General features: G+C 38.4%; 1 protein-coding gene across 1 annotated transcript; it reads left to right on the top strand.

Moving 5' to 3' along the window:
• Positions 1-54116: 54116 nt before the first annotated feature.
• Positions 54117-135895, top strand: tusc3 (tumor suppressor candidate 3). The gene is made up of 10 exons (XM_085356628.1): positions 54117-54221; positions 89263-89432; positions 91880-91997; positions 94160-94300; positions 97222-97362; positions 97570-97659; positions 114697-114760; positions 117868-117942; positions 125779-125869; positions 135628-135895. Exons 1-10 carry the CDS (start codon positions 54117-54119, stop codon positions 135893-135895), a joined length of 1263 nt encoding a protein of 420 aa, XP_085212754.1.
• The last annotated feature ends 8284 nt before the right edge of the window (positions 135896-144179 follow it).

Here is a 144179-nt window from a genome sequence, read left to right as displayed (position 1 = left end):
AATTAGTGTTAAATGAGAAAGTGTTAGAGAACACAACCGTCAGCAAAACACTAAACTGCTCTCCTATAGTGTTCTTCTTTTTTTTCCCTGAAAACACTGTTTGGATGACGTCTCTATCTTTAGATACAGAAGCATTTCAAAAGCGGCTCAAATAACAAATACAAACACCCAAAACATGACTTTTAAAAAAGCCACTAATATATCCATCAGTAGTTTTGGGGTTTTTTTGGTAAATTGTGCTAACAGACAAAAACATGAAAGTAGTTGTGTTAAAATTGATCCATAGTCTTGTATAAACAATATTTATCAGAGAATGTTTTAATGTAAAAATTTGTATCCTTATGCCTTTTTGCTGAAACATACATAACATATAACACATACAGCATATACAAGAGTCAAATTTCCCACTAATGCAAATATGGTGATACTGAGGGTAGGGCTGCTCAATTAATCGAATTTTAATCTCGATTACGATCTGGGCTTTCAACGATCATTAAAAATGACTGAGCCGATTATTAGCCCCTCCCTCGTGCTTTACTCTCGCGCTGCTCCGTGTGGCAAATCGAGCGCACCTCTCCGCATTTCGAACACGTGTCACAACAATTAAGAGGACCCGAGGGAAGCTCGGAAAGCTAAGCAGAAGTTATTTGGAGAGGAGAGTGACTGCCGTTGGTTGAAAAGAGGTAAAAAAAACTTCAGTGGTGTGGAAACATTATGGGTTTGCGGAGTCAGACGTGGATCAAGTAGACATAGTGTGTAAACTTTGGTACAGTGTCGTAGCTGCACCACAGAGCAACACTGCAAAGTTCACTAAACATAGATGTTTACATTTTTCATTTATTTTTTATATTGCAAACATTTGCACTGTTATCAGTATTTGCACACTATTTTATATTATTTTTTGACAAGCTTTAAAGTCATTATTCAACACATTGTTATTGTTAAATAAATATCGTCAAATAATCGAGATCTCAATTTCAGTGAAAATAATCGTGATTATCATTTTTGCCATAATCGAGCAGCCCTAACTGAGGCTTAACTTAGAACTTAGCATAAGACTTCTTAAGACTTATTAAACAGATAAGTCATTGCCCATTTCTGTATAGCAATAAATCATTATGTTGACTATAACTAAAATCTGGGGAACCTCAAATCAGTTAGAGGCTGCATGAAAGCAAGTAAATCTTGTCAGGTCTTGTTTTTTCAGCATATTTATTTAAACGTGTTATTTTATCTACCTATTACAAGGATGTAAACACTCTTGACCTAATGTGTTCTTTTTATCTTATCTCCTGCTGTTGCTGCAGTAACAGTTTTCCCACGGGAATCATTTAAGTATCATCAGATAACTGTCAGACATATTAGAGACACTCGGTGTCTAAAGAGGCCCTCGTGGAATGATGAACTAAAGGGCTGCTATTTTCTTAAAAGTGGCCTTTAATGGAAGGCTTTGCTCTTTGTCCTGGGAACATCTATGGTAGGTCTTGATAAATGAGCCACTTGTGATGTATTCGAATGTTTTAATCCAGGCACAAAAGAGGCCTCTGAAGAAGAACATACCTCTATCAACAAAGGATGAAGACGTTTCTGGCACTTTACATTGGACATATAAGTCAAACAAGGCGAAGGACAAAAGGAGTGAGAGGGAGGACCAAGATGGGAGGCATGAGAGGAGAAAAAGAGATGAGTGTGAGGATAGCAGATTAGACAGCTTAAGGTTTTAAGACAGGAGTCTGAGGAGGTGGGGTCATCTCAGGAGTTCGGTGGGGAAAGAAGAAAAAGGAGAGCGAGAGTAAGGGCAGAGAGGAGTGTGAACGGGAATCCATTATGGCATTCAGTAAGCTTACTCTCGTCACTCCTGCCTCTTGGGCTCAATACCATGTCTCCTGACCCACGCACACGTACGTGCGCACCTGCAGACACACTGCCATATTGTAACTTTCCCTGAGAATTCAGTACACCAATTCTCTGTATTGATTTTGATGGAGATGCTGAGCTGCTGCTGAGTGAGACTCACTTTAAACCAAGCAGACCTAAGCTTTAACACAGACAGACTTGCCCAGCCACGCTCTGTGTGAGCAGGTATGTGTCAAGAAAAACAGACAAGGCAAGAAGAGAAAAAAAGGCTGTATGGCTCGTGCCACGTGTGTGCCATGTCAGTACATTTGGGTGTTTGTGTGGTTATATTATGTTTTTTTGTATTAAAGTAGACATGAGAACCCAAAAGTGTGTCTGAGTGAAGTCTGTGCCATTTAAACAGGCAGATGTAACATTTCATACAGGGCAAAGAGGGACACAAACACAGAGACATTTGCAGGCCTTACATATACAAGCAGGCATAAGACAGAAGTATTTGCAAATTTACAAATGTGACATTAGAGATGAGAGTGAGGAATAAATGGAAGTAGCTATAAACCAGAACTGATATACCAGTGAAGGCAGCATAAAAATAACTTTCACACAATCATGTTATTGAGTAGATAATTTCTATTCTGGGATATTTAAAAGAAAGAAAATAAAAGAATTGCTTGAAGCAATTGAAGAGTGCAGCACATTCATCCATCACTTTCTCCAGCTATGATGTGCTTAGACATCTGAGGTTTCTACCTAATGGGCTGCTAAATAATGCACATGCGTGTGTTCATTGGTTTCTACAACATATACCAGATTTTGTAAGCTAAAGTTGAACTCATTCATGTGTAAAATTAAACATTTCTAGAGAGGATAAGCATTCAGATTGTGCAATGTTACATTATATATAATATAGCCGTATTCAACAAACTCGCATAAAAAGTGATTTCAAGCAAGGATAAGCTGAGAACTCATTCACCAGCATGGTTTTACTTAGGGTCATCTACACTAAAAAACAATAAGAACAAATAACTCCCAAGAACTTGTAGTCATGCAACAACTATAATGCAATATCTTTAAGAATATTTTTTCTTTTTAGGCTGCATGAGGCAGAATATATAATCTGCACTGGTTAACTGGCCCGTCGTCTTTTCTCCTCAGGGCCAAGCTGAGTCACAAAGCACTAACCCTGAAATCTCAACAAATTTGCAGCTTGACAAAACACATAAGCTTACCTTCTCTCTAAGGGCAAGGTTGCCTCATATGCTACATGTGTCAAAATGATACAGCACACAAATGGATTCATAACTGCTTAAACACATTCATTCCCATGCAAAAACACGTACACTCTCCCCTGACCTTTTCTCCAGGCCTTTCTCCAAGCATTTCTTTGAGATACACACAGTCCATCACAATGACTATAAATACCTACAAATAGAAAGAGAATGCTGACCGTAGACCTCCTCACTTACACAAGTATAATATGAGCCATATTTTAACACGTGTGCGTTTTGATATTGGCTCAGGATTTACTCACGCACATACACGAGTACCATATGGTTGCACAGTGAAGTCAGGTGTTACAATGAGTTACATCAGACAGGTGAGCCAAGACAGTGAGCCAGCTGGCCTGAAAACAAGCTCTGACTTCATACTATGAGAAGGTATTAAACAATAAACAGAATTTCACATGTAATGTCATCCCAGAAAATGGATATTTATCAACATCCACATAGCTTTTAAGTTTTCATTAATAGAAATGATATATATACAAAAGATTTAAAAGATTATAGACGTTACTGGCATAAGGAACTTCAAGTGATTAAGGTGAACAACAGCTCAAAGTGGTGGATGAACTTTATGTGGCCTCTAAAGTGTTTTATTTTTTTAGTTCACCATCTGTTTTTGCTGTGTTGTTGTTTTTCCCCAACACCTGACCTGATCCTTGAGCAGATCAAAATACAATTCCTCTCCTTCTAACTTCTCTTTCCCATATGAAGACACTTTTCAGTAACCTCACACTGTAGGATTTCAAGTGGTAAAATAAATAGCACAGTTGACCCCATTAAGACTGACTCAGTGGCAGTATTGAACTATCAGTATGAGGCTACATGACACGTGATAAAAGGAAAAGGGGTCTGTCAATATATTATAAAAAATATATGCTTTAACTTACAAGCATAAGGTCCAAAACTGCAGCTCATGTGGGGTGTTCCCAGTTTGCAGTGGTCTAACAAAGAAACAGTGGTGAACCAGCGACAGGGTCATGAGTGGCCAAGGCGCAGTAATGGAGGTAGGGAGCAAAGTCTGGCTTGTGTGGTGTAATGCAACAGACAAGCTACTGTAGCTCAAATCACCATAAAGGTTAATTCTGATTCTGATGGAAAGATGTCAGAATACACATTTGTAAGCCGCAGATCAATGAGGGTGCCCATGCTGACCCCTGTCCACTGGTGGATGCACGAGCAATGGGCACGTGAGCATCACTCACGGAAACTGGAAAGAGGAATGGAAGAAGGTGCCCTGGTCTGACATTTACATTTTCATTTTGCATCATGTAGATGATGTGTGTGTTTGTGGCGCTTTTCTGAAGAACACATGGCACCAAAACGACTATGGAAAGAGGCCAAGCAGGTAGACAGTGTTATACTTTGGCCAATGTTCTGCTGGGAAAGCTTTGGTCTTGGCATCCATGTGGATATTACTTTGACACGCACCACGTACCTAAGTATTGCTCTTTCATGGAAATCACATTCGCCGACGACTGTGGCCTCTTTCAGCAGGATAATATGCCACAAAGCAAAAATGGTTCAGAAATGGTTTGAGGAGCACAACAACAAGTTTGAGGTGTTGACATGGCCTCCAAATTACCCATTTCTCAATCCGTCCACCTCTTTCAAACAATTTAAATTAAAACTCAGGGACTACAGTGTTTCCATAGAGCTAAATCATCATGACTGTAGACTCCCCTCCTTCTCTGTTAGTATGTCATGATTCAGCTAGCCACCTTGAAACAAGTGAGGAAGTATGAGTTGACAAGTGAGACATGCTGCATTGATCCTAACAGTCAATGGATGTCCCCTATTGCATCTGGGACAACAGATCATATGTCCTCACATTAGTCTCAAAGGGGCCAATGGGCCTCTAAAGAGCCAGGTATCAATAAAGTCATAAGGAGGCCTCTGGGTAAATGAGTCTATTGTTCATTAGTTAAATGACCTCTTAATGCATCACCTGCAATTGTATTGGCTGAGCATCAGCAAGGAGCTCAAAAATTACAGTTCAGGTTTGTGGGCTCTTAGTCTGATTTTACCCCATTAGTTAGAAAGATACAAGCAGTGATAGAGAAAGATTTTGCACACAGGGTGATGACAGAAAAAATGTCTTACTGCATCACTCTGTCTATTAACAACAAACACACACTAACAGGCATATACACACACCCACACCCACACACACAAAGCAAAACTGCTGGCTTGAGACTGATAACAATGACAATGAACATCTGCACTTCCCTGCCTATATTTACTGTGTGTGCGTGTGTGTATACATATATACATACATACATATAGATAGATAGATCTGTGATATACATGTATCAAAAGGATATAGTCCCTGTGATGAGTGTACATACTGTATTTCTTTTTGTGCAATGTGTGTGTCTGTAGTCCCAGTTTAACTGGCTGTGGTGTTTTATTCCATTTGAAGCTGTTTATGCTGCCTGCTTAAAGTTTGATGAGACCTCTAAATGAACACAGTTAGGAATTCTGAGAGAGACGCAATGCGGAAAATACATCAAGTCTGTGTGTGTATTTGTGTGTCTACCATACTCTCAAGTTTTGTTCCTGCCAAAAACACACTGAACATAGTATTTTTATTACTATGGGATGAGTTCACATATGTATTTGGTAAAGAGCCAAGCATCATTTCTTGTACTGTATGTAACTGTAAATAGTGTGTTTGTGCATGTCTGTGTATGGTGATGCCGGAAATGAGAGTGTGTGAGATTGGCATGTAATTATCAGTGTGTCAGCTCAGTGATACTCCTCTGGGTCATTCATCCTCTGACTGTCATCACTCTACACACTTTTGGACTATGCTATCCTTCAAAGTAGTGTGTGTGTGTGTGTGTGTGTGTGTGTGTGTGTGTGTGTGTGTGTGTGTGTGTGTGTGTGTGTGTGTGTGTGTGTGTGATACATGCCTCAACTCTTAAATTGCAGTTGGACACAGGAAGTGCAGTTACCCTTAAGAGAAAAGGAAAACATTCTGGAGTGATTTGTGGTGGTTCAGCCACTAAGTTGGGTGCAAAATGTATCCTGTAGCTGTTCTTATCTCATATAATTATGCAATAACCCACATTATTTTAAAATATAATGATTATCTGAGATTGATCTGAGAGAGTTGAATGATCCTGTACCTGTTCAATTTGGGGGTTTTTATTACACGGGGTTAGATATACCCTACCCTTCATCGAGGCTTTCGTTGCTAACATGCTGAAGGAGTTATTAAAATGTTTTCACTCTATACTCCCCTTCATCACATAGGTTGGACAATTTGTTAACAGGAAACCTACAATGATAAATCACAGACTGCTCACTTACTTGCTAATGCTAGCTGTGTTTCCACACCATATAAGATTGTAACTGATCTCATAGCAGATAAAACAGAGCTAGTGACAGCTTGTCTAGCATGCTAGTCACCCATCAGTTTGTTGTCAAAGACTGGAAGTTTATCCTCTAACAACCAGATAAAGCTACTGGCCTCTCAGATTGACATATTCAAGCCACTTGTTGATGAAACATATACCACAACGCTGGCCCTGTACAGATTTCAGTGTCTCTTTGTAAAGCAATAGTTAACAGAGACAGAGACAATAGCTAACTGCAGTGACAAGATGGCAGTAATTTACAGAACGGGGAGAGACTGCTTTCACTTTGACATATCTTAATTAGTGCTGTCAGCATTAATCTTGTTAAAATGACGTTAACGCCATAACCGCATTAATGCGGCATCTCTCCGTTGGCGAGTTAGCGCAGATTGCCCCTTGCGTGGGGCTGCATGGCGCTAACCCGTTAATGAGCTAATCGTGGTAACGCGTTAATGCCGTGCAGCCCTGCACTAACTCGCTAACAGAGATTTGCCACATTGATGCGGTTCTGGCTTTAACGTCATTTTAACGAGATTAATGCTAACAACACTAATCCTAATGGATTTTTATTTTTTCGTTTCACTAGACAAGCACTGTTTGCATTGCTTATCTTGACAGAATGCTATTGCGTTAACCTTACTTTAGGATATAAAAGATGTGGGGGAAATTAAATAACAAAATCAGCATAAACTGTAAAACTAAAGTTGATGAAATTGGAAGTAGCTCAGAAGTCTCATTTTTAGACAAATGAAACCAAAAATGGCTGTGAGAATGAATACCATATTTTTTTATTACTATTTTCAAGCAATGCTGCACTTCCAAAAGCACCAGTTATTACTACTCCATTCTTAAAATCTTCATTATCACAAATAATAAGTTTCTATAACACTGAGTCATATCCGTCAGCAATAAATGTTAAGTGTGTGATTTCATTGGTATACTCCAGCCCCTAAATAATAGCGATTTATAAATAATTTAAGTCCATTGTCAGAGGATACACAATTCTAGCTGAGTAGACACACTACAGTATATATTGCCTGAGCCACTCTTTGGAAAGCTGACAGTCTCTTCCCCGTTTTCATCCTGTGTGTACTGCTTCTTTGCACTGAATATTATTTGATAAAATAACTGAATATTTTTTGGAGGCCGAGTCACACTCAATGCTGTTCATGTAGTATCGTAGGATTCAGTAAGCTTGTAATATTCGTGCTAGGAAAAAAAGCCAGAACCCTTTCACCACATGATAGAATCTAAAATACTTACTCCTTAGATATAAAGGAAAGCCACCAAAAACAGTGAGTGTGCAGTATTTGTGATAACAAAGACTGTCCTGTTTTTGTGCAACTCAGCCATAAGCATTGGTCAGCAAATCAACATCTCTAATTCTCAATATGATGACTGTGAGAATGTTATAGAGGTACATTAATATTTGAAATGTATTGGCAAACATTGCAGGGAATCAGCTCCTCTGTTGCTGACGCATGTGAAATATAGTACCATTCAGTAGACAGTTGGGTGATTACCAAGTACACAAAACAGAGTTGTTTTATTTTACCACTCTAAGTATATCAGTTGCTACAAACATTTTATTTGTGTTATGAATAGCTTACAATTGTTAATAAAATATGTAATTACACTGTAATTCTAGCTCACACAGCTGGATGACAATGATAAAAATCTTGCAATGTTTCATAATATTACCCTCACAGTTGCAGTCATTGTGATGTATGTTTTATATACCGAACATTCAACCAGCTTGCATGCTATCATGCTTTGTGAACCATGAAGAAGAAGTAATTACATAAAACTAAATGGAGTCAGATCTTTATTGTTAACTTCGAAGAATCCCTGTGGACACATTGAAAAGATGAATGGATTTACTGAGCGTCAAACAAGTGTTTTTAGATCTGTGGGAACCCCATCAGGCATCATGAAAAATAAATACCAAGCAATGAGGCAGAAATGGAACAAACTGCTTTTCCATGTTGATATCAGACATTACAGCGGCAGAGAAAGCTGTTTTTTTGTCTCGTTAAGTTAATGTACTGTCACGCTCTGTGAACAAGTAAAACTACCTGAGATTTTAAAAAATGGTCTATTACAAACTAAAGTAGCAATAAAAATATGGTAGCTTAGCTGAATATCTTAATTTGCATTTATGAAAATAACTTTCTGGCAGCAAAAATGCAACTCTAGTCGCTGAACACAGGCAAAAAAAAGAGAAAGGCAATCACTTTTTATTCTTATACATCATCATTTTTAAAGGTGGTGTATTAACTGGTGTTTAAAATGTCTATAAGTCATACAAAGCAAGATTGTTATCATGCTCAATGAATAGTAAAAGCACAACTCAGCAGAAACGCAGCAAAGGAAAGAGTCAGTTATTTAACGTTATGGTCCTAATGTCTGATTAACTTTTGGAGTTTGCAATGCATGTACTTCAAAAATGGCTATAATCATAACTGAAAATTTGTAATCATATATTGATTACGAATTTTCAGTTATGATTATAGCCAGTTTTGAAGCACATACAGCAGGTACCTATATGGTACCTATATGGTCTGCTTATATCATCTAACCTTGAGGCGACTTTTGTTGTGATTTTGCGAAAATTGAATTGAATTGAATTGAATTGAATCTAGCAACTTTTCAATTTTGTTGGTTTGACAGTTGGCGTGTTTGACATATGAAATACATTATTACTTTAGATTATCTGCTTCTCCGCGACATCCCAAAGATGCTCTATTGGGTTGAGATCTGTGGAGCCCATCTGAGTACAGAGAACTAAAGAAACCAGTTTGAACTGACTTGAGCTTTGTGAGAATCCACACCTTTACACCAACAGCAACAGCCTGAAGCGCTGATACATGGCAGGATGAATCCATGATTTCATGTTGCTTATGTCAAATTCTGACCCCACCATCCAAATGTAAAATCAGAGACATCAGACTAGTTAATACTTTTCCAAGCTTCCATTATGTCATTTTGGTGAGCTCATGCAAACTGTAGTCTCAGTTTTCTGTTCTTAGTTGACAGAAGTGGCATTAAGTCTGCTGCTGGAATCCATCTGCTTTAAGATTTGGTGTGCTTTGCATTGAGACATGCTCTTCTGCATACCTGAGTTGCAACAAGTATTTGAGTTGCTGTTGCCTTCCTGTCAACTTGAAGAAGTCTGGCTATTCTCTTCTGACATCGAGCATCAATAAGGCATTTTCTTCCAGAGAACTGCCATTCTCTGTAAACCCTAGAGATGGATGTGCATCCCACATTCAGAGTCACTTAAAAGTTAAATCACTGTCTTTCTCTCTCTCTGTCACTCACCCACACAGATATATATTGACTTCACCACTTAGACATTGAAAATAACGTAAAAAAGAAAATATAAGTTGTTGTTTGCTTCATTACAGTGGTGACGATAGTGAGATGACATTCACTGAAGTTCTCTTTTACTCATGTAAAGTAAGTCAAAGAGGCAAGCTAAGCTAACGAAAGTGACCACCCAAATCTGCAGTACTGCAGTCAAAGCATGAATAGACACCAGTACAATGTTATATAGAGCAGCTACTTCCAAAAAAATTTAACTTTCTTTGCAGAATGACTTTTTAACAAAGGAAAATAAAGCATACTAATTCTTTTCCCACATGGCCATTAACACTCTTGGAAGGAAGATGTTAGCTTAGCGGTGTATACTAATTATCTTTTGGAGAGCTGTGTATGTCAAACTGATGGCAATCGATAAAAAGCAAAAGGGGAAAACAGCTCTGGCAGAGATAACTGTTACTGCAAAGCAACAGAATGTAACCATATACACAGAGACACACAAACATGCAGAGGGAGAAGGAGAGACAGATGTGCACATGCACACAGACACAAACACTCAGCATCCCTTTTTCTTGACTTGCACTCATTTCCATGAGTCTTAGCCATAATTACTTTCAACGCTAACCTAAACTTTACTTTGACTATGAACCAAGTTTTAACCTTGAGATTTTACAATTTACATTAGTCACAATGTTACTGTCATATACTTAAAACAAGTATTTATGATGAGCATATGTGAACAGCAATACCTTTAATATAATCAACAACAACAGGCCAAACTGATTTATTAAAGTTTATATTTACATTACATAATGTAGAAAAACTTGGTTTGAAAAGACAGATGACAAAAAAATGATAGATGAGATTTAAATAAACAGGTGGAGAACAATAGAGGAAGCAGAGTCAGGTAATGCACAAACATGCTCTTTCTTCTCTGCCCACAGTCCCGTCTCTCTGCTCTCATCTGTACCTCTTCTCCCTCTCAATTAGTTGTACTGCTGCAGGTGTTTTCTCGTAGTTCATGCAAAAGTCACTCTCGCCCTTCATTCTGTATCCTCTCTTCATTTCTTTATCTTCATGTCTTCTCATCATTTCTCTTGCTCATCTCTTCAGCTCTCCCTTCCTCTCCTATCTCTTTCTCCATTGTCATCTCCTTTCATGTCTCCTTTTCTCTACTTCTCCCTTCACCTCTGCAATGAATGGCAAGCGTGGAAGGGAGGTTTATGCCTGACCATTTTTAGTCAGATTAACATCCTCCTGATTTATCGCCTTATGTATTAAAATGAATATAACATATGTATGTGTACCTAAATTTCTGTAATGGAGCCTGCACAACTAGAGCCAGCTGTGCACAGGCAGAATTGCATTTCTTACTTGGAAATTCCGACACCACTTCAAATTTAAAAAAGAAAGAGACGGGCAAAATCTGTCCGTTCAATGCAAAACAACCAGCAACCAAGCTGCACTCGGCATCAAAAGACTCCACCTCCAACCTAAATAAACATCTGGAAGTAAGTTTTTTTTTCAAAGCCTATTAGCCTATTGTTTTAGTTTTTAGTTAGTGTAATTCATCAAAAAATTAAGAACCCACCCACCGAGTTCATTTACTTGCATGACATTAAAGAAAAGGCATTCCACTCTGCAGGACCACAAAATAACAAAAACCGGTCTTGTATATTTTTACAGTGTGTGTAAAACCTTCCTAAAATCACTTTTCTTACTCGTCTGTTCTTTTCCCCTTCATCTAATGTCATCTCCTCTTCCAATCTTGTCTTTTCACCCTCATCACTGCTTCCCCAGTATGCTCTTTTACTTCAATAGAAGGACAGTAAAAAGGCAAAATTCTAGATGGCCTTTGATATGCTGGCCAGGTCTGGCTATCTGCTCTCAAAGTAAAACGGGAACGGGATTGGGAATAAGGAGGAGAGTTATCACTTGTTCGTTACTCCCTTCAATTTAAGTCGAGATATGAGCATTGCTGTCCTAAGACCATCCTTCTGACTTATTTCACTGACTCCTGCTTCCTTCCTTTCTCACTTTTATTCAGCTATCCTCTCATCCGGGCTGTACAATCGATCGAGTAGTTCTTACTGCAGATCTTGTTGATGTACTAAGACTCACTCTACTCATCAATAGAACCAATGATCACTAGGGAAGAGGAAGATCGAGTGAGACAAACAGAGGAGAAGCATTGCAATCCTCACATTTTCTGCAGCACACTCATGGTTTAAAAGAAGCTTAAATATAAGTAATTGCCTACTATGGCCCGAGTTACATTTAAATTTGCAATCGACTGACAACGATGTTGCACCCAGGCTATGATGGGTCTTTTTAACTGGTCCCTAAAGTCAGAAGAGGAAAATATAGTGCAGTCATTATGTATCTGTAGTGCTGAACTAATAGATGTGATGTAGAAATATGACAGTTAAAGAGCTTTGTAACATTTACTCAGCGATCAAAATCAAGAGGAAAGACATTATTTAAAATGCTAATTAAACAGATTGATAATTCTACCATTCATGATACAGTGTCTGTCCTGGTAGGACAGCATGTGTGAGCCTTAAAAGGGGCGATATTTCACTTTAAGTAAATCAATTCACTTATAAAAAAGTTACACTGGCAATGGCTGAAGTGGACTGTCTGTAGCTTCATTCAGCTGCCTATTTTTGGAGATAACTTTAGAGCCTTTAATATCCTCTGTAAAAAATATTCTTAATCGCTAACAGATTTAAAACACTGTTGCTTGTTAACCCTATAATTAACAATTGACACCCGAAAGTGTTATATCTATTAAAAAGTCAGCATGTTTAAGGTTAAACACTTCATAAGAGGGATGTTTCCCACTGAAAATAAGCTGATGGCCATGTTTGAGATAATATCATGACTATAGCATTTTGTTCTTTAAATTTATTAACGTTTCACTGAAAGCTCATACCGATGTCGTTAAACTTCATAGTACATAGTAGTAAATATTTGACTTTGGAGAGAAATAGAAAATAATTTCATGTATTGGAAGTTGCTGTCATTCCTCCATCATAGACTGTCATGCAGCACCTGCTCTTCATCTAAACTCGCTAATAACTTACTTTTATACTTTTAGTGGTCAGTGAATAACTATTCTCACAAGCAACTTGGCTTTCAAAATGAACTCCACAGCCATGTCACAATAAACTGAGAAAGCTGCATGTTGCACCAATCAAGTGTCTTTCTCAATTCAATTCAATTCAGTTGCCTCAAGGCACTTTATATTGTAAGGTAAAGACTCTACGCTTTCTGCTTCTGAACCAAGCCTACTACATATATAATGTGCAATACTGGTGTACACGCTCATGACTTACAAAATTATAATATAAAAATGCATGTTTTAAAGCAGAAATGAACAAAAATTACACACAGAACAAAGGTGCATATTTGTACAATGTATGTATGCTGAAAGGTAAAAAAGCTTTTGTGCTTTTTCTATTTTATGCTCAAAAGCTGCTATATGCACATTTGTTCAATGCTTTGTTTACTCGTACAGTTAATAACAAGAGATGATATGTGCATGTATGTCAAAAATCTGTTAATCTGCTTTGAGGCATCAAAGTGGCTCAACAGGTTTTGGAAACACATGCACATATGCAGAGCTCTGTATGTGTGTAAGAGAAAGTTTAACCAAAAGCACTTTCCCCAGTTTCCAGTTTAGAAAGCGATAGAAAGCCTACATCAATACTAAGAGTCAAAGTGCTGAGTGCCACATCACACGTGCACTCACACACTCACCACACACACACACACACACACAAATATGTGCATGCACAAACACACACATACATACACACGGCTCTGGATCTGTACACAGCATAGCGAGCTGTCACCAGTAGACTGTAAATAATAGGCTGAAGATGAAACCGTTTCCAAACAAAAGCTGTATAGTTTGTGTGTGTTTGTGTGTGCTGGTGTTTGTGTTCTGTATGTCTGAATACCCTGTAGAGGCCCAGGCATTTGCCCAGTCCAATGCTCTTTCTTCCAGTCTGGCAGGCAGACAAGGGGAAGTGAAAGAGATAAGTTGAAAGGAGAAGTTCCTGGAGTCCTGTATGGCCAGGATATGGTCTGATTAAGATAGACGCTGACTGATTGCTATTTGGACACAGCTTAAATCATCAAGTCAGTTCTCTGTCTGGGGTCAATTCAATCAATTTGAAATACAAATCAATTTAGGAGCAGCCAGGAAGAGATGAGATTTGCAAGCTATATTATGTATTACAGTATGAATGTTAGGCAACTGTGGAGTATGTGAGTCTGCACCCTTGCACCTATTTCTTTTATGACTGACAGTCAGTATAATGCTATAGTGATTCAGCTATCAGACACCTAATATGGAAGTCTTATACGGAGTCACAGCCTTCCCGAGGTGTCTCTGTTAGTCAGCGTATATGACTATACACTGCAAAATTTATGCGACTATTACCTGATGATTTAAGCATTTAACATGCCTCCAAAATACTGTACGCATTTGTGCCATGATGTATAAGGTATGTTATACGTTATATGTACATGTTATATAATACAATAGGATATTATAAATACAACTAATATACTCATGCAAATGTAGTCTTTTAACTTTTTAGCTAACAGTTTACAGTTGTTCAGTCCTTAGAGCCACATGATCATCTGGGAGAAACTTAAAAATAATTACATTTGTAATGACACACAAACAGGAACAGCCCTGTTTGTTGTTTCAAACTCATCTAATTACCTCTAGCCTTACTCAGCAAAAAAATGTTCATGGAGAGCTTATTCTTCTTTAGACTTCTCCTTTAGGGGTCGCCACAGGGAAATATCTGCACCCATCTCCCCCTATCCACAGCCAGTGTTGGGGAGTAACAGAATACATGTACCGCTGTTACGTATTTAAAATACAAAATATGAGTAACTGTATTCCGTTACAGGTACCGTTTAAAAAGGTGGTATTTAGAATACAATTACTTTGTTGAAATAAATGGATTACATGGCGGTACTTTCTTGTTTCATATTGTGGCGGGTCAGGACTGTTTCGGTTTTGTTTGACAGCTACGTTCTGTAGTTCCAGGCGGCAGCGTTACGGTTGCCATGGTTACAGGGTGATGCTCTCGCTCTGCGTGTTTCCTGGGTGAGAGAGCGCCTTTTTGTTGTTGTTGTGCTAAGCTAATAGGCAGAATGTAGCTTCGTGGGAAGTGTAGTCCGTGCTGCAGGGAGAATGGACTGCCATACCCGTTATGTGTCTGTGAGCGCGAGGTGGGAGAAAAAGGAGAGTCGAAAAGTAAGAGTTGTCATCGAGCAGAAACAGGAGCTGGAAGCATGTAAATATAATAATAACCACTGCAGCCAAGAAGAGTGCCTGACGAGCCCAGTTGTAAGTAAGCTATTAAGACTCGACTGTACGCTGTGTTCGTGTTTTCCTCCGAAACAATAAGTTCCGTTGGAGCAGCCTTTCAACGCCTCTCTCTGTCTCTCGCAAGCTAAGTTGACCCAGACAACAAAGTAAAGCTAGTTTTCGGCTACGAGCCCGACACGGAACCCGTATTAGTCAGAGGTCCCTTTACTACGGTTCGGAGCTGGGGACCTTCAGTAATAGTAATAAATCACACAGCAATAGTACATTCATGTAGTTGTAAAAAGCATGACAATATGTTAAGTAATCCAAAGTATTCAGAATACGTTACTCTCATTGAGTAACGTAACGGAATACGTTACAGAATACATTTTAGGGCATGTATTCTGTAAACTGTAATGGAATACATTTTAAAAGTAACCTTCCCAACACTGTCCATAGCATCCTCTTTTGTCACACAAACCCTCTGTGTGTCGTCCTTTAGAATCCATGAATCTTCTGTGTGGCGTTCCTCTTTTCCTCCTGCCTGGCAATAAAGTTTATCGTCTATGAAAACCAAATGTTGTTGAGGATTTCTTTAGACAGACCACATCAATTATTATCATTATTATAATAACTTGTGTTTTAATAGCAAATGACTAATATGTTATAATGCATGAAGTTTATGTAACTTTACTGAATGTTTTCTAACTTACTCAACAGAACTACTGTCAGCAAGTGATTCAGATTAAGATTCATTCATGTAGTTAATTGGCATTTTTTGAAGGTAAAATACATAGTGATGCTAATCACCTGAAGTTATGTTCAAGGTTACTTGTGGGTCATTTAAAAGTAACAGACAATAATATGACAGATAATGATAGCACAAAATAACATTGTTATGTTTAAAATCTTTACAGTAAAATATGTGCTTTCATTAATTTGTTGAATTGTATTTTCTTGTGTGGTGTAATCCCATATCAGTTCTTATTTCTTCTGATTGTCACAAATAAGAATCCATCAAATGACATGTATTCTTTCAGCTGCACCTGCCTCTCTTTTTGGGCTGTAGAGCTCATATTACACAATTAAAAAGTAATATAACAATCATTGAATCATCACAGTTTTGTGTTTGCTGTAAAAAAAATCTATTTAACATGTATTTGTGTGGATTTTTTTTTTTTTTATGTTTGGAGGTTTTTTTGGTTTGGTTGGGTTGGGTTGGGGGTCATCCGGTTGTTCAGTCTGACGTCACTAGCCGTGTCTGGACCTAAACTCCACTGCAGGTCCATATATCAAACAATCACTATGGCATTACTGAGAGTTGAAAAACTGTCTAAAGTCTTTCATCTTTAATAAAATGATCAGCGTTCTGCTCTACCAGGTGTAACAATTGAGTTTAACATCCAGGCATCCATGAAAACGAAATTTATGACATTTAACGATTAGAAGTTAGCAGGGAATTAGCTCACTAGCTTCTATCTAAATACAATATAGCATGTCCTGACTGCGGGGTTTTGGAAACAAATTAAAACGTACAGCTCTGTTATCACTTCCAGCATAAATGAAGACAGAAAACTAAAAAGCAGTGACGTTTGTAGGGTTACTGAAGTTTGGCTAGCTGGTATATAATGATGTGCTACGTGACCGCTAGCGACACAGCTATGCTAGCATAATATAAACAAGCTAACTTTTTTTCCACTCAATAAAAGTTAACGTGAGTGTTCTCGGTGGTCAGGAGCAAATGTAATCGCATGGCAGGATGCTGTAAAAGGACCAAACTTCAGCCAGGAGAACAACTGAGATAATCCATCCATAATACGAGGTTAGTCATTCATATACTGCTGCATGGGCTGGGCTGTAGTTACAAGGTTTTAAAAACTGAGCTTAAATAAATGATTAGCGGTAATAAAAGCCAAGGAAGGTCAACAGTGATCACTGACTGTTTTAGGAGCTTTTTGAGATCAAATAGAAGAAAATACATAACATTAAACATGTTAACAACACAAAAGCCATATTAAACGCAGACTACTTTAGGCCCGGAAGTAGGATTCGTCGTGTCATCACTGAACAACCGGATTAGGGTAAGATGCACAGTGCTGCTGGTGGTAGAAAGTCCTGCAGGTGATCTAACTAACAACATGCAAAATTTATAAATAGCCTTCATTTGAATAATGACCAAGGGCAAGCACACATTAGCAGGTCACAAACAAGCAGACCTGATGAGAATATATTTAAGCTGGAAAAACGTATGAGGGCTGGTGCTGATTCACAATGATGCTGAATACTTAAGATGACCCACGAGGACTGACATAAACAGTAAATAATACGGAACTAAAACTAAAGAAGAAAAGATACAAAATAATGTGATAGGTGTGTGTGTGTGTGTGTGTGTGTGTGTGTGTGTGTGTGTGTGTGTGTTTGGTAGAGTTATGATAAGTCTTGACGCAACAGTTTAAAGCCGTGTGTTGTTACCAGTAAAACTGTGGAAAGAACAAGGATGAGTAAGTGAACCCACGGGTGCTGTCTGGTCAGTGATGGGTGAAAGTCTATAATCTGCAACACATGCTGACACAAAGAAGTACACATATATTGGCAAAACCACTTTCCTACATGTGGGTATCTCAACACACACACACGAGAATATCAAATCTAACACTGAAAGAGCTGCAAAGCCGCCATCAAGGGGGTTTGAGGAGTATCGGTGGCATGAGCCTTATGGCTGTGATGTTTCTTTTCCACTTTGTAGACTAAGGTTTAAATTGTAAACTGGTAATTATGTGAAAATGCATCTACATAATCCATTACTTACATTACTTTTTTTTTTTTTTTTTTAAAAAGCATCAAGGAATGTGCATCAAATTACTTTCTCCAGTATAACGACCCTAACAAGAGAGATGACAGCCTTGAAATTAAAATCGCAATTAACTGCTAACTCTTAGGGGTCAAGAAGTTAAGTGGTAAGGATTTTTACGAGTTTCCTAACTAATCTTAATATTATTCTGGTGGTAGTGCGGCTGTGAGAAAACGTTATGTAAGATACACAATCGCACAATTACAAGATCAGAAATATATTCGCATATACAATGGGGACTTACATATGCATGTGGAGGTGTCATTATTTTAGGTGCATAGGAGAACAGCTGGGCAGCACATAAATAAAATTTTAATGTGTGTGTGTGGGTGCGTGTGTGTGCGTGTGTGTGTGTGTATTCTCCTCCAAAAGAAAGAAATGAATGCTGAGCTTCCACATCTTTCATTAGCTCAGACAAAAAATAAAATAAATATATAAAAAACCTAACTGAAGTCAAGTCACAGTACAGGAAAGAAAGCAACTGCATGAGAGAGGGCAAGAAAGAGAGAAAGAGAACATAGTAGTGTTACTAGGGCAAGGTATGAGGACACAGGCAATTCACTACTTATTCATCTGTTTTTCAGTTTGTGTCACAGGAATTTTTGTAACACAATGACAGCATTGTGTTCAAGTGTTTCTGTGTGTGTGTGTGTGTGTGTGTGTGTGTGTGTGTGTGTGTGTGTGTGTGTAATCTGAAAAAGCAAGATGTCTAATACAAGTTCTACACATGTTTTAAGGGACCTGAGAGGGTATTCTACAGCAATACCCATCACACATAAATAGGCAAAAAAGGCCGACTAATAGGAAATCAAATTGAAAAGATTAAATATAGGTTCTTTGTTTTAATGTTATAGGAGAAGTGCCTTGCTGCAGGGAGCATGGTGGCGTACTGGCTAGTGGTGGCCTCAAAGCAAGAAGGTCTGGACTTTACTCCACCACCGCCTTTCTGTGTGGAGTTTGCATATTCTCCCTGTGTTTGTATGAGTTCTCTCTGGGTACTCCCGCAGAACAAAGACATGCAATTAGTGGGGTTAGGTTAATCAGTGATTCTAAACACTTACATTGTGAGTGTGAATGGTTGTCTCTCTTTCTGTCTTAGCCCTGGATCAGATTGGTGTGCCTGTCCAGGGTGTAACCCAGCTCTCGCCCTATGGTAGCTGGGATAGGCTCCAGCCACCTGGCGATCCTGATAAGAATAAATGGAAGAGAATAGATGGATGGAGTGCCTTGCTGCTAATTTCATAGAGGGAGGGGGAGATGAACTGTAAGCTAGGGTGTGGGATGGATAAAGAAGGAGAAAATGGAGATAGTGATAGAGGGCCAAAGGAAGGTTTACGAGCAAATGTCAGAAGCTATGAAACAGCAATCAAAGGTGATTGATTTTAATTTACCATGGCTTTATTGCATACTTCCCCTGATCCCCAACTTCTATGAAGCGTGCCTGCTGCAGAGTGACTACTTCCTTCCAGTATAAAGAGAAGTCATTTTAACGAGATGTGGATTTCCTTTATCATTTGAAGCCACATCCTTCTTCATTACTCCTGAAATAGCACCCTGCAGACGCATTGAGCCTCTTTTCACAAACAAATTGATCCTTTTGTCATCAAATGCCTGAAATTAGTTTGACAATGCAGGAAAAGTGATGGAGGCGTTGCCTGGGTTCTATTTCCTGTGACAAAACAGGACAAGACTACAGCTGCACTTGATAAGCTAGCAACCAGAAACAAAGGCATGCTGACACGCATTTCGTACGGCTAATTAAAAAGAAAGCATTTTATGATAAATGTACTCACCTCCTCATGGAGTACCGCTGAAGGAGTTTGAATTAATGCGTCTTCTAAAACAGCTCCTTACAGCCAGGAACCTTAGTCAGCAGCCGAGTTACACTATTCCCCCGTGTGCCTTTTTACACCACAGACTCAGCTGTCTTAATCAGGTGAAGGCCAGAGAGAAATGCAGCATCTGCCATGTCAAGCTACACTGCTTAATGAACATCAAGTTGGACCACATTATGGCAACAGCACAATGTAGTTCACTACATCAAAATGGATATCACTCGCAGCATTTTAACATGGATGTCCTACTTTGCAATAAGAACTAAGACACAGATTCTCAATATGAGACTCAGGGTTTTTCGAAAAAGGGTCCAGTCATATTTGGCTGCCTGCAGGTTTTTCACAACTACCATCTTAAATGTTATGTAGATGAAATACCGTCTAGATTACTGATGAAAAATGCCTTTAAAATTGCCTTTAATCTCAAGGCCAGAGCAAAGTGAGCTGGAGTATAGAGTTGGTTGCTTTGATTCAGGCACTGCAGCAAAATCACCACTAAAAGTTGAAAAACCATGAGTTAAGTACACATACTTGGAGGCTGTTTTTATGCTAACAATGTAAATGGTATATTTTATGTTTAAATTATAAAGTTCTGCCCTTTTACACCTCATGTTCCAGAACCCTGCACACAAGTCATGGATTTAGGTTTTCCAACAAGAGAACGACTCTAAGCATAAAACCGACACATATTATTATGTGTGTATATATTTTTTTTAAGCATTTTCCTAAATTTAAATTACCTGTTTAGATAAGTAATACTACTGCTTCCTGTAGGGTGAGTGCGGCACAGCTGCCCAGGTGCTTTTGTTGGTATTTGATACTGAGGCAAGAGGATACTCTGTGATTTTTAGCTGAAGTGAGCAGAATATTAATTAGATTGAAGACAGGACTAAGATGACGGAGAGTTGTGAATTCATTACCTCTGTGTTTCTGCTAGATTTTCTTTTCAGTTCTTGTAAAGACACACTTCATAACATTGAGCCCAAGGACACAGAGAAGCATAGAAGACCTGCAGCTGTTTGTGTATAAGGTAAACATGATATTTTAAAATGTAAATAATTTCAAAAGTCCTGTCTGTGGCTTGGCACTCAGTATGGCTACTATCAGTGTCTGGGTGATTGCCTTATTGTTCAAATAAATGGTTTTCTCCCTATCACTTGATAAATGCAATTTCCATTTAGTTTTTCTTTTTAATTACTAACAGAACAAGAATATGGAATGCTATTAACAACATGTCTCTTTAAGGGATTTTCTTTTCATATCGTATGTCAGGAGGACTAATAAATTCAGAAAACATTGCCTAAGGCTTATTGGAATTAAAAAGCATAATTAAAGAAATGAGAGGTGGAAGCTCTGTCCCGCAGGAACAGAATGAGAGGGAAGAAAATGAGCAGAGAAGGAGATGAAAGCCAAAATGGAAGAGAGTGTAGCCCTGGAGATGCCTAATATGAGACTAGATCATCATGGTCACATGTGACAAACATACACAGACACAGGATGCTAGTTTATGCACACGAACATGTTTGTGAGCATGTGTGCATATGTCAAAGCGGGGACCTAATCATAATGAGAGAAAAGTAAATTGGAGGGGATGAGATAGGGGATGAAGCGGTTACATGCAGAAAGTTACCAATTCAATAAGTCAACCCATGGTTTGCTAATTTAGCTACAACTGTGAATGAAGAGGTTACACACACACACTACCAGACCATTCATATGAATGAGTGCATGTGTCCGCACTTTTGACTGGTACTTTAATACAAGGTGGAAGTGGAAGTGAACTAAATTAAAAGGTAGGTCTACATGCAAATGCAAAGGTTCAACCCGTGGGTTAACCATGAAGTTACCTGGATAAGTCCAAATCCTGCTTTACACTACAGATCTCTGTCAATATTTGCCTTGGTGACCAATATCCATCTATCAAAAAAATGTCATAAAAATGTTAAACGTTTTCAGTGTAAGTAGCTAATGTTTAGGTGTTGTGTCGTTTTAATTTTAAACTGGTTACATGTGCAAAAGCAAGAGCTGAAAGACTTTGAGCTCAGCTTTGAGTGCTGCAGGTAACTCATAACACAGCCACTTCTATTTATGCACGCTGTGGCGATGCAGGTAGCACTTGTCGTTCTCCTGAATGAAAGGTGTCACCACTCAGACAGTATTGCAAATCAGCGCTGATACAGGAATAGAAGAAGAATAGCAAAGAACTCAAAATCCGAATCAAAGACAATGTTGAGCCTTTTTGTTGTTGTTGCAACATCCTCCTCTGTATAATCTGTGAATTTCTGAATGTCTGCATAATGTCATTAAGATAGCATTTAAATTCAATTTGATTCAATTGTATTTATATAGCGCCAAAACACAACACAACAGTTGCCTCAAGGTGCTTTAAAAGGGACATAATCACACAAGCGTATCATCATCAATTTTTAGCTGTGGCTCCAGCAGCACAACATGCCAGGCTGAAAAAATTGAGAGATGCAATTTTGGCTAAAGCAACACCAACATGGCAGCTCGTGCAAGTGGATGTAACATCATTATTGTCCCACAGCACCGTACAACGTGATGAGTGGCAAGCATATATAGACCTGCAAGACCAAAGACCTGGTGCCCATCTTTTAAGTTCTTATTTGTAATAGTTTCGTATTCTTGACATTGTGGTTTCCTAGCTACTATCGTAAATTTTTCCTATTTTAATATTATGAGCATAGAGGTCATCAAAAACAAAACCCATAAAAAAGGTCGTTTTCCTAATGCTGCTGCCTCTTTTGTAAGTGTACAATACGCACACTCCTTACAACTGTTCATGTAATCTGCCCTACCTATTGTTAAAGTTTACTTCAGGTAAGGAGAATATTGCAGCTCTGGGTAAGAGGAAAAATAAAAACTACCAGGAAATATAATATGAACCACAGCCTCCTGTGTCAAGGTCATAGGCGTAGTTGCTGACCTCTCTATTAAGAAAAAATATTCACACTAGTTCTGCAATTGTTTTTAACAGACTCATGAATCACACTGGCATAGGCGGTTCTAATCATTTGACCCAGTGAAAAAAAAAATGTTATTTTCCCTTGATACACACAATAAAAATGAACATGTTGCGTATTTATCAAGTGATAGGGAGAAAAACATTTATTTTCATGTTGAACTCATCTTACAAACTACTGGCTCTTCGATTTGTGCTAATAAAGTTATAGACCTGAACTAAGGGAGAGAGAGGACAAAGACAGAAGAAGAAAATAGAATATGTCTTTTTGTCAGAGGGCAGCAGTGACAGATTGGGAATGCACAGGAATAGACTCCCGCCTTCGAGAGAAAGTGAGTGGGGGCGAGAAGGGAAAAAGGAGACTGGCTGTCTCAGTTAAAAAAAAAAAGAGTGAGAAAGAGTGCTACATGATGATGAAGACGTTGATTTAGAATGAGAAAAATAAATTTGCCAAATGGGGAGTGGTCATGGGGGAGGAATCTGGGGAAGGGGGCTAGCAATGAAGAATGATGAGTAAAAAGGGGGGGGGGGGGGGGGGATGAGGTAAAGAAGCAAGGAAAATGATCTACACACCGAGAGCAGGATTTGATAAATGAAAGGAAAGATAAAAAAAATGGGAAGGGGGAGAGTGTGTAACGATAAAGAGAGAATTCAAATGAGGGACTGGTTTGGATGCAGAAGTGGGAAGAGCCGACTGAGAGAGAAAAGGTGGTACAAAGGGCAATCACAGAAGAAGGGAGGAAGATGGAGAACAACTATGCATTGCTGACATATTGATCCATATCGTCACCACCCTCCTTCGTCCAGCCCCAACACGGATTACTGCTACAGGCCTCAAACCACATAGGTCACTGGTCACACGACACGCAAACACACACACGCAGACATATGGACACTCACAAAAAACACGCCAGCAATTCCAACTACCACAGAGTTGACAGGAAATATGTTAGATGCACTTGTTTGGGGAGTTCAATCCAAACAAGACACGCACGCACATGGGCACACATGCACACGCATACAAACACACACACATACATGAAAGTGCATACAGACAGACGCACACACAGATTCCTAGGGGCAGTGTGGGACACCAGTCTTTGTGTTCATTGATCCACAGCAAGAAAAGTCAGACCACTCAAGCTGTGACAGATTCTTGGCTCACACACACTTTTACTTACACACACACACACACACACACACACACACACACACACACACACACACACACACACACACACACATACAATGCACACTCACACACTTGGCCTTCTCATCACACCTTTGTGTATATGTGTCGTGTGCCCAGGGTGGGGGTGGGAAGATAAAGGGATGACACGAAGACAGAAAGGTGGTGGAATGGATGAAAGAGAGATTAGATCGGAAAAGAGGAAGCAGTGGAAGAGAAAGCAAGCAGGTGGAGATGGCTGGGGTGCAAAGACAGGCATAAGGGTGAATTAGAGGACAGAAAAGAAGAAAGTCTGCAAAGGATGAGGGGAGTGTTGTAAGATGCAGAGCTGGACCAAGGAGAAAGTATAAAAAGAGAGAGAGAGAGAAGAAAGTGAAGTAAGGAGAGTGTTAGCTGACATATTTAGAGGACAAGACAAAATAGTCTATCTCACCTAAATGCATGTTAGATTAAAGTGTGATCTTCTCTCCGTCCCTCTGTGTGTGTGTGTGTGTGTGTGTGTGTGTGTGTGTGTGTGTGTGTGTGTGTGTGTGTGTGTGTGTGTGTGTGTGTAACAACACTAATCCCTACTCAAGGCCAAACCTATATAGATCATATCCCAATCATCATATTATTGCCTTCAGCCCAAGATAGAATAGAGAGGGAGATAACATACAACAGTTATCTCTCTGTCCCTCACACAAACACACACACACACACACACACACACACACAGACACACATTCTCTCCACCCTTGTGATATTTTCTCTTTTATTGCTGTTTTCTGTTTATTCCTAATTTTCATCATCCACTAAATGTTCTTGTCCCTTCAAGAATTTGAACTCAAATTCAACCCATACACTTACAGCAGCTGATCACAGCAGAGCTGGAGAGACGCAGGAACTGCCAAAGACAAAATCTCTGGGTGGTGAGCAGCTTTGAAGTACAGAGAAACTGCTTCCTTGTGGTTCAAAGTATTTCCTGTTTTTTGTTTTTTAGTTACATTAAAAAAATTCTAAAAATTATTTAATGGGTGGAGGCATTCATAGACTACAACAGAAAGTTCTGTTTATATTGTAATATGGTATTGTATGGTATAACTACAATGATAATTTAAAAAGAATAACAATAATGCTGAAACTAATTAAAACTAAACCAAAATGAGCAAACATATTGTAAAAACTAAATTGCAAATAAAACTGCAAATAAATTGAATTATAAACAAAAGCAGAACAATATAAAATAAAAACTAACAAGAAAATACAAAACTATAAAACCTATATATAACTTGTGATTTACAAGTTGATATGAGCATATGAGCGTGGGATTTCTACTGTTTTTCTCAGCCAGGCCCACTCCTCAATCATAATAGGAAGAAAAGAGAAAGATCACAGTGTGAGTAAAAATTACTTTATAAAGGTTATGGTAGCTTAGTCGTCATGGTTACCATCATGATCACTTTTCATGAGTATGTTGGAAGTTTCCCGTCAAAGTCTGATATTTTGTTGACCCATCCATCTGCTGTAACCTTGTCTTTCTGTGGACTTCTTTGTCATTTTTTAATAACACCGACTCACTTCCTCCTTTGCTCTCAAAATAAATATCATGGCTGCTACAACTTTTTACCATTTAAAATAAAAGTGTGTTAACTTAGTGCACTAGCGAGAATATCCATTGCTGTCGCACTTCCAGAGATAACAGTCTAAAATAACCAGGCATTTGGTCCCCAAGGGCAACACACAACAATTGTGGGTAACATGTCACAACACCCCTGCCTACTTCTCCTATGCAGGCTCACACACCAGCAGTGTCTTAATATGAGCTGACAAGCGTCAACACATCAGCATATGCCATCATTCAAGATCAAAGAGATCGGGTGTGTTCAGGGTGGTATGGCCGTAAGCAAGGATATGCCATATCTATTTCACAACATCAGTGGATGGTAGCTATTCAGAGAAGTAGCAAATGCATTTAGTTACTGGAGTGGTGTCACAGCTACTGTATACAGAATACTTCCTCTGGCTACAGGGTCACTGTGTGTTGCACTTCCGAAATATTTTTTTTCCTTTCTTCTCCATTTCCCTTTTATTTGCTGTGTATCTGTTACTGCCTCTATAATTTCACACAGTTTGCTAGTATCACTTTGTGCTCAGGCCATTCCCTCTCTTCCGCTTCTCTGTCCTTCCTACCTTCACAGAGTGTTTCTGTTGGATTTGTTCCCAAAACAGGAGGACAGCGGTTTGCTTTCAGTTTGTAATTGCAGTTGTAATTGCTTATATAGACAAAAACCTGAAATACCACGCATGGATCCATACCATTAACAGAAGCTTCTCAAGAACAATGTTGCAAACTAGGCCTATACGGAGGCTAAATGCAAGTAGAATTAAATATTTTGAAATGTAAATAAAATAGCTAATGACACTAAACGGCACAAATTACCTCTTATACCACTTTTCTTCTATTATGGGTTAATAGGAACCACCTTTTATATATTTTATGCATATTTTATTTTATATATAAAATATAAGGTCAGTCTATTACTCTTTTTGACAAAAGGAAAAACTGACATGTTTGTGTCTGAATTCACCAACAGTGACAGGTTTGCTCTTTAGATTTTTTTAACATTATATGTTAGAGTGGGGGGGAAACCTAATGCTTTAAACACCTACTGTAACTAAATAATAATTAATTCCATTTTCATAGTAAGCCTCCAAGAAAAATGATTGCCAAGAACTTTCAAAAGCCTACAGCTGGTCCTGCAAAACCCCCCTCTTCCTCCTTATTGCTCTCTCGCCCCCTCTGGTGAGACCAGCTGTCTCATAGCAACAGGATGACACTGTTCCTGATTGCCTGACCACCTACACACACACAAATGCATTGTACACATAATCATGTATCCCTGACAACATTAAATTGCCTTACATTTAATTCCTGAAAACCAACATCAGCATAACTACTGCTCTCACTTGAAACCAATCCGACAGATTAATCTAACCCTAACTACTGAATTTAAATTGTATTGTTAAGCAGAAACTGGCTATAAGTTTAACTCAAACATGGCCTAAACTATACTGTCACTAGTTTAAAACAACTCTGAAAAAACAAACATACTTAGTGTCAGGCAAGCTAGACAGTTAACTCCAATCAGTTAACGTCTTCATCAAAACAAAATTATTCTGAAATCATTGATGTGAAACAACACTGTTCCCCATTTTAATGAAGATGGATATAAAAGACAAAGAATAATTCAATGGGTAACATGGGCTGCAGATAACACACCACTGCATTGCCTTTGACTGAGTTTACGACTCACTGCCTGGACTGGGAGAGGATGAACAAGGTTACACTGTCTAACTCTAAACTCACTCCAAACTTAAAACATCAACCTTAATTTTAAGGATCTACGTGTTGGGGACTTGCTTTTCGATGAAGACATTATCAAAATGTCACAGTGCAAAATTGTAATAAATACATGTTCCTAGCTCTAGTCTTTTTTCTTTTGTATTTTTTTCATTATAAGAAAACATATTTTATGTTTCCATATGAATGTATTTTCTGTTTTTCCATTTCAGCAAACTTTCATGAAATACCCACATATCTAGAAAAAAGCGTGAGGTTAATGTGTTTACATGTGTTTTTGTGTAAAAGTGCTTTTTGTTGTTAAGGTGGACTGATAAATAGATTCAGCAAAAACTCCTTTACAGTTAATACAAGCTGCAGATCTATTTTTCAACCAGACCTTGGTCTCCGAGAGGCAAGTAAAGCATGCTGCTGTGATCAATGCCCATTCATAACAGCAAAGTTAAAAATAATAATAATAACAATACTCTTTGGGCTTTTTCAAATAAAGTCTTTATTTTTACATTACTTTTAGTTGAAAAAAGGCAAGATGGCCTCTTCTTGGTGAAATTACAAAAAACTGTGTGCATAAAGAACTTCAAAGTGCAGGAATGCAGAGCATACACACATACTTACAGATGTAAACTGAAAAAGAAACACACACGTCGATGCATGCATGTGCCAAAATCCATCTAAAACAGAAACTATCTGCACTTTCTTTCATGTCTTTGGAAAACTCAATACAGACAAAAAAATATGCAAGAGGAAAAAAAATTAAAAGAAAAAGTTTGAGAAAAAAAATCCTTTTTTCTACTGAGCTGGTTCTCACAAGGAATAGCAGAGTATCTATTACACATCAAAGGCGCAACACTCTGTTTTTTCCTTTTGACTCTGTTTCCCATCTAATAAAGAGAAAAAGGGTTGAAACTAGCAATGAAAAGAATAAAAAGGGGAATGCTGTGGTAAGGAGCTACGGTGGAAAGAGATGCTCTTTAAACTTTAATAGATTGTTTCTCTCTCTTCCAGGTAGCTTTTTTTGCTGATGACATTCTTAAAATGATTTCTTTGTATAGAAGTTGGTAAAATGTGCTATGCTACACTGTTGCACCCTCAAAAATGACAGTAAGGGCATAAAGATTTTTTTAAAGGGTCTTTTGTAAAAAAAAAAAAAAAAAAAGAACAAACACCTGATATCAAACTATTCAGACACTGGCATTCCCAAAAATAAGCACACACACGTAGCCTGATACCATCAAACATTAATATTGCAGAGACAAATGCACACAAAGCATCAAAAGCAGGTAGAATGACAAGATCAAGGGAATCCCTGCATGGAAAAAGAAATAACATCACAACAAAATATCAAAAATAAGTCTCTTTCATGTCATGACAAAAAGGAATAAGTAATTTTACCCACAATGCAGTTTTTAAGTTCAGGAATGAAAGACACATAAGCTGTCCATCTTCTTTTGTGACATGAGCAACATGTAAAGCTATTTCTGAGCAAACAAGTGAACAAATAATGAGCTCAAGTCACAACATATGGATCAGGCTCTGATCAACACACTGGAGGTTCAGTATATTGTTGTAGTTTTGCTTTATTTGATGTTGTATTGATGATAGAAGAGAACAACAATCCTTATAGTTGTCTCTATGAGCACATGCGTACACACAAAGACATTCATTTAGGCCCCAGTTACACAGGCCTAGACCATCTGATTAAACTAGTTACAGTGGCATAACGTGTATTCTTCGACTGGTTGGTTGGTTATTGGAGCTTGCCGGCTGGTCCATCCGGGAGAACCCTCTTGGCGTTACTTTTAGTTGGAAGAAAAGAGTAAAGGTGGCCACTTGTTGGTAAAATTATAAAATATTTGCAGACGAGTTGGCATGGAAGATTCTAACTTGCCAACTAACCCTTGCCAACTACTTGGCAAGTGATAGTCAAAGTGTGACACAAATAAGAACCAGTCACATTTGATAGTAAATTTCCTTTTGAAGTGTGTTGACACAACAACTGACTCAGTGTTCTCTTTTTCCATTTTGCATTATTTTTAAGTTTCACTAAAGAGTAAATGGCGAGAAGTTGCAAGCCTTGGGTTTCATCAAAACTAAGGGTGACCACAGGTCCCTACGACATGAGCGGGCCCAAAACTGGGACTTTCTCTCTCAAGTAACTTTATATTTAAGATGCTAAAGCATATCGTTAGGGCTGGATCGGGTGACCCTGAATCCTCCCTTAGTTATGCTGCAATAGGTGTATGCTGCTCGGGTATTCCCATGATGCATTGAGTATTTCTTCTTCAGCCACCTTCTCACTTACTATGTGTTAATAGACCTCTTTCCACTGAATCATACTTATTATTAATCTCTGGCTCTCTTCCACAGCATATCTTTTATCCTGTCTTCCCTCTCTCACCCCAACCGGTCGCAGCAGATGGCCGCCCATCCCTGAGCAGGAGGTTTCTTGCTGTTAAAAGGGAGTTTTTCCTTCCCACTTTTGCCACAGTGCTTGCTCATAGGGGGTCATATGATGTGATGCCATTTGATATTATACAGCAATTTAATTCACTGGCAACATGCTATTAATTTGTAGTTATCTTAACTACAAAAAAAGACACACACTGCTCTGACATTCGAAATCAAAGATGTGATGCCAGAGACCTCTGTGGGTGGTCAGATCTCAGCCAAGAGTGTGTGCACATTCACTACTTGATGTTCTAATTTGTGTGAGAGTCCTGCCTTCTGGGTAGAAGCCTCACTCTGAAGTTTGCCAGCCACTGAAGAACTCCTGCGTGATCTGCTCCCATAAGTCACCACTACTTTCCTTAACTATAGTGAGGCAATTGTGCGTCTTTTCTCCTCACGCCTTCCTAGGAATGATAAAACAGAATCTATTTGTCAGTCACACTGAAGAATATCAATTGTACATATGTTAACGAGCATAAGCTGCAAATTCAAAGGTATTGATTTAAGTGATTATTACCCTGATAGCGCATTCAGAGACAGATATCAATTACATAAGATATATGGCACAAGACGCATGGTTATCTTAGCTGCCAGTTTCAGGATCTGAATCAATTTAGCAGATAGAATCAGGCTTAAATCTGGCCAGCAGCCAAGGATATTTTTACAGGAGTTTGGGTCAAGAAGTTAAAAGCTAGCATTTTTCAGTCAATTTTACAATTTTAGGAAGCATCCATTTTCTTTGTTTCTGGCTCTTTTATGTTCATTCTGACCTTCACTTTTTGCCTTTAATTCTTACACTCAGCTCTGGCTTTCTTTTTTGCATTCTATATACCTTCCTCTACACTTCTTGCCTCGATCTTGCTTTCTTCTTCTGTTTTGCGTGCTCTCCTTTCTGCCCTCTGTCTATTGCTGCATTATCATCCATCTGTAGCTCTCTCAGGTGAAACACAGTCCTCTGTCCTCCTTTCCATCACTCCATCTCTTTCTGTCCTTCACTCTCCCACTTCTGAGTTACGAGAACAGACAGTGACAAGGACCTTGTCCTATTCTGCTTCATTTCTCTCAATTTATTTTCTCTTCCCCAGCCTTTGGGTCCCTGTTTTTATTTAGAAATAACATTGGCTCTGGAAGATCACAGTCATAATCACAAACTATAAATACTCCTGAATGACTTTCAAGATCAGTTGATTCGTTAGTGACATGTGACGCTACATTTGGCCACATTTAAACCCAGCACATGCACAAAGCTCAAGACCTGTATTTATATTAAAGTAAATTGCTAATCCAAATCAGGCAGTACATTGATACATTACATGCATAAGAAAAATAACATTTATTCACTATATGATGGGAAAATTGTAAAGTAGGTGACTGCTACATTTTGTAAAATGGAAATGAAATCCAATTTTAATGAGTTTAGAAAAGGCATATTTTTCAGCTGTGAATGTAATCCAAGCAAATTGAAGGAGAAGCGTGGTGTGGAAAACATGTTAATGTTATCTCTCTCCTTTTGTCACACTTGCTATCTCAATTAAACTAAGTTCCTCACAGTCTTCAATGAATTACTGCAAAAGCTGGCACAAATAAGAACAGCACATAAAGGAAGCAAGAGAGCGAGAGAGAAAGGTGTCTAGAGGTGTCTGTACCTGGACTAGACTAGACACTTCATTCCCCCCATCACCTCACTTTCTGTCTGTCCCTCTACATTTCCCAGAGCTTATTTCATGCCCCTGAAATCTAGCACCAGGTGTTGGTCGCCTTGCTGGCATATAACTCAACTCAACCTCCTCCATATTACTCTGTCGTTCCGCTCCATCCAGCCCTCGATCTCTCCTCTTTCCCTCCTCTTCTCTGTGCTGCTCTTGCTTCATTTGGCTCATGATGAGGTGTCACCACTCTGTCCTTGAGTAGACGAGAATCCCCTCTGACAAAAAGTGTTTGTGTGTGCGTATGGATCCCAGCATGTGTGTAATGTGTTTGCCTGTTCCTGCCTTTCGCTGCAAATGTGTATGTGTGTATGTGTGTGTGCATGCGCGTGTGTGTTCAACATGTGTGTGGCCTACCCTAGCCTGCAGAAGTGAAAGACATCAGGATTGTGCTGTCACAGCAGGAGAAGAGATGATTTACTTGTCAGGGGGCTGAGGGACAGGAAGGCAGATACAGCTAACAGATAAATGCACTGCTGCTGGTGGGATAATGTAAAGATGCTAGGCAATACTGCAGGGACAGTACAGCTGAAGGACCATTGATGCAGAGCGAGTTGGGGCACAGGTTGTCTGGCTCCTGCAGTCATGTTTGTTTCAAATTATGATTCATATGGTGTCACCTTCGTATCTTCAGCATTTTTGGCTGTACCTTATTTTCCAGCTTAGAGAGTTAGAACGTCCTGTGGTCATGTGGTTCTAACACAACGCTATCCAATTAGGCTGAACAATCTTCAATTCACAAATGCATATATTGGATCTTAGGGGCAATCTTAAGGCAATGCCCTACAATGTCAAAAATCGTCATGTTATATATTAAAAACAGGCTGAAGTCATCATGTTGTAATAAAAACATCATAAAACATAAAATTTTTGGTATAGCCAGTGCTCTTCGGGAGGAATTGCACTCTCTGAGTGCTCTTTGCATTTGGGTTGGACATCACCTGCTTCTAGCATTTCCTACTTTGTTAAAATTATAATTAATAGTGTATTTTTTATACAGCTGTCATATCAAATCACAGTTGATATGATAAAGCACAATGTAGTAAACTGATTTTTAAATAAAGTAGAAAAATTAACAATATAAGGACATAATAAAATGTTCACAAAACAGGGAGCGTAATTAAGCTATTTTAATATAGGCTGTGTGTTTTGGCTGTTGTGACACCACAACCGCTGGGATGAATAAAGTATAACATGCCTTATTGAATCCTATCTTGTCTCATCTTAAAGATTCAAATTTGTCACTGAAAAAGCAACCCAATGTAACCCATTTACCCTAACAGAGAATTTTGCTAACAAGATTGAAGTATCGTGAAATTCTTTAAATAAGATTTGTTCAGTACTTTTACTGTTTGTTAATAAAATTAACACAACTGAACTTTTTAGAGTGTTAACAGTGCCAAGGCTGGTATTTATCAACCTGGGTCAAAATCATTTAACCCTAATATTTAATTCAATTGTAATATTGAGCTAAATTTATGTCATAATGGCATCAAAGTCTGTGCTTTGGGACGTGACAGACAGGACAAGATGGTGTATAAGGAGACGAATATTACCCTGTCATTTCAGTGTCAGTTCCACAGTCTCTGTAAATGATAACCAAGCTGGGGCACATGATAGCTGGCTTGCTGCAGGGAAATGACAAAATAAATGTTATCAAGGAATAAAGGTTACGCCGCATGTGCAAGTTGGAGGCTGAGAATGCAGGGAGTGAAAAGTCCATATCTGCTTACAGCATTTGGAGGTATAGCCTCCTGCACAATCATGAGGTAAAAATTAGAGAAAAATGTGTTGTCAGTATAAAATAATCAGATTTTCTGAAGAGTGGCTAAGCTAAATACTGCACTACCATTTAAGTTAAGTTTAGTTTATGGCCTGTGTGCATTACAGAATATGAGTCCAAGTGCAGCGCTAAGGCTTGCCCAGTGTTAAAAATGTTATCTCAGCCAGATTTACACTAAAGCCACAACAAAAAGCCACTGATTTGTGTACCTGACAAAACAGGCGATCATTAGCTTGTCATAGCTGGACCACATAATTACCAGATCATGATTACCTTGTCATTACAACATAATTCAATTTTGAAATAAAATTGTTGTTGAGAAACAGAGTCATGTTGCAATAAGCTACAAATGATCATAGCAATTTGTGAAGAATTTAATGACTGAGATCTGAGACTGTTTAGCACCACTGTGCAAAGCAGCATATTAACTTGTCATTGCTGGACAGGGGGACATAGCCTGCAGCAGTGCACATGATGACAACTGTAAAGGTCCCTTCATGGTGAGCTACACCTCAAATTAAAATCTAATATTGAACAGTGAACAGCCTTGTGACATTTATGCTGCAGATGAAATGGCACCACATCGTTTCATTCTTTTGGACAGAGACAAATTTGTACATCTCTCAAAACCACTATCTCTGAAGTAGTCACAGTGGACAGAGGAAAAATGTACAAGATAATGAAAGTCTGCAGAACAAATGCACACCCGTTATTTCCTTGATTGCAATTTTCAGTGAATTAAGGAGAGACTGTTGTGGTCATTTGCAACACAATTTCAATAGTGCTGCAATACTGAAAATAATTCATTCAATATGTCAGTGACAGGTCAGCTGAAACAAGCATTTGAGCGTCAATGCCAGAATCAGGGGTATAGAAAACATCAAGGCCATGTAGTCGAGCTATGTGACATATCCAGGATGAACTGTGCCATGAGCCTTGATCATGATGCTGATACTGCAATGTATTTTTCATATGCCACATTTCATGGTAGAGTGCTGATAATACTGCTCCTCATAAAAATGTTTCATTAAACTGAGGAAGGATCCTTTATGCACTGACATACCATGGCACCTGTTGTGTCTGCTGTATAACATTTAAAATTATATTGATATTTACACTGATACAGTGTTCAAAGTGATATTTTGCTTTTAGACATTGCGGTGTACATGCTGCTAGTATGGGCCACTACTCTGGCCAAGACTAAAAATGCAGCAACAACTATTAGATTATTTAATATGAAAGCTTGTAAATGTATTTCCTTTTCTCCCACTGGGGCTGAATCTTAATCACTTACCTGATTTCCCCCTTGCATCAAAAGTCGATCAGCGTTTTCAGTTTACCAGTGAAATATGTCTGCAAAAAGCAATAGATGAATGTGAATGCTGTTTGAGGTAATTCTGGATGATTTCACTAAATTCCACTCAGCTCAAAATATCAAAAAAATAAGAATGATGAATCTGGCGTTGCTGAGCCACTCTTTCTCTGTTTGCTGTTCTTGCTTAATGCTGTGTGCAAAGTGACAGAAAAAGTGCGTTTTTTCACCAGTTCTTATTATTTCACCTTTTCTCAGTTATACTTTGGAATTTAGACAGATAGGTATCAAGCTGAAATAAAAGATTTTAGTAAACGGTTTCAAAGAAGTAATAAACATACCACTGCACTACAAGGTTTTAAAATTGTTTACTGTTATTAGTGCTCTTATTTCGGCCTAACTGGAGAAATAGAAGAATATTTTTTAAAAGAAACCACTGTAACTTTGGAGGTATTGCGTATGCTGTAATGCTGCTGCAAAAATGTGTATAGCTTTATAATATACACTCACATTATTAACGCAGCAAAAACCCAAATTTTCTTCCTTTCATTCACACACTCTACAGTAAGTGCAGATGTGATTGCTGTGGAAAAGGAAGAAAGTAGTTGCAAGAGTATGAGAGAACATAAAGTGGACAGAGCATTCCCTTGTGCAAAACTGGCTAACATAGGGTATAAAGGTCACACAATGAGAAACAAATGCACAACACTGTCACGCACCCCCTGAGGCTTTCACAGGAAAGGTTGAGTGGCAAGTAGCGAGGTGCGGCATCAGTCATTGTTAAGACTGATCGCTCGTTTGGAAGCTTTAGGCTCCACTGGGATGTGTGTGTGTGTGTGTGTTGTGTGTGTGTCTGTGTATGTATGTTAGTGATTACTGCCATGAGTGGTGATCTGGGGACAAGTACACAGTAAATGCACCACAGGCAAACACAAATGGATTCATTTGTGTTTGCCCGTGGATGCAAAAGGTTTATATAGTAATGCATTCACACATTTACACCTATTTCCTCAATGGTTATTATATGCATAAAGTGGTCGTCTGCAGGACTCTGTCTGGCCAACTGTGTGTGTTTGTAATTGTTTAAATCATATAGTGATGCGGACCCTAGAGTCTCCCCAGGGCCAAGATCAACCCCACCATGTTTTCTCTCTGCTAACAAAACGTGTCTGCAGTCTGCTCTGCCTTTTTCCCCATGTATCTACTGAGTAATGCATCCCCAGACAACTCCCATTTCATGATTTCTTGTATATCGACGAATGTGACTTAGGTATGCTGCATGCATTCCTAAAATATCCCTGATGCTTAATTAAATTCTGCAGGCCTCACATGCCTCAGTTAAGCTTAGTGATTCAACAAAAGGTGAAAACCACTGCTGACCATAAAGATCTCAAATTTTAAAAAAACAACAACAACATCTTGATGATCTGCAAGGCTTTTAGAAAAATATACTGTGGACCGAAGTTGAACTTTTTGGAAGGTTTGAGTCCCTTTACATTTTGTGCATTTCGTGTAAATTTCTTAAAAAGAACATTGTGCCAACAGACCAACATGTTCGTCTAAGGCTGTTTTGCTGCTTCGGGACCTTGATGACTTAATTGATGTCGTAACAGATGGAACCATGAATTCTGCTCTGTAACAGAAAATCCTGATGCATCTGGCCATTAATTAAGTTGCATAACCCAACTCAAGCACGGTTGGGTTATGCAACAGGAAAAGGATCCAAACCGCACTAACAACTCAACCACAAAAAAATACAAAAAATATAATAAAATAAAGAAAACAAAATGAAGATTTTGGATTGCCCAAACCAGGCACTCCTAATTGACGTCCAATTGAAATGCTTTGGCATAATCTTAAACGGGGCATTTATGTTTGAAAGCTCATCAATGTGGCTGAAGTAAAACAAAGAAGAGTGGGCCAAAATTCCTCCACGCCAATATGAAAGACTCAGAAGATTGCTGTTCTTGCTCCCAAGGGTGGCACAACCAGTTATTAGATTTAGGGCTCAATTGCTTTTTCACACAGGGCCAGGTACAGTGGGGCAAAAAAGTATTTAGTCAGCCACCGATTGTGCAAGTTAAAATGATGACAGAGGTCAGTAATTTGCACCAGAGGTACACTTCAACTGTGAGAGACAGAATGTGAAAATAAAATCCATGAATCCACATGGTAGGATTTGTAAAGAATTTATTCGTAAATCAGGGTGGAAAATAAGTATTTGGTCAATAACAAAAATACAACCCAATACTTTGTAACATAACCTTTGTTGGCAATAACAGAGGTCAAACGTTTACTATAGGTCTTTACCAGGTTTGCACACACAGTAGCTGGTATTTTGGCCCATTCCTGCATGCAGATCTTCTCGAGAGCAGTGATGTTTTGGGGCTGTCGCCGAGCAACACGGACTTTCAACTCCCGCCACAGATTTTCTATGGGGTTGAGGTCTGGAGACTGGCTAGGCCACTCCAGGACTTTCAAATGCTTCTTACGGTGCCACTCCTTTGTTGCCCGGGCGGTGTGTTTTGGATCATTGTCATGTTGGAAGACCCAGCCTCGTTTCATCTTCAAAGTTCTCACTGATGGAAGGAGGTTTTGGCTCAAAATCTCACGATACATGGCCCCATTCATTCTGTCCTTAACACGGATCAGTCGCCTGTCCCCTTGGCAGAAAAACAGCCCCATAGCATGATGTTTCCACCCCCATGCTTCACAGTAGGTATGGTGTTCTTGGGATGCAACTCAGTATTCTTCTTCCTCCAAACACGACGAGTTGAGTTTATACCAAAAAGTTCTACTTTGGTTTCATCTGACCACATGACATTCTCCCAATCCTCTGCTGTATCCTCCATGTGCTCTCTGGCAAACTTCAGACGGGCCTGGACATGCACTGGCTTCAGCAGCGGAACACGTCTGGCACTGTGGGATTTGATTCCCTGCCGTTGTAGTGTGTTACTGATGGTGACCTTTGTTACTTTGGTCCCAGCTCTCTGCAGGTCATTCACCAGGTCCCCCCGTGTGGTTCTGGGATCTTTGCTCACCGTTCTCATGATCATTTTGACCCCACGGGATGAGATCTTGCGTGGAGCCCCAGATCGAGGGAGATTATCAGTGGTCTTGTATGTCTTCCATTTTCTGATGATTGCTCCCACAGTTGATTTTTTCACACCAAGCTGCTTGCCTATTGTAGATTCACGCTTCCCAGTCTGGTGCAGATCTACAATACTTTTCCTGGTGTCCTTCGAAAGCTCTTTGGTCTTGGCCATGGCGGAGTTTGGAGTCTGACTGTTTGAGGCTGTGGACAGGTGTCTTTTATACAGATGATGAGTTCAAACAGGTGCCATTCATACAGGTAACGAGTGGGGGACAGAAAAGCTTCTTACAGAAGACGTTACAGGTCTGTGAGAGCCAGAGATTTTCCTTGTTTGAGGTGACCAAATACTAATTTCCCACCCTGATTTACGAATAAATTCTTTACAAATCCTACCATGTGGATTCATGGATTTTTTTTTCACATTCTGTCTCTCACAGTTGAAGTGTACCTCTGGTGCAAATTACTAACCTCTGTCATCATTTTAGGTGGGGGAACTTGCACAATCGGTGGCTGACTAAATACTTTTTTGCCCCACTGTAGGTTTGGATAACTTTGTTCCCTTAATAAAAGAAATCATTATTTAAAACTGTATTTTGTATTTACTTTGTTTTTGCAGGAAAGAGGGAAATACATATTGGTAAGGTTCTCTTAGGGAGCCTCTGATGGCGCTAGACCAGCTGTTTCTAGTTCTTGTTTCAAGAAACATTTTTTAAGAAACATTTTTGCTAAGAAAAAACAGTCCATTTTAAGTCTAAGAAGAAAGAAAACAGCATTACTTTCCAAACTACCAGCGTATTTTCCTTAATTATTACGCAGCACAGCTGTGTTAGCTCATCTTCAAGCAATTCATAATGTCAGGTGGTTTAAAGTTCACATACACATAGAACAGAACACATACATGCCTACAAGCAATGTGAAGGAGAGGGGTTCATACTGTGAATTACTTTACTGCTCAGCAAACATAACAAAACTCGTAAACTCCAATATGCACACACACTCATGAAGTCTAAACACTGTAAATTAACCTTTAAAAGGCCAATTCTAGCCCCATAGCTATTAGACCTTTAAACACTGCTACCCAAGCAATACACACACGCACACCCACCCCCGCACACACTCACACGCACACAAACATGAATAAACATAAACACAGAAAAGCCATGATTGCGAGTGAAATTCTATTTATGTAACACACACACACATGCACAACCACACTATGTTGTGTAATGGAAATATTCTTTCTGCAAAATTGGGTAATTAACTGTAAAATGAACTGATGTGGATAAAGAAGGTTACTGACTACTTCACTCTGAAACTTACCTTCAATATGGCACACTCCTGCTCCGGGCCATCTCTAAGTGAATGTGTGGGCATGTGTGCATTATTGAATTTATAATGAAATTTAAAAACACTGTGGTATGAGTAAGAAAAAGGTAAAAAAAAAAAAAAAAAAAAAAAAGGAAGCCTAGAGTAATTTGGGAATAGTTTTAACCTGTACTCATTTATATACTGTAATGCCAAGTATTCACAAGTCTGCCTTTACACACATACGAACATGAGTGAAATCCCATTCTTAATGCATTTGGTTTAGTATGATGCTGGCCCACCCTTTGTAGCTCTAACAGCTTCAACTCGACCATTCTTCCAGAAGTGCATGCATTTGTGGGGTTGAACACTGATGTTGGACGAGAAGGTTTGGCTCACAAATTCCACTGTAACTCATCCCAAAGGTGTTCTGTTGGGCTGAGGTCAGGACTCTGTGCAGGCCAGTCAAGTTTTTCCACAGCAAACTCGCTCATCCATGTCTTTATGGACCTTACTTTGCGCACTTGTGCGCAGTTCTGTTTCAACAGAAAGGGACCATCCTCAAACTGTTCCCACAAAGTCAGAAGCATGAAATTGTCCAAAATGTCTTGCTATGATGAAGCATTAAGAGTTCTTTTCACTGGTACTAAGGGGCTGAGCCCAGCTCCTGAAAAACAACCTCACACAATAATCTCCCCTCCTTTACACATGACACAGTGCAGTCGGAAAAGTACCATTCTCCTGGCAACTGCCAAACCCAGACTCGTCCACCGGATTGCAAGCCACAGAAGTGTTATTCGTCACTCCAGAGAATCCAGTGGCAGCATGCTTTAAAACATTTAAAACATTGCATTTGAGTTGCTGCTATTCCCAATCACTTCCATTTTGCTGTAATTCCACTAATAGTTGACTATCTTTTTCAATATTTTTTCATTGTTACTCCAGGTGTTAGAAAGTAGGGGGAAAAGTAGACGACTGTTCAATACAGAGGCAATGGTGATATTAATCAACTGAAATACATTTTTAACTCTGCATACATGAGAACTGAAGTACACTGGCTAGCTACTAAAGGTTGCCTCTGTTAAGTGAAATTAAAATACATCAGTACCTTACCAGTCAACACTGATTATCACTTTAACCCCAAATGTAACGTAAGTCCGTGTCAAATTTATCAATGAATGATAGAAGGGAGGGATTTATCTTAGTTCAAAATAGTATAGGTTAATAAGTTACCTTGATTTGAGCAAGTGTTGATTAGTTTAATTAGACAAACAATTTTGTCTAAATACCAAAATTGAAAAAAAAACAGAAATATTAATATGTCAGTCTTGTGTTTTCTATTCATTTGCACATTATGCAATGCCGTGTGATGTTCCAATTCCAATGGCTAAGAAACTTCAAAGTGGTTAAATTCACATTCAGCTGCCTATTGCAGTGGAATAATTTGCCACCCGGAAAGGTTGCCAGTTCGAGCCCCGGCTTGGACAGTCTCGGTCGTTGTGTCCTTGGGCAAGACACTTCACCTGTTGCCTACTGGTGGTGGTCAGAGGGCCCGGTGGCGCCAGTGTCCGGCAGCCTCGCCTCTGTCAGTGCGCCCCAGGGTGGCTGTGGCTACAATGTAGCTTGCCATCACCAGTGTGTGAATGTGTGTGTGAATGGGTGGATGACTGGATATGTAAAGCGCTTTGGGGTCCTTAGGGACTAGTAAAGCGCTATATAAATACAGGCCATTTACCATTTACCATTAATGTGATGCCACAGTCAGGAATCGTAATGCATCACAGCCTATCTGTTATGGATTCAAAACTGAAAATGAGGATGCATGCAAATGTTTGGGAAGTCTCCACTACAATAGGAATGAAGTCAGTGTGGCTGAGAGTGAGGCCCCCACTTTCAAATTGTGCAGCTGTCACATTGGCAACCTCAACAAACATGACTGTCACTACAATATAATGTATTTCACACTGGAGCACATTGAGTAATCAGTTCACGTGTGTTTTTGCACTTGTAACATAATTGAACTGAACTGGTGATACACAGATGAAGAATTGCACTCTTTAACTTGGAGGTTAGAGAGGCAAGCTGCAGCCCAGCTCACTTAAATGAATGAGTAATGTTCTCCCATCCCTCAGCAGCTACTTTTGAAGTGCCCTTGGAAAAGGCACTGAACCCCCAATTGCTCCAATTGAGCTGCTCAGTGGCCAGAAATGCAAAACTGTGGCTGCACTGGGTGGTTACCAAATGGATTTAAGTGAAAGAGTGTAACCAAGGTGGGAAAACAGCCACATTGCAAATGCTGTTTCATTCAGTTTCAGGCTTGTATCATAGGTTGGTTCATTTGGCTGTCCACTTTGTGATTAACTAACCATAATTTAGAAGTTATGTTCTATGGTGGCTAGAAAAGGAATTACATTTCCTTGTTTTTTCACCAGTCACAAATTTATAGACACTATTTATAATGTATAGTTATAGTTATATCAGTGTTAACTCATAATCTGTAGACTTACGAAAGATAAACTCCAGGTTTCCTTTGCCTGTTGCAAGTCCAGAGCTTCTGATCTAGAGGGTCAAATTCAATCTGACTGCCCTTATTATACTGTATATAATTTATGGTGCAGCTATTACTAAAGATCAATACCACTTAAACTGCTCTATTGATATTGAAACCTGCACTGATTTATGACCCCATAGGTCTTTGGTTAAAAACACACACATTCACATGCACACACAAACACGCACACACATACCAATTGTAGATTTTATATAATGCAGTGTCTTATCAATGTCCCGATGTTGTCCTTGTTCTCTGTTCATTTCCTGAGAGTGCTTTTTGAAACACACACACACACAGGCACTAGACACACACACATTTGACTAACTGAAGAAAAAAAATCTGGTTTTTCATTAGATTGGATTGCTGTGTGTATATACTGCATGTGTTTGTCTCCACTAGTCCAGAAGGCTATGTGGTCAGTAAGCCTGTGCAGTTTCTCTCTTTCTCTCTCCCTCTCAAACACACACACACACACACACACACACACACACACACACACACACACACACACACACACACACACACACACACACTTTTGCTGTATTAGAAAAGCCACTACATTCATTTGCAGTTCCTACACTTTTCAGCATTTAATCATGAATTATGATTTCTTGCATATAAACTCACTCAGATGTGCATACCTTCAAACCTTCACTATACAGAGCATACTGCAGGAGTGTGTATGTGTGAGTACTTCTGAGTGCCAAAACCCAATGCACTCAAACTTAGGGACTGTCACCATTGCCAAGGACATGTCACCAGCTCTGCAGAAAACATCAAGCAGATAGATAAAGAGATGGACGTAGCAGAACTAGATGGAAATACTTTAAACTCAATATGTAGTGTGATGTAGTAGTTCTTACGTGGGATGGGAGGTACGGGTGATCATTATTTTTAGAGAATAACAGCTAGAAATCCTGCATGGTCATTTACTTTTTTAAGGAAAGGAAAGGTCATTATTCTTTTAACATAGCGCTATAAAACTAGAGCCACCAACTTTTAATATGCAATCACAGTAACATTCAGTAAGTTCCACTGTACAGAGATTAACAAAACATAATCTAATGACAGCAATGACAGCTTAACTTAATTATTTACCTTTAGTCATTCAGAGAGAATGGGAATAATACATGCGATGCTGAATTTTATTCAAAAAGCTCAGTTGCATTAGCGGCAACCACATTGCTGTTTTAAAAGTTTTAAAACTACACATTTGCTTTTGCTGTTTAGGTGTGTATCCAACACAGTTGTGATTGTTGGTGAGCTGTGCAACTTACAAAGATTCATAACAGAGATGCGCATATATATGTCTTCATATATATCTTTGCATAAATGTAACTATCAGATTGCCATAATATTTTTACACAAAGTTCCCAGAGTTCTTATTTAAACTTGTTATCAATAATTACCTTTGCCGATGATTAATAAGTCGGTAAGTGATTCATCAAATTAACAGAAATGAGTGCATGTCTAAAAGGAACAAGCATCAAATAGACACCAGAAAATAGCAGAGACAAAAACATTAGTACTCACAAAATTCTGCAGGTCAGTTTCATTGGCTAACAGTTAAGGTCATTTTAAAATCCGAACGCCAATTTTGATCTTTTAAATCAGCAACCAGCCAGCTGAGTCCAAGTCCGTCTGGAGCTCTGCATCAGTGCGGTATCAAGGTTCCCTTCTCAGAAATTTGATCACATAAAATGTTGCTTGAAATGTCAAACCTCGGAGGAATTTTATTGATTTGTTAATTTATCTAGTTACTGGTCACCAATAAATGCAGCAGCACGCAGTAAATAGACATTTCCACCCACAGTCTGTGTCTAAATTGTATTCCCTATTGAAAACTCAGTGGTATAATAGGTGTACAATGTATGTGGCCATTAATGGCCATTAATGTGTATACTACAGTGAGCTTTCTTAACTAGAATTATTTACTTATCTTTCAATACATGTCCATGACTGCTAACAATGACCTACTCTAGAGTTAGAGTGAATGTATTTTCATTATATAATTCAAATGTATAATGAATTGGATTAGCATATATAAATAGAGAACCGCATTAAAAACAGCCAAAATACTGAGTGAAAGTTGAGTGATAAATGACTAGCAAACATTAACAGAGGTGGCAAAAAGTACAAACATTCTTCACTTAGGTAGAAGTACGGACACTTACACATACACATTGTTTAAAAAAATGATTTGGCAAAAGTAAAGTACTGATTCAACTTCTTTATTCAAAGTGGAAAAAGTTCCGAAATTCACTCAAAGTATAAAAGTAAAATATAGTTCTTTGGAGGACATCAGCTACCAGCTATTTTGTTCAAACGAAACTGAACTTCATGTCACAAAAAAAATAATACAAACTTTACTTCAACCCAAATTCTAATTCTAAACTATTTAGTCAGCTTGAACAGGTGTTATCTAGAACACACAGAGATTAAAAGCAAATGGAGTTCATCTCTATTTTCTGTTTCCTACAGTGTGAATGACTTTGCCTCTGCACCAAAACAGAAAAATGAGTAAAATCGAGTGTAGTGTTGTAAGGTGGTGAAAAGAATTCATATGGACAATATTTTCGATATTTTCTATTCTGAGCTGCAGTGGATTTTTTTAATGCATCAGCTGCCATGTGCTGGAGCTGCTGCTCCAATATTCACTGCGCTTTCTGGATTTACCAAACAGAATTCAACATAAGCCGATGTTACATGAGCAAGTGTAGCTGATTTCTGACACCTAAACATTATAAGGCTGGAATTCAGTGAATGAATCTAATCAGCATCCCAATCTTTACCTTAAATGAATTTTGAGCTCTCCTACCATTGATGTAACCTAACATTGACCATGAACATCTCATCTTCTCTTCACCAGTCCAACATAGCTGATATTTGTTGAGCTGTTAGAAATGTTGCATTTGAAATTACCTGCTGCTTCAAAAAAAAAGTGATTTCCTTCACGGGGGAAAATAATTATTTGATCTCTTTCTCAATTTGTAAGTTTGCCCACCATCAAAGAAATAAACAGTCTTTCATTTTCATGATAGTTAATTTTGATGGCGAACCAAAAATCAAGGGGAAAAAATATATATGTAGAAAATCTGTGGAGGGAGCCAAAGCTTTGAGTTGCCAATCAGCAGCCAAGAAATCTAAAGGATTTAAAGTTTATTTAAAGAGGAGTGAGCCAAAATTCCTCATTTGATGTTCAAATCTGGTGACCAACTTCAAGAAATGCCTTACTGCTGTGCTTGCCAACAAGGGTTTCTCCACAAAGTACGGAGTTATGTTTTGCTTGAGAATCAAAAACTCACTTCACTCAGTGACATCCATGACAGGATATAGAATTTATGTAATGTGCTTTTTGTAGATTTTTTGGTTAATATTCTGTCTTGCTCCATTAAAATGAAACTACCATGAAAAGAGACTGCATGCTTGGTTCTCTTCTGAATTGCTCACTCGATAATATCATGAACACATCTTTTAAACTTGTGCCAAAAATGGACTGTTCCAGACTTTAACCCCTGAATATAGTGACTACAGTTTTAATTGGTTTGATACTGGGAATTCCACAGTGATGTGAAATAACAACACAGATCAAATGCATTAAACCTAAAGTAATGAGCCTGTTCTGAAAATGTAACAAGCAACAGAAAGGAAATATATCTGTGTTAAAATATGAGGAGTAAAAAGTAAACAATTGTCAGAAAAACAAATATTCCAGTAAAGTACAAATACCTGAAAAGTCTACTCAAGTAAAGTAACAAAGTAGTTGTACTTCATTAATTCTTACCTCTGGTCAAACGTAACTAGAAGCAATGTCTTATTATTGTTTTTTTCCCCATTATGTTGCTCTCATTGTGAAGTGCAAAAAGATTCATCCCACAAAACACCGAATTTGACCTACATGGACATGCAAATGCCTAGGAAATTGGACAAAAATGTCAACGGTTAGAATAAAAGGATAGCGCGAACTATATAAGCGTCCTTCACAAATATAGTCGGGAAAGCAATGTCTACACAGCCACATAGCCTAAATCTGTGGGCACAAGTACACACAGGTATTTATTTCTTCCCCTTGACATTAGGAATCGCCAGCTTCACTTTTAAGCCAGTAAAAACCTGTATTACACCGAGGGAAATGAAAAGTAAGATTAATAACTCAAGAAAGGGGATAGAAATGATAAGTCTGGTGGCAGTCTTACTTCTCTATCTGTTTCTATGAATGTTTGCTAATTCATTTACACGTCGGGCGCATTCGTCCCGTCGATCGAATGTCCCAACACCGCACAACAGTTCACTGCAACAAATCTTTGTGCAAGCAAAGCTTAGTGAAATTTACCTTACACGCTGAATGCTGACACACGCTCGCCCTCACACTCCTCTTTTAACCAACATGCACGAGTGTGGTTTTATACTTAACAGAAACAGAGAGAGAGAGAGGGAAAGCATATCTTCGATAGTGCTGCAACTACATCCGTTTACTCGACCCGAATGTTAAACCCCATTTGATGATTGTACCTCAAGACTTTCAGATACCAGTTAACCTCCCAGCATCGAAAAGTCACTTGGTCCCCCCAGAAAGAACAAACAACCTGCTGGCCGCCCATCCAACTAACCAACAGTTAACAAGCATCGTCTCATGATATCAGCTTTACCCTTCAGCACCAGTCAGTCATTTGCGGATTAATCCAACCAGCCAATAACAGCCATAAGACAATTCACTCATCATTCCAAGTCACCCAATACGCCACCAGTGTCTCCACTCATCCACCCATACAGAAGGGTATTGCAACTCTCTCTGCAGGAATAAGTGCGCGTCTCTATGCTGCGACTGTCTTACCTTGAGCGCTTCTATATCCAAAGACGTCGAGCGGTCCATGACAGAAAGTGAAGTAGCTTACTGCTAATCAGTCACGAAAATACAAGTCCCACAGGCGGAGAAGATAAGAGGGGAAGAGATTAAAAACGGAAACAAAAAAAAGGAAGAAAAAAAGTTGGGGTGCTCTCGAGAGTCCCAAACTCTGCTGCGATATCCCCTTGATTATTGTTAGGATTTGGCTATTAATATTCCAGCACGGCACGACGAATTTTCTCAGTTTCAAGCCTCCCTCTGGGTCGCTTGGTAAAATCAGGACTCCATAGCATGGAAGTACCCCCCGCCTCCAGTCCCCGGTTTGTCCGTGCAGAGAATTGATGGGTGAATTTGAAAATAGATAGAAAAAGAAAAGAATTCGCCGTGCGTAATGTTTTAAGCTGCGGCTTTTGCGCACTTGGTGATCCGTTACGTGTTTTTGTGTTGTTACATCTGACTAAGAAATATCGCCCCTCTGCTGGAATGAAGCCGGGATTTAGACTCTCCTGATAGTCGGTCAGCGGATAAATGCCGTTATATCCCGTGGAATCCCGGTAAATGTGAGTGTGCTGTGTCTGGTGGGCAAATGGAGAGAAGACGTCCGGCTCAGAGAGATGATATTCTGCCTTGCCTGGGCGACTTCCATGCGGCAAACCGCCAGAGATATCAGCTCTCCCTGAAAGAAAAGGGAAAGAGAGAGGGCGAGAGAGAGAGAAGGGGGGAGAGAGAGTGAGAAAGAGACAGAGAGAGAGAGACCGGATGGAAGAAATGCTGAAGATAGGAGATGGAAAACTAGAAAATAGGCAATGATGTTGACGTATATAATTTCAGTGTCTGACGCCCCAGAGTGTGATGTTAGCTGTTTCTTCTCTCTCTCTCTCTCTGTGTGCGTGTGTGTGTGTGTGTGTGTGTGTGTGTGTGTGTGTGTGTGTGTGTGTGTGTGTGTGTGTGAGTGAGAGATGGATTGGGGGGGGGGCATTCTAATCAATTAGATGAATGGACAATGCTGCTTGCCACAGAACTCAAGAAGGGTATTTAAATGCAGAGGCTGTTGGAAGAGGGTTGTTTCAGAAAGTCTGGGGAAGCTTGTGTGTGGTTTTGTGTGTGTCTGCATTTGAAGTGTGTTTGTGAGTACAAATGCAATGCAAAAGCATTAGTCTGATACACTATCAGTCTTTTGATATTGCAGAAGACGAATCATACTGTGATTGCCTGGGAACAGAAAAATACTGTAAAAGAGTCAGTGAATAGATCACTTGTTTTGCACATATTCAACTCTGTATATTTTATATATTTTATTATTGTTATTATTATTTTTTTTTTTTTTTACTATTTAATTTGTAAAAATGTGTATACACACACACACACACACACACACACACACACACACACACACGTAGGAAAATATTTAGTATACACATCCAGAAATGCATACACTATTATATATTGTACATATATTTATTAGTTTCAGGTTGGCCATTCTTGTATTTTGCTCGTTTGTGTTGTTGTGTTTGCACATCTCTGTTGCTTGTGGGGCTCGCACACAAGAATTTCACTCGCATGTGCTGTGCCAGTGTGCCTGCACATGTGATGTGACAATAAAAGTGATTTGATTTGATTTGATTTGAGATTGACAAAATTTCTTTCTTTTTTGTTATGTTATGGTGTAAACTGTCCTAATTCCTTTACTTAAATTGTCGCCGCCTGCTGACTGCCAGGGCTTTTCCTCATCCATAAAACACCTTTTAAAAAATGTTTGCAAGAAGGTGTAATCATAAAACGAGGTGAGGAAAAGAAAGCGAAGAGAAGATGATGACCAGAGGAGAGCAAAGCAAACTAATACAGAGCTGACGGGGAAGAAGAGCAATGTAGTTGGGTACAAAAGAATGAGAGGAATATTTAAAAGAGGTGACGATAACGGCTTGTCAAGCACTAAGTTGCACAGACCAGGAAGAAAATGGGAAACATAGGGTGACAAGATGTTGGGAAGAAATGTCAGAAATGCTGACTATTCAGTCTAAAAATCTTCAAGACCTGTGCTTTAAAAGTATTGTTAATATCTATAATTGACTTTAGCATCTATCACTAGCCCTAAGAGATGTGTGGTTATGATACATAATATTGTCACAGAACGCATTCCCAAGTGAAACAAAACATATAGCCATACAGTTACAAGAAAGATTTGTTTATCATTTTGCACAGTCATATCATATTTAGCAGTAGTGCATTATTGTTGTACAGCGCTAAGACTGAGAGTTGATGAACACATAATCATAGGAAAACACACAATAACTCCCACTCTCTGTTTCTCTGTCTCACACACACACACACAGCCATAGACTTATTGAATGGCACACTAGAGAACAGAGGAACATTTGTTGAGGGAGTCCGTCAGAGATAACGAACATCATATTAATGAATGCCTCAGTCAATCTCTTTGCTCCTCCCTCTCTGTTTGTCTGACTCTTTTCCTATGTACGCTCATTCGATACATGACTCGCTCTAACTTCCCTGCTGCTATCTTTGCCTCCAGTTCCTTCATATTCCAATCTCTCTGTCTCTCTCGCTCCTCCACTCTCTCGTTTCCCTTTTATTGTTGCATTCTCTCAACCTTTCTGTTGGCTGCACTATTTTCCTTTTTCCTGCAGCTCTGCAATTCAGAGACCACAACCACCTCCATCTAGTTCCACTGTTTCTGTTTTTTTTTCCCTGTAAACTTTGTGTTGCAGAGCAATTAATCACTTTTCTTAGTCCTTGTGATTTTTCATATGGGAGAGTCTGACCCTTGTTGCGGGTACTCGCTACTGTGCTAGCTGGAAATGCCATCACCCATCTTTCCCCTCTCCTGTCTGTGCTTCCAAGCTCTCTCTTTGCCTCTCATTTACAGTGGAGGACATAATTATTTGATCCCCTGCTGAATTTGTAAGTTTGCTCACATACAAAGAAATGAACAGTGTCTCATTTTTATGGTAGCTTCATTTTAATGGAGAGAGTAAAAGTTTCAACCAAAAAAATACAGAAAAGAAACCACATTACATGAAAGTTATAAATTCATTTGCATGTCACTTAGTGATATAAGCATTTAATCCTCAAGAAAAACATGACTGAGTACTTGGTGGATAAACCCTTGTTGGCAAACATAATGGTAAGATGTTTCTTGTAGTTGGTCACCAGTTTTGCACACAATTCAGGAGAAATTTTGGTTCCACTCCTCTTTACAAAAACATTCTCAATCCTTTAAATTTCTTGGTGGACACCTGGCAACTCAGACTACCGTTTTTTCCCCCCCAAATTTATATATAGAACCTACGTCAGGAGACTGACTGGCAACTTCACGTTGGCCTCTCCTCTCTTGCCTTTGTGGCCCTATGAATTGGGCTCTCAGTGCAGCAAATGCATTCTGTGCAGATGTCTTCAAATAAAAATGAAAATGGATTAGCACTGTACTGAATGCAATTTTTACTTTACAAAAAATAAGCAAAATTTTTTTATTTATTTATTTAAACTTAGTTACAGCACACAAAATTCCTTAAATGAGATGGAATTCATTTTTTCCATCTTTCACACTAACCTCTCTGATTCTATGTATCCCTCCTTGTTGCTTTGTGTCAGTACACAAACCCCCATCCAAAACATGCAGTGTGTAATTTTACCTGTCACACTGGTCTAAAGAAGCATGACTGAGTTCTGCAGTAGCAGCAACTGACTTAACATGATTCTCTGTGTCTCTCTCCCCCTGCTCTCCCTCTGCTCTCCCTCTGTTCCTCTAGCTTCAGATCAGACAGGAGTTTTATTCTACTTAAATGCAAAGTGCGGCTGTTTGCTTTGCTAGATGCAAAGAGAGCAAAAACTCAGGAGAGGGTCACTTTTTTCCCCTGCCTCGCAGTATAAAGTTTGACAGCAACTTATAGGTCACTGCTGAGTGCTAGATACTTTGAGAAAAACATAGAGGATTGACATGAAAATGCTTCAGTGCCCCAGAGAAGAATTATGGGACAGTGAGAGAGTTCCAGTAATCCTAATTTAACTAAAGCAGTGCTTCCTTATCCTTATCCAAGAAAAATGGATTAGATGAAATTAGGGCTGCCACGATTAGTCGACTAGTCACGATTATGTCGACTATTAAAATCGTCGACGACTAATTTAATAGTCGACGCATCGTTTGAAGCTTTGTAAGATCACAAAGGACGCAGGAATGAGTACCGGTAGTAGGATTTAAGAGTGTAATAACGGACTAAAACAGAAGATGGCAGCACTGCATGTACAAGGATGCCAGCTGCCGTTAAACCCCGAAGAAGAAGAAGCTGTGTCCCAGAATTCATAGCGCAGCTGTCAACAATGGCGGCAGCTAGTTAGTTTTAACTTTACTCTTATTATTCTTTCTGGGGCACAAAATAAACGTTTAACATATTTTCAGGCTTGAATGTAGCTGTGTAAACCTCAAATATCTGCTCAGTTTATCAAGACACCACATATTTTCAAAAGCGCTCCGACGTTTTCGGAGACGTCTGTTACCCACTAGCTCGTTAGCTAGGCGGGGGCAAGGCTAACTAGAGCCGTGAGAACACCGGACTCCCGGCAAATCGTTTTCAAACCCACCGCCGTCTTTCGCTAGTCAGGTTAAACATATATATAAGTCACTTAGATAACTTAAAAATGTTATTGTTTGGCTTTCTTTAGTATTTTATTTGTTCCTGAGTAAATCGGTTTGGCTGAGATTAAAGTTATAGTTTTTGCACAGCTAAAACTGTCAAGCAGACAGCTGATTGTCAGAAGTGTGAGACGCTGGAGAATATACTCCGGTGTCCTGTTATATTTTAGAAAGCAAGGAGTTTATTAAACTTCACCGAAACAATCTGCAAATTTCATTAAAAATTAATAAACTACCATCTTGTCTTTATTTTTAGTTAGCACAAACACTTCAAGCTGTAAGCTAATGATAGTTATGTAAGACCAGATGCTGCTGGTGCAATAAGCTGTACGTCCAATGGATGATGATCTGATTAGTCGACTAATCGCAAAAATAATCGGTGACTAGTCGACTATCAAAATAATCGTTTGTGGCAGCCCTAGATGAAATTGCATTTCCTGGCACAATACAATGCTGTTTTTCTATATCTTGAAATAAAGATTTAAGGAAAACAGAAATATTCCAGAGGTCATCTGATCAAAACTTTTACCAGGTGCAATCTGCAGTACAACTTAAACAATAACCAAGTAAGGTAATTCCCAGGAAATCGTTTTGCAGCCACGGCCAACAAGTCTGGGAATGTTTCCATGATTGAGCGCTATCGAGTGAATGAACTGTGAATTAACAAGTCTGTAACATGTACTGATTGTTTCATGGTGCACTGGCTTTAATAGTCCATTATGCGTTTAATTTAACACAGACACACGCGGGTTTTTGTTTGTGTCTGTGTGTTTTCATATACTCATTATTTATTCATTCACATACACATATATTCATTTTCCCCTTAAAAACAGTGGTTTAGATGAGAAGCATTGGGGGAGGTTTTTTTCTCTCCAGAAAGCCATTACAGTCTGCAACAGCCACTGGAACTGAGCTAGTAACTTCTCTCAGTCCTTAAAAAACACATGCTTCAGTTTTCGATTAAATATATCTTAACTTGACAGACTGATTGATTGATTTATCAATCTTTTGATTGATTTATACGGAATGTTTACTTGCCCTCTGCTTATATTTTACACTAAAAATAAAAAAAAAAAGACTAAAGTTTTTGGTAGGCCAACCGGAAGGCTGGCGACAAAGGTGGGGACCCTCAGGCGACAGGCTGGGACTTCGCAGGGCACATAGTAGGCTCCGGTGACCCCTCAGACCACAGGTTCAGGCGGCACGGGTCCCTCTGGCTAAGTCACTGAGGCATGCGGAATCTGCAGGAAGCTGGAATGGGTCAGCTGAGCACCCAGCAGACGCAGGAAGTTGTGTTCAAGGACTACTGGGGTTCCAGAGTTGGCTGAGGCCACAAATTCATTCTCTGGATAGGCTTTGGGCAGAGCCTCAATCTCTGGGGGAATCCAGTTTTCGCAGCAGGGGAAACAGTCTCAGAAGGATCTGACCAGGAGGCACAAGCATCATTACTAGTCTCAAAATATACAGTTACAGGAGTAACAAGCTTAGGAACACAATATTCAGTCTCTGGGGCTGTTGGCTGATACACACGACACACTGACTCAACTTTCTCAGGCTGACCAACACATGACAGAGTGGTGTAATTGACTCGCTTAGGAATATGATTAACTATTTTACATGGTACTTGCTAGGAAAAAGCAGTTTTAGGCAGAGCTGGCTTGGCAGCAGAAACAGTTTCAGAAACAGGGGTTCTGTACAGACACAAATTTGCAAAAAATGTGTAAGTGTATCTTAAGTGTATCTTGTACTACAGAAAATTAAGATAATAAAGCAAAACATATTACAGAATTTATGTAGCTTGCCACTGCAGCTAAGAAATTACAGAGTTAAGTTTGTGAAAGCTATTAAAATGCATAAAGGGACCAAAAAAGTTAAGACCCATGTCCGGTGCAATCCACTCTAGAGACCCCTATTCTCCTTCTGACAGCTAGAAAGGAAAGCATCTTCACCCTAACACGCTATGTTGTACTGGGCAGCTTGTTATAAATGTAGATAAATGTTTAATTTATGCTACAGTGTTGTATCTGTTTGCCCACAGACAAACATGCTCCTGTGAAATCCTCCAAAATCCAAACTGCACATTGCCCAACATGCATAATGCTGTGTATTGGCCAAATACTGATTGGTTGACTAGTGGACCTGTCAGGAAAAGAAGTGACAGCAGTTTAGTACAAACGAGAGACGTGCAAAGAAAAAAAAGAAAAGAAATCAAAGATCAAAAATTACATTATGAAAAGTAGGCAGTGGCTGCTATGGACACATCTAATTGCTTTTAACACTTGGTTTAACCTCAGCTCCTTATATGTTTTAACTTTGCTCTTCTCTGTATTTGTCTGACAGATCAAAAACAGCACAAGGAAACCCACAAACCGGTTGTACCACATTTATTGATACTTCCACATCAGAAAACAGACTCTCTCTCTCTGTGTAGATGGGCGGTCTGAAGCTGCCCACAGACTGCCAACGGACTGTGACTTAAGACCACAGAATGAATAAACAAGTCAATTATAATATAAAATGCATGTTGCTTTAAAAGTTGATTATTTATTTATTGCAATATTTGCAATATTTATTGCAATATTGCAATTGCAATTGCAATATTTATTGCAATATTTTTTATATTATTATATAATATTATTGCAATATATTGCAATATTTATTGCAATATTTATTGCAAGATCAGTTTTGTTAATGTATTTTTTGATGTATTCAAATAAGTACTTATTTCATATATGTATATTTTTACCTTCACTTGGTTGCCCTGAAATCATAATTCTACAGAATCATGATGTGACTACAGCCTGGCTTTTTTCATTAACTACTTAGGTCAGGGTCATAGATTATAAATGAGAGGCAAACCTAAATCATGGAAATAATACAGTTTTTTGGCTACGCCTCCTCCAACGCATGGATTAGAAACGTATTAGTTAGCAGGACAGTACTGTGAACGTTAAAACTACAAACCCCAGAGGTCTCCATATTCAAATCCTTTTCCGCTGATTGGATAACGTAGGATCCAATCGCTTGGTCGAGACGTGTCTCGCATTCATAGCATCCTTCCGTCATGGCGTCTATTTGGGCTAAATCCATTGTTAACCTGCAGGTCTTGGCTGTTTTTTTCTGCCTAATGGTATGTCTGCCACCGGGGGGAGGACAGAAGAAGAAAGAGGTAATGTTTCAACCGTAAAAATGTGTTTTTCATGTAAAATGGCCACGCTACTCACTGAAAGGGATGTGCAGGTTTAACCTACCGGTGTTTTTTAAGCTAGTCTGGGTTAGTCAGAATTCCCAGGAAGTAACTCAGAGAGAGGCTCTTGACATGCCGTTTCTTAGTTGCAATAAATTCCATTGGTGCCAATATGTGTTTTAAAGAAAAGTCTTATAAAAAGGTGTGCTTGTCACGTTTTCTGCGTCACTACGCCCTCCTGTGTTTCTGACGATGACAAAAGGACACGCATGAATAAGCAGAGCAAGCTAATGCGGGCTGTCAACAGCTGCTGCATGCAAAGTGTGTTTTGTTTGGAAAGAGTTTCTATTGGTGCTTTTTGGCACTGCTCACTCAAACACTGGTGCAGTGTGGCGAGTAATGACTTTATTTTGAAATCTGTCAGAATAGGAAGTGTTACGGTTTACTTATTAGTAGTTTAATAATGCTGGTGAGGATGCCAGAATACCCACAACTGATAGCAGCGTGCTGAGGTTTCTGTGATGCGCCGGTTGCCGGATTAGTAAAAGAGGGTGGTGTGGTTTTATTGAAGTTATAGTGGAACAGTTTAATCCAAAAGGATAGTGAGGGGAAAGTCATTGTAATGTATTTACAATATGAATAAGGTCTGTTCACCAGCTTTGTATTTGATTCATTAAAGTAAGTAATACATGTTCTGAGTTACAATATAAGCCTCCTAATTATATCAACAACAGGCATATGACACATATTTTAGCAATTTTGGGATGATGTGCAACGTTGGTATTGTTTTATTATTTGTTCTTGATTTAGGGGCGATCGTGGCTCAAGAGTTGGGAGTTTGCCTTGTTGCCGGAAGGTTGCCGGTTCGAGCCCCGGCTCGGCCAGTCTCTGTTGTTGTGTCCTTGGGCAAGACACTTCACCTACCGCCTACTGGTGTTGGCCAGAAGGGCCGATGGCGCAATATGGCATCCTCGCTTCTGTCAGTCTGTGGCTACAGTCTACAGTCTGTGGCTACAACTGTAGCTTGCCTCCACCAGTGTGTGAGTGTGTGTGTGAATGGGTGGATGACTGGGTGTGTAAAGCGCTTTGGAGTCCTTAGGGGGGACTAGTAAAAGCGCTATACAAAGAAAGGCCATTTACCATTTAGTTCTAGTCATAGTCTTTTGACTAAATATGGACGTAGTGTTTTGTGGGAGAAACGTTTCGTCACTCATCCAAGTGACTTCTTCAGTCTCAGCTGACTGCAGGTTTCCCCAAATCTTATAAATAGTACATTTGCATAATGACTGGAACCAGCCCACTAAAGGAACAATGGGCTGGGAGGTCAGTTCCTTAATCATAATTATGCAATTATCCTTCAGTGGGCTGATATTTTGGGGGTTTTCATGAGAAACAAGGAGCATGACAGCTAGCTGAACCACCCTTTCAACACTGTTTCCTGCATGCAGATCAAATTGTGAGTGTCTAACCTTATTGCACAAGAGATTTCTTTTGATTGAAGCACTTCATCTTGCCTTTCTTCTAGGGATGTTCCTAGTGACTAATTTCTAAATCAACTAAATGTGAAAAAAGAATTAGGCTAACTGACCAGTCAAAAACTAAGAAACCCTGAGCTACCAAGTTAAATCTGAGAACTGTTTAATGAACATGTTTAATGACAAAGTCTTATGTTTCCAACCTCCTTAATGGCATATGTGTCAAGACTTAAAATTTTAACAACAGGCTTTAGTAGTTTTTGTTTGAACATGTAGTTTTTATTGCTTTTGATAACATCAAATGTAGATATCATCTGTGATGCAAATATCTAAAGAAATAAAAGTGTAGAACCTCATGCTTGTTTGGTCATAAAATCTTGAGCACCTTTTGTAAATGGCTCTTGACTGCACTGTCAACCAAAATGGTTATCATATTGGGTGGTGATGCAGGAAGTGGAGTCCGCATCTAGTCAGATTTAGAAGTAGTTTTAGGTAAACTCGTCAGCATTCAGCACTGGAGCTAAGAGTATCGGACTGTGTAGAAAAGAGCTACAAAGCACAGCATGTATCAGGCTCTTTTTTTCCATTATATGTTTTCCTATTTTATTTATTGATAGAACATCATATTTTTAAATATATGTAGCCAGACATTTTGTGCTACCAATCTACAATCTACACAAACACAGTAAAAGCCTGATGCTCCCAGCATCAACTAGGGAGTTGAAACAGGAACACTTTATTTTTAAAACCTTAACATTCTGTAAATTTAGACCAAGCCATGTTTAAAATTACATTAATTCTGCTTTTGAACTGTTTGCAGTACATTCATCTTTAAACTAGCACTCCTAAAGTTTTTACCCAACAATTAGAATCAGTGATAGTGCCACTGGCACTGAAAATGCAAAAGTGCAAGGTTTTTTGTTTTCAATTTTGACCTATTTTATAATAAAAAAAAGATGCAAACTTTTTTGTATTGTACTTTTTAAAACATGAATACAAAGGGCATATTAGATGCTTGCCTGTGACTCTAGATGCTTGCCTGACAACACAGAATACAGAATTAAGCATTAAATAAGCAGGTTCAAATTTAATAAGCATAGCCACAAAAGTATAAAAATGATATATTAGCTCTCTGGGATATCTAGATGTTCTAGACCAGATTGGATTTTATAGTCCTTTGCCATTGTAGGAATTTTATTTGTCTACATAGTCATGATCAGTGGATTTGTATGTGGGTAACTTCAGTTCAATAATAGGTTTTTGTTGGTTTATCTGCAGAGTTGATTGTAACTTGTGTTGTGATTCTATCCTGTAATGGTTTCCATTATTAAAATCACAAGATCACTTTCTTCCCTTTCATTTCCTTTAGCTATATGTGGTGAAGTTATTTACCTAAAGTCTGATGAACCCTGCTGACTATAGTATGTTGAGCATTTATATATTTTTATAGACCACGGGACTTGGATCAAGTCAGAATGCTGTTGTGCCTTTCCTGTTGGACCACTTCATCAACACCTTTTTTCTGAGCTGACTTTGAAAATGAATAGAAAATTAATTGAGTGGACTAATTGTGGAATGAGTATAAGAAAGAATGCATGGACAAATACATGACAGGTGAATGAACATCTGAATGAATGAATTGAATGTGTCAACTAATGAATGAACAAAGAACTGACTGAGTGTAAGAAATGATGAATAAATAACTGATTAGCCACTGATGAAAAAGTACTTGAATGAGTGAGCAAATGAATGAATAATTGAAAATGGCAAGTTTTCCTTGCTGTAAACCCTTTCTGTCACTACTTCTAATGGCTTGGGAGGTGTATCTGTAATTAATGTGCCATATTGTATCTAGGAGACTTTCAATAATTATAAAGTAACAACTTCAGGCTTGTGTATCTTTATGAAAATGAAAAAATGAAAATGTGTTACTATATAAATAATCCGTTTTGTGTAGTTTGTGGGAAACTGTGGCTGGTTTAAACCAAATTTGTAATGTCTTGTTAAGTGGCAATGACAATGAATAGATTTAAAAAATAGATTATTATAAAATTCTTATTTGTAACATTATTCATGCAAGGGTAGTAAGTGCATCAGTGCTTATTTGCAACAATGCTTTGCTTCACTTTCACAAAAATGCACAGGGGAGTTGCCTGTTATAGTCACAGTCTGTTAGACACTGACCGGCTCAAGGACACCTCTGCATTACCTAATGAGTGGCAGAAAAAGCAATTCTCAATTACTTACCCGGCTTAAATTTATCCAGCTATTATTAGTTTGCTTCTCTGACATTGAACCGCCTCTCTTTAAAACTTTGGAGTTAAAGTATTTTGTCTGCCAACATTTAACTTTGGACCATCCTTTATAAAGTACCAAATAGAAGAGAGGAGGTAGTCACACTTACACACACGCACACACACAAACAAAACACACAGCACACACACACACACACAGAGTGAGAGACAGCCATACTTTCGATGAGCCACAGGAGAAATATTGAGGGGTTATAATGTGAGAAATGTATTTTCCCAGTTGCCTGCCAGAGGCCATAGCAGGAGAGGTGGAGGAGGCGGAGGAAGATCTTATTTAGCTGGAAATGGACAAAATGGTGAAGCAGCACTTTGTATTCCTCTCACCAATTTCTGCTCTCCCTCACTGCCCTTTCCTCTGGCTCTGGCCAATGTATGATTTAACTCTAAACTGTAGTGAAGGATAACATGATCTGAATGTTAAAGGTAAAGCTGTTAAATATTTAAATTTTCTTTTGTTAAAGAAGTACACATAGGTTTGCATATTTGTTTGTTTTTTGGCTTTAGTCACTTAACTGGAACTAGATCATAGCTTTAGCTAGGGCTGTGCGATATGACCAAAATCTCATATCCCGATATAAGAATTCTATCATCCGATAACGATATAAATCACAAAAATGTAACATTTTCTGTAAATTCTGTGAGTCTCGGGCAGCTCGACTTGCGGGAAGTGTTTCCAGCTGCGCGTCATGTAGCTGTATTCGAGTGTTTTAACAGATGCATGAAACGATACATTTTTAGACATAAGTTGTAACGGCCGCCGTTTTCTTTGTGAGTATTTATTACACGGCGTGCTGCGGGGGAAGGCCTGTTCTAACGTTTGAGTCTAAGGTTTATTTTTTAGCACCTGGCAGCTCTTGTTTACTTTTTCATCCGTAAATAATCTGCTCTTTCACGTGATTCAGTTTATTTTGAAAAGTCTCAACAGGATCTTGAGCTTTATTGTGAAAGGTTTATGTGGAACATAAACAAGCGGACACGCGATGCTGTTACCGTCGTTGTTGCTAACCACAAAGCATAAAAACAGGCGCTTGTCCGTCCGTAGTGTGGTTATATTAAATATAAGAGAAAGAGAGAACTTTAAGAAATTAATATAGCCGTTACATGGAGAAACCTTTGGAATGCAAGCATGCTGATCCACACAGGTATGCACACAGGTGTACACACGGGTATTCACAGACGCGGACTACAGCTTTCTTGGCTGCTGCCTCAAAGCACATTGTGCGCTGTCTATCTTGCGTGCTGCACAATATCGTTTATTATTTAGTATCTACTGATATCTACTGCTAGCTAGTTTATTGTGATGGTGCCAGGTTTTTTTATTATGTTGCTCTTTGTTGTTTGCTTTCTCTTCTGATTTTTTTCTCCATACAGGTGACCCAGGTGTTTTTTTGGGGGTTTTTTTGGTTTTATTTTTTTGTTCCCCCCCCCCCCCCCCCTTCTCACCGTCTCTTCTCCCCGTCTCTTCTCCCCTTTGGTTTTCTTTCTCTCCCTCTCTTTCTTTCATTCTTTCTCCCTGTCCTGTCCCGTTTGTAGCAACTGAAAATAAAAGAAATTCATAATTATAATAAAGGTCAATCAAATGGACCAATATGGCAAGGCCATGATGATCCACTTGGTAAAATAAATCCGCTTGGCATCTTTCTTGGCCTTAAGACAACAATTCTGATGGCTAAAGATCCAAATGGGACACACAAAAAAAAAAGAAGAAATTAATATAGCCACTACAGTGTACATCAGAACGATGAAAAAATATTGCCGTAAACAGTTTATTTTGCGACACCACGAGACAAACGATAGCGTAAAATGAAGCGATAGACGTTTTTATATCGTCATCCGATATATATCGTTATATCGAACAGCACTAGCTTTAGCTCATATTTATTATTTTATTTTATTTTTTGAAAGTTTTGTAATTATGACAGTCATCCACATGAAAAAAACAAACAAAAAAACCCCCTAACAAACAAACAAACATAATATGCACTGACAGTAACATAATGGCACAGTGAAACCCTCAGATCTGCCCGGTCTGGGGGAGCTCCCCTCCACCTCTTTATGTCGTCAGGTTTTTGCTACTGTCCACGCAGCACTTTACAGTCCATCCCTGATGATATTCGGAAGGGTATTTCCAGTCTCTTTTATGAGCTGCCTTCTAAAAAACAGTGACCACGTCCTTAGCAGGCCTTCCTTCTTCCAGTAGTTGCGTGAAAATACTTAGTTAAGCTCTGGTTATATAACCCACCACCCATCATCCCACATTACCAAAAAAATGTTAGCTCGTATTTATTAAAATACATTTTTGAGATTTTGTCCAGTCTGCATACAAGGGATCTCTTATTGATTCTTAAATAATGTAATTGAACATTCTATGGGAGGAAGTTCAGGCAAGTTAGGATGGTTTGCAAACTGGAATCCGGTTGTTCAGTGATGACGCGACGAATCCTACTTCCGGGTCTAAAGTAGTCTGCGTTTAATATGGCTTTTGTGTTGTTAACATGTTTAATGTTATGTATTTTCTTCTATTTGATCTCAAAAAGCTCCTAAAACAGTCAGTGATCACTGTTGATCTCCCTCGGCTTTTATTACCGCTAATCATTTATTTAAGCTCAGTTTTTAAAACCTTAGGATGTAACTACAGCCCAGCCCATGCAGCAGTATATGAATGACTAACCTGGTATTATGGATGGATTATCTCAGTTGTTCTCCTGGCTGAAGTTTGGTCCTTTTACAGCATCCTGCCATGCGATTACATTTGTTCCTGACCACCGAGAACACTCACGTTAACTTTTATCGAGTGGAAAAAAAGTTAGCTTGTTTACTTGGCCAGTGGTGTTTGTAGAGAAGTCTGACTATGCAAGCTATGGATTAGAGCAGCAATTTGCTAGCAACCAAAGCAATCAAGAGGAGGTTTATGGTGCAGTCCTTTGCCAACAGGTCAGGAAATTCACTTTTATCCTAGCAACCAGAGATTGCCAGGAGGTCATTGCCCAGTTTCTTGGCCTGTGTGTCAGAAGGCTTAGGATATTCATGAAAAGTATATTGGAACCTCTATTTGGAAACATGTTTGCATCCTCCGTACAGAATGAAGTAAATCTCCTTTGTCACTATGAGTGGACAAATAACAAAAAGCAGAAAAATAGGTAAAATCTGTAGCTACTATAAAAACTTTGTGACCTACTGTACATTTTGCACAAACTGAACATTGTTCTAGCACATTTATTGTTGGCATGTATACTGCGTGGACAATCGGGCTGGGATTTGATTCCTCAAAACCAATTCTTAAGGTGTGCTGGCAGAGCACATCAAATTTTTATTTATAGTTGATCTAAACAGTCACTCTGGTTTGCAGAGTTAAAAGACAGCTATCATGGGGTGTATGCAATATCCTTTAAAAACAGCACACGCTGTCCGATAATCCCTTCAGTAGAATAGTCCCGGCAAACCATTTGGCTTACTGGAAGGTTGGAAAATGTAAAAGACTGCAAAGATTGTGTGATTTTAGACTGTATTTTCATAAGTTTCTAAGTTATGTTTCCCACAATGTAAAATGTGAAATGAGATTGAAATTCCTAATCAAGACTGATGATAACAAAAAAACAAATTAAAATAAATAAACAAATAACTTAGGCAACAGTGCTGAAGCCTGCCTTGTTTTTAATTCCTACTTTTTGTGACTAAGTTAGAGGAAGAAATGGTCATTGAGAGAGAAAGAATATTTATATCCCTTCAGTAAGCCCTCGTTCATCACACCGGCTCTGCTAGATATTAGAGCTGGTTGTGTTTCTGTCTCAAGGCTGACCGCAGCACAAAGAAAGAACCGGTGTAAGCACTTCCTATACCTAGGTATGTGGAATCAGGGGAGGTAAAGAGAAAAAAGTTCAGGGCGGCAGGCAAGAAGAAATTATATATCAAGAGAATTATATATCTTCAGAGAGATAGAGATTGCAAAGTAGTGGGCTTGCTACCACACCCAGGGACCAGTCTAATAAGTGGATGGGAATAATAAGAGACTGCTACCTCTGCACACAGAGGCCCAATAAACTACTGGGTAGGCCCTTCAGGGCATAACCCAAGCCACTTCCACAGTTTAGACTGGGGCTTATAAAGCTGTGTAAGCAGTACTGACTCTTGGTTTTCTGTCTGACTTGTTCATGGGAAATGCTAGCTTACAAGTTACAAATTTTGCTGAATGATTTTTAAGAACCAGCAGATACTGAGAAAATGTGTGGTTCTTTTTGTTGTATCATGTTATATTTTGATGTTTAATGCACTGTGCTGATTTATGTTCTTGAATTTGCATCCATTACCATCTTAAAATATTAAAATATTAAAATTTACACGAAACACTTAAGAATCTAGTCAATAGGGTTTTATTTTTGAAAAGGCTGCAGTAGCTTTTGACATCATGCATTAGTCTCTGATTAACCCAGTTTAGCTGGAAACATTATTTATTTGGCACATTGCTGGATTAATTAGAGAAAAACAGACTAAAGACTGTCCAAAAAGGGCTTAAGCAATTTCTGTTAAAAATAACACTACATGTCACGGAATTGTGATTGTTAAGAAGTGCAGCTTTGTGTTTGAGTCTAATTTTAGTCTTTTAAGTGAAAAATAAATTAATAAATAAAAGAAGATTAAATTCTGCAAGACACAAACAATTTCATTACTGGGAGGAATGTATGCTGTGAAGATGATGCTTCTGTCACAGTTGCTTTATTTCTGTCAGAACTTCCTCATCTATCTTACTAAAAACTATTTTATAAGACTGGGTGACTCAGTGATTCTCCATTTTATATGGAATTATAAACCCCATAGAATTAGGAAGGACCAATTCTGCAAGAGAATGAGGGAGGGCTGGCATTACTTAATTTCATTTTGTATTTATTACGGGTCCACTGTTTCTTGCTCTGGTTTTCATTGGATAGATGAGAACTTCCTGGATGGTAAGAGATAAGGCGTGCATTGCTATAGCAATCATGTCCCCTACTTGGAGACATAAATCTTGTTATAGATAAAATCTGTGTTCCATACAACCCCATGATCTATAATGCAATCCATAATACAGGGTGGGCCATTTATATGGATACACCGTAATAACATGGGAATGGTTGGTGATATTAAAGTCCTGTTTGTGGCACATTAGTATATGTGAGGGGGCAAACTCCTCAAGATGGGTGGTGACCATGGTGGCAATTTAGAAGTCGGCCATCTTGGATACAACTTTTGTTTTTTCATTAGGAAGAGGGCCATGTGACACATCAAACCTATTGGTAATGTCACAAGAAAAACAATGGTGTGCTTGGTTTCAACTTGACTTTATTCTTTCATGAGTTATTTACAAGTTTCTGACCACTTATAAAATGTGTTCAATGTGCTGCCCATTGTGTTGGAGAAATGCCAGCACAGGCATCCAGTATCCGTAGTTTCAGGTGCTGCACATCTCGTATCTCCACACCATAGACAATTGCCTTCAAATGACCCCAAAGATAAAACTCTAAGGGGGTCAGATCGGGAGACCTTGGGGGCCATTCAACTGGCCCACGACGACCAATCCACTTTCCAGGAAACAGTTCATCTAGGAATGCTCGGACCTGGTACCCATAATGTGGTGGTGCACCATCTTGCTGGAAAAACTCAGGGAACGTGCCAGCTTCAGTGCATAAAGAGGGAAACACATCATCATGTAGCAATTTCAAATATCCAGTGGCCTTGAGGTTTCCATTGATGAAGAATGGACCCACTATCGTTGTACCCCATATACCACACCAAACCATCACTTTTGTTGCTCCAACAGTCTTGGAGGGATCCATCCAATGTGGGTTAGTGTCAGACCAATAGCAGTGGTTTTGTTTGTTAACTTCACCATTCACATAAAAGTTTGCCTCATCACTGAACAAAATCTTCTGCGTGAACTGAGGGTCCTGTTCCAATTTTTGTTTTGCCCATTCTGCAAATTCTGTGCGCCGATCTGGGTCATCCTCGTTGAGATGCTGCAGTAGCTGGAGTTTGTAAGGGTGCCATTTGTGAGTAGCTAATATCCATCAAAGGGACGTTCGACTAATGCCACTCTCCAGTGACATGCGGCGAGTTCTACGCTGTGGGCTCTTGCTGAATGAAGCTAGGACAGCCACTGATGTTTCTTCATTAGTGACAGTTTTCTTGCGTTCACATTTCGGCAAATCCAACACTGAACCAGTTTCAGGAAACTTAGCAAGCAGTTTGCTGACTGTAACATGGGAGATGGGTGGTCTCGTAGGGTGTCATGCATTGAAATCTGCTGCAATGACCCGGTTACTGCGTTCACCAGATATCAACACAATTTCGATCCGCTCCTCACGTGTTAACCTCTTCGACATGTCAATGGCTGTGAAAGAAGAGAAACTTGTAAATAACTCATGAAAGAATAAAGTTACGTTGAAACCAAGCACACCATTGTCACCCTGTACAATTAAAATGTTTGAACTGGAAAAAATATGGAATACTAATAAATATTGGACCACTCTTTTTTTTTCATTAATTAATTTTCTTTTACATTGAATATAAAATGGTCCATTCCTCCACAAAGTGGAGGAATGGACCATCCACTTTACTATTCTGTTCAGATATGCATACTCAGAATGCTCATTTTTAGTTGGTCCTCTCTGTCATTTCTTTCTTGTGAAAATAAATGCATTTTTATGTTTTACAGGTCAAGAGAAATAAATATTGTATCCAATTGCCAGTTTTTCTTCTGTTGCCAATAAAACCCAAACCCAAAAAGGCATAATGGTGCCACATTTTGCACATAGAAATGTTTCATTGTACTTCCAGTTAATTCAAGGGTTATTTTGTTTGGATCTTGCTCATTAGCCATAGTTATCTGAATTATTGATGCACTAGTGTCAGGCCTGCTTTCGGAGTGACTGATGGCCCATGCTGCTACGTCATTTTCCACCCCTGTTATTTCTCCCTTTCTATCTCTGTTTTTCCCCCCCTTGAATTTCCAGCATGTGTATCTAATTTCTGAGTGGGAAAAAGATTTTCCACCCTTCCTCCCATTATCCACCCTCTTTCTGCTCTCTTGTCATGTCTCATGTTTTTTTTTTTTCCAGTAATCACCCTTTTCTGCCCTGCCATGTAACATTTTCATAATTATGTTGTTAGAGATGAAATGGTATGAAAATTTTATTTGATGATTATTGTGACCAAAATGATCACAGTTATCATAATCATTGCACAACTAAAATATGTGGAAAATGTTCAAGAAGTACTGATGCACACAATGATTTATAATTAATTCTTCATACTGCATATAAAATGTGCAAAAGTGCTGCTTTTGTAGGAAACCAAAAGTTTGGGTCGTCTTTTGACACATAAAAACATTTAAAACATTAACTAAAAGACATTCCTTTCCCGTTCTATAGGTTGCATTTAAGCAAATGAGATGACCTAGGCCCACTTTACAATATGGAGTCACAAGATGACGATGATACAATGAACGCAAAAACTGACAAATATTAACAGTCATTATTTGAGTCTACTTTTTCTGTTGAAGCTGTTTTTTTTTTTGTTTTTTTTTTAACCGACTTGAGTCTTACCGGCTTTTAAGGAACCCTGTATTTGTTTGGGTGACTCTGCAGCCTGTGACCATTTGCAGTCAGTGAACATAGTCTGCAGACACACAATGAGAAAAGTAACACTGAACTCTTACATTATTGACAAGCTTTTCACAAGTTAGATAGAGAAGCTACGATATTTCTGTCCTGCTATGAAAGTGTCTACATCATACACTGAACTAAAAGTTAATTTAGCCTGCATTCACTATAATGTGGAGGTTATGAAGAGATTTTGTATGTGTCTGTACACAGGGTGACCATTTTCTCTAAAGTTTCTTGGCACTCTTAAAATCCAAAGTAAGACCGAACTTTAGACTTAGTCCATTTCGACAGCTGCAAAGCCTTTAAAACACTTCTACTGCCTCCCGTGTTTTTATAGACTCAAAGCAACCTCATGATGCAGAATTTCTTTGTTTGTTAAACTGTAACAAAGACATTGCGGTGTGCCCACAAATTACACAAAAACGTGGTAGAAGGCATGTTTTTGTTTAATTAAATTACTATTTTGGTATAAACATAACCTTAGAGATTCACTTACTAAACAGAAAATCTACCTGCATTTGGTGCTTGGCTGTCACTTTTGAACCCTGATCCCTACACTTCTTCATTACTCATTATGGAAAATGCATTGTTGCCATATTGCTTTATATCTTTATATTTTATTTTTTCCTGTCAACTCTCTTCTCATTCCATCTTCCTTTAGACCCCCCCCCCCCCCCCCCCCCCAAAAAAAAAAACAAAAACAAAAAAAAACAACTTTATTCCTAAACTTCTGTCTCCCTGCTTCTGTTCCCTTTCTGCACACCCCACCACTGCATCATCCCACCACCACAGTGACAGGGCTTGCTACATAGCTGACATGAGGTGCCATATTATTCTACTGTGTATTATGTGTGTATGTTTGTCTCAGAGCGTGTTTGTGTGTCTGTCTGGCTTGGGGCTGATAAGACGTCATGGTGTTATCCTCCCAGACAGACCTGTGTGACACTGATGTGTTCACAGGCCACATACGCACTCACACAGAAACATATTCAAGTCCATATTATATGGACTAACATATATACATGTGTACATTTCATTATGTACTGGATTGTTATACTGAATGCCTTTAGATGTATACATGTATGTATTTATTAATGTTAAATTTCACAGGTAACTTGTTATTCTTTCTTATTTTTCTTTCTGCTTCAATGGATGAAAGCTAGTGTTAAAATGGGGCTAAAACTGTGCGTGTTCTTTTGTGTTCCTCTGCATGAAAAAGAGATTGTCATAAGTCTGCCATATTAAAAACACTTGTCATAAGCGGGTAAGTACAGATGTGTTAGGGCAGATAGTAGCTAGGAGAGACAGATTTTTTGTTTTGTTTTGTTTTTTGACCTGGGCACAATATTTAGTGTTAGTCCATGTTAGGGAAGGCTATACCAAGAAATTGAACAGGTAATGCGTTATTAAATTATGTTAACATTGCTTTTTGAAAGAATGTATTTGTCCAGAGGATGTCAGTAATTGCTGTCGTGTTTCTGGCTACTTCTCATTTGCTCAGTCAAATAGTCTTGGAGGCCTGTCATGCAGCTGGAAGAAGCTGTGTTGATGATTATGTTTGGGGTTTGATTTTCGTGATTATAATAGCAGAAAAAAACACCTAAAAGTACTGTGAGACTAATGTTAGAATCTGCTCATCTTTCTCCAGCTAAATATATTTACTAAAAATTTCAACTCTAAGACTCCGCAGTCCTAGAGATCAATTGGCGACTCCCTTCAACCACCGCTTTCTAAAAAAAATTGGTAAATGCACTATATATATTTTTTCTAGTACTTCACGAGTGCTTTCTGTCTAACAGGCACACACTTTCATACTTCAATGCACGCATCAGAGAGCAGCTTGGGATTCAGTATCTTGCCCAAGGATACTTCATGCGTATTCCCCAACCAGTTGTGACTGGTTATTGGCAGTTGCTGTAAAATTGACTGCTAAGCCCCAGTCACACAGGCCTAGAGACTGATCAGCAACCCCCTGGTAACTGCAGGTCATATTCCCCCAATTTGTTGGTAGGAGGTTGCTTGCTGTTGCTACATGAAATTTTTACAAAATGGTATCCATTGCTGCGCTGAAAGCATCACCGTCCTTGCAATCACTTTGGTCACCAGCAAACTGCTGCAGTGGTCCATAGTTTGACCATAGTTTGACTCAAAGATGTTAATGTTAAGTAGCAATGGTAGTGACATTCAAATTAATTGCATGCTGTGTGGTCAGGTGTTTGAACATGTTGGAGATATTTCCCCTCTTGTGTTCAGTGATGAGGTTATTACACAAAAAACTAAGGCATCACATATTTGCAAAAGTGCTCCGTTTTCGGAGACGTCTGTTACCCACCAGCCTGATAGCTGACTGGGAGGTCAAGGCTCACTAGAGCCGGCGAGAACAGCGCACTCCCATCCCACATCGTTTTCATGTGACGTTATTTTTGTGCCACTATTCTGAGCGCATGTAAAAAAAATTTGCAGGTGCAAGTGTCGCATTTTGAGGAAAAATTTATATTGAGCGAAGAAAGCTAAATTTGAGTGAACAGAATTGATTGCTGCGTGCAAAAAATTTATTTTAGTGTTCCAGCTGACCGGGTGGTCACTCGGGTTAAATGTAATATATAAGGCTGAACTGACAAAAAATCGGCCGACTACACCACCAGGTGTTATAGGAAAAACCATAAAGCCTTTGAACTAAAACAAATGCTGTTGTGACAGTGATGTACACTGTCTTGTTGGTATATATGTATGATTTGTATCACCTTCATGTTTCCCTCTCACCACATATCCAAACTGATATCATGACCAGCAGCTTTTACAGCTGTGGCTCCAGCAAACAGCTGATACTAGAAATTAATATTAAATAAATTCTAACAACAGCTGATCAAGCTTAAACGTGCTGCTGTTGTTTACCGCAACATCTGCTGCTTTCCTCTTTCTGGCGCAAAGTGGGCGATAAACAAACAAGAGATGATCAGCTGATCATTGATCAGTTTCATGATTGAAGTAGCAACAGGAGAGGAAGGGGATGAGCATGAGAGAAGAAGAGGCAGCTGACAGCGTAAAGACAGAATAATTCCAGCTTTGTGTCTTTTTCATTCTAGCTGACGTACGGGACGAATCGCGTTCCTTTTCCCCTCAATATTGTAATTGGTCCAGCCCGGAGTTGATCATGACCAATTGGCTAATCCACCACCTTTCATTGTTTATACCATTACAAAAACAAACAAACAAACATAAAAATGAAAAATCATTATTGGCTCATCGCGCAAATGCCCGGTATGCCCAATGGCCTGTCCAGCTATGTGGTCAGCTGGTGGGTAACGGGTATCTCCGAAAACGTTAGAGCACTTTTGCAAATATGTGATGTCTTGATAAATCGAGCAGACATTTGAAGTTTACACAGCAACATTCTTGCATGAAATTATCTTAAAAATTTATTTTGTGACCCAGAAAGACTAATATTTCAAACTCCACCACTCTGTGTTCCTTCGCTACTGCCTTGTTTGTTTTGGACGAAATGGATTCTGGGATATTGCATTTCATCATTTCGATCTGATTGGAGACCAAAACAGCCAATCAGGTGTTTTTGCATCCAAGTCTGTGATTGGCTGGTTTTGTGGCACAAATATAACTGTGTACAGAAAGAGTTGAGCGCGCACGGGCAGAAATGTTGAGAGCGCAAGCAACACAAGCGAGAGGGGCTGCTATTGTGTGTGTGTGTGTGTGTGTGTGTGTGTGTGTATGGATAATAGCAAACACTAAAATACATTTTTTGCACGCAGCAAGTCAGTCAAATTTAGCTTTTCTTCGCTCAAAATAAATTTTTCCTCAAAAGTTTTTACATGCGCTCAGAATAGTGGTACAAAAATAACGCCATATTTTCAGACCTCCCGCGGTCTTTTGCTACTCAGGTTAAATATGATATATAAGTCACTTAGATAACTTAAAAATGTTATTGTTTGGATTTTTTCAGTGTTTTATCTGTTCCTGAGTTAATCAGTTTGGCTGAGATTAAAGTTATAGTTTCACACAGCTGAATAAACGTCAAAGAGAAAACTGATTAAAAAGAAGTGTGAGATTGTAGAGAATTTACTCCTGTGTCCTGTTATATTTTAGGGAGCAAAGAACAGACGGCTGAGTTTATTAAACTCCAAATCTGCAAAAAGTGTAAGTTTATCATCTTGTCTTTATTTTTAGTTAGCACATACCTTAAACACTTCAAGCTGTAAGCTAATGATAGTTATATAAAAGCAGATGCAGCGAAATACTACAAAAGTAATTGGATTGAGCTTCACACTGAAAATGGGTAATGACCCAAAGCATGCTGCAAAGCAACCAAAGTATATCTCAAGTAAGTAAACTGGATATTCATCAGTGCCCAAGTTGGTAACCTGGTCTCAACCCAATAGAGCATGCTTTTCAGTTACTGAAGTCAGAGAGACCCACAAACAAGCAGCATGAGAAGGTGGCTGTACTAAAGAGCTGACAAAGGGAAGCAACATTTTTTTACACTTAGTATTTAAACTTTTGAGGATATGAGAATGGGGAACTGTGAAATGAGTATATAGAAATGATTATGATTTTAAAAAGTTAATTCAGTGTGGTTGTTTAACTCTTTTAATTAAAGTGCTCTTGAAACATCTTGAATGTTTAATTTTAAATCCATTGTGGATGGATTTTGGATGGATTTTAAATCTACAGGCAAAACGACATGGGTGTTGTCCAAATAATTACGGAGCCAACTGTGACACAATGAACCAAATCAGTTTAGATTAAAGCTGAATGCCAAATGTCTTTTATTGTCAGACCTCCATCTATTTCTCCCTTTCACTACTATGAGTTTACTAATTTTGGAAACTCTTGCTCTTGACCCTATTGGAGTTCTAGACAGGATGAAGTGTCATCAATTTTAGAGTTTTTACTTAAGACAGTTATCTGGGAAAACTAAAGTGAAGTCACATTGCTTCATTTAAGTCATATGAATCTAATAACACCACTGTCTTATTTGAGCAGTAAAAACCTAAAACTATTACATACATGGTACATAAAAACTAAGAATCATACATAATGTATATCATTTAAATACAATGACAACATGATCAAAACACAGGACACTGCTGGTGACAAATACGTGATCTCACACCTAAGGATGGGAATTGATATGAATTTAGCGATTCTGATTCATTTAAAGCGCCTTGAGGCAACTTTTGTTGTGATTTGGCGCTACATAAATAAAATTGAATTGAAATTGAATTGAATTGATTGCAGTGCTAATATCACTTATCTATTTGAATCCTTATCAGTTCTCATTGATTTCTCATTGGCTCAGCTTTGGGAGTCACCAGTGACATAAGTTACTTACTCCCAGAGCAAGCAATTTGTTACACTACTTGTTACATTGCTTTCTCTGTAAAATGACCTAACGCATTGTCATAATTACCATTAAACAATAGAGAACTATAGGATAAAATCCCACAGACCAACACAAATCCCTATCCTAATGAGGACCCACATATGATCTTATTCCTAATATTTGGGTATGAAGAGAAAGCTGACTGGACAAGGCAGCTTTGAAAATTGGCACAAAGAGATTTGAAAGCGATTGCCATAGTGATTATATTTTAAGTGATTATATTTTAGAAACATGAACAGGTAGAAACAGAGGCTGAAACCTGCCTGTTCTGGGTCAGGGAACTGTGCTGGGGTCAGCATTCACTCAACTGTAACATCACTTTGAGTTCTTGGCTAGCTTAGCATTAGCATGCTATCTGTGCAGATGCTTGCAAAGAGCTGACATTCTGTTAAAAGTATAATGAGGTTGTTTCTGTCCTGGATGCAGTTTGCACTTTACCATTGCACTTTTGTGCAAAAAAAATAAATAAATAAAAGAATACAAGTAATATTTATATCCACGTTGCACACTGTGTCACTATTTTCCTCCTCTGGCACACAAACTGAAATCAGCTGATTGCAGCGCAAGTGCAAGTAGAACTGATCAGCAGAACTGATAGGCAAGCAGACTAACAATTTCAAGTAATTGAACTGGGTTCCCAATTCCCATCTCTAGTCATGTCACGCTTTTATTTATTTTAAGTTTTTGATTCCTATGTTGACAAAAACAACAACAAGTTAACAGAAGCCTATGCTGAAATGCAGTAAAACTTTCACAAAGACTCTCTTGACTGGAAAAAAAGAAAAAAAAACTGTACTATGACTGACAGATCATGTCTAACAAGGAGCTTGATTTACGATGATTGCAGTTCTTATTTTAGCTGAGCAACTCGTGGTCACGTATCATCCATACTGTTATTGAACAGCCAATTAGTCTCGCTTGATGAGCTCAGACCGTTATCTGTTTAGCACTAGTTCACCATTTCCCAACTGACACCACTTTGCAGTTGGCTATAAGACAGCTGGGCTATGAGAAATAACATTACTGCAGTTGCTCTAAGTTCTGCATTCTGAGCAATTGAACAAGGGCTTAAGCTTTTAATGCATGGGTTTTATTTCCAGGCAGTAAAATAAAAAGGTTCTGGACAGCAGCTTCTCTGCATGGCTTTATGCTGGCTCATTCTGAAATGGCCTCTTTAGCCTGTTTGCCACCCCACTCTGGTGTATGTGCTTCATTAAACTAAGGTTAAACATAAAAAAAAAAAAAAAGTTGCCATCATTAGATAAGATGTTTGCTCACAGGTTATGTTGCTCAGTCTTGTCTCTTTGCTTACTCTTAGCTTGCTTAGAAAAGCAATGCTAAATCCACTGAGTAACCCATCATATTAGAAGATTCTTTATATAATCCTGATTTATGTTAAACTATTAGTTGAAAATATTTTTTAGTATTGTTTTTTTCCACAGTATGCACAACAGTTTCCTTTGCAGTGTATATTGTTTGAATATGGTAGTAATACATTAGAACAAAACAAATTGTTGTCTGACATTCAGTCTCTCTTGGATTCATTTGAGCAGAGATGTAGTGACTTTCAGTAGCCTGTTATTTGATTGAAATTTTAAATGATTGTTATCCAAGTGATATTATCCATGTTGAAGTTTAAAAACTGCTTGAGAAGAATGGAAGAAGAAAGTACGCAGACCAGACAAAATGTAAGGAAACTGAATTGTAGAGCATAGACAGTAGATTTGAAGAAAGTTCAAATTTCTAATTGATCTAGGTGTACTTGCGATATTCTTTGGAGGTTTTTCATAGAATTATTGTTGAAAGCTGTGAGAATGAGTGAAACTGCTTACCAAGGCGTGAATGTATATCAAATGTGAATGAGGCTTATTAGGAGTATGTCTGTACTAATACTAGGAATAGATTTTAAAGGCTAATGAAGTAGCAAAATAGGCCAGTCATACTTTTTAAAAATATGTGTGTTGTGCACTTGGCCCTGACTGAGCCTATTAAAAACTTTTTTTTTTTTTTTCGCCTGTCCCATTTGGTTCTTTAGCCATCAGAATTGTTGTCTGAAGACCAACAAGGATACCCAATGGATTTACTTTGCCAAATGGATCATCGTGGCATTGCCGTATTGGTCCATTTGGTCGATCTTTGTTTTTATTATTTATTATATTTTATTTCCAGATGTTACAGACGGGACAGACATGAGTGAGAGATAGGAAAGGGAGAAAGAAAGAGGAAGGAAAGGAAAAACAGAAGGGGAGAGGGACAGTGAGAAAGGGGGGGAGAAAAAAAATAAAAATCTCCTGGATCACCTGTTGAGAGAAGAATAGAAAACAAGCAAAAAAAGACAAAAAAAAAAGAAACAAAGCAACATACTAAACACAACACCATCGCATTAATCTAGCTAAGTGTAAACAGCAGTAAATACTAAATATTCAATGTTGTTGTGCAGCACGCAGGACAGATGTGCTTCGAAGTAGCAGCCAAGAAAGGTGTAATTTGGGTCTACGAGCAGTGAACACCTGTGTGCATACCTGTGTGGATCAGCACGCTTGTATTCCAAAGGTTTCTCCATGTAACGATCTGCTAGGGAGTGTGGGGGGGGCCACAGCCCCGTCCTCCAGGGTGTGAAGCAGGTATGGAGGAGATCAAAACTCCAGACATCCAGAGGCCCCCAGAACACAAGAAACCATGGAAGACCAACAGAGGGGCAGCCGCGCCACTGTTCCAGTAAGAGCTGAGGAGAGTCCCAGATGAGGGTTCACTCAGCAGCCGCGGAGCAGAAGCCAGGGGGAGTCTATTAAAGCCTATTAAAAACTATTGATGTATATCTCAGACAGGTGTATCAATTTAAACTGAGACACCCCCCCCCCCAAAAAAAAGAACCTTCATTTTTTTGTTGTTAGACAGGACAAGGAATGTGTTTACTTTTTTCTTTCTCACCTAATTGAAGTGTGCTGAAGTGTATCTGAACTGAATTACTTGTAACCATAGATCTTGTGCTGTTGGAACGCACTGAATGGTTAATTAAGGGATGAAACAAAATAAATGGCTTTCAGAATAATTATTTTAAAATATTCATGATTTAGTGTCCAATAGTGTCCAAAAAAAAAAAAAATGTAATAGTAAATGGTCGATGGTGCTGTAAATTTCTTGAATATGGTCTGTTATCATATTAAGAAGAGATTTTGTGGCAGAATGCATTTATAAATAAGTGTCATTTCTGATTACATCCTTCTTTTAACATTTTTTTTTAAACGTATGGCCATGAACCAGGCTTTGTTTGATTTTTGAATCAAATATGTAAATATGTTTGAGTCCAGACTTTATTGGCATGGCATTTTCAAGAACTGACTGACTACATATACACCCTTCAGATTTACACATTTCTCTAACATGCTCCTGTCACTCTTTAGATCTCATCTCTTTATTTTTTGTATAGTTTTAGTGCGTCAAATGGCAAATTCTTTATCTTTACATACTCATTTTTACACAATAGCCTTTCACACCATTTGACTAAAGTCCTTGAGTCTTCTGCTTTCTTATTTTTCCTCTGATTTTCCTGTAAGATGGATTAAGAAAGATGGGGGTTGTAGATCAAGCTGTACCACCATATTGCTTCTGTGCTTAATAAAACCACAATACCACCCACAACTGAATTGTGCTTCTAAAATCACAGAGCACACTGTAAAGATTGGCCCTTTCTTTGTTCCTCTTTTAAAAGTTTCAATTACACACTCAAATTGTGTGTGAAATACTAAATGAATGCTGCACATTAGGGCTGCCACAAACGATCATTTTGATAGTCGACTAGTCACCGATTATTTTTGCGATTAGTCGACTAATCAGATCATCATCCATTGGACATAAAACTACAGCTTATTGCACCAGCAGCATCTGCTCTTATATAACTATCATTAGCTTACAGCTTTAAGTATTTAAGGTCTGTGCTAACTAAAAATAAAGACAAGATGATAGTTTATTAAATTTTAATGAAATTTGCAGATTGTTTCGGTGAAGCTTAATAAACTCCTTGCTATCTAACATATAACAGGACACTGGAGTATATTCTGGAGCATCTCACACTTCTGATAATCAGCTGTCTGCTTGATGTTTATTCAGCTGTGTAAAAACTATAACTTTAATCTCAGACAAACTGATTTACTCAGGAACAAATAAAATACTAAAAAAAAAAGCCAAACAATAACATTTTAAGTTATCTAAGTGACTCATATATATTTAACCTGAGTAGCGAAAGACGGTGGTGGGTTTGAAAACGATTTGCGGGGAGTCCGGTGTTCTCACGGCGCTAGTGAGCCTAGCCCCCGGCTCGCTAACGAGCTAGTGGGTAACAGATGTCTCCGAAAACATCGGAGCGCTTTTGAAAATATGTGGTGTCTTGATAAACTCAGCAGATATTTGAGGTTTACACAGCTACATTCTCGCCTGAAAATATGTTAAACGTTTATTTTGTGACCCAGAAAGAATAATAAGAATAACATTAAAACTAACTAGCTGCCGCCATTGTTGGAAACTGCGCTGGGCCACGCTATGAATTCTGGGACACAGCTGCTTCTTCTTCTTCTTCGGGGTTTAACGGTAGCTGACATCCTTGTACATGCAATGCTGCCATCTTCTGTTTGAGTCCGTTATTACACTCTTAAATCCTGCCACTTATTCCTGCGTCTTTTGTGATCTTACAAAGCTTCAAACAACGCGTCGACTATTAAATCAGTCGTCGACGATTTTGATAGTCGACGTAATCGTGACTAGTCGACAAATCGTGGCAGCCCTACTGCACATATTGCACATATTGCCACAGTAACAGTGTAACACATACATTTTTGTTTGTTTGTTTTGTCTTTTGCTCACTTCAAATTGTGAGGCACATTTCAAGTAGAGAAATTACTCAACTTAACTTAACTCATTAAAAAAGCCAATCTAACATTCGCTTCGTTTCTGTTCAAATTTAAAGGAACAGCTAACACATCTTTAGGGCTCCACTTAGGTATTCTTGTTAAGAATAAAATGATTTTGAAATGGTTTTGAAATACAGTGCTGTGCAAAGGTTTTGAGCCACCCCTGAATTATTATTTTTTCCTTCCAAGGAGCCAGACTTTCTTGTAAATGTTTTACAGTAGTCTTGAGGAGTAGTTCTCCAGTAGTTGTCTTTGGACGTTGGCTCAATTGTCACTTATTTTTAGTCCAGTCCTTATTCCTGAACCTTTTCAGAGGGTTATTTATAATAAAATCAGATTTATAAAGGTCAGTTTTATAATAAACTCTGGTAATAACACATTGAAATATTACAAAGTTAAAGGTCATAAAACGAAATCTTATGAAATTGTTTGCAATGTGTTAGTTTTTTTCCCCCCTTGGTTTCTCTTTTTGAGGATATTTCAATGTGTCTTTGGTCTCGAACAAACTGTTATTTCTCGTCATTCCCCCCAAAAAATGTATTGCTGGCTAGTAATATATCACAATTTAAAAGTTTACCATGTGCAACCGTAAATAATTTGGCCTACAATGCTGCCTTGTATTCCTTCAACTATGTGTGGGAAGGAAAATAATGTGATGTCTAGTAAGATATTCAGTTCAATTCATTCTTATTTATATATTCATTCAATGCTGTCTGGAAAGCATCTGATTACCAACTTCTTAATTTTTCAGCGTGATAATGATCCCTAACACCAATGAAAACACATTCTAACACCTTAGTGAAGTCCTGGGAGCTGGGACTTCAACATTACTGAAGCTGTGTGGAATCATACTGGCGGATAATTGAACAAAAGGTGCAAAGATCCAAAGGAGAGCTTTGCAGCATTCTTCAGGAAGTCTGGAGATCTATTCCTGGAGACTATTTACAGAAATTACAAGAAATCTTTCCTAAGAGCTCAAGCTGTATTGAAGAATAAAGGTGGTCAAACTAAATAATTCAATTCAGTTTTATTCATATAGTGCCGAATCACCACAACAGTCACCTCAAGGTGCTTTAGATTGTAAAGTAAAAACCCTACAAAAAGAGGGAGAAACCCAAACAATCAAATCACCCCATTTGAGCAAGCAACTCCCTTTCAACATGAAGAAGCCTCCAGCAGAACCAGGCTCAGGGAGAGCCAGCCATTTTCCGTGACCACGTGGGGGTGAGAGAAGGACGGACCTTCAAACTTGTTAGGATTGTGCAAACTCTGTTTTGCCCTGTATGCTGTATTTCCACGTGTGTTTGCAATTGTTTTAATAAACTGCTGCACAGATTTGCAATTTTCCTAGAAAACTATAAAGAAATGAGGGGTGTCTCAAGACTTTTGCAAAGAACTACAATTTTTTGCAGTGCACTGAAATTCATTTAGATTTGGTCCCTTCCAGAAAATATAACTTTAACAATATAATAAAGTTCCTCTTAATGATTAACTCTTCAACACAAAGCAACATTTGTGTCCTTCTCGATGGTATAAAGTCAGGTAAGCTAAGCAGTATGTGTTCATTCTAATAGTCCTGTGGAGTAGTTGTATGATTGACCTACCTTTTCCTCATCATGGAATTCCACTAATTTTTAATAATTTCAGTTAATATTGACCTTGTTCAGGTTTAAAACTGATATTAACTCACATTAGACTTGAGACCCTTTCCCAGTAACATAAGGTTTTAGTTTTTTTCTGACTGCCTGACCTTCTTCATAACTTTTTCTTTCTCAGTTTCTTTTTCTTTATTACGTTCTCTTTCTCTCCCTCTGTCATCGTTACTTGTTACTTGCCCAAATTATTTATTTATTTATTTTTTCATTTTCCCCCTCATACCTTGTTTTCATCCTTTTTTTTTTCTTTTTTTTTTCATTTATTTTCTGATCCTCCTTCCATCCACCTGGATTTATTGCTGGAAGTAGTATAGTGACCATATGCTCCTTGATTCTTGCACTGACTCGCTATTGTCAGACTCACCCCTTGCCCTGTGTCTCCATCCTGAGTTCTTTTTTTTTTTTTTTTTTTATTAGGATGTCTTTATAACAAAATCAAACTGCACCATTGCTCTATAAAACCAATTGGTGCTCTATATTTGAAAAGGTGGGGGAAATGAAAAATAAGGGTAGAGGACAGGATGAATATAAATCAAATACAGTCACGTAATGTTTTATGTATTTGACATATTTAAAAAAAAAAACCCACACACAAAAAACCCCAAACAATTGTAGTCCTTAGGTAAATTAGTTAAAAACAGCGCGCATGACGTAGCGTAGGGCTGTTCGATATAACGATATATATCGGATGACGATATAAAAACGTCTATCGTTTCATTTTACGCTATCGTTTGTTTCGTGGTGTCGCAAAATAAACTGTTTACGGCAATATATTTTCATCGTTCTGATGGTCACTGTAGTGGCTATATTAATTTAAAGTTCTCTCTTTCTCTTATATTTAATATAACCACACTATGGACGGACAAGCGCCTGTTTTTATGCGTTGTGGTTAGCAACGACGACGGTAACACCATCGCGTGCCCGCTTGTTTATGTTCCACAAACCTTTCACAATAAAGCTCAAGATCCTGTTGAGACTTTTCAAAATAAACTGAATCACGTGAAAGAGCAGATTATTTACGGATGAGAAGTAAAAAACCGCCGCCAGGTCCTAAAAAATAAACCTTAGACTCAAACGTTAGAACAGGCTTCTCCCCGCAGCACGCCGTGTAATAAATACTCACAAAGAAAACGGCGGCCGTTACAACTTATGTCTAAAAATGTATCGTTTCATGCATCGGTTAAAACACTCTACTCCAGCTACATGACGCGCAGCTGGAAACACTTCCCGCAAGTCGAGCTGCACGAGATTCACAGAATTCACAAAAAATGTTACATTTTTGTGATTTATATCGTTATCGCTGGTTGCTGGAGTACTTTTCTATGCTGTGGTGTGCTGGGGGAGCAGCACAGCAAAGAGGGACTCATCCAGGCTGGAGAAACTGATCAGGAGGGCTAGCTCTGTGGTCGGCATGAAGCTGGACACTCTGGTGACAGTGGCAGAGAAAAGGACATTAAAGAAACTGATGGACATTATGGACAATGCCAGGCATCCTCTGCACACGGCCATTAACAACCAGAAGAGTCTGTTCAGTGACAGGTTGCTTCTCCCAAAGACAAGAACTAACAGACTTAAAAACTCCTTTGTCCCACACGCCATCAGACTGTTTAACTCCTCTCTGGAGGGGAGAGGGAGGGGAAACAGGAGGACAAAGGAGGGAACAACTAAGCTGTAGTGCCTCTTCACCTCACTGTGCAATACCTTTTGTGCAATACTTTTGTAAATAGTCAACAGTGCAATAGACCTCAATACTTGAAATGTGCAATTCACTTGTATTTTTTATTTTTTATTCCTATTTATTCTATTTATCCCCTTCGTATATTTTATTTATATTGTCTCTGTATTTCTATATATATGTGTGTGTGTGTGTGTGTGTGTGTGTGTGTGTGTGTGTGTGTGTGTGTGTATATATATATATATATATATAATATTCTGTAACTCTGTAACTTCTGTCGGTGCTGTGCTTTTTTTGGAAATCGAATTTCCCAGAGGAACCCACCCGAGGGATTAATAAAGTTCTATCTTATCTTATCTTATCTTATCGGTACGATAGAATTCTTATATCGGGATATGAGATTTTGGTCATATCGCACAGCCCTAACGTAGCGCGCACATGTTATTATTTAATGAAAATTAAACCAAAATGAAGAAGCAGTGTGATTAAAAACAAAGTATGCACCATCCTTCAAAACCTTGAAGAACCACTCTACACAGAAATAAAATAGAAGTAATTATTTTGCATGTGGTAATCAGTCTTTCACATCATTGTAGAGGATTTTGACAGTCTTCTTTACACTGTTGCTTTATTTATTTGAGATTTGTGCTTATTTGTTTAGTCACAGATGTCTTAAGATCCTATACAGCAATTCAATCAGGTTTTTCCCCAGCCATCAGATTTGCTATTGTGCTTGAGACCATTATCCTGTTACGTGATCCATTTTTAGCCAAGCTTAAACAGTTGTACAAATGGCCTCATATTTCACTGTGGAATACTTTGGTATACATGCAAGATGCCCAGATACTGTGTTGCAAAAAAGCCTACCCCTTCACCACTGTGTTCCCCTGTTGGTATGAGGTGTTTGTGCTGATTTGTTGTGCTTGTAAAGCTGCTCTGTCCTGATATGTGCTGTTTTAGAGAGAAGCGTTTTTTTTCTCCTTGATCATTCCATGGTCAAACCTTGGGGTTAATTATTTTAACTATTTTGAATATTTTTCAAATTCATTTGGAAAATAATAATCTTTTTCACAACACAATGATTCTCTTCAAATTGTTTGGACACGGCCCTAGAAGTCTTTCCAGATCAATAAGCAGCAACAACTGCTTCTCAAACATCGATATTGATGTATTTCCTCTTTAGTATTGTTTGAGACAGCTAAATCCTCCAGAACATCAGTTTTTATAGGTGATGGTCACATTTGCTGATGATTAGTTAATCAAGTGCATTTGATAATCAGCACCTGGCTGCTACTTACCCTCTTAATTCTTGTTAAAATATTGTTCCACAAGTAATTCTCATAAGATTGCTTGGGTTTTTTTTTCTTTCTTTTTTTAAACGAAAATCAGCAAACAAAAAAAAGAGGAAAAACCCTACCAACCATAGAGATTAAATGTAGTCCTTTGGTTTATGGTGTAATGCAGACTTTCCAAGTCTCTCTTTGATCTGTGCTGGCGAGCTGTTCCTTGAGCGAAACACCCCATATGGAAAAGATATATATAAATCTTACAAGACAGATAAAAACTTTATATGAAACTTGTATGAAAAGCATACAAGAGTGAAAACACATATAAGATCCCTTGAAAAATTATATAATGAAACTTGTATGTTTTGTATACATACTAAAAAATATATGAAAGTAATGAGAAAGTGGCCACTTTCATGAGTAAATCATGTTAAGCCTTATATGATTTATATATGATTTACTCATGAAAGTGGCCACTTTCATGAGTAAATCATGTTTTTACTATTTCATATGGGACATGCAGAAAGCCTATACTTATATATGTTAGATTGCAAGAAACAAGATGTGTTTGCATGGTTAGATTACTTACACTGATACACTTCTACTCTATAAAAGGCTTACTTGTTTTTGAATCTGCCAATTTGCTTTGGTCTGGTAAGATTACTTTGGTTATTATTAAATCAGTCTGTCTCCCCCCGTGTTCATAAATTTGCGCTATTAGATAATTAGATCCTCTCAGAACTTTTCACTTCCAAACAGACTCATTTCTGATTGTGGCTTTTGCTAATTTACCGTGCTTGGTAAATATGGCCCAAAGAGTGACTCGTTTGAAAAATAAGTGATGTCAAATTGAATTCAAATAGGAAATAAACCGTTTTACATAAACCGTTTTACCCAGAGCTCTAAACGCAGGTCTTAATGAAGCCGTTTCATAATATAATCATTTACCCTTTGAGCATTCAGTCTAGTCATTCGCATGATGCATGTTGTTTTATTAGTTTCATGTTCTTCGCATTTGGCCTGTATCTCTTGTTAATGGGCATTTAAACTGTCAAAAAAAAAGTTAAAAAGTTCAGTTGAAACTTTGCAGACAATCTAAACTAACAAACACAAAAGACTTAGGCACCCTATGGGGGGAAAAAGACAGAAGATTTAAAATGTCAAACCATTTGCCTTGGAGGTTTGGAAAAAAACTGTAATCTGTAAGGAAAAAAAATAGGCAAACCTTCAGATATTCTATAAGCATCGCTGACAGAGACAACCATTGGCACTAATAGAAGAAAAGATATAAAGTAAAATTTAATCACCGGAGGGTGACGGATTGACAAAGGGAACAGAAAAATGCATTTATTTCAAATAATTGTTATTAGGCAGATAAGCTGACAAATCCTTACCCAAACATGTCTAGTGACAAGTCATGATATTTCTGGGAAGCACAGATTATGGGCTGACAAGTGTGGAGTCGGCAAAATGAATGCTTGTTTTATTCAGTGGAGGTGAGAGAGAGAGGAGCTATAACTGACTTGCACAGATATGCTGCCAATATGTCTGATGTTATATGTGATAGCATCTTAACACCTTATCTGTTCTCTACCTTTTAAAAATCCTGAAAACATGTTCACAGAATTTCCCTGATTACGTGTGTGTGTGTGTGTGTGTGTGTGTGTGTGTGTGTGTGTGTGTGTGTGTGTGTGTGTGTGTGTGTGAGAGAGATCTGCTTGAAAATGGACAAATTGATGCAAAACAAATGTTTGCATTATTTTTAGTCTGGGGGAAAGTTTTCTTATTATGGCTTTGTGCTCACGTGTCCATATTAATAATTGTTCTCTGTTATGTTGTCTTGTTCCCTCTTTTAAACGTTATTTTTCAAATATGTTCTTTCCTCTTTTTTTTTTTTTATCCCCTTAGTTAGTACCCATTGCCACATGCAGGATTCTTTTTTTATTTTCTATCCCACCACTAGGGCTGCCACAAACGATTATTTTGATAGTCGACTAGTCACCGATTATTTTTGCGATTAGTCGACTAATCAGATCATCATCCATTGGACGTACAGCTTATTGCACCAGCAGCATCTGGTCTTACATAACTATCATTAGCTTACAGCTTGAAGTGTTTGTGCTAACTAAAAATAAAGACAAGATGGTAGTTTATTAATTTTTAATGAAATTTGCAGATTGTTTCGGTGAAGTTTAATAAACTCCTTGCTTTCTAAAATATAACAGGACACCGGAGTATATTCTCCAGCGTCTCACACTTCTGACAATCAGCTGTCTGCTTGACAGTTTTAGCTGTGCAAAAACTATAACTTTAATCTCAGCCAAACCGATTTACTCAGGAACAAATAAAATACTAAAGAAAGTTTAAGTTATCTAAGTGACTTATATATATGTTTAACCTGACTAGCGAAAGACGGCGGTGGGTTTGAAAACGATTTGCCGGGAGTCCGGTGTTCTCACGGCTCTAGTTAGCCTTGCCCCCGCCTAGCTAACGAGCTAGTGGGTAACAGACGTCTCCGAAAACGTCGGAGCGCTTTTGAAAATATGTGGTGTCTTGATAAACTGAGCAGATATTTGAGGTTTACACAGCTACATTCAAGCCTGAAAATATGTTAAACGTTTATTTTGTGCCCCAGAAAGAATAATAAGAGTAAAGTTAAAACTAACTAGCTGCCGCCATTGTTGACAACTGCGCTGGGCTGCGCTATGAATTCTGGGACACAGCTTCTTCTTCTTCGGGGTTTAACGGCAGCTGGCATCCTTGTACATGCAGTGCTGCCATCTTCTGTTTTAGTCCGTTATTACACTCTTAAATCCTACTACCGGTACTCATTCCTGCGTCCTTTGTGATCTTACAAAGCTTCAAACGATGCGTCGACTATTAAATTAGTCGTCGACGATTTTAATAGTCGACATAATCGTGACTAGTCGACTAATCGTGGCAGCCCTACCCACCACTGAATTAATTTATACACCCTGATTTCTTTAACCTCTTGCTAACATCCTTCCTATATTTTTCATTATATCTTATTCAATATAAATAAATAAAAAGAAAAGAACCACTGAGTATTATTTTTTTCCTTCCTTCCTCAATTCCTGTGTCCTCTTGAGCTTTTATAGTGCATCAGTATATGAGTATCCTTTATGTATCTTTACTTTAGCACAACACAGAAAGGTCATCATAAGGACACTATGATTACAAGAAACTGACCATGAATAAGTCTTTGTTGGGTTTTACAAAAGCAACATGATTCTGATGATGAGAGAGGAAGAGCGAGTCTTTGTTCCTTTATTATATGAAGTCAATTTCTAGTAATCCCCCTTTCAATGGGAGAACTGAAGCAAACTGTTTGGAGGCTGATGACCAAAGCAGAAACCCATTCACTCACAATAGCCCTTGGTTAAGACTGCCTGGAGCAAGGGATTGTTGAGAGAAACAAACACTGTTAGCTTTTATGTTGAGTATTCACAGATCAAACCCCTGGCTGTTTGCAAACGAGGTATATAAAGATACTCCATAGAGGTTTTAAGACTAATGCTGATGTGAAACACACATATACAAACATATGTAGGAAACTTTTAAATCATTTATTTCAACCCCACCCCTTCCCGTGCATGTGCCCTTGTTATGGCACCATCATTGAAGAGTGTTACAAATTGTACTCTCTACATTTCTTCAAAGGAACTTCTCAGTTGGTCTTTGAAGACAGAAAAATGAAGACAGGACAGTTTGTTTCTCTGTGCATGCTTTTTCGAAATGACAAAAAAAAATTTGCATGTGCATTTTATCTTTTAAACAGTGAAAATCAAAATGAGAATTTCAAGTGGCACAATAGAGATATAAACTAATTGACCTCTGTGGCTTTTCTAAAGTAGAAACTACAATTTTTTTTCAAATGAGAGGTGAAGGACTTTTATTAAGAAAAAAATACAAAAATAAAACTCGTAGCAGCCATGACTGAACGAGTCGAATCAGTCTTTAAAATGTTCCTCGAAAATCTTTCTCACATCATTCTTCTTCACAGAAAACCTTTGCTGCCTTTTTATTTTGGGTGGGAACTTTAACCTCTGTCAAACAAAGTGATGCAAAAGTGTTATCAGCTGCAAAGTTGACCATGTCAGCTTTTGATTCAACACTACATAGCTGACAGATTAATTTATAACTAGCTTTCTTAATTCACAAACTGGTCCCTTGTTTCACTTACTGATATATTTTCTAACAGTTTTATGGCTGGCAGAGTAAGTGTATGGTTGTGCAACTAGATGACTAAGAAACTAACTGGCCTCTTTCATGCCCCACTTAACCTCTTTCTACATGGTCATTGCTGGATGAATCACTTGCCTTATATGTCATGCATCATACTCCTGGCTGTCTAATCACATCTCTTCAAATTATCTTCCTGTGCTGTTGGGATGCACTGCTAGTAAGATCTTTGTGGGTTTGTTGTAAAGTAACTTTTGTTGTATTTATTTTACAAGTCATGACACTCAGTTCTTAGCACTGTAGTGGCTTTGCGCTGAAAGCAATGTGAAATGACAGTGAGGTGTTTGACAAGAGGATAAAACAATTCAGGAAACAAGAAAAGCAGGGGCACAGAATGAACTGGAGATTAAGTAAGAAATAGATATGATGAGACAAGAGAGTGAGAGCAAAATGGAAAATTGTGAACATAGAAAATATTTATTTCTAGGTTTACTTCTAGTGTTACAATTTGCTCCATACCCTATGAACTATAGTTTTTTTTGTGTGTGTGTTACAGAGAGGTTAAGGGATTCATATTTAGTAATACAAAAGGAGATGGATAAAACAGGATATCTATAGACCATTTGTGCGTTTTACTCACTGGATAACACGCACACATGCACGCTTGGTTAAGATTCATTTCCATGCCCACGCCAAAGTGTGTGTTGTGACTCTCATATAACAACTAGTGCTTTGGTGACAAATTGATGTGATTCTTATATTTAACATTTTGTATTGCCCAAAGTTAAGTTTCAAAAAGCAAAGAAAGCACTACAATGTGTTACTTTTCACATAAGTTTCTTTTTTGCATCACTCAACTTGTTTATGACTCTCTTATGTGCACCTGTTTATGCTTCATTTTCTATTGTTACCAAGGGTCTTTTGAAGTTTCCCAACAACATTGTTTTTTTGTTTTTTTTTTCACAAAGTGCTGTATCCTTGACATAGGATAGATTTTTTTTTATTTATTTTTTTTTACTTTTTTACTTTGCAGTGTGTATGGTTTCATTAGTCATCTGAAGGCATCTTTAAAAAAAAAAAAAGGAAAGGCAAAGCAAAGCCAAAATTAAAGTCTTTTTCTTCTATGTTTAATTATTCAGTGCTAGAAGAAGAAAATGCTACATTTCAAAATGATGAATGTTAGACGGTTCAAGAACAGTATTCAGTTTACTGTATGCCTGCGATATGCATTTTAGGTAGAATTCATTGGAATGTTGTGGGCTTCTATTTTTTACATAAACCCCTGTGCCCAGCCTATAGCGTTGTTTGTGGATATTTTGATTTGGATCAGGTGACTGACTTGGTGTCAGAGCTTTAACTCTGATACTGCTGGATAAACAGAAACTCACTCAGGAACGAGGTCACACAAAGCTCAAGTTTTCACTCGCGAGAGGGAAGCAGTTGTTTCCAACCCACTTCAACTTGCGTCCCCCTGCAGGCTGCTTTTATTGCTTACACACATGAATATGCATAGTCTCATTAACATGTGACATCTTACACAGGCATATATGTGAACAAAGAGCAGTGTGTGTGTGTGTGTGTGTGTGTGTGTGTGTGTGTTTGTGTCAAGATATGGCCCTGTGAACGCCTCCTTAAAAAGCTGGTGACAGGAGTCCAGCGGTCCACCTAACCAAAGGGCTCTTACACTTAAGCAGATACAGAGTAGGTGTCCTCCCATAGTATAAATCAGAAAGAGAACAGTCTTCGCAGACTGCTAAGGATCAGACATCCTATCAATATGCAATTGATTATATACCTCTAAAGATTATTGATTATATGTTCCTAAGTACAAATGACAATCGTGAAATATCACTCCAACACTTGGCTATTAGGAACATTTCATTTCTTTGCCCCATTATCATACCACAGTATAGGGGTATGCTGTTGTCATCATCTGTCTTTGAAGAGTCATCCTATCTGACCTTACACGTCATACACAATGACTAAATTTGACATTTAATGACAGTCTTTTGCATTGTCAAAAAAAATGTTCACTTTCAAACACATTCACAAAGAAAATAACCAGGAACGTTGGAGTGCAGTTAATCGCATATATAGCTTAATAAGTCTCTTATTTGCCCACGCAATTATTTTACTTGATTGAATTTTAACTGTGGGACTGGACAAGTTGAGAAATGCTTTCAAGCTAAATTAAACTACTTTAAATTGCTAGTTTAGTAGAGCTGTAAAACATTAATACTGGTAGCAGTGCAGCTGTAAAATAATTTCAGTAAGGCTAATCATACATGCCATAAGACCCATAATTTCACTCTCAAAATGGTGTGATAATGTAATTATGCAGTTTTATGCCAATTAGTTGTCAGAAAATAATGTAGTACAGTGCAAAATCTAAATTTAAATATAAATGTATGTTTTGTGGCTTGCTTTTATATTGTCTCAATAACTTTTGTGTTTCCTTGCTGCTTCAGCCCCTCATTTTAGACCTCCATACAGCAGCTCATACCTGAAAATTGGCACAAGTAAAAGTGTTTGTTTTTTTTTTTTTGTAGTTTTTTAAACTAGCTACTCTGTAATGGTCCTGAAAAAATAGTGTGCAATCTTATCTATACTCACATAGTACTTCTGAATCTTTTCTGTGTGTGTGTGTGTGTGTGTGTGTGTGTGTGTGTGTGTGTAAAACAAATGTTAGACAGTGCATCATTACTGCAGTATGATTGGCATCCAGGACTGACAGTTCTCCTTTTGGGGGTGAATGCACACGGGCAGCAACAAGGTACATAAATCAAAGGCAGAAAAGCAGAGGTGTATAGAAACCACTTTGTACCTCATGTGGACATTCACACTATTGTGTATACATTTGTGTTTTTGTGTAGTACTTATTGTTGCCTTTTCGTGTTCCCTTGGGAATCTCCTTCCTCATTATACATGGCTCTCCTGGGCCATGTATATATAGGAGTGTGTGTGTGTGTGTGTGCGTGTTGTCTAAAACACACAAGCAATACTGCAGAAACACATGTCAGCAGCTGTGTGTATTGCCTATTTCTGCCTCACTCTCTTCCTCTTCCTCCTTTTAGTTTTTGTTTGTCTCTGTCAATCTTGTCCCCAGGCAGTTTACTGGAGAGATTTAGACAACAGCTCTGCTTTCTTCAGCCAAGTCTATGACCTGATGTGTGTGTGTGTGTGTGTGTGTGTGTGTGTGTGTGTGTACGTACATGTAAGAGTGAGCAAAAAAGATTTTGTGCCCAATTAGTAGCTGGAGTGAAGTGCAATGCTAAATTATTTAGTTACTGTCTACTTGATCCAATGCTACCAAATTTGGGGAGAGAGTAATGGAGACAGTAAGATGAAAAGTTAATCTACATATGTAATATGTGATGACAGAATGCTTGCCGCTGATCTCTGCCATGCTTCAACCCTGAATTAAATGTCCCTCTGCCAATACCAGAGATGCGTGTATATGATGGCTTCTAAAAACTGACAGTGAGAATTAGAAAGCATGATCGTAAACTAGGCTTGGGCAACTGGACGAATATATCGACTATCGACGATAGGCTGAGCCCATCGTCAATTGTTTTTACAGGGATGATTTATTTATTTATTTGCCCATGAGTAAGTTTGCTAATAACGATGGAGCTAATAGAAGCATCAACAGAAAAAAATAATAATAATAATAGCGCTGTTTTAACAGCATCCTCTTTCATCTGCGAGCAAATGCACCCTCCTCAGAGTCCGCCCAAATGCTTGTTGATGGAGCTGCAGAAGGTGGTGATAGCTGCATACTCAGCCGGATGGTGGACACGTACATGCTCATGCAAGTTAGTCGTGTTTGAGTACTTTGCTCGCACTATACGTCTGCACAAGCGGCACACCTCTTTGCCTCTTTCCTCTCTACCTCTTTCATCTGGTTTAAAGGCAAAGAAATCTCACATTGGCAACTTTATATTTTTTTTTAGTGCTGTCATCGTCAATGCGCCGTCATCACGACTAACGCGATTAACAATTAACCCATCTGGAGTCGAAATCCCTGAAATGCCCCTGTCGGGCAGTTTGTCCGAAGTTTGTTCATTCTGCACTCCAGATGGGTTGAGCGCGTAAAAAATTTAAATTGCGTTAATTGTGATGACCACGTTAACGCCGCATTACCGCTGACAGCCCTAATTTTCGGGGGGAAATTAGTTTGTACCCTATTAATATTTATAGGCCAGTAGTCAAACCTATTTTTATTTAAGTCTTCTACCACCCACCACTGAGTCACCCTTGGACTTTCAGTCAGAGTATACATGTTTCACATGAGGAGAAAAGGCTGGAAGAAACATTGCCGTTTTTTAAGATAAAATGTAAGGAAGCAGGATCATACATACTACGGTCTTATTTCCCTGAATTGTTACTTAACTATGATTGCATTGTTCTTCTTTTTCCTATAAAATCCTAATGGGATGTATTATTTCCACCTCTTTCTTTTTCTGGGTGTTCAGAACCTGCTGTCAGAGAAAGTTGACCAGATGATGGAGTGGTCTTCTCGGCGTTCAGTTATCCGGATGAATGGGGACAAGTTCCGTCGTTTTGTCAAGGCCCCACCCAGAAACTACTCTGTCATCGTCATGTTCACTGCCCTACAGCCTCAAAGGCAATGTTCTGTCTGCAGGTATATACACGTACACGCGCAGTACACCTACTGTAGGACACAATGTGCCATAGCTCTTACTGTAACAGCTATTCCTTTGTCCTTCCCGCTATTGCCCAAGATGTCATGCCCTCCTGTGAGTTTTCTCAGTGGGCTACAGTGAAAAAGTCCTTTAAACTCATGTTCTTTTCTTCTGTACTACCAAAAGGAAATGAATACTGTCCACAGAACAAGTCCCATAGCCACTTATATACTAGAAGCATTAAATGCACAGGGAGATTTAAAAAAAATAACAACAACAACAACAACAGACAAAACTCCAACTGCAATCTTAAATTGTAATTACTACTTAAAAAAAAATCCAACCTGTATCACATTTGCAGCAGAATGAGGTACAACACAGCAAGGTCAAGTACCTGTATAACAAATTAGATTACTCTCTCTAAGATTACTGTCTCTCTAATCTAATCTGAGGTTCTTCAACAGTTTTTTTTTTTCTTGTCTTGTCCGTGATGGTGGAGAGGTTGGAATGGAAGAAATTGATTCTGTGTAAAGCTATGTTTTATACGCATAATGAGTAGGGATGGGTATCGTTTAGGTTTTATCCGATACCAGTACCAAACCGGTACTTTTGAAACCGTGCCGGTGCTTAAAGAATGGAGAACACACACTTTGTCCAAAAACCTCTTATGTTTATCTGGTTTTGTTTTTTTTTTTGTAAAAAGATAACAATGTTAGCCTTTTCTGCAGCTATAGGGCATATATGGTATCACTCTTGGCTGGAAGCAGTGCTTAATCAATAGAAAAAAAACACCAGTTTTGTCTAAAAACCTTGATTAAGAATTCTGGTTGGGTTGGATCAAATACTTATTTCACTCAATAACAAAAAAAATATTTATTTATAACTTTTATGTCATATATTTTGCTTTTTTGTTTTGTTTTGGGGGGCAGGTAGATATTATCTCTCTCCATCCGAATGAAACTACCATGAAAATTAGACACTGTTCATTTCTTTGCAAGTGAGAAAAATTAAAATTCAGCAGTGGCTGAAGTAATTATTTCTCTCATTCTATTTTTAATGAAAATTTGTTCTTATGTGAATCTACAACTTTAACGCCCTGACAAGTGTTAAATTGTATTTCAGCACCATGGACAGTTCTTATCATGGCACTGGAGTTCATAATTGAGACAGCTCTAGAGCTGTCCATGGTTATGAAAGCTTCTTGTCAGAGAACCCAAAATGTGGTGTTACGTGTGATACTGCAGTCTGCTGCATATTACTTAATTATTTCTTGCTTGTCTGATGGTTGGTTGTGATGATGGTTTTTGATGGTATTTTTTTTTTCAGTCATACTAATTTATATTAAAAATAGTGGCTATTACAATTTTTAGGAATTTTCAGTTTGAGAACTCAAATAGTGAATGCTTACACAAATAACAAGCTTAATCTGAAAATGTAGTAAAAATTACATACAAATTTAGTCTGTAACTGCTTCATTTTGTATGGTAAACCTAGCCAGCTCCTCTTTGCTATGTAGTAAAAACCAGGTAGCTGACCATATCGTTGTGTCCAAAGGGGCATCCAGCCAGCTGATGAAATCATCACTGACCTTCTCTATCTTGACCTGGCTGGTTTCTTTAATCAGCCACTCTTCTACGTCATCAGTCACTTGATTAGATAAGTTATTCGTCAGCCATGTCAGTACCACACAGCAGGCAGACAGAGTGAATGGACTCAGTGTATGAAAGTAACGCAACACAAAAAATTATTGTTTCTGTTTTTGACGTTCGTATAAAATTATCTTTGCTGAAATTGCATGACAGTAACTCAATAAATCATTGCCAAACCAGATTCTGCAATTTACAGTTTCATACACACCATAAATACAAAGTCCTTTCATTCAAAATATCTAAATTCTAAATGTTTGTTTGTATGTGTTTTTAATCTAACAACAAACTAGGGAACTTATATAATACGTACTATATAAAACTATATAAACTACTATATAAAACTTATACTGTATAATTAACAGATGTATACATTAATGTCACTCCTTTTGTCTTTTGTCTTCACTTTCTCTGTCTTTCCTTGTTCCAAGCATTCTCTTATTAACATTAGTGTGACATCATTAGAAAAAGAGAGCAAGGAGAGAATGTAAGATGGATGTTAGATGGTGACCTGAGTGTCTGCTTTAAGAGGACTATCGGGCAGTGAAAACGATGGCTAATCACTGGAGTCCTCACTCCCACATCACTCTTAAGCTCTGTCCCAGTTTCATACTACATACTAATTTTAACTAGGCTCTTTAAGTTTTGGAATTTAAGTACACAAAAGAATGATTGTTTTTGAGCATAGCACTGATGGAAAATGTTTTTGCACATGCTTGTGTTTTGTGAATGTAATACTGTTGCATTTTACAATAGTAAATTAATATATATCTCTTCTGTCTGTCCTGTTTATTTTGTAGGCAGGCAAATGAGGAGTACCAGGTCCTGGCAAACTCATGGCGGTACTCATCTGCTTTCTCCAACAAGCTATTCTTCACGGTAGTGGACTATGATGAGGGAGCTGATGTTTTCCAGCAGGTAACCATTTTCAACTGGTTCGCTTAAACCCACTGCAGTCTTTAGATTGTCATACTCACTACCTAAAGTTGCACTAAAAATAATGATAATTTGATGTGTGTTCATGCATCTGTTGGATTGAGGATAGAACTAGATTGTTTGTTAGTACTTGTTATTCCTCCACTGGTTCCTTCTTTGTTTTTGTTTTACCAGATATTTAAAACTCAGAAAAGAGGCGTCAAAAAAATAGCTGTCATTTTTGTTTTTTGGGTTTTTTTTTTTGTTTTGTTATTATAAGATACTCTTAGAACTTTCAATAGATGCATATTGATATAAAGCCTGTTTTTAGTTTTTTTTTTTTTCTTTTATCATGATTTAGATTAACAATAATCCAGAAAAAAACATTTTAAGTGCTAAGATTTTTTTTGCTTTTACTACTTTTGTTTTTGTTCTTTTCTGCTTACTATTTCGGTATATTTTTCCTTCTCTTATATTGTTTTAATGGTTGCTTCTTGTCCTCTGTCTTGTATTTTGTTGTTTAGTATTGAGTTTTAGCATGGTGCAGGGTCCTGACCTGATTTTTGGACTTTCCTTAACCCTTTAAAGCCGGTCTGAGCGGGTACGCTCTGTTTTGCGTAACTATTTTTAAATCCCGGTAGCTCTGCAACCACGTGAGTTAGCGCAATAATTTTTTTTGCATATGAAACCGGAGGAGTTGTACTTACATCTTATGCCATCAGCTTGTCCTAGGTCACAGTTTCCTTCCACATATAGCTTTGCAAAAACTGCATAAAAAGCACTTGCAGCAACAAAAACATAATATTCCAGAAACACGCTTTGCCGATCCGATCAGCTGTTCATCACACTTCCTACGTTGGAATAGATGTCAGCACGAACTTTTGCATGTCCGCCATTACCTGCCCGAAACCGGAAGTGACGTCATTTTCGCGGAAATGTAGTTTTTTTTTTTTTTTTAACCATCAGGGCCTCAGGGCCTATACTGGTGTTTTTAAAAGTTATCTTTGACTTTATGACTTTCTGTGTCGTTTCTGGGATGCTTAGGACTCATATTGCACTGCTGGAAATAGTTTATTTTGATGCATATGCTGCTTTTTTGCAAATTTGCAGTATAATATTTATTTTCGTTTTTCCTGCAGTATATAAAAATTGGTGTATTTCAAAAATAAAACTATGAAGACACTCAAAATAAATTTCCTGTGGTGGGAAACTAGTTTGTGCAACTTTTTTGTATTAACAGTTTTTAGGGATAAGCCTCTTAAATTTCTCTAACTAGAAATATATGTTAAAAAAGCCAAAACGATTTTCAATTTTTTTGTAGTTTATTGCACTTTTTTGCAATTTATGTAATTACTATGCACTTAATGAATAATAAATTATTAAAATCTGGGCTATAATTGTTGTATTGATGTATAGCAACTTGAAATGCTCCCAAAAATGGCACCACACCATGTAAAAATATAATATAAGCTCTGGCGGACTTGGTTCTATGGTAGGTCTTAAAGGGTTAAAGTCCTTGAAGTTACATAGCATAACTGTAAAGAGAGTCAAATTTGTTTGATCATTTTGGCAGTTGAAAGGTTTCACATAATAAAACATAACTAACTTTTTCCTTGACAGTTCTCATAAATTTTAACAACAGTCTCAAATGTCTTGGGTGCAAAGTCTAGACAGGATTTGAAACTTCAACAAAAAGTTGAAGTTTAAATGCAGTATTTACCTGACAGCAGCACTTTAGAATTTGGCTCCTGTGAAATGGTACTGATACAAAAGCAGAGTGAGTGCAGCTTTGCTCTCTGATGCTCTCTGGCAGTAAGGATATCTTCACTGAAAGTTTTGGCTAATGTTTTGTTGTTTGTGTCACCTTAATGATGACTCATTCATGAAACTGTTTGTGCTGGAAATACTACTGTGTCCACATTTAAATGACAACATATGCATTTTTATTTGCCGAACTTCATAACAAAATAAAGCTGAGGAAGTGAAAAATGCTACATCATCCCACATGATAGAAGTATTTGGAGGAAATGCCAGCAATGAAAACAAATTCAAGCCTATGCCACCAGTCTGCTAATATGTTATGATTTAGGATAATATTTTGCCCTTGTGTATTTAATGATTCATTAACTTAATATCTTCTTCATTGTGTGTTCTCTTTCTCTTAGTTGAACATGAACAGCGCCCCAACCTTTATGCATTTCCCAGCAAAGGGAAAGCCAAAAAGGGCTGATACATTTGATCTGCAAAGGATTGGCTTTGCCTCAGAACAGCTTGCCAAGTGGATTGCGGACCGCACAGATGTTCAGGTACTTTATAATCAAAACATTTATTCAGTTTTGTGCAGTTGCAGAAACATTCATGTGTTTGTGAGAAATGATGAAGAAACCTGTGTAGATACACCCACAATAGTTTTTGTAGATATGGTTAGAACTGTTGAAATCCCGTGTATTGCAGTTTATTGACCTTTTCGATAAATGGACTGGTATTTATATACTCAAAACACTTTCTGCTACAAGTCTCATTCACTCATAAATTCATACAACACTTTTCTATGTGACTAAGTGTTTTGTCTTCAGTGGATGCATCCCCGACAATGCTTTCCTTCAAATTGGCTATTACTGTGTAATGCTGAGGTGTTTTTGACCCAGGTTGTTTTTTCTCTCTCTCTCTCTCTCTTTGGTTTTCAATTCAACCTTCAGTTTTCAATTCCAGCAAAAAATATGCTTGTAACCTGCTTGCACAAGTTACTTATAATTTTTCCTTGGCAGTTTCCTTGACTAGCAGATGGATATTCTAGAAGCCTACAGTAATGTGCAAAAGTCTTCAATCTCCTTTCATTTCTTTATATTTTGTTAGGAAAATGGGGAATAAGAGTTTGATTGTAACATATAGATAGAGGTGAACTATGTAAGGAAAAAATTGCATATGCAGTTCTAATGAGCTTGAAAGTCATTATTTTGTATGACTATCTCTATTCTTAAACACAACCTGGACTCTTAGGAAAGCTTCTTTGTAATTTCTTAAAGGACTCTTTATAAATACTTCCAGCCTTCTCCATTTATAAATACTACTTTATAAATACGTCCAGACTTCTTAAAGGACATTCGAAGGCACTTTTTTGTTTGTTGGCTTCTTTTTGTTCCATTCTCCGTCATGGTGATGATTTTCTTTAACTGCCAATAAAATAAAATTTGTTGGCAGTATGTTTGGCTCATTGTCATGCTGAAAAATAAGGCAGTTGCTATAACATACCAAAAATATAGTTGATACTTTTCCAGATGCATCTACACGGTGGATCAAACTCTAATGGTTCTTTTCTGTGTTCGTAATTAAATCGATTTTGACAAGGTCACCATCACAACTGAGTGAAATTCAGTTTGATGCAAACCATGACAGATTATCCACAGTGTTTTGTCTATAGTGACTGTAGACACTCACTGTTGTACCTCTGGCCTGATGATCTCCTCTACACATGTTGATGACAATGAACCAATACTTTCATATTTGGAGTCATCGCTCCATAAGGCCTTGGCCTATTGTCAATATTTTTTTTCAATTTATTTCTTGTGTAATTTGACATACCTCAGTCTCCCTTTTCCCCTTCCTTACTTAAGAAAGGCTTCTTGTTGGCCACCTTTCGATTCAGGTTATTTCCTGTTTAGCAAACTTCAAAGGTCAGATGCATTTCTTAAGTCCTGTGTCTTTGCTGTTTGCATTCCCTCTCCTTGTAAGGGCAGGAATTTCAGATTCTGCTCATCAGCTGTTGGGTTTTTTTGTTTGTTTTGCTTTGTTTTTTATGTTTTAAGCACATACTGCACACCATGCTGAGATATGCCAAGCTTATAGTTAATAGCTTTGGGAATCACCTTTTTGTTGCAAAAATTGTATGCCTGCCATACTTTAACTTTTACGTTTTTCTTAGATTCAACTAAATAAATGGAAACAAATTATGTATTTTTGTGACGACTGCTAGTAACAAAGCTGTTTATGTGTAGACACGAGACTGATTCATCCCTTGACCTAGCTACATTTTTTTTGCTTTAATAATTCATACATCAGTGTCCTTTGACTTTGACATTTAGTGTCATGTGTGCACTGTATTCTGGAAATGAAAGTTGAATGGATGGAATACAACAATAAGTTATTCTTGCTTTTTCCTTCAACCTTTCATCAAGATTCTAGTGTGGGTGTAGTAGAACCATGTTAAAATAAACAGGAAAAAAATGTTTTTTCCTCTTTATGCATACATAGTCAAGCATTTGCAGCCTGGTACATGGCAAATTTGTAGGGCAAACTTTTAATAGCTGTAGAGTGTCAACACATTCTCATTTGCAATATAATAATTTCAAGCCAGTTCAATTGTATTTATATAACACCAAATCACAACACCAATCACCTCAAATAAAATTGTCACCAGTTACACATTTATCTTTTAGAACATCTTGATCTGTTGGAATAACAATGTTTGGTATTATAGTCGCACTGAAATATCCTCAAGAAGAAAGACACTGAAAATAGAAGAAAAAAAACATATTGCAGAGAATTTCATAGACTAATTTTATTGGCCTTGGTTGATCACATCCTCAAATATTACTGAGTTTAATGGAACTGAGTATGTACCCCAGTATAATGTCACAAGTTATTATTATTATTATTTTATATAATTAATAATGTAGTTTTAATTCACAAAGTAGTGTGTGATTATGTGGAGGAAGAGTATTCTGTCAGAAACAGATTCATGGTCTTTGTTCTAGATGGAGTAATTGTGCTTGCTGTGTTGTGGCTCTCTTAAATTTCTTTTTATGTCTCTGTCACAGAAATTAACTGCAAGGAGTTTTTAATTTATATGTAAAATTCATATTTTAGTACTGGAAGTAAATTATTTGAAATTATGGAATTATTTGACAGTTTCAAGGACCCTTTTCTGCTCACATTAGTATTAGTTCAGAAAATGATTTGACATTTTAAATCAGCTTTATATTTGCTTCTCCTTCAATAAAAAACCCTCAAAAATTTCAAATATAAAAAACACTGAATACATAATGTTACTTTCATCCACTCACTGAGTTTTATCTTGAATGTGTAAGAAATCATAGGAAATTTTTGCTTTACATCAGATATAGAATATAATTTTACATACAGACTACTACAAAATTAAAGTCATACAGCAACTGCAACATGTTACCATGTTATTCACTTTCATCTCACTTTCTTTCTGGCTTTTCAGATTCGGGTCTTCCGTCCTCCTAATTATTCAGGAACTATTGCTTTGGCGCTCTTAGTATCTCTAGTTGGAGGATTGCTGTATTTGAGGAGGAACAACTTGGAATTTATATACAACAAGACTGGATGGGCCATGGCTGCACTGGTATGATACATATACACCAACATTAGGTTGGAGTGAAATATTTGTTTTTCCATATTTATCTACTTTTACATGTCAGGGACGTTGTGTGAAATGAGATTAGGGGTGTAGTTTTCTCCCCATTTTAACAAAAATATGTCATGTTTTATGTAATGGAAAAGTTACTTATCTATGCTTGACTCTCTCATCTGTTATTTTATCTCTCTCTAGTGTGTGGTGTTTGCAATGACATCTGGTCAGATGTGGAATCACATCAGAGGTCCTCCTTATGCCCACAAAAATCCACAGAATGGACAAGTGGTATGAGTTACATTTCTTTCTGCCCTGCCAGTGCATATAAATGTGTATATATATGGTTTAATTTTAGTTGTTTTGTTTCTATTTGGCTTTGTACTGTCTTCTGTCCTTCAATCGATCGAACTTAGCTATGTTTTTACCTTAAAAGCTGTATTTTAAGGTATAAGTTTAATCTTTTTTACCAGGTTGTAAGTGAAAATATATTAGTGATAAAAACATCTGTAAGGTTATTGGCCTCAAGTAAAATAGACTCTGTGCCATTACCACCTGCTAACGGGTCAGACATGGGACAATGTGCGTGCGTGCGTGCGTGCGTGCGTGCGTGCGTGCGTGCGTGCGTGTGTGTGTGTGTGTGTGTGTGTGTGTGCGTATGTTACTGGACAGCTGGGAAGAGTCATTTTGTGTTAATATCACCCTAGAGGCATCTCAGAGTCATCTTGGGCCAAGCAGAGTGGGAAAGAGAGAGGTGTTGGCCAAAAGACTTTTTCTTTACCGTAATTCTTTCTTGCTTGTTTTCTCTCATTGGTAAATGGCCTGTATTTATATAGCGCTTTACTAGTCCCTAAGGACCTCAAAGCACCTTACATGTTCAGTCATCCACCCATTCACGCACACATTCACACACTGGTGATGGTAAGCTACATTGTAACTACAGCCACCCTGGGGCGCACTGACAGAGGCAAGGCTGCTGGACACTGCCGCCACCGGGCCCTCTGACCACCACCAGTAGACAACGGGTGAAGTGTCTTGCCCAAGGACACAAAGACAGAGACTGTGCGAGCCGGGGCTCGAACCGGCAACCTTTCGATTAAAGACAAACTGCCAACTCGCCACGATCGCCCCCATTTTTCTGCGCTTTCTTCCTTTCATGTTGTCTTCCTTTCAGGTCTTTTTGTTTAACCTAGCTATCAGCCGGAATTAGAGTAATCTATATTTGACAAAGTTTGTGCACATAAACAAGGAATTTGACTCAACCATCCTTTCTTTCATATAGTTGCTGTGTTTTAGAGAATTGCCACTTATTATCAATATGTGTGCAAATACTTACTCACACAGTATTTCCAGATATAGCTTTGCAGGTCATCATTTAGGTTTCTCCACTGAAGTGTGAAATTAAAATAAAAATATGGAAGGAAAATGGAAAAAAACTATGAACTTGGAGGAGAGTAGGATCAGAACAATGAAAGTGAAATGGCCATATAGAAGAAAGGGAGGAATCTGAGAAATTATGTTTGTGTCTGCAAGCCGAGTGCGTGTGTGTATGAGGTGCTGTAAGGGACATTATTACTGAAACGCTCTCACACACACTATTGAAATTTTATCTCTCATACACACTACTGAAACACTCTCACACTGAAACCCTCTCACACACTCCACTGAAAACCAAGGCATTTCAGTTGAACAGGAAGTTGTTTCCTGACAAGGAAACTGAAGGAAAAAGTGGTAGATTTCAAACAAACCACTACACAGATGTCTACTCCGCAACCTGCTAGTAGCCTAAGTGAAGCAGCTGCATTACTTAACAATATATTAGCTTCAGCATAAGTCAAAATTTAGAATAGCAGGAGACGGGCAATATCCTGGTTAATTTTTTTTGGCATATTTGCTTTTTGTCTTTTTTAGCGAAGAAGAAAATATCTTAAAATCGTTAATAAAACCAGGGAGAGAAGGCTTAGTGTTCCTCCATATAGCACAATGGATGTGATATTTACTCAAAAGTATGATGATGTTAAGAATGTCTGAGACACCCAATGCTAGATGATCCATATAAAAAAAATTATATGATGTAATTCAAATGGTGGCACATCATTAATTTTTAGGGAAATCCATTTTTAAGTCACACCAAAAGCATTGTGTGATAGGGCATAGAAAAAAAAGATGTTCTAGGGTTTCATTTTCATCAGTGCAAAAAGAACACGGATCCACCTCAAAGCCAAATCTCTTTTTTAGAAATTCTGCCACAGGATTAATTTTGTTTATGACTTTAAAGTGTGTTTCTTTAACTTTAGGTAGAATAGGCCATTTCATACATTTCGAGTTTGCTTTATCGAGTGTATCTGAAATAACTAAATTAGAACCATGTTATGTAACCATTCTGTCATAGCTATGAAATATTTTGTATTTGAAGAAACTACTAATACATTTATTATTGCATTTTTTCAAACAGCTGACATTGTCCTAGCAATAAATTAGGAAGCACTGATGAGAAGTTATTGTATATCATAAAGTTTTTAATCAAATGAAGCAGAGGCAGTGGGATCAGTTTACAAAATTAGTTATATTCTCTTTGAGAACAGTTTAGACAATATTCTTCTGAAAAGTCTGTGTAACTTAGAATGACATCGTTCTCATGCAACAAATCTGTTATGAATATAATCTTCTTGTTAAACCAGTCGCTCTTGAAAATTGATTTTCGATTACATTTTATTACCCTATTATTCCATAAGGTTGAATTATGAGGAGAGAAGTTGTGGGTAAATATCGTTTTACTCGTGCAATATCATTGCAAAGTCTCTTTGGGAAAGTTCGATATGTTGATCGGGATTTTATTTACCTCAAAATCACATTTCAAAATAAAGTCTAATCCTCCTATTTTACTAAACAAGGGTTGTGGGATGTGGAAACACAGAGTTGCTCTGTGACAGACAAGATTTTAACCATTTAATTCTGAGGGTGCCAACCATAGATTCAAATTCTGGCGCTTTGATGCCACCTTTATTGTATTCCTTAACAAGCTGAGATCTTTCAATGTAATAGGTTTTATTCCTCCACAAAAATTGGAAAATAACTGTGTTAGCCTTATTAATGTTTTTAGAGGAGATATATAGAGAGTGACAAGGATAAATCAATTTGGAGATGCCTTCAGCTTTAGATACGATGTTTCTGCCAAAATAGTGAGGTCTCTGGTTAACCAGTGGCTAAGTGATTTCTTCATCTCCATGATACGGTTAGAAATATTACAATCTCTTCTAATTAGGCATTTAGATATTATCAGCCCTAAATATTTAACTTTACATTAAACTCTAACCGAAGCTATTGAGAAGTCAGAGCTTGTATGAATCGGGAGTTGTTCACATTTTTTGGTATTAAGAGATAAACCAGAAGCTTTAGAGAAAATTGAGTTTTTTCTACCACTGATTTATCTTTCAAAAAAAATAGATGTATCATCTGCGAATTGACTTATTTTGAAGTTTTCATTAAAAATTGATACTCCTTGTATGTTGTTAGAATTATTTTTTCATAGTGTTGAGTTTTTGTATATTGGCAACAGTTGAGGTGCCAATATAAAAAGCTTAGGGGAAATAGGACATCCTTCCGAATTCCGCGTTTCACGTTCAAGGAAGCTAATATATTGTTAAGTAATGCGGTTGCTTCACTTAGGCTACTAGCACAGCGGTCCCCAACCCCCGGGCCCTGGACTAGTACCGCTCTGTGAGTCGTTTGGTACCGCAAGTGTTGAGGCTTGGGTTTGAAATTTATGGTTTTCAGGGTGTTTATCGCTTTTTTAATCGTTATTTTTATATCTTTTATATTGTTAACTCTGTTTCCCTGGGTCTTTTCCCATGTGTTATGATTAAATATTCTCTTTTTGGGGGGTACCGGTACACGTTTTATTTTATTGTATTTATCCGCGACACCTTAAAGGCCGGTCCGTGAAAATATTGTTGGCCTTAAATGGTCTGTGGCGCAAAAAAAGGGTGGGGACCGCTGTACTAGCAGGTTGCTTGTAGTGGTTTGAAATGTACCAATTTTTCCGTCAGTTTCCTTGTCAGGAAACAACTTCCTGTTCAGCTGAATCAGCCAATAAAGGTGAAAAAAGGAGTTGGTCAAAGTCAAACACATAAGAAAAACACTGACAAAAAAAGTACTTTAAACAACTCAAACCCACAGGAAGAAAATGTTCGCGAGGAATCCCTCATTCTTCTTTAACTTTAAGTTAAAAAAAAAAAATCTATTTAAAAGACACAATTCTATACTTAGCTTGCCTTTTTTGACAGAGTTTGCCATATCACAGCATGTGTGTAAGTGTTTGGTATGTGCATGCTTCTTGTAATTCATGAGTACATGGATTTTGGGTATAGTCTATGTATGAACCTCTGTGCATAGGTTTGTTAAAGCAAAACTATGTTTCTGTCACATTTTGAGGCAGCAGCTTTTGCTTTTTTTTTTTTTTTTTTGGCTCCATAGTGAGACACACTACAATTTCATCTGCTTCACTGTACCATTCGTCAGTTGACAAATCCTTTCAATATAGTGTACCTGGTCTTGCTCGCTCATCATTTTGAAGGAATTACACGGTCTGGTGAATGTGGGAGATTAGAAAAAGAGGTGAGAAAAGGTAACATGAAAAGGGGTGGGAAGAAACAGAAAGGATAAGATGATACTGATCCTTTCTGAATCATCTTCTCATTCACTGCCATTTACCATCAGGGGATGGAGAGAACAAGAGAGGAAGGTTAAGGTGTGGTTCAAAAGTGTAAAGAAAAAAAGACGAGCATCATTTGTAGTCAAATATAGCCAAGCCTAGTCCTGCTCCTATGTCAGATAAGTCGGTCCAAAATTCAAGACAAAGCAAAAATAATAGAGTAAAAGCACACATTGCATGTTGTTGCAAACTATGTGAGTGGAGTTACTGCTGTTAAAGAATAGTGGATGGCAGGATTTTAGGAACACTTTGAAATGTTATTAAGTAAAGGGCACCATTATCACTATAACCTTTTAAGAGCAAAAGTATACTCATTGCACACATTGTCATTGTTATAAAACTTTTTTTAAGTATATTTTGTAGCCTGTCGTAGGCATGCATAGTCAGCATGGTCATTAAAAAAATGGCAGGAACACAGTCACACGAAGCTTCATGTTAGCCTTATGGTGATGAATTTTACATCAGTCATACTCAAGTGGACCTTCATGAACTCATGGATATGGAAAGTATAACTGCAGGGTGACACTGTAAAACAATGGTTAGTAATGTTGCATCAAAGCAAGAATGCTTTGGGTTTCAATCGCCTGCAAGTATGGAGTTTGTATGTTCACCCTGTGCCTGCATAGTCTGCCTAACTGTCACAATCTAAAGGTGTTTTGCTAGTTGGTGACTTTAAACTGGCTGTAAGTATGAATAGTCAGGCAGGTATGTTTGTTTCAAATTAGCTGACCACAGGCAGAGTGGGAGTGAGTAGGCAGGGCATGGAGGAGAAAGAGGAGCAGAAGGAAGACAAAAATAAGTAATTATTTGAACTGATAAACAGACTGAATAAGGACTTAGTTGGGACAAAAATAAAGAAAAGTAAAAACTGTATGTATGTACATAACTTTCATTCAATTATATAATGCAAAAGTACAAAACTGCTCCCTGTCATGTGTGCAATACCATGCATTAGCACAGATGAATTAGGTTTTTAAAAAATAAATTATTTCTACACACAAACAATACCATCAACTTCAACTGAAGAAGCTATTTTGGGCATGAATAAAAGTGTTTCAAAATCAAGAGATAGCAAATGAGTGGACTAGAGGGATGTGGAAATGACAGGGAAAAAGAAAGAAGAGCTGAAGGGTACATTAGAGAGCTACATCAGATGAGGGTGTAACCCATTTGTTGTCAAACAGACTGAAAAATTACAGAGAGCACCAACAGTGCCTGAGAAATAGAGTGCCTTTTACACAGAACAAGACAGAGAGACAATACAGCCAGAATTAAAAGACAGGCAGGGGCAAGAGGGGGGTGTGGTGCTTTGGTAGTCTGTATGCATGCAATACATCCACTCCTCCCTGCACGGTGTTTGTGTGTTATGTTGATTACTGGCTACTTAGAATATCAATCCTTTTGCGTTGGATAAATGGAATTTTTTTTTTTTTTTTTTAAAACAACAACCTCACTGTTCTACATACTTATCTCCATGATAATGTCCCTTACGGCACCTCATACACTTAAGTTTGTGAACACAATAACTCAGGAAAGAGCCAACATAGGACAACATTTCACATTCATACCATAGGTGAATATAGCAAAAATCATGGACTTGAATATCAGTGACGTCAAGGTCAACATCAAAGTTAGAGGTCAAGTTTTCTGAAAATCTTGTAAACACAATATTTTGCGAAAATGGTCACCTAGGATTTTCAAACTTAAACCCTAGGTGTCACGGTCTGCCGAGACAGGCCGCGTGGTGGTGTGTGTGATGGACCCAGGTGCGTACACAAGTGAGTAGACGGGAGTGAACTTTAACAGAAAGTGAGCCTTTGTTATGGCTGAAGACAAAGTGTACAAACACAGCAGGAATAGCGTGACTAAACTAGACTATAACTAAACTGGGAAAACTAGTACTGTGACAAACTAAGAAGACTCAGAGACTATGGTGATAACTGCAAAGACTGACCGTGAAAACATGGAGGTGGGAACAGAGACGACGCAACACAGACTGCATGAAACACATAGGCTGTATCCCAATTCAGGGTCTGCAGCCTTAAAGTACGCAGCCTCAACGATCCTCAAGGGCCGCGTACTTAAAGACCGCTAAGGCCGGAAGTGCGAGGCTTGTGAAATGGGACTGTCTAGCCTCCGTTGCGCTGCCCAGGTTGCCTAGCAACCATGATACTAACAGCTGGAAACGTTTCATACAGCTTTGTTTGACAGAAATGAAGGAGAAAATCTTTTGTTCATTTGTTTGTTTCTTTCTACATGAGCTTTGATCATTCTCTGTAAGATTAAGCTCAGCTATTGAACGGCATATATTTTAAAGTAAAGGCTTTAAAACCAAGTTAGTACAAACATCACTTATGTCACATAACTTTGCCGACATGTGGCCAACAGTAATGTTTTAATGTTCTTCGTTATTAAACATTTGCACATAAATAAGTGACATGATATTCAGTACTTAAAGTTTACTCTTCGGGCGCCCCTCATCCGCCGTTTTTTTTCAGCAAAATTATCCACACTATGCATTCTGGGATATATTGGGCCACGAAGTCTACACCGCCACGTCCTTAAAATTCAGGGAAATTAAGGACGCATTTGAGGGCCGCATTTTGAGCAGCCTTCAAATTGGGACAGCCTTCGTCGCGTCGCGGTGACGTAATCTGCCTTAAAATGCGGCCTTTAAGGCTGCAGACCCTGAATTGGGATACAGCCAGAGACTAAATACACATGAGGGATGATCAGGGGAAGTGGCCACACATGGGAGCACAGTTCCGGTTCAGAGGAAGGTCGCGCGCTGGACGGATCAATCGGTGGCCGCGTTACAGGCGCACTCGATGACGCAGACTGGGGCATGTTCAGAAACAGCTCCGATGATGATGTCAACGTGTTTACGGAAGCGGTTGTGGGATTCTTCGGGAAACTAGCGGATGATACCGTGAAGACAAAGACTATCACAACGTTTCCCAACCAGAAGCCGTGGGTGGATAAAACCATCCGCGACGCTCTGAGATCCCGCACCGCTGCCTACAACACGGGACTCACGACGGGGGACATGGACCCGTACAAAGCCGCGTCATATAACGTGCGGAGGGCGGTGAAAGAGGCGAAGCAGCGCTACGGGAGGAAACTAGAGTCACAACTCCAACAGAGTGACTCTAGGAGCCTGTGGCGGGGACTAAGGACAATAACGGACTATAAAGCACCAACAACCGGTATGACGAACGCGGCCGTGACTCTGGCAGACGAGCTGAACACTTTCTATGCTCGCTTCGAGGCTGCAGCTAAGGACTCCAACGATGCTAGTGCTAGCGGCGCTAACGGCTGCAGAGAGGAAGATACTGCCAGCACCGGAAACGTGCTCTTCATCTCCGAGCATGAAGTAAGGAGAGCCTTCAAAAGAGTGAACACCAGGAAAGCAGCAGGACCAGACTGCATCCCAGGTCGTATCCTAAGAGACTGCGCATACCAGCTAGCTCCTGTGTTCACTGAGATATTCAACATCTCTTTATCTCAGTCGGTGATCCCCACATGCTTCAAAGAGTCCATCATTGTTCCTGTCCCGAAGAAACCCCACCCTGCTTCTCTCAATGACTATCGCCCTGTAGCCCTCACCTTAGTAGTGATGAAGTGCTTTGAACGCCTGGTCAGAGACTTCATCATTTCTTCACTACCAGACACACTGGACCCACTACAGTTCGCTTACCGTCCAAATCGTTCCACAGACGATGCCATCTCTCATCTCCTCCACACATCACTCACTCACTTGGACACTAGAAGGGGAATTATGTTAAAATGCTCTTCATAGACTACAGCTCTGCATTTAACACCATAATTCCCTCCACACTCACCACCAAGCTGGAGCATCTGGGACTCAGCTCATCTATGTGTCAGTGGATCTCCAACTTCCTAACTGGCAGACCACAGGCAGTAAGGATGGGCGGACATGTCTCAGCCTCCACCACTCTCAGCACTGGAGCCCCCCAGGGGTGTGTTCTGAGCCCCCTGCTGTACTCTTTGTACACATATGACTGTGTGGCCACTACCAGCTCCACCACCATCATCAAGTTTGCTGACGACACCGTCGTGGTGGGCCTGATCTCTGATAACAACGAGACGGCCTACCTGAAGGAGATTAGGAATCTGGAGAACTGGTGCCAGAGGAACAACCTCCTTCTAAACGTCAGTAAGACAAAGGAGCTGATAGTGGACTTCAGCACTAAGCAGGAGAGGAACTACCAGACCCCCGTCATCAACGAGTGCCCAGTGGAGAGAGTGGACAGCTTCAAATACCTCGGAGTTCACATCACGCAGGACCTGTCATGGTCCTGTCACATCAACACCGTGGTGAAAAAGGCCCGTCAGCGTCTCTACCACCTCAGACGCTTGAGAGACTTCCAACTGCCCTCCAAGGTGCTCAGGAACTTTTACTCGTGCACCATAGAGAGCATCCTGATGGGAAACATCTTAACCTGGTTCGGGAACAGCACCATGCAGGACAGACGAGCTCTTCAGAGGGTTGTGCGGTCAGCTGAGCGCACCATCCGCTCCAAGCTCCCTGACCTGCACTCAATCTACAGCAGGCGGTGCTGGACCAAGGCCAGGAAGATCGTGAAGGACCTCAGCCATCCCAACAACAGACTGTTCTCTCTGCTGAGGTCAGGAAAGCGATTCCGCTCGCTGAAGACCAACACAGAGAGACTGAGGAGGAGCTTCTTCCCGCAGGCGATACAGTCTCTCAATCACACCACCACACAGTACTGACCCACACATACAGTTCTTACACACACACTGGACATTCTGGACATTGTTTTCACTTCATCACTTAAATCACTTTAAGCATATTTGCACTGCACAGGACATAATGTGGATTGCGCAACACTGGTCACTATATTCTTCATTTCCAGTTAATACTTGTACAGCTGCTGTTATTGTGTATATATTTATTTATATTTCTCATACATTCTTATATAGTTCTATATTGTGTATTTTGTTGTACAATTATTTTATTTTCAACTTTAATTTGTATATTTTATCTTATTCTTTCCCAGTTAAATTTACCCTTCATTCTAATTTGTGTTGTACAGTTATTTCATTTTTAACCTTAATTTATATTTTATTCCTTCCTAGTTAAATTTACCCTTTTTAATTTTTAATATTTATTTCCTATCTTATTCATAGCCTTTTCCTTTTTTGTTTTCTTTAGGTCACGAGCAGTTGTCCAAGCATTTCACTACATATCGTACTGTGTATGACTGTGTACGTGACAAATAAAATTTGAATTTGAATTTGAATTTGAGCTGACACACATGAACCTAAGACAGGACAGAAGTGAAACTAAATACACTGACATTGAATACAGACTTTCAAAGTAAAACAGGAAACATGGAGATTAGACATGACATGAACTAAACATAACCACGCAGACATGACTCATGACAGGTAGACGCACGAACCAGGGAGACTGAGTACAAGGGAAGATGACAGAAACGACAACATGAACTTGGCTACATAAGACACACAGACATAAACACATGAAGGGCAAGGGAGACTTAACACAAGGGTAATATAATTACAAATGAGCTAGAATAACTTAATGAACCTAAACAAACAATAAACATGAAAATAGACTAAAAACACACTCAAAACACTGGGTCGCACGACCCAGGACCATGACACTAGGTGTATCTACAAGGAGGTTGAGGGGTAGCACTTGCAGCTGTCGGTATTTTATAGACTATGCAACCGAGCAAGTGGGTAAGCAGTGTAACAGCTTTTAGGCTGACACTCTGTTAGGCCCTTCAATTAAGACAGGTTTCCTATTGGTCAGTGGCTGCATGGATATACAATACCCATTGCTAGTGAATGTTTGGTTCCATTTGGTTCCACATGCGTGCACACACACCCACCCACACACACACCCACCCACACACACTAATGGAGAATGCACAATATAACCTGAGTTTTTGTCTGCTTTTTTGTTGTGTTTATTGGAACGGTCAAAAGTTCAAACAACTTTGCACAAGATGAACTCAACAAAGAGGTGGCTAGTTTTGTATTATTTCTTTTTTCCTCCCCCCCCCCCCCCCCCCCCCCCCCCCCCCCTCCTTTTCAGATGTATTAAACAATGCAGGTCTTTTTTTGTTGTTGTTAAATGAGGCTGAGCGCTGAAATGTTCAAATTAAAAGGCTCCATGTAGACCAACTGGTTTGTTGAAATTGTCACAAAGTGTCACAAAGACACTGGTCATGAAAAGCAGAGTTTTGCATTGTTACCGCCTGCCAGCATCTTAGATTGCAGCTTTCTGATACTTGACACATTGTTCCAGTCAATAATAAGCCCCCAAAATAAAAGAAATAAACTCTGAAGTATATGTAGACGTACATCAGTGTAAATTTACATCAGTGTTGCCGTGGTTTCCCTTCAGGAGGGCTGCATCATTTCTCCTTGGCCTATTAATGCTTCTGTCCCAGGATGATTAGAGGCATGCTTTGTAGGGCTCATGGTGAGTCAAATTAAAGTGGTCACCAAGGCAAATTAAAAAATAATTTATAAGAAACTGTACCTTGAAAATATGCAGTTCACAAAAAAACCACACGTTAACAAAATTTAGTGTCTCCATTCCTACACACTTTTACTTCCTGCCTTACTGAGATTTACAGAGCTAAAAATAGCTATTATTGTGGGAAGATCAGCTACTTACATTTTGTGTCGGTAGGCTATAAACTAACTCTTAGTCATAAAGACAGACATTGGGCTATGAGAAACTTTTATTTAAAAGAAAACAAAAATTAAACAAAAAACAACTTGATTGAGCTTGATTCAGAAGTCCCATAAGAGGCTATGGCTCATATCATAGTGGTCATCATATAAAATAATTATATGAAATAATTAAAATTATTTTACCTTGTATATCTTAGTTCACTTTGCATCCATTATGTCATTCTTCAGATTGATTGTCTACTCTGTTACTAATCCCAGCCACATGCAGAACAAGTAACAGTCTGTTATAAATCTCTGACTCAATGCAAGTCATCTCAAGTCCCTCACCTTGGCTGTCTTTCTCTATATATCACTGAAAACAAAATAATTAATAAAATTCTGCATATTTAGGAAGTTAAAAGTCACCTCATTTCACTGATTGACATGTTTTCAAAAAAGAAAACGGGTTTGAATGGCTTTAATTGACTCTTGGGTAATTAAACTGAACTCTCCACGGAGTGCGTAAACACTGAACTGCATAAACACTGAGTAGATAATGAGATTTTAAAGCATTACCTGAATCCCTTAAATAGACTATCATATTTGTTCAAATGAAGGGTTCAATGAACCTAACCAGTCTCACAGCGGCTGTGAATAAATCACCTCTAAATGCTTTCAGTTCTTGTTGTTAAGACATTAAGTTGTTATGTGCTGCAGGGCATTCCTCTTTGAATGGTGTGTGTGTGTGTCTGTCTGTCTATATATATATATATATATATATATATATATATATATATATATATATATATATATATATATATATATATATAGGGGTGCAACGATACTCGTATCGATATTGAACCGTTCGATACAGTGCTTTTGGTTCGGTACGCATATGTATCGAACAATACACATTGTTTTTTAATTTATTTTATCAACTTTTCTTCTGACAATGCTGTCTGTGTTGAGCGCTCAGTGGATCTGCGTTTGACTACTCCGCCTAGGCTGCAATGTCGAGTGCAGATCCACTGAGCGCAGCGCAAGCTAGCAAGACAGAAGCTAAGCTCGTTGCAACATGGCAAATTGAACCTGCCCCACCCTCATTCAGATCTGGCGTTTGAAACTGTCTTGGTTTTCATGTGAAGCATGACCCTGATGGTAAGTGCGTCATGAACAAAAGTAAAACAGTATGTCGGATGTGCCACGCAATGCTCAATTGGTGGGAACATATATGTGTATATATACGTACATGTGTATATACGTACATGTGTATATACGTACATGTACATATATATGTGTATATATATGTATGTGTATATATGTGTATATATACGTATATGTATATATATGTATACCTGATTTTAGTCTGTGTCTGTGCCATTACCTGAAAGTAAATACATTCATTAAAAGATAAATGAATAAATAAACTGAAGCCCAAAGCTGGGTCTCTGACAATAGCCGGGCATGGTCACGACAAATAAATAATGCTGTTCCTATACCACTGTTTCCTTAACTTGAGGGCGTTCTGTTTACTAAAGTAATAGAGGTGTTCATTTGAAATGGTTACAAAGTGTGAAGTTGGAGACATGTTTTAGTTATGTAATTTATTTTTTGTGTGTTTTTATTTTGCAAAACTTTAACACAATTAGTGTGTGGCATTACTGCTTTTGATTATTCCTGTGCATGTGGTTAAGAAAGATTTTCCCAACTCAAAAAACCCCCCAGAAAATTTACAGCAGTTCTGGAGTTTGTGCATTTAAATGTTTGCCAAACGTTGTGTATGTACTGTATGCACTCAGCCATTCTCAAACTCATGTAGAATTTAATTTGAGGATTCACCAGATCTGTTATTTGGAAATGAAAGCCTGTCTGTAATTGAAGGCTGATTCATATGCAACCTGTTATTTCAGAAGCTGGGCTAAACAAATGTATATTAAATGTGAATCAATATTTTATACTTACATGAGTGCAAATACATAATTTCTGTCATAATGTTACAGATGGTTATTCTTGTATAATGATGATTTTAATATCCGTGTTTTCAAATGGGTCCATGAACATAGTCGGCATATACTGCTGTGCACATCTTCATTCTTGTTGAAGAAGAATGTTATCACATGTATACCCAAGCTATTGATCGATTGAATATGTTATTTTTTATGTAACTTGTCTATACAGAGTGGGGCCGCATGTCCAACTTTTATTTACCACTCTACTTAACTTAAATCATTTGTTTATACAAGACAATGTTTTAACCTAATTTGCAGACATGGCAGTCTTAAAAAAGAACCCAAAAAACCCTCCAAAAAGCAAGAAACTAATCCATCAGATTAATTGGAGCAGTAGTAGACTGCAGTTGTACCAGACGCTCCCCAGCATGAACCTGCCTAAATTTATGCAGGCAAGCCATTGTGAGACTATTTAAAAAGGAGAAAATGTATGTGTCAGCATGCTGTGCACCAGAATGGCACCAGCGATCATATAATATTTTTTTTCTTGTGTATTTAAAAAAATGAAACAAAAGTAAAAACAAGAAATATTTAAAACAAAAAATGTTAACACGGGTTTCTGTATATTAGGCATACTCCACAGATTATGGAGTATGTCAGGGTGAGGGTTTCTATGTATTGCACTGAGCAGCAACAGATAGACCTGAAGCAGAACTGAGCAAATGACTAATATTATGTTTTGACCTTTTTGTGGGATTTTGCTTGAAATATAACCATATAATATTGCAAACCTTACAATATAAGAGAAATTTAGTTAATGGCACCAAGTACATTGATCTATTATATAGATTATATAGATCAGAGAATGGGATTTAGTTTTTGGGGGGGTTGCTTTTGTTTGTTTTTTGTTTTTTAAGTAAGAGAAAAAGTTACAAGATGTGACTTCTGCATTAGCTCATTTAAATGTCTTTGTTATCTCAGCAACATGAAGACTAAAGGTTGCTGCTTTTATACCCCAAATCACTTTGAGGTAAATCCTTCTGATTAACGCACACTCACACAAAAGCCACACAAAATGTCTCAAAAGGCTGTTCTCTCTAAACAGTTTAATTTACAAACATTTACTTACGTGTTTTGTGGACACCTGTTTAGCTACGTACACTGAAACATGCACACTCTGTTCTGCTCCGCACATTAATGAATTAAACAGCTACATTTTAATACATCAGGTTAATTGGAAGTGCCCAACCATGGATTGAAGAATGTTTTATCCGCCAAGCATTGACTTGTTTTGTGCTTAAGGGTAACATGTAGCAAGTGGAACAATGGTATGGATGTGTTGGTTTTTTTTTTTTGTTGTTTGGAGGGGTTTTTTTTTTAGTTCCGGTAATGAAAGAAAAATCCCCATTGGATACTGACGCACCTATTAGTTTCAGTGTGTGGTTTCCCAAACTTTCTAGGACTTGTTTAATTTGTTTTGTCATTGTGGCAGGTTTTTTTCTTCTTTTTTTTTAACCCTTTCATACTGTTGTGTGTACTTAACGAGCTTAACTAATAGTCTCCTGAAAATGTGAGTGGGCTTCTTAGTGGGTATTAAAATGAAGAGCTCTACAGTTAACTGAAAAACACACCAGAAGTTCATTCAAAAAGCTTATGTAGGTGTAAGGACAAAAGGCAGCTAGAGATTGTTTGTCTTGCATATCCTGGTCTGAACTATATCTTACAGAGGTTATCAGTTGAAACTCATGTGATGGGTCAATTATCAACTTAGCAAGCAAAAGCTTTAACCTTTTAAAGGGGGCAAATCATGGGTTTAAAGTACCCCCGTCATCTGAAATGGGTTTATCACAGTGTAAGTGTCAATATATCTGGCACAGTGCCCATCTAATAGGTAAACATGATATTAAGAGTCTACAGTATGTTCACAAATGGTGTGTTCTATAGTTGTCATTTTATTTTTCATTTTGTATATGAGTATTAGGTTAGTATCATCACCAGCAAATGCAAATTGCTTTTTCTATTGACACAAAACAGGGAAGTTAGGGAATGGTGAAGGTGCAAGCCACTATCTGCTGTTCTGTTGTCTATGTGGAGATGTCTGAGGAGGGGCAAAAACCTCAAAGAAGTACAGACAGCAGCTGTGGTGGAGACTTTTCGTTGTTTTTAACACTCAGCTTCACTTCAGCTCTTTGTATGTTACAACTTCTCTCTTCTCTGCCACTGATGGATGGACTAATAACAGCACTAGGAAGAGGAGACTACAGACCAGATGCACCACATATTTTTGCCACTGCCCCAGAGCCGTTCACTGCAAGTAGACAGGCAGTCCGAAGTTATCCAAAGTGCTACCACTGCTGAACCAAAATTCCCCTTCCAGTTTCAAATGTACTGATTAGGAATGTAAGGAAAATTTCCAAACAGTTTCCCATTGTTCTAGTACATGAGCTTTGTTTTCTAGTCAGCAAGAAAAGAATGCCGAAAATAATTTTAAAAATCCTAGCTAATGGAGAATAACAGGTTTATACCGAAAACAAAAGGATCTGTTTCAGCACTGAGGCCTCATTGTTTTTATCTGCTTTCAAGTGCAAAAATTCTTCACTTCTCTCCACTGAAGCAAGAAAAAGCTGTCCACCCTCTACTCCACCTCTTTTGTCATCTTCTATTCATCTTTCCATACTTATTCTTGTCTGATAGAAAAGGAATGAACACTACACCAGTCAAGTGGAAAAGCAGACCCTTGATCTGCCTAGACACTGATAATCTGCAGGGATTCAACAATGTTAAACACTCTGAAAGACTTTCTCCCTTCTTCTGTTTGTTTCCTTTCCTCAGACCCTCATTTTGTCTGCTTCTTTTTCTCTAACAGACAGATGTTAGTCAAAGTAGACCTCTGACATCTTAGCACAGGAGCTGGAATCCCAGCATTTTGCTTCGAATCTCAGTGAAGTATGAGCTTCAGCGGGGACATTGATCCAAGCATATCATCAGGTTTAGATGGCTATAAGCTATAGCGGAAAAAAGATCAATTTGTTAGATGTTGATGATTCTGATCATAAAGTGTCTGAAATGCACAGAAATCAGGATAATTATAATTTTTGTTTCTGGAACGGTTAGATTTGATGATCCTGTACTATTTCCATTTTGTTTTTTTATTGTTTTGTATTCGATTCATTCTGAAAGATTTTAAAGTACAATTAATTCAACATTTAGAGAAGATTGTACTGAAGTGGGAAGTTTAGCTTTGGCAGACTGCATAAAACATACCAATTCTCATTCAGAGCAATCATATGTGTATGTGTGTGTGATCGGTAATGTAGGTTTAGGTTGACCTCTCTGCCCACTGCATGAAAAATGTACCCTTTCTATACACCTACACACCACATGGATAATTCCTCAGGCTTGAGTCATATGAACAAGCACATTAATGAATTCTGATCTAGAAACATACTCAAGCAACACACATTTATACAATTAAATACAATTACTTCTCCACTCAGATCCCCACTTTCTATTCATTTATTAAAACACTAGTGACGGGTCTCTTAAAATCCTGTTCGTCCTGTCTATGATGCATTTTATGCCACCCTCAGAACGTCACATTGGGAAAGATTTTACTCAATTATTTTTAAGGTTTATTTGCTTGTTTGTCTAGTGCATTTATAATACACTGCCAGCTGGTAGAAACGCTCCATGGACACTGCAGAAAGAGTATACAACTGCTGTCTGGGAACACAACTGAAGTTAGTTTTAAACAGGCTAAACTATGAATGTGGTTTTATCTGATGATTCAGTTTAGCCCTTCAAAGAACTGGTAGCATTACTGTGTGGTAATACATAATAATTCCAGAACCACAATCCCACCGTGTCCTTTTGTTTATTATAGAAGTTTTTGAGTTTGTTAGTGACTGAATTACTCGCTGAAAAGAAAATTCTTAACTGACATTGTTTTCTTCTCTTTCTCTTCCCCCCCAGAGTTATATTCATGGCAGCAGTCAGGCACAGTTTGTGGCAGAGTCTCACATCATCCTTCTTCTGAGTATCCTTTAATTAAATTGTTCTTGTTTGTGTGTCACATGTTGCAAAATGCTAATCATCTAGAGTAATATATCTCCATGAAATGTCCAGCAGCTCATCTTGGCAGCAGATTCCTTTAAATCACCATTTCCTCACCCACAGCACCTTTGAGAACTTTTTATGTTTGAAAGAGTGTTCCCTTTTGTTTTTATTTGACTTTTTTCCCTCCAACAAAGTCAAAAATCTCTGTTAAGGCCTTTCTGTTGGACTGAAGAAATTCACAATACAAAGACAATGGGTTGTCCTCTTTTCAACTTTTCTCCTTGCCTGATTTGTTCCAAATTCCAACAGCTCATGATTGAGTGTGTCTTTGCATGTATTTTCTTGGGGTCTTGTTTGGCAGGATATATTTTTCTGTTTGTATTTGTTTACTTCTGTCTGCTTGTATACCCATGTGTACTTGCAGTGGGGCTTCTGTATGTGTGTGGGTAATGATACCATTCATTCCTAGCTGTTCTGTTCACCCCCATAGGAAATAACAGGTCCAAGGTCACACCTGCTGCAAAGCTATATTTATTTGTCCATGGTCACACAGGGTTTTGTTGTGTTTTTTTGTCAATCTTCTGCCCATCTGATTACACCTAAATGAAACATACGCACCTGCTGAAATGGTAACACAGCTACCTTTGTTGTTAATGCAGGTGGAGTGAGCACATTTTATGAGCATCATAGAAGAATGTAATCTTGCTTAATCTTTAATTTATGCATGCGGAAACAGTTACCACATTAAGCTACAAAACCATACTCAATTAAATGTTTCCTTGATGGTATTATTTATTTGTAGACTGTCTAGCATCTTGGTGGTTATTAGTTATACTAAAGTTGCAACTAATATTGGTGCGAATGAAGTGTTAAACAAGTGTTAATTTGTTATGTTTCCAGGGCTTTATATTGTTTATCAAACATGGTGTGACTGTTCAAAATGACATTTTATATTCTTTAAACAAAGCAAAGAATTTAAAAGTAAAAATATCCAACAAACAAAGACCTGTTTTAGTTGTGTTTCTAAAGCAGCTCTCCTACAGGTAGCTACTGCATAGTTAATATGCTTTTTATTTCATAATCTAAGGTTCACATATTCATAATGTTTGTTACTATAGACTGATGAGGGTGTAGGATGCCTGCAGGCCAAGGGACTGTTTTGTTTTTGTTTTTTTGTTTATTGGTTTGTTTTTTTAATAGTTTCAGCCCTGCTACAGTCTTTTTCAAGTTCAGTTGCTCCTTGTAAGAGAAAAAGCTGTGGTTGCTTTGACATGATGGAAACTTTATATCAATGCAGATTGGTCTATAGTTATAATAATTTTTGTGACACTCTGTATAGCCACCCAAACAGCCACCTTGCTGTACTTTGAGATCTTGTCTTTGTGTCGCACCAGCATGCCATATCTTTTACCCCAACATCAAGAGAATACCTTAGTTTTTCCCCTGTATGTTCCCATGTGGCAGTCTTTGTTTGTGCACCCCATCAGGCTTTGCCTAGTTGTGTGCATTTGTATGCAGAGCATGCTAGAGAGAAGAATCTGTAATTAGGCCCTAAGCTTTGTGAGCCTGTGCTTGAAGTGATTTAAAAACAGCTCAGGTGTTGAATGAAAAAATGTTTGCTTCTGTAATATATAAGTGTTTACAATATTGTATGAGTATTGTATGAATTGTTCACAATTATTAAAGTTTAATCCTAACTGCAAATTACTTTTTGCAGTTAGGATTAAAGTGATTTGTCTTTCTGCAGCTGTGTGTTATTAATAATTTCACTTTATGCATGTTCTACATGAGCACAGACAAAGACTTGTTGTTCAAAAATACTAGCTATGTTATTATTCTTATTACTCTTATGTTATTTTCTTGTGTGTGTATATATATCGATACAAGTATTGTTGCACCCCTAATATGTGTATATTAGGGGTGCAACGATACTCGTATCGATATTGAACCGTTCGATACAGTGCTTTCGGTTCAGTACGCATATGTATCTAACAATACAAAATTTTTAATTTATTTTATCAACTTTTCTTCTGACGATGCTGTCTGTGTTAAGCGCTCAGTGGATCTGCGTTCGACTCAGACTCCGCCAAGGCTGCACTGTCGAGCGCAGATCCACTGAGCTCAGCGCAAGCTAGCGAGACAAAAGTTAAGCTTGTTGCAACATGGCAAATTGAACCTCCTCCATCCTCATTCAGATCTGGCGTTTGGAACTATTTTGGTTTTCATGTGAAGTATGACCCTGGTGGTAAGCGCGTCATGGACAAAAGTAAAACAGTATGTCGGATGTGCCACGCAATGCGCATTTAGCTTGTTAACGTGTTGACGCCGTCCACCCCCATGCACGGGGCGATCCACGGTAACTCGTTAACAGAGATTTGCCGCATTATGGTGTTAATGTCATTTTAATGAGATTAACACTGACAGCACTAGTGGGGACACAATGAATATGACTGCACATTTACACCGACATCATCCTAGTGCAAAGACAAGTGGAAGCAGACAAAAACAACAAGCGCACATGCTACAAACTTTACCCGAGTCATTTAGACAGCCATTAGCACATGATTCTCCTTATGGGGACCTGATATGTTTAATATGCTGCTGAGAATATACCCCAGAAGAAGCGTATAGTATAGCTTTTATTTTGGAAAGAGCCATTTCTCTGTAATAAACTCTCTTTTCCAAAGATGAGTGATTTCTCGATCAGATAGATTTATTTATTTTTTATATATTTTGTTGTTTCAGCAACATTACATTTAAAAACTGTACTTTTGAGTTAAAAATATATATTTATAATTTTAATAAATGACAAATTAAAAAGGCATGAACATTTTTTTGTATCGAAAAAATATCGAACCGTGACACCAGAGTATCGAACCGACCCAAGAATTTTGTGTATCGTTGCACCCCTAATATATAACATCCTTTCTTTCTTTTAGATTTTTCATTGTTCTATAGACTGTTCTGTTTGCTACACCACAATAGTCATTAAAATTAATAGTTTAACTAACCTTTCTCTCAATATAAATTTCTACTTTCTTCTTTCGTGTTTACGAGTCTGTTGTTTCCTTGACAACCTTGCCCCAGATGCTGCAATCACCATGGGGATGGTGCTTCTCAATGAAGCTGCCACCTCCAAGGGAGATGTTGGCAAGAGAAGAAGTAAGTTGACAAAGTGTGTGTGTGTGTGTGTGTGTGTGTGTGTGTGTGTGTGTGTGTGTGTGTGTGCATATGTATCTGTCTAACTGAAACTAAATACATTGGAGCTGTGGCATACTTGCGTCCCTTATATTGAATATATTTCAGGTATCACTAATAAACTTGAAAAGTTAATTTTCTGTGACTTTATAGAAAAAAACTCATTCATGCAAAATATGTTCTTAATCTACATGAATATCACATAAACAGAAACTAATGGAAATGCTAATGGTATCCAGCTGGATCCGTCTATGATCTTTGCAATTAACAATGGGTGGAAAAAAAAATACTGATAATTACTGAATTTACACTCGCAGTCTGTCTGAAATTAACATCTGATTTACTAAGCAGCAACTAATTATGCAGCCACCAACTATGCAATTTGCAAGTAAAGAAGTTTAATGCCACAGTTCAGTTATGACCTGAAAGTTAAAAAGTATTAACTTGAGAACTGTTAAAAGTAGTGTTGTGGGAAACGTTTTACGGAAATTATTGGTATTCAATTAAAGTTAAATTAATGTACGTAAAATGCTAAATAGATTCACATAATAACGCTCAGAATAATTTAAAAATACACATTCCCCCAGCGATATAACACAACTATTAAGAGCATGGGTTATACCAGAGCAGGATCAATAGAATTTCTGTTCAGCTGTATTTATATGATGCAACTTCAAAACAACAGTCACTTCAAGGTAAAAGAATGCAATATTAGTTTGAAAAGCCCAACTAGTAGGCTTTTTTACAAGCAGGTACTCGGTAACAGTGGGAAGGAAGTAGTCCCTTTTAACACAAAGACATGGTAGAACCAGACCCAAGGTTGGACAGCCATCTGCTGTAACCACCTGGGTGGTGAAGTTTAAAAAAAAGACATAAAGACACTAGGACAAAGCACAAACTATGAGATTAAAAAAATAAAGATTATATCATACCTGATTCTGGACATATATATAGTCAAATGATACACTCAATTATCTGAAACTTCATGTCAGGTGGAGTAGAGGCTAATAGTAAACGTTGATCAGTTTGTATTATATTTGTAAAGGGCACTTCATTGATCACATTTAAGGCGAGTCTGGGATTACAATTTGTAACTCCTTTAATCTTTAAGATTTAGGTTTGTTGTGGAAGTTTTCCATTAAATAAAGCCTGCAGACGAGCGGTGAGCGGTAGCTAACATTCTTTAATCAAAACACACAAAGAACAGACAACCAAGCTTGTGGAGAGCCTACATCAGCGGTCCCCAACCCCCGGGCCTCGGACTGGTACCGGTCCGTGAGTCGTTTGGTACCGGGCCGCGAGAGTTGAGGCTCAGGTGTCAAATGTATAGTTTTCAGGGTTTTTATCGGTCTTCAGCGTTATTTTGTTATCGTTTTTATCGTTTACTCGGTTTTCCTGGGTCTTTTCACATGTGTTATGAATAATTCTTCTTTTTTTCGGTACCGGTACTAGTTTTATTTTGTTGTATTTATCCGCGACACCTTAAAGGCCGGCCCATGAAAATATTGTCGGGCATAAACCGTTCCGTGGCGCAAAAAAGGTTGGGGACCACTGGCCTACATGACCATGGGGCAGACGGTCAGCAGAGTCTCCCTGAGCCTAGCATGGCTCTCAGTTAAATACCTTCTCCGGGAACAAAAGGCAGCACACAGCTGTTTCACACCTTAAGGTTCACACTCCCTTGCTACCTCCCATAGTCCTCAAAGAGACAAAAGATTCTTCCTGTGTAGCTGTTTGCTTCCCCCAACTTCCTTACTAGACCCCCACCATTTGTCTTACTGTATGAGTGTGAGACTTGTTAAAATCCAGTTGCACCAAGGCATCATACAATAAAATAATGTGATTAATACATAAGTAAAAGAAATTCCTATACAGGTTTCTAGTCTACATATGGATGTAGCCGTTTTTAAATAAACCCCTTAGCTTTAAACGCGCACCATGAGGTAAATCATTGGTTTTAGACTAAAAAAGGATGTTTTGGCTGCAGCCGTGTTCGTTTTTTAAAGCTACTAGTTTAATATTTAGATTAGAGGCTTGGATTTTATCAATTTTGCTTACCAAAATTTAAGCACATACTTCTTAGATGTGCTAAGAACCATAATTTTCCATGCTATTTGTAATATAATTCTAGTAATTTTATTAAAATGCTTGTAACACTTCCAGTCTGCACCAGGCTATGAACCCATTTTATTTGCAGTGAAAGCAGAAGTCTGAAGATTGACTCACTTTTGCAGCCATCCTCAAGTTGCGATTAGAGAAGTTGCAATTTTTGGCAATACATTATAATGTGTGCTTCACTTTTCACCCCTTGGGGACTTTTGCTTGGTGTGCACACATTTGACTATTTATTTAATCACCTTGATCATACCTTTGGTTTGGTGTGGTACTAAAAAGTGGAGCATGTTTTTAGGAAGAAATTATGGTCCCTGACCTCACATGAATGTCTGGGAGTCTTATGATTGTGACACATTACAGATGCAAAGTGGTCACTTGACTATAATAATTCCATATTAAGTATATGTACATATTGTCACTATTACTTCATTCTAATGTGTGTATTTGCTTAAATATGCATATTAAATTGATGATAATATGGAAGTAATTTACATGTCTTTCTCCTAGGTTTCATCTAATAGTTGGCAGTTATCATAATATTTACACCTGCAATATTTACTTTAAATAAATACATTTTAAGATAGAGCTCTCCTCTCTGGTACTTTTTGTACCAGACTGCATGCTTCAAACTGGGTATCATATCAGAAAATTAGTGCAAGCCTCTAAACAGCCCTTAATATTTTACAAGAGTTTGAGGATAATTTGTAGATTATGGCAGGAGATGGATATTAGATGACCTCTCTGGTAATTACCTCAAACACATAGACACGGTTACACACTAGGGGATTTAATTAGAGTTAATGTGATGAAAAACCAACTCAAAAAAGTGTTTCACTTGTCTTTGTGAGGTCCCATATTAAATGATCACTCTAAATATCTAAGGGAAAGAGTATCAACCCTGAGTACTTCTTCAGATGTTAAAGCTTGACATTTAAAAATATAATATTTTTTTTAACAACATCAGGACTTGTTTTTCCAATATCACACAAACACATACCACTCTACATACATAGAGACACACACATGCGTAGGTGGCACACTTAATTATCACCTGTAAAATGACAACATATTATGCGCACACTGCAGAGGACTCCATAATTTCCAGCAGTATTTTTAGTATATCGACTACTTCAATTCAGCCTCTTTTGTTGAAATACTACCTACTAATTTACATAAATTAAAGGAACCACACTATGAGGATTACATTATAATGAAACACAATAATTTTAGTGCTTACAGAAATCAGCAATTTACAGAAAAACACGTGCGTATCAAAGTCATTTAATAGATTGGGATTTATTCAAGGAGGGGGTGGAAAAAATGGAACACAGTACAGGAAATGGGGTGATGCCAACTTTGAATTAAAGGTATACACTGCCAAAATGAATATTGTTTTCTTCAAATGTAAGTTAATTATGGGGGGGTTGATTTTCCTTTGTCTTTTAGCTGCTACCTTTAGGGGTCACCAAAGGAGATCATCTGCCTTATAAAAATAATATGCTATCAAATTGGGGCAACATTGTTGGTCTAATGACAGCAAAGAGTTTGTGCAAAACCTGATCATGTATCTTATCCAGTCAGTACTGCAGTGTTTCGTAGTTTCTTGAGCTTAAATAGTTAATTAGCTTTGTCTTGACTTCAGCTGTTCCCAAAAGACAAATACTTATTTGACTCTTCTTCGGTTTTTAGCTTGTTCGAGGTCTGTTTGGGGCCATTACACTGCTGCAGCATCAATGCTTCTCCTTAAAAATACAAATAGGTGTATGTAGCATGTGTCTGAAGAATGAAGTGGTTCTGTCTCTCTCCCATTTGTCTCTTTACAACACCCTGCTGTCACTCTATTAAGTCAGACTTGGAATTATCCACATGTAATATAGATAAAGAAGCTTTTCTCATTATTTGGTTTGGCCCAGCCAAGATGTTTGTCCCCAGCCTACCCCAGTAAAGAATATATTAGTGAACAAAAAGAAATCACTGTGAACAATTATATTTTTGTAATGGGGGAGGAGGCTTTTATTCTATCTGCTTGGTTTGTTGTAAAGTCAATGACTTATGTGTGATTGTATCTTCTGATGGAGTCACTTCACAGTTTATTCTTTGATTAGCAATTGGCTGCCGAAAACATGAGGAATCATTTAGCTTTACAGTCTATTCATTTTCTCCTCCTAATTAAATAGGCTTAACTTAATATGTTTATTGACTTCCTCTTGCTTGGGAAATGTAAATTTATTTTTACCATGCCAATATATTGTGATTTGAGCCAAGTCATACAGTCAAAAGAGGGATTACCACCTTTGTCGCTGAGGGAAATCATTCAGTTTAAACAACTTGTCATTTCGCCAAGGTCATAAATCACTTGGCATACTTGCATGCCTCGTGTGTGTATCATTATCCGTGGATGCATACTAAGATCTCTCAGTCATAATTGATGAGGTAAGGGAAATGCATCCCTTTCTACTTAATTAATGAAGATACACAGACGTTCTGATGTTCCCACTGTATATGTGGATGTTGCAACCCTGGAAGAGCAAGGACACATGCACTTTCTGTGCAGACTATGTAAAATATACATTATTTTCAATTAAGTCATTTGGTAGCACATTTCTGTAATATAGTACTTGGATATTTTCATCAATTGGGCATCAGTATATTCCTTATTTGACCTCAAAAGGAACATAAGGTAGAGGGGATTCTCCACCACTCGCAGTCTTAGCAGCTCAGTCTCTAGCCTCTCCCCTTACTCTTGGGGAAAACAGTGAATCCCAAGTTGCTGCTCTGTGTGTGTGTGTGTGTGTGTGTGTGTGTGTGTGTGTGTGTGTGTGTGTGTGTGTGTGTGTGTGTGTGTGTGTGAATGAGAAAAACACTGTCAAGTTTTTTTAAACTAAGGTTAAAAAACTGTTTACCTTTAAATAGCTTAAATTTACCATTGTGACAGATGTCCCCTGTCTTCAGTGCTGTGAGCATGTGATTTGTACCGTGTGGTCAATGCACTAGGTCGTCAGTATGCATTCTCACTTTGAAAAAAGTTGGGACACTTTGTAACACGTAAATAAAAAGAGAATGCACTGATTTGGAAATCTCAACCATCATTTTATTCACAATGGAAAATGTCAAATCTGAAGGCTTAAATTTTAAAATTTAGTCATTTTGAATTTGATGGCAGCAACAAATCTCCAAAAAGGTGGGACAGGGCCATGTTTACCACTGCATAACATCCCCTCACCTTTAACAACGGCCTGTAACCATCCGGGAAGTGAGGAGATCAATTGCTGGAATTGTAGGAAATGAATGTTGTGCCACCTTTTTCTTGAATTTATTTATTTTTGGTGGGGGGCTCATAATACACCAAAGATTTTCAACAGGTGAAAGGTCCAGACTGCAGGTAGGTCAGTTCAGCAGTTCAGCTGTGATACATGCTGTAATGGGTTTAACATAATTTTGATGCATGGAAACGAACAAGTTTTAAAGGAACATACAGTATGTGCCTTTCAGCATTTGTGATGCATTTCCAGATGTGCAAGCTGCTGATTCCATAGGCACTTATTCACCCCCTCAGAATCAGAGATTCAAACAATGTGCTAATAACAAGGTGCATAGTCAATCTCCTCTTTAATCCACAGTATGCTCGGTCCATGTTTTCCAAAATGAATTTCAAATTTTTGATTCATGTAACCACAGAACAGTTTCCCACTTTGTCTCCATTCATTTAAATGAGCTTTGCCCTGGAGAACACGGCAGCATGTCGTGTTAACCTGCATTTATGGATATCATGGAGATATCACAGGCGATGGAGATGTTCAAGATTCTTTATTTGTCTTATGCATAGTCATAAGAGTGGTGTGTCCTGAACGGCTCCTTGACTGTGCAAAAGAGAAACATTAAGTAAAGTAATGTTTAAATTAAAAATCTGAAATTTTAAATTAAATAACTGAAAATGTACTTTGTGCAAATGGAATGTTAAAGTGTTTTGTGCCCTATTAGCATAGCAATATATTGACAGAGCAATGCAAGTAGAATAAACAAAATGATCAGAGTAATGTAAAAACAGGGTAATGTAAACCCGTTTACAATACAGTAGATGTTTCTGAGCCCATGCAGAGATTTTTGTGACAGAATCATAGCTTTTCTAATGCAGCTCCACCAGAGAGTGAGAGGTTTGCAGGCAATGTCCCTTGCACACAGAGATTTCTGCATATTTTCAGAGCTGTTCGATAACATTATTTGCAATAGATGATAATTTTATGTTGAGGAACAATATTCTGAAATTGTTGCACAATTTGTAGATGCAATTTTTTTCCAGTTTGATGAAACGCTGCCCATCTTTACTTATGAGAAACTCTCTAAGACACACTTTTTATATAGCCAATTATGTTGTTGACCTGTTGCCAGTTAACCTATTTAGCTGGAAAATGTTCCTCCAGATGTTTCTTTTTTTGTGCCATTTACCTTTCTAGCCTTTTGTTGCCCCGTCCAAACTTTTTGAGACATGTTGCTGCCATAAAATTCAACATGAGCTCAAATTTTTGTTATAATAAATTTTCTCAATTTAACCATTTGATAGGTTTTCTATGTTCTGTGAAAAAATATAGGTTTATAAGATTTGCAAATAATTGCATTCTTTTTTTTTATTACACAGATTTGGGGGAATTTGGGGTGCAATATCACTTGCTCTCTTAAATATCACAACAGCAAATGTAGTCTTATACAGTACATCTTATATTTTACCAGCCAAATGTTTTGATGTCAACTTTCTCGTGCATCCACACTCACCCTCTTGTTCTCTAACACTCTAATTCTCCTTTACGCACACACACGCACGCACACCCCGTGCGTGTGTGTGTGCCCCGTGTAAGGACAAGAACATATCTCGCTATTTAGTCTCCAGGAGAGGTACTCATCCTAATCCCTGATTAACAATATCAGTCGGTGGTGACAGTTTTAATTTAACACAGTACTTCTTAGGGATTAGCCACTGCACAGGGGTGTGCATACACTCATACACTTGCACATACAGTGATAATTCCTCGGCAGATAAAAGGTCATGCTTATGTATATTTCACTTTAGAATAGCCACTGAGGAAATATGATGATAATGGCTTCAAAGATAATTTTCTGTAACCCAGCAGGGTTTATCACGACAAAGAGACAGTAGCACATACTTTAAGGGATTATTTTTAAAGAAAAAAGGCTAAAGGAGACTTTTTTCATAATGTCTAGTTTGTGTTTTATATTCCCTTTCTAGTAATATTCTATTATCATGTTATGTTACCAGTGAGTTGTATGTTTTTGTGTTTAGCCGCTTATAAATTTGTGTTTATACATGTAAACTACCAACATGCAGATAAAAAGATGCTTTTAGTGTGTGCTATGTCTGAATCCTGTAAGCATATTCAATTTGAAAATGGATCAGAGAAACACTTGCTTCTGTGTTTATATTGGGCATGGAATGCTTGAAATGAATGCCTTTAACCAAGAAGAAAAACAATAATCTCAGGCCTTTTTCAAGTTATTATAAAAGAACATATTAGGGTGTCATGAATTTGAAAATGTGCAAGAATAAAATGTGCTTGTAGTAACTTAAAATCTAGAGGTCGTTGTGTAATGAAATATTGTTAATGATATTATAGCACAAGACTTCTAACCAGTAATGCACAGTAAAACAAGTCTGTCTTTGTCTTCTTGCAGTCATCTGCCTGGTTGGCCTTGGCCTGGTGGTGTTTTTCTTTAGTTTCCTGCTCTCCATCTTCAGGTCGAAGTACCATGGATACCCCTACAGGTAACTATAGCAACCACACACCACTGTAAAGATGCTTCCACCACAGCTCAACAATTATTCAAGCGCAATATACAAGCAAACAATGAATCTGAAAATCACTGAAGCTGACATAAAATCACTGCAAAGTTTTTGCTTTCACAATGCAAAAATCAGAGCCAAAACAGATCCATCAGTTCAAATTACTGCCTTGATTTAAAGACAGCTATTCAATCAAAAATACTCTCTCCAAAATATACAAGACACAGAGCCAAAGAATCAGTCATAGAGGCAGTATATTCAATACAAAGTATAACACAAAAGTTTCCTCAATTAAATAGTTAAAGTCATAGGGGTTTTTTCTCCAAAGGGTCTCATGTAGTGAACACACTTTTACATTAAAACCCATTTTCTAGTCAACCTACAGCAATTTGATTCCATTGTGTGCTAAAGGTCACCATAATAATAGATTTAATGCTTAACGGAAAATATCCCACAACTCTTCAGAGTTTGGGTTCAGTTTATCCGTCCGTGAGCAGCTTTAAAACATTACAGCAGCCAAACCCCCTAGCTGTTGAAACTCTTGAAACTCACCTTTGAACAGGATGTCAAGGGGTCTTCATCAAGGCAGATACTTTACAATAATAGAAGCTTGAACTATGAACTCTTCCTTTAAAAAGACACAAATTGTAGTCTTCTAGTTCAGTGGATGGAGTTCAAATATAATAACGATTGTCTTGAGACTTTATTGTGGTATGAAAGTGATAAACCTTTTCTTTATAGGTCTGCTGAGACCATGATTTCCAAAATGAATTTCAAGTTTTGTTTCAATTTAGACCATAAAAACAGTTTCCATTTCATTCCATCCCATCTTAAATGCACAGGGGATAGCAACATTGCCTGGTCTTGCTTATATTTGATAGAGTGGTTTGGTAGTTTAACCTTGGATTTATGGATGTAACAATGAATGGTATTCACTGAAATGGTTTTCCTGAGCCCATTTAGTTATTTCTACTACAGAGCTGTTTCTAATATAGTCATGTCTAAGGCGCCGTCATTCAATATCAGGTTTGTGGCACTATTGTTTGCATACTGCGATTCCTCCAATTCGATGGATCTTTCATTGCTATTAAGTGCCTCAATCACCGAATTCAAAGAAATATTATTATGCCTGCACAATCTCTGAGTGTTTTCATTGTTAGGGTTTTATTTGTTATTGTGAAATACAGTGGGGCAAAAAAGTATTTAGTCAGCCACCGATTGTGCAAGTTCCCCCACTTAAAATGATGACAGAGGTCAGTAATTTGCACCAGAGGTACACTTCAACTGTGAGAGACAGAATGTGAAAAAAAAATCCATGAATCCACATGGTAGGATTTGTAAAGAATTTATTCGTAAATCAGGGTGGAAAATAAGTATTTGGTCAATAACAAAAATACAACTCAATACTTTGTAACATAACCTTTGTTGGCAATAACAGAGGTCAAACGTTTACTATAGGTCTTTACCAGGTTTGCACACACAGTAGCTGGTATTTTGGCCCATTCCTCCATGCAGATCTTCTCGAGAGCAGTGATGTTTTGGGGCTGTCGCCGAGCAACACGGACTTTCAACTCCCGCCACAGATTTTCTATGGGGTTGAGGTCTGGAGACTGGCTAGGCCACTCCAGGACTTTCAAATGCTTCTTACGGAGCCACTCCTTTGTTGCCCAGCCGGTGTGTTTTGGATCATTGTCATGTTGGAAGACCCAGCCTCGTTTCATCTTCAAAGTTCTCACTGATGGAAGGAGGTTTTGGCTCAAAATCTCACGATACATGGCCCCATTCATTCTGTCCTTAACACGGATCAGTCGTCCTGTCCCCTTGGCAGAAAAACAGCCCCATAGCATGATGTTTCCACCCCCATGCTTCACAGTAGGTATGGTGTTCTTGGGATGCAACTCAGTATTCTTCTTCCTCCAAACACGACGAGTTGAGTTTATACCAAAAAGTTCTACTTTGGTTTCATCTGACCACATGACATTCTCCCAATCCTCTGCTGTATCATCCATGTGCTCTCTGGCAAACTTCAGACGGGCCTGGACATGCACTGGCTTCAGTAGCGGAACCAAGCTGCTTGCCTATTGTAGATTCACTCTTCCCAGTCTGGTGCAGGTCTACAATACTTTTCCTGGTGTCCTTCGAAAGCTCTTTGGTCTTGGCCATGGCGGAGTTTGGAGTCTGACTGTTTGAGGCTGTGGACAGGTGTCTTTTATACAGATGATGAGTTCAAACAGGTGCCATTCATACAGGTAACGAGTGGGGGACAGAAAAGCTTCTTACAGAAGACGTTACAGGTCTGTGAGAGCCAGAGATTTTCCTTGTTTGAGGTGACCAAATACTTATTTTCCACCCTAATTTACGAATAAATTCTTTACAAATCCTACCATGTGAATTCATGGATTTTTTTTTCACATTCTGTCTCTCACAGTTGAAGTGTACCTCTGGTGCAAATTACTGACCTCTGTCATCATTTTAAGTGGGGGAACTTGCACAATCGGTGGCTGACTAAATACTTTTTTGCCCCACTGTACATCAGAATTAGCATGTATTATTAAAGATTCTCACTTTCAATGTTGGGTTTTCTTTGTACTAGTTGAATGTTGGGTTTAAAGGAATTGCACATTTTCTTTTTTTGAAATGCACTTGGACTCCACTGGTTACTCAATAACTTATTTCTAATATCTTACATACGCTGGAAATATATGTGATGTGGTTTGTAAGACTGTAGCAAGGTCTTGACTTAAAATACAGTCTCAAAAGGCCTAGCTGAGGGTCCATTTTTAAGTTGCTAAAATATGGATGGATGTATTGGGACTTGTCATATACTGATTAGTTAATATTTTATATTTAAAATATAAAAATGTCATAAAAATTAAAACATTTTACAAGGATAGAAACTTTTATGAAAAAAGTCTCTAAAGTGGCATTATTTATGGCAATTTTTGCATACAGTGCCGCATATACTGTATTTTCTGCACTATAAGGCACATTTAAAATCTTTTAATTTTCTCAAAAATTGACGATGCACCTTATGTATGAATTCTGGTCGTACTTATTGACCTCGAAGAGATTTTATGTGGCACACAGCATTCACAAATCTGTCAAAAACTGTTTTGGCACAACTTTGGTAAGCTACGAAGCCGCACCACTTGATGGGTTGTCGGAGCATTACGGCTACCGTAGTCAGGAGCCTTGCAGAGTAATCTGGGTCCAAAACTCCAGCCGCTTCAGGTCCCAAAGTCAAAAGAACACTGCGGCATCACTGAGAGTTAAAAACTGTCTAAATTCTTTCATCCTTAATAAAATGATCAGCGTTGTTACTTTACCAGGTGTAGCAATTAAGTTTAACATCCAGGCATCCATGAAAACAGAATTTATTAAATTTAACGGAGTTACAAGTTAGCAGGAAGTTAGCTCACTAGTTTCCACCTAAACATGATATAGCAACAAATGCAATCGCATGGTAGGATGCTGTAAACGGACCAAACTTCAGTCAGGAGAACAACTGAGATAATCCATCAACAATATGAGGTTAGTCATTAATATACTGCAACAACATGGGAATAGAGCAGCTGCGAGAGAATTCAACATTAATGAATCAATAGTACAGAAGTGGAGGAAGCAAGAAGAATGATTTGAGTAAAGTTTGACTTATCTGACTGTTTTCTTTCGCTTAATGCGCCTTATAATCCGCTGTGCCTTATCTATGAAAAATACGGCAGTACAGTTTTAAATTCCTATTACTTAAGTCTGATTGTGGCTTTGTTTTTATTCTTAAGTCCATGTTATGTTAGAGTGGCATACAGAAATGTTTAGGGCTAATTCAACTATTCATCAGTTAGATTTCTGTTTCATAAATGCAAATCCGTTTCAGAAATGTTTCTTGTTTACATGCTTCCAGAAACAGTTTATACTCCAAATGTGTTTTTCTTTTTTCCTTTTAGCTTTGTGTTTCACGAAAATGTTTTTAATGTAACACAAGGTTAGACAAAGAAATACTTTATTTATATCTCTTATTTTTCCCTCTCCTTGTTTTTTTCTACCCTCTTTCCTTCTCTACTTATTTTAATCTATCTCTGTCTCACAGCTTCCTTATTAAGTGAACAAACACAGTAGAGGCAGCCAGAAAAAATGTCGAAGAGGTGGTAGGTGAGAAGAAGAGGAGTTGAGAACATACTTGAAGAGGAGGCAGTGTCACTACTGAGTCTAAAGTGCATGGTCTGGTTTCTATTAGTGTATGTGTCGTTGTTGTTTTTTGGGTTGTTTGTTTTTTTTGGGGTTTTTTTGTTTTGTTTTTACTTAACTACTACCATTAAATCTGCAAGCTGAATAAGAATTGGTTGTCACTTCATACACTGGACAATAAAGGCACCATTTTGCATGTCATGTATCTTTGTTGTTTTTTCATGACTCTTTAGCGCTGAAGTTTTTTATGTGGTTATATAAACTGACCAGTGACAGTGGCAGTCTAATCATTTGTGACATATTGTTGTAAACATGAATTGAACCATATTTTTCAAAAATGCTGTTAAAAGTAAAACTGGAAACGAAAGATTTATGGTGGGTTAATGGGGATAAAAATGGGGCCAAAATCTCTAGGTCAATTCAGTATTTTTAAGTAACATGGACTAAGTAACCCTCTTTATTAAGTACATCTTGTTAGCACTGGGTGGGACTCCATTTTGCCTTCAGAACTTCCTTAATTCTTTATGGCATAGCCCCATATTGATTGTCCATACTGAACAATAGCATGACGGAGTTGCATGTCAAATTCTGTCCCCACAATCTGAACATCACAGCTTCGACACTCATTGGAATTAAGGAGTCATCAGACCAAACAACTTTTTTTTCTTTATCTTCTATTGTCCAGTGTTGTCTGTGAAAGTTCTCAGTCATCCAGGTCATCGTAGTCTAAGAAGCTTGGAAAGAAAAGCGTCTGGACTTCTTTAAGTTACTTAAAGTATTTCACCTCTCATCTGAGAAGCTTCTTCAGGTCTAAGGGTCAAATGGTGGAGAGTCCCAGATTTAAACCCAGTGGGAGTTTCCCAGATGCCTTAACGCCCACTCACATGTTGGGCCATCTGACCTCAGGAAATCACATGATAGGGTGGGGCCATGTTTCACAATGAGCTCACCCGAAACTCTGGCTGATTGTGACCCACACCTGCTTTCACACCTTGGCTCATGTGATTAGGTAGAGGATCATCAGGGGGTCCTTTGTCCCTCTTTGGGGGGAAACTCCCACTGGGTTTAAATCTGGGACTCCACCATTTGACCCTTAAAACGGAAGAAGCTTCTCAGATGAGAGGTGGAACGTCTTCAAGCAACTCAAAGAATTCCAGACACTTTTCTTTCCAAGCTCCTTAGATTGTCCAGTGTTGATGAGTCAATGTGAATTGTAGACTTAGTTTCCTGTTCTTATCTGACAGGAGTGGTATTTGGTGTGGCCTTCTGCTCCTGTAGCCCATGTGCATCAAGGGGTCAATGTGTTGTTGGAACTAGTGTGTATTTAAATTTGTTTTGTCTTCCTATGAGCTTGAAGCATTTACATCATTCTCCTCCGATCTCTGGCTTATCTTAATAGGGCCTTTCTCTGCAAACCCTAGAGATGGTTTAGTGGGAAAGTCTGTAGTTCTGCAGATTCTGCAATACCCAGACCAGTCCATCTGACACCAACATTCACACCAGTTAAAATCACTCTCATCACCTTTCTTCCCCAGTTCTGCCGCTCAGTTTGACCTTTAGCAGTTTGTCCTGACCATGTCTGCATGCATAAATACACTGAGTTGATGCATTTGCTGATTAGACATCTTGTGTTAAGAGTTATGCGTAATAAAATGGCCAGAGTGTAAGTTTATGACAATGATACATAATTGTGTAACATTATATGGATTAACATGGATAAATAAATAAATCAAGTCATTTGCAATTGAGGCGTTAGGGCTTTGAGCTTTTGTTGGTAGCTGAGACTCAGGATGATGGGTTTCGCTCAAGTTTTCACCATGTGATTCCATCTGTGTAGCTGTAACATATTGTCTTAACCTAAGATGAAAATATGTTATTTAAATGTCTCTGTTCCTGCTGTTTCTAAATATTCAATATGCTGACTACGTGTCTTTTAGCTGCTGGGTATATACTATATTGTCATCTGGCAGCTAAATTATACTTCATGTTATGCAGCTGAAACCACTTGGGTGAAATAAGGCAAAGGTTGTGATTGTAATGTAATAGAAAAAAAATAAACATCAAAAATGATTAGTGTGCTGCAGAACACAAACGGCAAACCAGCTGCCCAAAATTAAGTCAGTAAATAAATACATTAACAAACATACCTTAAACTGCCACTGAACTCATCACCAATGTAAAATGGTAGCTCGTGTACTGAGTTTAGAGAAGAATGGTTGGTAGTAATGTTATGTTTCTTGCAGAAAGTGAGAAGCATAGGTCATTTAGAGAATACATACATTTTTAATTCCTTCACTTTTGTATTGCCCACTAAAACAGTGAGTGGGATGTGCAATGGATCCATTTATGTAACCTGCTGTGTGTGGGCAGACAGAGAAATGGTACTTTAGATAGACTGGGTTTGACAAATGTTATAAAAATATTCCAATTCTTGTCTATTTCTGTTTTAAATCATGGGAACAGTGAACCATTCTCCATTTCTCAAATATGGTTTTCAAAATACACAGTTAAGTATTTGAGTTCATCAGAACACGTTCTTAAGTAAAGGTAACAGAGTGGCTTATTATTTACAGGTAGGACATGGTGTAATCAACTAAATATGTGTAACAGCATGGTAATACGCATAGCCACCCAATATGAAAGGTGACCCAATTCGATAAATGCCCACCCTCTTAAGGCTTGCAGGAAAATACTAACTTCCTTGGAGACCAAGTGTAATCACCGCAATATCTATCCTCAAGTTATACCATATTGAGCTTATTGATTGGGCCAAAAATGAGGCATTATGTTTTGAGGGTTTTTAAGTGCCGTCTGAAGCTGAGAGGCCCTTTGCTGCGACATATTTGAATAAAAGTGAAGAACAATGCTGATCATCAGCACTGCAAGCAGAATCTCCCATCTGTTTTCCCTCAAGTGTTGGCCTTTACGTGTGTTGGAAGAAAGCAGAACAAATGTCACCTTCAGGGGGGATAAGTATTTGCAAAGAGAGCAAAATCAATGTGGATATTAGATAGAGGACAGTTGTAGAACAAAATACACAATTACATGAAGAATAATCTTTCTGCTGGTTAGAAAAAAAAATCACAGTTTGCAGGCTAAAATTACACACTAATCTTTCACAGCTACATTAGTGTATGCAAATTACAAGTTTAGATTACACTGCTTTTCAGCAAAACACACTTTTTCTGCTGTAAAGACCGTTTAAGCTATTAAATGATTGAGTCCTTTATAATGTGTATCCTCCGTGCAGGTACCCAAAAATCTAAAAATACAGCCCATTAACTTGCACAGCTTCCAGATGTGTTCATCTGTTTTGCACAATAGCTTGACATTCTTTTTTTATTTATTTTCTTTTTATTGCACTAAAATTAGCATGAATGCCACATGTAATACAATGTTTTACTCCCAGAACTGATAATGTGAGATGGCAACAGGTTCAGTCCTATAAACCTTGTAAACATCCATCAGAAGACCACCTCCAGTTCCAGTAAATACAGCCCAGTAATTAAAACAAGGTTAAATGAAATCTCAGAAATTAGATTTACTTTGACATTGTGGCCACTGCACTGCATATAAATTAATGCCAGTATTTACAGCAGCCATACATTTACAATTACCTTTAATGTCTGTCTTTTACCTTTAGACCTTTAATGCTCTTTAAAATACACCATCAACACAATTTATATTATGCACAGGAGAATATTTTGTTTGTAACTGGGTTTTGCATGTTCTGCAGTGAACCCTTGCTGCTATATGTCCCTTATTTCAAAATCACATTTATCTAGAATTCTCATCAAATATGAAACTGACTGAAAAACCATGTCACCAGCCACTTCAGTCATTACCTTGCTGGTACCAGACTCCACACTCTATTTCCTTCAGAAATGCCTTAATTCTTTGTAGCATGGATTCAACAAGGTCCCGGTAACATTCCTTGGGGATTTTGGTCTAAACTGACATGATAGCATTGCACACTTGCTGCTAAATATCTATAATGCAAATCTTCCACCACATCCCAAAGGTGCTATAGTGGACTGAGTTCTGGTGACTGTGAAGGCCATTTGAGTACCATAAACACTCTGATGTTCAGTAAGCCATTTTGAGATTATCAGAGCTTTGTCACACGGGGTATTATCCTGCTAGAAGCAGTCATCAAAAGACAGGCACATTGGGGTCATAAAGGGAGGTACGTGGTCAGCAATAATACCAAGATAGGCTGTGGCTTGTAAACAATACTAAGGTGCCCAGAGTGTGCCAAAAAAATGTACCACACCACAAAGGAGGACGGATCCGTGCTTTCATGTTGTTTATGTTAAATTCTGACCCTACAATGTCATACTGAAATGTGAGACTTGTCATCTTCTCTTATCCACAATAGAAGTTTCCTCTTCTTAGCTGACAGGAGTGGCACTTAATGTAGTCATCTGCTGCTGCAATCCATCTGCTTCAAGGTTCGACTTGTTGTGCATTGCGTACTTTGGTTATAACTGGTGGTTATTTGAATCAATCTTGCCTTACTATCAGCTTGAAGCACTCTAGCCATTTTCCTCTTACCTCTGGCATCAACAAGGCATTTTTATCCAGAGAACTGTTGCTCACTGGATGCTTGCTCCTTTTCAGACCATTCCCTGTAAACACTAGAGATGCTTGGGCGTAAAAAATCCCAGCAGATCAGCAGTTTCTGAAATGCTCAGATCAGCTCAGGTCATTATTTTTGTAAATATGAGTAAATCAGATGCCATCAAGTGGATTTCCGAACTGAAGTAAATATGTGGGGTTACTAGTTTCTTTCACTTAGAGGTAGCAAGAGTGTACTCAGGCTGCTTGCAGTCTAGGCTATGCCAGGATGTGCCTCTACCCCTGTGAAAAGAAAATATTTTCATAGATTTTAGGAAAAACCTGTAATATGCCTCAAAAGCATGAATTCTGCTCCAGTCCAAAAGCACACCAGCTGGGTTACATGATTGTTGTTGTTTAAAAAAAAAAAAGAAGAAGTGGTTATTATAGTTCTTTAGTACCTGCTAATATTAATTTCCATGCATCAAGTTAAGCATTAAAATCAAAGAAATACACTTTGTGGCATTTTGTGAAGATGGCAGGTCTGACATTTCTGAGTTATTGGTGGTTCGGTTCTATAGATAGCAATTCAGATAAATTCTTTTCTGGAGCCTGTCTTTCATGTCTGCACTTTGTATCGCACACATACAACAACTGGTGAAGAACAGCATCTTTTTTAATTTTTTTATTTACAGTCTGAAATACAAAGAACTAATGATCTGTCCCTACCATCCTCTAATGGATTCAAGAGTTGGCTGCAGGTTGGTTGTGTTATTTTATCTGTTACTTTGTACTCTTTGGGGATATTGATATCTGGCATTTAAAAAAAGGCTATTGTTCATCATTGCCAATCATGAATAAACTATGTGGACTGAAATAACTTTTCAAAAAAGTCAGTTTTCTGAAATGTGTAAATTAGATTTATCTTCTTTTTTTCCACACAATTTTACCTTTCATTTAAATGTCTCTAATCTCATGCTGCCTGTAATTTTAAACAGCCTCACAGCCACTGGAGCCTTTTTCTTAGAAATGATGCTGCAACCTGCTGTCAGGTCTGATTTGACTCTGCTGTCTGATGTTCTTGGCTTATCTGACCTGTATTTCAACTACTGCTGTGCCACGACCAACTTTGAAAAAACTCTTCTGCTGTCTGTTGTTCAGGGCATGGTGTCACCTCACTGTGGATCAACCTTTCCTCCCATAGGCCACAAACACTTTCTCCAGGCACCCAGAGCTGTAATGATTATCATCAGAGACCTGCTGTAGTTGTTGCTGTTTTGTTGCATCACTGTCTGTGGTGTGTGCTTGTATCTCTTGAGTTTGTGTAAATGTATCAAAGTGTGTGTGTGTTTATCCATGAGTACATGCATGTTTTGTATTGTTGAATTTATTAGCTAAGGCATATTTGATTTATGGGGAAACAGCTGTGATAGACTGAGAGAAGTTAGAAGCAAGAATTATTTAGCAGTTTGAGTACTTCGCAGTAGGGCTGAACGATATATCGCATTTGCGATAATATCGCGACATGATCAAGTGCAATTTTCTAACCGCAAAGGCTGCGATTATACTCTGGACATGTCCAAATTCATGGGCTGCATCCTCCTGAGGCCGCATTTGTAGACCGATTACGTCACAGCGACGCGCCGAAGGCTGTCCAAATTACTACCATATCCCAGAATTCATAGCGCGGCCCAGCCAAACTCCAGTTTCCAGCAATGGCGGCCGCTACTAAGTTTTAAAATTACTCATACTAATCTTTCAGGGTCACAAAATAAACTTTTAACATATTTTCAGGCGAGAAAGTAGTTGTGTAAACATCAAATATCTGCTCGGTTTATCAAGATATCCCATATTTGCAAAAGTGCTTCGACGTTTTCAGAGGCGTCTGCTACCCACCAGCTCGACAGCTAGCCGGGAGCTCGAGGGTTACTGATGCGGCCGAGAACGGCACAACTCCCGGCACATCATTTTCAGATCACCGCGGAGTTTCGCTGCTCGGGTTAAACGTAATATATAAGTCACTTAGACAACCTAAAAATGTTATTGTTGGGCTTTTTTCAGTGTTTTGTTTGTTCGTGAGTAAATCGGTTTGGCTGAGATTAAAGTTATTAGATTAGATAAAATAAAACTTTATTAATCCCCCGGGTGGGTTCCTCCTTGGTTTTCACACAGCTGACTAAACGTCAAACAGAAAACTTATTAAACAGAAGTATGAGACAGTCGAGAATTTACACCAGTGTCTGGTTATATTTTAGATAGCAAGAAGCAGACGGCCGAGTTTAATAAACTCCACCGAGACAGCTGATTCAGAAGGCTAGACCGTCCAATTTCACGCCTTTAAATTTTAAAGGCGTGTGTGTGTTTATACAATTGCTATTATGTTTGCACTTTATGTGTAATGTTACTGACTGCAGAGATCAGTAAGATGTGTGTATTTTTTATTTATTAGTTTTATTTATTTAATATTATTTTTTAATTGAATGACTGTCTAGTAGTTCACAGATGTCGAAAAACTGAGTGTGGTAAAGCCACTGATTTTTTTTATGTATATTTCTGCAATCTGCACATTGTACTGACTTTCATTTTAATGTTTACACCAGGGTTCCTTGTCAGCACTTTATGCTCAGATGTTTGTAAGCTAAAAATAAACTATTGTGTATGTTCAAATATACTGTTGTGATTGAAGAAGTTAAATAAAAATGTCAGTCATCAATTCATGCATCACCTCATGTCATCATAACAGAGGTCTGTCTTCCAGGAAAGAACAGTTTAAAATTAATGTAATATAGTATTGGCCATACTATATGATGTATTGCTTGTCTTTGTTTAATAATACAGAAGACAAAGACCTTAAAAAATAATCGCATATCGCATCGCAATCGCAATATTGGGGCAAAAAAATCGCAATTAGATTATTTTCCATAATCGTTCAGCCCTACTTCGCAGTATTCTCTCCCTTTTTTTTCTTCTGTCACTTTGTAGCATTGTTGGCTGGCCGCCTTTGATAAGCTATTGTTTGTTCATTTTGTAGAACAGCCTATTAAACCCAAAATATGAAGAGCAAAGAAACAAATGACAGGAGAAAATAAGTATCTTTTATGTTAATTGGCAGTTCTTGTTTAAATTATTTGTCAGTTAAATTGTGTTGTAAAATAAATTTAAAAAAGTAGTGATGCAGTGGTTGGTACTGTTGGACTACATGTTCTCTATGTTCCTGCATAGGTTCTCTCCAGATACTCCCACCATCCAAAAACATGATTGCTAGGTTAACTGGTGATTCTAAATTGACTGTGGATGTGAATGTAAGCATGAATGATTGTCTGTCTCTCTGTGTTAGCCCCTGCCATAGACTGGTGACCTGTCCAGGGTGTAGCCTGCCACTTTCCCCATGACAGCTAGGATAGGCTAATTAATTGCTCCTGCCTTTTACGCTAATCACATCAGTGAGAAAAGCTATTTCAGGAGGAATCACTGGAGGATTGACAATAACTCTATGTTTCCATGCACAAGTCTTTAACAACCACTTACGCTCATATTTTATTACCTGTTATTTGCTCATCAGTGCAAGTATTTAAGCAGCCAAACACATGGCAGCAACTCAGTGTATTTAGGCATTGTTTGAAGTAATGACTCCAAGTCCTGTTTTCTTTTGGTTTTCTGTGTTGGTGTATTTAAAGTATCCCAGCATATGGTGGACATAGAGAGTGGGTCTGAGTGGGTAAACCATCACAGAACCATCAACAATAACAAAAATGTTGTTTGTACAGAAGACTGCATGGAAGACGTGGAAAACAGAGGTTAGTGGAAGAGATCTGAATTTCATTTGCAGAAGTATCTGATCAAAGGCCACAGAGTACTGGGATTAAAGTTATGAAAACTTTAATTGACGATAAGGGGTAAAGAAAAGATTCAAGTCAGGTGACAGATCAAAGGTTCAGACCTACAAAACAAAACCAAATGTACACAATACCACGAAGTCACACTCCAGGAAGAGGGGAGCTTCCGTTCGCCTACAGGGACTGTTTGCATTAAACAACATGTAGACATGCTCAGGATGACCTGCTGAAGTTTAAACTGAGCATGAAAAAGGGTAAAAGACAGATGATTTAAGTGATTGGATAGATGATATGTGTCATATGGTTTGGTATGAATAGTTCCATATCTGTTAACGTGCTGGGATTTTTGCGCTGATAGGAAGGCAACAGCAACTCAGATAACTACACATTAAAGCCAAAACACACAGAAAAGCATCTCTGAACACACAACACATCAAACCTCAAATCAGGGTGCCACTCGTGTCAGCTAAGAACGTGAAACTGACGTTACAAGGGGATTTCTGTTGCAACATTCCGATCATAGGATCGGAATTTGGCTTAAAAAAATATGACATTTTGGGTGTATCCTGCCTTGTGTCAAAGGTTCAGGCTAATGTTGTGCAATTTTCTGCAAGATATTTTCTTGGCACACTTTGGGCCACTTCTTATCCAACTGACCATCATTTAAATGCAACAGCATTTAAGTATTGTCGCTGATCATGTCTGTCTTTTTATAACTGCAGTCTACTCACCTTCTGATGGCTGCTAGCAGGAAAACACCGTCACAAAGCTCACATCATCTCAGGATGCTTTTTTGAACATGGCAATAAATTGTACTCACTGAACTCAAATGCCCTCCACCATCATCAGATCTCAGTCTAGTAGAGCAACTTTGGTATGTGGTGGAACGGAAGATTGGCATCGTGGCCAAAAGTCTGCAGCAACTGTGTGATGCCATCATGTCAATTTTGTTCAAAATTCCTGAGGGACATTTTCAACACCTTGGAAAAAAACAAAAAACAAGCCTCTAACCCAATGTTAACAAGCTGTACCTAATATAGTAGCCATTAAGTGTATATCACCATTTACTTGGCACTGCATGAAGATAAGCCTGGGTTTGGCCTCAAACATAATCACAAATGTATATCATAGCAGCCTTACAAGAGAAAGGGACAGAGTAACTGCAGAGTCTGTTTAAAAAAAAAAAGTATTAAAAGAAAGTGTTTAAAGATAACATAATATTTTGGTGTTGATATCTTATGAGATGCAGGGTTCAGAAGAACCATCTACCACATGTGTGCTTTTGCTTGCAGGGGAACTCATCTATTTCATCTATATTTCTGATAAAACCCTGATAACCACGACCACTATGGGAAAAATCTTTTTAAAAAAAACCTTTTGTGTGTGGGTGTATATATGTGAAGTCAAGGACAGAGTAGATGTAATGTTATCTATACTGTCAAACTTTCATTATCTTCTTATGAAAATCCCTACATGTTGCGATTAAAAAAAAAAAATCTTAAAAGTTCCTTTCACTCTTTTTCACTTAACTTTTTAGCACCACCATGAACTCACTATTAACTTTCCCGTTCCTTGGGCTATGTCCAAAAACTTGCAAAACTACATTTCCATCAGTCTTACTTTAACTTTCTTTAGTTCATATGTGGCGTTTGGGTTTAATTCCTTTAGCAAGTGTTGCTGACTGTAATTGATGTAAGAAAGCAGAAAGATTAAAACCTTTGTAGACTGTAGATTTAATGCTTCATCTGTGCCTCATTTTGTATTCACAGATCAGTGAAAATGCAAATCCATTGATCCCACCCCAGCAATCCAGAACCAGCTCATACTTATTTGCATAGAATAGAAACGAAGAACTGTGTCCAAAATACACAACTACTGGGAATGGTCCTAAAGTCTGCTACACATATATAATTTTCTTTTCTCTACACTGAATACCTACAGGACTTTGGGGAGTAAATCATCATTTATATTACTAGCTTGTATCTTTTACTCTGCATGACTTGCATATAGTTTGAAGAATCTGGAGATAAATGATAAATGGACTGGTACCTCTCTATTCAGTTGAGCACTCAAAGCACTTTCTTACTACAAGTCTCATTAACCCAATCTCACACACATTCATACAGTTCTTTTATCTACATCTAAGCACTTTCAAACACATTCCCTCTCTCTCTCTTTCTCTCATGCACACACACACACACACACTTCAATAGATGCATTGGGAGCACCTTGAGGCTCTGTATTTTGTCCAAGGATACTTTGGCATGTGGGTTAAACAAATCAGGGATCGAGCCACCAATCTTTCAAATAGGAGATGACCCACTCTGCCACGACCCACTGAGTCACGGCCACCTTGCCCATAACATAACCAACGCACAACTCCTTTCTCATCCATACCTTTGCTGTAAAAAACACTCTTCCTATCTTCACAAAGATCCTGCAAGAGACACGAGTCAACTTCCACAGCAACTTTTCTCTTGCAGCGATCTGAAGAGCTGTTATCAGAACCTCCATCCTACAACACCACATCTCCAGCAACCAGTGCCCTGAGACCCAGTTACAAAGTACGCTTATATCATTGTGAAAAAGTGTGTACGTGTGTATTTATTTAAGTCGTGTGTATGTGAAAGACAAGAAAATTAGAGGGAAAAACAAGGTTGCTACACAAGCTGCTAGACCCAAATTGCATTTGCATTTTCCTCTCATGTTTTCTAAATATAACTTTTACAGCTTTTAATTACTTTTTTTTTTCAACAGGATTTCTCTACGTGGTTTTTTTCTTTGAAAAAGATCATTTTCTTTGCAGTCACTGACTTGAGAGGGTTAGTGAAGTTTTTTTTTTTTATCTGGCAGTGAGCCTGTAATTGCACTTTGTCATGCACACATATACAAAGAGACACGCTCACGGGCAGACACCTACACAGCTGTATTCGCACACGCACTCTGTACCATGCAGCATATAATTACATGCTGTTACAGTGACGGCCTTGGGGCCTGTCAGCCTGCCGTTGGTTCTAATACCTCAAGTGGGTACACTGTGTTGCCCAGTAATACAGGCTCACATATGCAGTCACGCTGATACCCAGCTGGAGTAGGACGGTTAGGTTTCAAGGCTGACTCTTGACATTCCTGATTCATTTTCTGTGAAGTGTACTTGTCCTACAGCAACATGTAATACACAGTAATTGTCACTACTCTTTCTAACTCACTTTAACTCACCCATTCTCACCAAATTATCAGAGCCTATCAATCTTTCTCTCCATTTCCCCTTTCTGTCCTATCTAAGGACATGGAGAAACAAGATGGCGCGGCCACGTCCAGACGCCTTCCTGACCGCTCCGCTCCGACTATCCACTTTTCTTATTTTTTACCTATTTTTTGCTCTGGTTTACATCCCAAAATCCTCTAGTCTTATAGTATACGACAGCGGATCACTTGTAAACATCGGTGCCAAGGTTGCACATCTAATCTTGGACACTTTTAAACCTGACCCTTCCTGGCCGCCAGAGATTCTACGCGGCGCGGAGAACAACAAAGGACGGGCCGCTCATCTGAGGCACAGAACAAAGAAGCGCCGGGGAAAACGCGCTGGTATTAGGAACAGACTGAGACAGCAGGCGCATCGCGCACCACTGCCCAGTATCCTACTGGCCAATGTACAATCCATGGAGAACAAGCTCGATGACCTAAGAGCAAGGGTCACCTTCCTTTTTTTTTTTTTTTTTTTTTTGGGTCACCTTCCAACGTGACATGAGGGACTGCAACATTCTGTGCTTCACGGAGACATGGCTGACCCCCACCGTGCCGGACCAGGCCGTAACTCCGTCGGATTCATTCTTTGTGCTCCGCGCGGACAGAAGATAAGATAAGATAAGATAAGATAGAACTTTATTAATCCCTCGGGTGGGTTCCTCTGGGAAATTCGATTTCCAAAAAAAGCACAGCACCGACAGAAGTTACAGAGTTATACACACACACACATATATAAATACAGAGACAATATAAATAAAATATACGAAGGGGATAAATAGAATAAATAGGAATAAAAATAAAAATACAAGTGAATTGCACATTTCAAGTATTGAGTCTATTGCACCGTTGACTATTTACAAAAGTATTGCACAAGGTATTGTACAGTGAGGTGAAGAGGCACTACAGCTTAGTTGTTCCCTCCTTTGTCCTCCTGTTTCCCCTCCCTCTCCCCTCCAGAGAGGAGTTAAACAGTCTGATGGCGTGTGGGACAAAGGAGTTTTTAAGTCTGTTAGTTCTTGTCTTTGGGAGAAGCAACCTGTCACTGAACAGACTCTTCTGGTTGTTAATGGCCGTGTGCAGAGGATGCCTGGCATTGTCCATAATGTCCATCAGTTTCTTTAATGTCCTTTTCTCTGCCACTGTCACCAGAGTGTCCAGCTTCATGCCGACCACAGAGCTAGCCCTCCTGATCAGTTTCTCCAGCCTGGATGAGTCCTTCTTTGCTGTGCTGCTCCCCCAGCACACCACAGCATAGAAAAGTACTCCAGCAACCACCGACTGGTAAAACATCCTCAGGAGCTTCCTGCAGATGTTAAAAGACCTCAGCCTCCTGAGGAAGTACAGTCGGCTTTGGGCTTTTTTATACAGGTGCTCTGTGTTGCATGACCAGTCCAGTTTATTGTCCACCCACAGCCCGAGGTACTTGTACTTGTTGACCACCTCCACCTCCTCCCCCTCTATCTGAACCGGCAGTGGACCTGCTCTAGACCTCCCGAAGTCCACAACCAGTTCCTTAGTCTTTGAGGTGTTGAGTTGCAGGTGGTTTGTGTGACTCCATGCGACAAAGTTCCTCACCAGACTTCTGTACTCCTCTTCCTGATCATCCCAGATACACCCCATGATGGCTGTGTCGTCTGCAAACTTCTGAATGTGGCATAATTCAGAGTTGTAGCAGAAGTCAGAGGTGTACAGGGTGAAGAGAAGAGGGGACAGCACAGTTCCCTGTGGTGCTCCTGTGCTGCTGACCACTGTGTCAGACGTGATGTCCTTCAGCCTGACGTACTGTGGTCTGTCGGTGAGGTAGTCGGAGATCCAAGCCACCAGGCAGGGGTCCACCTCCATCCTGTTCAGTTTTTCTTGAAGCATACAGGGCCGGATGGTATTAAAGGCACTGGAAAAGTCAAGAAACAGGATCCTGACCGTGCCTTTTCCCCCATCCAGGTGTGAGTGGGCTCTGTGTAGGAGGTACAGGATGGCATCCTCCACTCCGACACCCGCCTTGTATGCAAACTGTAGTGGGTCCTGGGCATGTTGTACCTGTGGTCGGAGGAGGTTGAGGAAGAGCCGCTCTAGAGTCTTCATAAGATGTGACGTCAGTGCCACCGGTCGGAAGTCATTCAGATCATTGGGCCGGTTCTTTTTGGGGACTGGGACGATGCAGGATGTCTTCCATAGGGCAGGCACTCTCCCCAGTCGCAGACTGAGGTTGAAGACTCGTTGTAGCGGCTCCCCAAGTTCAGCAGCACACGCCTTTAGCATCCTAGGACACACCTTGTCTGGGCCTGCTGCCTTTCTGGGGCGAAGCTTCCTCAGTTGTCTCCTGACCTGATCCACTGTGACACTGGGAGATGTTTGGGAAGAGGGGAGGGGGGGAGATGTCTTGCTGCTGAGAGAGGGATTGGAGGAGGGGGGTGTCATGGTGTCAGGAAGGGGGGGAAGCGAGGGAGGTAGGAGAGTGGGGA

Source organism: Diplotaxodon limnothrissa, linkage group LG6 (assembly GCF_057381915.1).
Source record: "Diplotaxodon limnothrissa isolate DT_005_m linkage group LG6, D_limnothrissa_male_GT1.1, whole genome shotgun sequence".
NCBI classification, from domain to species: Eukaryota; Metazoa; Chordata; class Actinopteri; order Cichliformes; family Cichlidae; genus Diplotaxodon; species Diplotaxodon limnothrissa.
This window is presented reverse-complemented; position numbering and strand designations above follow the sequence as displayed.

Excerpts from the sequence above, each read along its gene's own strand:
- tusc3 (XM_085356628.1), top strand. The coding sequence starts at position 54,117 with ATGGCGTCTATTTGGGCTAAATCCATTGTTAACCTGCAGGTCTTGGCT. Across the intron at positions 54,222-89,262 it reads GAGGACAGAAGAAGAAAGAG|AACCTGCTGTCAGAGAAAGT; the intron begins GTAATGTTTCAA and ends CTGGGTGTTCAG. Across the intron at positions 117,943-125,778 it reads AGATGTTGGCAAGAGAAGAA|TCATCTGCCTGGTTGGCCTT; the intron begins GTAAGTTGACAA and ends GTCTTCTTGCAG.